The 115,941-nt window shown below is 40.1% G+C and overlaps 5 protein-coding genes across 10 annotated transcripts; 3 read left to right on the plus strand and 2 right to left on the minus strand.

Annotated features, from left to right (window-relative positions):
• Positions 1-1,609: 1,609 nt before the first annotated feature.
• LOC131222804 (uncharacterized) lies at positions 1,610-26,344 on the plus strand. 3 transcript variants are annotated; one of them, XM_058218004.1, is made up of 10 exons: positions 1,610-1,861; positions 2,948-3,123; positions 4,468-4,599; positions 4,698-4,748; positions 5,295-5,391; positions 10,643-10,689; positions 11,267-11,483; positions 22,686-22,818; positions 22,911-22,953; positions 26,140-26,344. In XM_058218004.1, the coding sequence occupies exons 1-10, from the start codon at positions 1,813-1,815 to the stop codon at positions 26,215-26,217; spliced, it is 1,023 nt and encodes a 340-aa protein (XP_058073987.1). In that variant the 5' UTR covers positions 1,610-1,812; the 3' UTR covers positions 26,218-26,344. The 3 variants fall into 3 exon arrangements, with proteins under 3 accessions (XP_058073987.1, XP_058073988.1, XP_058073986.1); XM_058218005.1 differs by having other exon boundaries at positions 1,611-1,861; positions 22,689-22,818; XM_058218003.1 differs by lacking the exon at positions 1,610-1,861 and adding an exon at positions 1,990-2,239 and having other exon boundaries at positions 22,689-22,818.
• An 18,822-nt stretch (positions 26,345-45,166) lies between these two features.
• On the plus strand, positions 45,167-48,150 carry LOC131222805 (transcription factor bHLH87-like). Its single transcript, XM_058218006.1, has 2 exons — positions 45,167-45,357; positions 45,566-48,150. The coding sequence occupies exon 2, from the start codon at positions 45,642-45,644 to the stop codon at positions 47,001-47,003; it is 1,362 nt and encodes a 453-aa protein (XP_058073989.1). The 5' UTR covers positions 45,167-45,357; positions 45,566-45,641; the 3' UTR covers positions 47,004-48,150.
• Positions 48,151-75,242: 27,092 nt separating this feature from the next.
• On the plus strand, positions 75,243-85,222 carry LOC131222807 (protein HEADING DATE 3B). Its single transcript, XM_058218007.1, has 4 exons — positions 75,243-76,606; positions 76,956-77,986; positions 82,989-83,040; positions 83,929-85,222. Exons 1-4 carry the CDS (start codon positions 76,385-76,387, stop codon positions 84,982-84,984), a joined length of 2,361 nt encoding a protein of 786 aa, XP_058073990.1. The 5' UTR covers positions 75,243-76,384; the 3' UTR covers positions 84,985-85,222.
• A 2,752-nt stretch (positions 85,223-87,974) lies between these two features.
• LOC131222808 (protein neprosin-like) lies at positions 87,975-94,427 on the minus strand. Of its 2 annotated transcripts, none has more exons than XM_058218008.1 (8): positions 94,305-94,427; positions 93,836-94,022; positions 92,780-92,866; positions 92,258-92,464; positions 91,481-91,639; positions 89,953-90,006; positions 89,484-89,630; positions 87,975-88,525 (listed from the first exon to the last, which is right to left on the minus strand). In XM_058218008.1, exons 2-8 carry the CDS (start codon positions 93,998-94,000, stop codon positions 88,145-88,147), a joined length of 1,200 nt encoding a protein of 399 aa, XP_058073991.1. In that variant the 5' UTR covers positions 94,001-94,022; positions 94,305-94,427; the 3' UTR covers positions 87,975-88,144. The 2 variants fall into 2 exon arrangements, with proteins under 2 accessions (XP_058073991.1, XP_058073992.1); XM_058218009.1 differs by having other exon boundaries at positions 94,301-94,425.
• A 3,718-nt stretch (positions 94,428-98,145) lies between these two features.
• Positions 98,146-104,109, minus strand: LOC131222809 (protein transport protein Sec61 subunit beta-like). 3 transcript variants are annotated; one of them, XM_058218011.1, is made up of 2 exons: positions 103,809-104,109; positions 98,146-98,502 (listed from the first exon to the last, which is right to left on the minus strand). In XM_058218011.1, the coding sequence occupies exon 2, from the start codon at positions 98,478-98,480 to the stop codon at positions 98,232-98,234; it is 249 nt and encodes an 82-aa protein (XP_058073994.1). In that variant the 5' UTR covers positions 98,481-98,502; positions 103,809-104,109; the 3' UTR covers positions 98,146-98,231. The 3 variants fall into 3 exon arrangements, with proteins under 3 accessions (XP_058073994.1, XP_058073993.1, XP_058073995.1); XM_058218010.1 differs by having other exon boundaries at positions 103,925-104,108; XM_058218012.1 differs by lacking the exon at positions 103,809-104,109 and adding an exon at positions 102,158-102,510.
• Positions 104,110-115,941: the final 11,832 nt, after the last annotated feature.

A 115,941-nucleotide genomic window follows, 5' to 3' on the forward strand; every position in this document is an offset into this window, starting at 1 on the left:
CACGCTTCTCTGAGGTCAACTTGAGTTGAACCTGCTAAAAAATCAATCCTTGTTTATCAACCACACATTGTGTAATGAAATTCAATTTTTCTCATTTGTTTATAAAATACTTTGATTCATGATTCTTCCCCCAACTAATAAAGAGATCTTCACAGAATTGCCACGTATGAAATTAAGTACAATTTTGCCAAAAAATAAGAGAAAAGAGCTTGGTTGGTTTCTCAAAAAGAGATTTATTCAACATCCTCAAATTCAATTATTTAAATAGTTGTCATAGCTTCTTATTTTTTTTAAAAAACCCTCCAATTCCATTGGTCTATACATATAATTTAGCTTGAATTGGGTAATAATAATTAAATTCTACTTTTGGAGAGTATCATAAAAGATTTGAGAATCGACAATATCTAATTTTGAACATTTACAGTAGTTTTAGGCCCGGTTTGGCCAATTGCATTAGGTGGAATTAAGGTGGATGAAATTATAAAAGTTATAATAAATGTATGTGTAAGGTATTGTCTTTGCACCAGGTGTATCCCATGTTTCATAATATTAAGTTTAGAATGAATGCACTAAAAAATAAATCCCATGATTTATTTTCAAATTAGAATTGGTGGAGCAAAATCCATAGTAAGTGAGAGTAGTAATCCCATCTCACACTCTACAACACAAGGCTCATATCCCAAAGCTTACAAAGTTAATTTTAATCCTATCTCACACTCCTTTCAAACGTGCCATTTGGAATTTCAAGGTGAGATTAGTAATTAATCTCATTTTAAAGTTTGCATTCTGGTGCTCCAAACAGTGGCCAAGCAAATTTGTAGTCTTGATGACGTCTCTTGGTGCAGGATGCCGACTGGCCACGGACACTGCCATGGCAACTTGGCTATTAGACAGTGTTCTATGGGCCCACCATGATGCATGTATTTTATTGCCGTTTATCTATTTTCACCACACTCTATGGGCAAGTGCTCTATGGTCTCTTTGAAGTTTTTAAGGGTAGGCGTTCAATCACCACTGTTTCTTGTGATATGGTCTACCTTAAATTTGGATCTGGCTCACACCATAAATTGAGATGGTTAAATGGATGGACGGAGGGGATAAAACACGTATGCCATGGTCTGGCCCACGAGCACCATCCAGTAGCGAGTCCCTGCTGGCGGTGTCGGTAGGCAATCCTCGACCCTTGCTAAATGATCCTAAAAAGGCACAAGGGAAGCAGTTAATCGGGGCCGTTCATCAAGCAGATCACATTTTGTGGGTGGCATAAATCAAGAAACCACACTTACCAAATAATCGGATGCGTCAGATATTTGCACACCTCCACTGTGGAGATACGGTGAGCATATAAGTATCAGATGTATGCTCATTTGACCGTCCATCAGGCAGATCAGACTTTTGTACTGGAATCAGATGCACCTGATGGACGGATCTGATGCATGTTTGTCCTCCACGTGTCAGGCTAGCGCTCTCCCTTTCAGTGACCAAGTTACCCTTAGAGAGGACCTTAGAGAGGACTGACTGATGGATAATTTTCCCTAAAAAAGTTCAGGGATAGAACTGGAAAAAAGGGAAACGGCGGGGATGCCGCTAGTAAAAGCTCCTCTCTGGAGGCAAGACTGCAAAATGAAAAGAGAGAACTGCGACGGACGGGCTAAAAGGGGCATGCAAAAGCGCGGATATGGGAATGGCAATCTTCTAAGCTTGGAAAATGCAATTCCAGAGCTGTAAAAGCATCGAATCTTCTTTTTAGCCCTTTTCCAGCTCTGGATTTCTGAAATTTTGTTGAGGAGAGAGAGAGAGGGGGTCGATCACATGGCTTCTACTCCTCATCAGACTCAGATTCCTCTCCCTTCCCAGTCAGGTATATGCATATGAATTTCTCTTTTCTCTTTCCTTTGTCTCCTCTCCCTTCTCGATCAGGTATATGCATATGCATCTCTCTTTTCTTTTTCTTTTGTCTTATTTGTTGGATTCAACTGCAAAAAAGACGTGATTTCTTCTGATATGTCCTTGTTTAGTTTTGATTATTATCGGTTTCTGAACTTGGGTCTTGTTGACTGGGGGAATCTTTGCTTGTATTGGGTATTAGGAGTTGGGTTATTTTGGATTTTTTGTGTTGGTTTTGGAGTCGGGATTGAAAGTTTTAAGCTTTTGAGATGTGGGTCTTGTTCCTTATTGGCATTTGAGCATGTCATCGGGTTGGGAATTGGATTTTGTGATTGTTGTGTTGTTTTTGGAGGTGACTTTTCTAAGTCTTTGTTGAATTTTGATGATTTTGGATGTGGGTCTTGTTATTGATTGACATTTGAACTTGTTTTGAGGTCTGTAAGTTGGATTTTGGGATCAGTTGATTGGTTTTGGAGGTGGGTTTTCTTTTATCTTATTGAATTTGAAAGATTTTGTATGTGGGTCTAGTTGCTGATTGTCAGTTCAGCTTGTTGTTGGACCTGGAAATTGTTCCTTTTGGATGTGGGCTTTTCTCGATTTTTTTTTTCCCTTCTTCTTCTTCTTCTTCTTTTTTAATTAATTAATTTATATATTTAGGTCTGCATGATATTTTCTATTGCTCATGGATTTAAATGGGTTGGTAGATACCATATCTGAAAACTTTCTCGTGTACATGAAAGGACTAGTGTCTGCATGCATGCATTTTTATGTCGGACATGATTATGGAATTGCATGGTTGAACATGCACTCCTGCCTGCGTGCTTGTACTCATTTTTAATTAGTGGATGATTATGGAATTATGCTGCTGAATTCTGCATTGCATGTGATGTATTGGCTTTTCTAGCTTTTGATTTATTTCAGTTGTTTCATTTCTTCTTCTAGTTCATCTTTCTGTCTGTTCTGTTTTCCTCCTAATCATGCAGTGATCTTTTTTTCAGTGCAAATGTTTCTTGTCAAGAATCTAATTTTGGTTTGCATGCTTTATTTTGTAATTTTCCAGGAGGCAAAGAACCAGATCTTGATACCAAGTTGTCGCTTGTTCCCATCTGTATTGTCACTGATGCATCTCAACTCCCACCTGAGTTTCTGGAGCCCTCTGTTGAAAGGCAGTTGGTCATTGGTTTTGATTGCGAGGGTGTTGATCTTTGTCGACATGGAGCTCTGTGCATCATGCAGGTAACTAGTTTTATCTTTTAACTATTTTTTAACTCATACATTTGATTTTTCCATTCTATATGGGAAAAAAACATGCATTGCTTTTCAGTGTATCTGTAACCTCAGGTTTGAATATTGAAGTTATTTTTTGTTTTTGGTTAAATTACTAAAGAAATAAATCAAGCGATATCTCATATATATATTTTTTCCTTATACGATGCTAAATACATATGCACGTATTAACTTTAACGACATGAGCGCACAAACATGCACTTTTAAAGGGGTAATGTTTGTTGTAAATGTCAATGTCTTTGTTGCTTATGTTTCTGTGGACCCTTTCATCTTTCCTGCTGTTTCATCTGGTGCATAAGTCCTTCCTTTCTCTGCTTTTGGAAATAAAAGAATAAATGAGGGTCATATAACCTTTATTGTATGTGAAGGGTTCCCAAGAGACCTATAGAGGCTTCTATTTCTATGCCCTTGCAATACAGTTTCTATCATTTTGAGCAAGGTATTCCGTAATGGTAATGTTGGCCGTATCGGCGACCACTGTTACCTTTATTATATGGGCTGTGATGGTGCACCCCTTAAATAGCCGTTATAGTCTCTCTCTGTCTCTGTCTCTCTCTCAAATCGAAAAAATCTGAAAAACCTATATCGGCCCTGTAATGGACTGTTACGGCATTTACGAGGGGGCACAACGAGCCATTACGGGGCCTGTAACGGCCGTTACGGGTACTCTTTTTTTTTTTTCTTTTCATTTTCTGTAACGGCCATTACGACCACATAACGTGTAATGGTTGCCACCGTTACCTTTACGTAACGGCCTTTACGGCCTCGTAATGGCCGTTGTGGCACACCATGATTCTGAGCAAATATTTGAAGATTCCCGTGCAGAGAGATTGCAGACGTGTCTCTGTTTCATTTGAAAATCAATAATTTCTTAGTCCATCATAGACAATTCTATGTCAACGAGACCTAGCTAATAGAATTCCTCATGGAATCATTTCTGTATCTGCAAGCCCATGAGTTATTCTATGTTTCTGTTTCTACTCTTATTCAGTATTTCATCATGGAAGTCCCAAGCTATTTCTTTGATGCTTGGTGAAAATGCTCCTCTAATTGTACTGAATTGAAATTAATTTTCGGGACACAGCCTTATAATTCTGTTAATGTTGTCGCACAAGAACTACAGATCACCTATTTCTTGATTTCTGATTCTGTATCCAAGAGGCATGTGTGGGTCTATAATGTGTTTCGTGCATGCCCATCTCCTCTTTGGAATTTCTGTTGCATGTCCTTTCAATCATATTTACTTGTTACTGCTTACTACAACCTAATCTCTTTTGCTTCTGTCTTTGGCAGCTTGCGTTCCCGGATGCCGTTTATTTGGTTGATGCTATTCAAGGTGGGAAGGTGCTTATGCAAGCCTGTAAGCCTGCACTTGAGTCTAGTTACATCACAAAAGTTGTTCATGATTGCAAACGGGATAGTGAGGTCTCTAATTGATTTTAGTTGTTTTGTCATTCCTGCATGTTTGATTAGAATATTGCCATCTGTTTTAAACATTCTTGTTTATTAATCATATTCTGCAGGCATTGTATTTTCAATTTGGGATCAAGTTGAACAATGTTATAGACACCCAGGTAAGCGCCAATTATTTCTTCGATAAGTTTGTATCCTTTCTGCTTAATCTGCATCATAAATGCAGAACTCTTAACAAATGCTGCAGACTGTATTGTCATGCAGCATAGTTAAATAAAAAACATCATGGAGAGCTCATGTGGGACAAATGCTACTTATATGTTTTGTAATTTAAACTATTGTTTTTTTTTTTTTTTAAATTTTAAATTTTAAATTTTTATTTTAAAGTTCCAGTTCTAACTCTCTGTATGTTATCCTGTTATTTCTTTCTGTTCAAGTTATAGAGGACAGTCTTCTTTCTTAAGGTTTCCTTTGGATGTAGCACCAAATTTTAGTTGGTAGGGCTTTTGAACCAACGATGTGTGCTGTGTGGTTGGGGCAGCACGGAGAACAGAACCCCATTAACTGGGCATCCGTTTTCCCTCCTCTTCCACTCACACAACCTCTGTAGTTGATGATGAAATTTGTCTGACCCAGAAGTGGCACTCAGGAGTGTGAGGACTTTTCACCCAATGCTCTTTGATGGTCTAAATGTTTTCTTTGCGCAGATTGCATATTCTCTGATAGAGGAGCAAGAGGGAAGAAAACGATCACCTGATGACTATATATCTTTTGTTGGCCTCCTTGCAGATCCACGCTATTGTGGTACTACTACTAGACTGTGACCATCCTTGGGTTTCGTGTTTCTGGGCATTGGACTTTTTATTTATTTATTTATCAGTAGGCATTCGACTTTTTCCTTTTTTGATCGGAAGTCATTAGACTTTTATTTCATTTAATTTTAATACAAGTCAGTGGGAGAAAATCATGGATCAATGTGACAATGGTTGAATTCTTCTTTAGCATTATCCAATAATCACATATTAATTTTCATGACATTATGCTGCAACTGCTTCTAGTTTTCATTTCTTCTATGTTGTTATGTCATATGTTAATCATCACTGCATGATAGATTTTGAAATCACTCTTTATGTTTGAGTTTTTTACACTGGTTGAGTCATCTTTGTAGAATGAGGACAATTAAGCAGAAGCAGATGATAAACTAACATATTGAACAAAACTGAATAATTTTAATCCATAAATTCATTTTTTGAATAGTGGAAGGTTGACATTCGTGGGGTTGATCTCTGCTTAGATGAACAGTGCATGGATGACTGGAATAGAGATCTGGGAAGTTTAGGACGATGCAAGCAGCCATTCTGCACTTTTAAGAAGCTAGAAGTGGAGCAGGAGCGAGAATGGTAGCACAAGACTGGCGGTGCTGAAGGCTATACATGTGTAAAGGGAGTGTTGGTATGTACGTCTAGTATTGATAAATTCATAATATAGAACCTAGCAACATATAATTATTTAAAATTAACATCAATCCTAATATTATGTAGTTCTTGCAGTTGCAATTACTATTGGATTTGTTAAGGGTTCCTTCTAAGAACATGTATGATGTTCATATGCTCAAGGCTGAAAGAATGACGCTTTATAGCATTGTTAAGCTTTTTCCAATGGTAACTGAAAATTTATTGTTGCAAAAACACAAGAAACCCGAACAAAAAGTTACAAGATGACGAAAAATCATCTCAAAGTGCCAACTCAAAAGAGAACAAAACCAACCCTGCAGAAAAGAAAAGCAGACCAACTAATTGGAAACCCCCCAATTACAAAAGGCTCCTGAGAAGAGACCAACATAACAATTCCCATCATTGAAGACAGTGCTAAGGAAAGCTATCTCCAAAACCATAATTTGGATCTTCCTTTTTCGACTAACCATTGAAGTGGATTTGTCATCAAAGATTTTCAAAAATCTCTCAAGAAAAAAAGACCAACACAATAATTCCCATACTTGAAGGCTTGCAATGGAACGCTCACTCCAAAACTATAGATTGGATCTCCCTTTTTAGACTAACCATTGAAGTGGATTTGTCATTTAAAAAAATTCAAATTAGAGACGACTGACATTCTCCTCCACCTTCCTTCACATGATGTACATTCAGATTCATAATGTTCCTCCTCTAGATTAGCAATTGTGTGAATCTTTTTAGCCATGGTGATCCAAACGAGTGCTTGCACTCTTGGGGAAGAATTTCCAAACCATAGCCATGGAGAAGGGTGGCCGCTTCTCTACAACATAGATTTTCAAAGAGATTTGGAGGAGAACTTGCAATTCTTTGACCAAGATCACACCCTTCTATCTTCCTCAACTGGATTGATTTTTGAATTTTAACGTAACCCCATTAGAGTACAAAAGTTTTTGATCTCTTCTTCCCTAGGATACCACCAAGTGATAACATTCTAAGATATTGTTCCTTTATCAACATCCTTAGCCTCTTTGCACATGGACAAGCCATACAAAGAAGAAAACATCTCAAGAGTTTCGACAACTCACATATCATGCCAAAACTTCACCCTTACCCACTAAGAATCCAGCTCCCTTCTTGGAAGACTTGCTAGCCCTTACAAAATAATTGTGATTTCCTTCGTTGAATGGATGGCCGAATACTCAAATATCTCTCCACACATCCTACCCTCCTTTCCTAGGAATAATACTTTGAAACGACGCACCTTTAGAAACATCTTACTTGCAACAAATGGCATTTTAGTGGAATGTATGGAGAAATTTTCATTAGCTTTTCAAAGAGGTTTGCCGAGGCCAGAATCCAATCATTTTGGAAATGGAAGAGGAGGATTGGGGGCCGTGTCCTTTTAGATCTGAGCTTGCTTAGTTGGAAGCGGAGGACTTCTCGGAGAGGGTGAAAGAATGGTGGTCTTCCATTTCAATTCAAGGCAAGGCTGGTTTTTCCCTCTTTCAGAAGTTAAAGTTGTTAAATGGAAAGATAAATGTTTGGAAAAAAGAGGTATTGGGGAAACGGGAGGAGGAATCATTGAAGACATTGCGAGAAATCCAAAGGCTTGATGCTAAAGGAGGGGAGCTGATGACTTGAGAAAGGGCATGGAGGGAAATTCATAATGCAAAGTTTAATGGGAGGCTTAGGGAGGATGAAATTAAACAGAGAAAACATTCTAGGGAACTTTGGCTAAAGGTGGGGGACAAAAAAATTCAAATTTTTTCATGCAATGGCTAGTGTGCAATCTTGGAGTAACAAAATCAAAAGTGTGGTGGTTAAAGGGGAAAGGGTGGAAGTGAAAGAAAATGTATGTGCATCGATAGTAAAGTTTTACAAGGAGCTCTTGACTAGGGAGGAGTGGGAAAGACCAACACTTGATAATCTCCTATTTCACTTTATTTTGAGGGAGGTGACCGAGTCTCTTGAGAAAACTTTTTCAGTAAAGGAGATAAGAGGCGGCAGTTTTGGATTTGGAGAGTGACAAAATCCCTAGTCCGGATGGTTTTTAATGGCCCTTTATCAAAAGTTTTAGGACTCTGTGAAGATGGATGTGATTGGGTTTGTGAACTAGTTTTTTGATAAACGGAATTAGGGGCTACGTTTGTGGCACTAATTCCAAAGAAGGGGCAAATATTTTAAAGGAATTCAAATCAATTAGCCTCTTGGGGAGCCCTTATAAAACACCGGCAAAGATTTTAGCTTCAAGGTTTCGATCTGTGATAGTGAAGTAATATTCAAGTTGCAGGGGAATTTTGTAGAGGACCGTTAGTGGCTAGTGCATTGATTGCTCATGAAGTTATTGATGCTCATAACATAAAATGTATGAAAGAGGTAGTCTGCAAGTTGGATATTGAGAATGCATATGATCATGTTGATTGTGACTTTCTAGACTATATGTTAGGATGGTTGGGTTGCGGAGAAAAATGGCAATTGTGGGTTCTTATTTGTGTTAAATTGGCAAAATTTTTTATTTTGATAAATAGATCCCTGAATGGTTTCTTTTAGGCATTAAGGGGTTTGCGTTAAGGAGATCCTTTGGTGGTGATGGGGGCTTTAAGCAAGATGATAGATAAAGGAGTAATGTGTGGCTTAGTGAAAGATTTTAAAGTTGACAACTCTCAATTTTAGATTTCACACTTACAATATGCAGATGACACGTTGCTTATGTGTAAGGTAGATGAATTGGAGGTTGATAATCTCCGGATGATTACTGTATGTTTTGAGGTTGTATCGTGTTTGAAGGTTAATTCGGGCAAAAATGAAATCTTGGGAGTAGGCTTGTCAAGTGAAGATGGAGGCTAATTTGCGAGGATTTTTGGATGTAGGGAAGGTTCATTTCCATCTACATATCTTGGATTACCATTATGAATCGGGAAGCTGGCTAAACATCTATGGGATAAAGTAATCGAGCGATTCAAAAGTAAGTTATCAAGCTGGCAGAGTTGGCATTTGTAATTGGGTAGTAGATTAATGTTAATCAATGTGGGGTGTCTAACTTACCAGGAAGAATCTTTGCAAAAGGGGGATTAGCACCTCCAAATGAAATGCGTTTAGAGCAATAAACACCTACCTTTGACGTTGTAGTGAATTTAACTGTTAGAAATCCCTATTGGCAAGTGAGGCAGGAGTGAGGGCCCATGTTGGTGAGTGCTAGTAGATGTTTGCGCAGAGCCCCATGATACATGTGCTTATTATTATTATTATTATTATTATTTTTTGCCATTCACATCCTTATAGAGGTGCTACCAAGGTGTGTTGTGGGAATTTCTTTCTTTTTCCAAAGTCCATTTTATGTCATTGTATCTATTTAACATGCTTATATTAGGGACAATCATAAGATTATTAAGAAATAATTAAACATTAAGAAAACTATCTAAAAAAATTATATCAATAGAGCCCTTTGTACCGTTTTTTATAGCTTTTATTGGATAAGTCATGATTGTCTTGCCCTTGCTTTTGTTTGCTTGGTGGTTTGATTTCCGTAGCATATATGTGCATTGGCATAATACATGACGGTACCGATCATCATCATTGTCATCTAGGCCTTATTCCAACTAAATGGGGTCGGCTACATGAATCCTTTTCCACCATTCCACTCAATAACCTTGTCATGGTACCGATAGGTATTACAAATTAAAACTCCCATCATCGGAATCTATATGTGGCATGCCAATTCCACATATTGTGATACCATCCAGTTATCGAATGAATGAGAATTCGATACCTGAATCGCTGGAATAAATGAAGTACAAACATGACACGGGGACATTTGAATAGAGGGATAAACACCTTATTGATCACTAAGCCTACTAAAAAAGAACTCCACTGAACTCAGGAAAATGTAATGCCTCTACCTCCTAGAACAACCCTATTTATAGACCATAGACACATTGATTTCTCAACTATTAGATTGATTCCAAGTCAATCTAATCTCCAAAAATTAGATACTCTGTATCTACAAGAATTTAGCCAAAATTTAAAGGCCTAAAATAGAATGTGTAGATCCAGAGAGTCAGCCCCCAAAATTCTTTAGAAAATCAACAAAATCAGCAACCATAGTCTTGCAAAATAATAACTTTAGTCTCAGAAATTCGGCCCTCAAAAGTCTGCAGTAAATGGTACAAAAGGCAACACATGGTGTCCAATGATGGGCTTGCATCACATCGGTATGGTTATGTTACACGAATCAAACCTCCAAAACCAATAAAAAGCAAGGCAAAACCGTCATGGATCGACCAACAAAAGCCACCAACATGGTGGTATTGAAGGGCTCTTCTGATATATATATTTCAGAGGGTTTTCTTAATACTTAATTATTTCTTGAGGTTAATCTCAAAATTGTCTTTTTATGTTATTAGCTACAACAGTTTACTATCCTGACATGGAATATGCAAAAAGTTCCATATGGCCTCCATCACTATTTGTCCAATGCGCATTCTTGATGTTTTTCGTGATCAAATATAGGAAACATGGTGTTAGGATCAATATCTAATTATCTATTGACCCTGAATGTTGTCTCTAGATTGCCTGGATATTCACTTTGATATGTGATGTAGGTATATCATATATTGAGAAGCAAGAAGTGCGTGTCCTTCTAAGACAAGTAAGTTTAACCTTGTATGGTTTTGCAAGTGTAATGATATGATAGCTCTTTAGACCACTCAATCTTTGAATCTAGGTAAACCTTGTATGGTTTTGCGAGTCTAATGATATGCTAGCTCTTTAGACCACTCAATCTTGGAATCTAGGTATAATAATTCTGTAGATTTGTTTATTTTGATGCAATTTCTATAGATTCAAATAATAATGGTTCATCACTGGTTTATACTTTACATTAGATTTAATCAGCTGCTAGATGCAACCTCATTTGGATGATGTTTTATTAAAAAAATGTGTAACATCGAAAGTCACTTGGCTAGAAGAACCTTATAAGCTACTATTATTATAGCCTGGGATTTATAGGTCTCTCCTTAAAGATAGGTATCCCTTGGTATAGTTATCACACTCTTATAACTTTCATCTGTTCGTACCAGGAGGTATAGAAGCTTTTGATTTTGTGAACCCATGTTGGCAGTTTTATGTCCATTAGTACCTTTGGTTATATCTCCACAGTATTGTTTCATGAAATATTACCACAGGATAAGCGGCAGCGTTTTGACGATCTTTATGTTCCCTTTCAGGATCCTGGATTTTGGATGTACAGACCTTTATCTGACTTGATGGTCCGTGCTGCTGCAGACGATGTTCGCTTTCTCCTCTACATCTATCATAAAATGATGGAGAAGTTGAACCAACGATCATTATGGCTTCTTGCGGTACGGGGTTCCCTTTATTGCCGCTGTTTCTGCATCAGTGATAACGAGCATGCGGATTGGCCGTCTCTTCCCCCTATCCCAGGTCTTTATTTTATAATTATTATTATTATTATTTTTTCGAATATGATTATTTTAGTGTTGGGAAAAGTTCATTACTCCAACTTTATTGATGTATTTCTTTTCATTACCACTACTTTATTGAAGTATCTCTTTCTTGGCAATACTAGTCAAATATACCTATAAAATAGTCATAGAAACCACATGGCTTCTCTCAGTTCACAAATCACTGATTTCATTTTTCCACAAGATCCTCATGTAAACAATTTCATTGTACCCACATGGTCAATGGGCATTGAACCCTTCCCCTATAATATGACTGGCATCTTGCAAAAGTCTTACTCTTTGTAGTCCGTCTTGCTCCATCTCATGCCTAGTGTTGACATTTAACAATTACCTAGTGGACTTGACGGAAGTTTGTCTAACAAATTTGATGCTCCCTAATGAGATGACCTACGTTGTATACTTAGATTTTATTTATTTTTTTGTTCGGGCAAGTGGGCCCCATGGTTTAGTGATTCAGGCCACTGGTCTGTTGGACCCAAGAGTGGATGGACCATGTGACACAGGACAATTAACCACTTGCTCTAAAAGCTTAAACTGATAGAGCATGGCGAATCAATCCCTTTATCTCATAGCCCTGGCCCCACATCCTGTGGGTTAAGACCCCAACCTTTCTTGTTTGGGCAAGTGGGCCCCATGGTATTGTTCTGTTGGACCCAGCAGTGGATGGACCATGTTGTTCATTCCCCAAGTATAGGGTTGTGATGTAGTAATAACTCAGTGAGACCGAGGTCGAATCCTAAGGGACTGAAACCTATACGTAGTCTGAAGCTAAGTAAAACTAGAACTAGATTAAGATGAAATCTAAATCGTATATAATTGAGGGAATAATGATGAAATATTTATCTAAAACTAAGAGAATTCAGAGGAAGGAAACTAGGGTGCCAAGGATCCACTTGTAACAATTGGGAAGTTACCTTGTATTAATTCAGGGACACAACTAGAATCAGAGTCCTATCTTATCTAGTTGGTAAGAAGAGATTTGTCTGGATCTTTAAACTTCTCATGGATCTAATCATCAACAGATAAGATTGGTGAAGATTTGGAAGCGATTCCATCACCTAACCATGCCCAGGAGACGATGGCAAACAACAACAATTTACTAATCTCACAGTCAATCATAAGAGAATTGTGAAGGTTAGGAAGGATTCCATCACCCAACCATGCCCATGAGACAATAGTGAATAACAGGATTGCCTAATTTCACAATCTCAATATAGGAAAAGAAGATATCTCAAGCTATCGCAGATCTATTGTAATTTGAGTCACAATAAACCATTAAAAACTAAAAATATTCCTTCATAATCAAACTAGAATCCAAGAAAGTTCAATAAAACATGAATCAAAACAAAAAAAGCATCCTAATCACGCTACAAGCTTCTCCTCTTAGCCCTAGCTAAGAGATTTAGCCTATCATAATCATGATTAAACCAAAACAAAAATAAAAATAAAAATAAAAATAAGAATGAAAACACTCTACTCTCTCTCCTGCCTAGCCTCCACGTTCAAACCGATCCGAGCTCCTTGGATGATTGATGCTCCCTCCTCTCTCTTTCTTATATAGGCCACGGAAAGAGTCGGCTGGAGGGCCTCCTGGCGGTGCGAAGACAACTGGATTGCGTAAGTTGGTGCGTGCGTGGGCTTTTCCGTAGCCAAGAAGATAGCCTCCTACTCCCATCTGTCCGTTTGTTTTCTCCAAAAGATCAACGTCTCTTGGGATTTTTTTGAACGCCCTACACAATGGACAGTCCAAATCAGCCGTCCGATTGCCTCCAAGAATGTATAACACGCTACAACAGCCGGATGCGAAACAGAGCCTACTCTGTTTGCGCAGTGCTGACAGTGGGGCCCACTTTGTCGTTTGTTTGCAAAATCCACTCCTTCCATTGAAAGCGTGTCGAAAAACCGGTCAGGAAGGGCGAGTTTGTTTCGAGTTTGGTGTGGCCCATTGTACTAGATCTTCTCGCCTTCCGTCTTGCGTTTGATGGTGGAGATCGCATGATCGCACGCATGGGATTAGAAACTCATCATGCCTGGGGTCGTCCCTACGTCTCGGATCGAGGGAACGGTTCAGATCATCGAAATGTAAGCGGGGTGGGTCCCACTACACAGAAACGGATGGACAGCGTAATTTTGAATCCAAGATACGCTAATGTGTTCGGTGGGCCCCATATTGATGTTTTCTGAGAAATCCGACCCGTTCATTGGATTCCTGGCGAAAAACCAGTCGGGAAGGAATAGTTTTTGTCGAGTTTTGGTGCAGTCCACTGTATAAAATCAAGTCACCGTTAATCTTGCGTTTTTCGATGATCCACGTGTATACACGTGTATGGGGCCAAAATTCCGCCTAGGTGAGGGTCTTCTCTACCCTAGAGACAATGGACGGGTCTGATTATCATAATGGACGATGGATGGGCCCCATAGCGATCAACTGGTGGACGTGCGTCCGCCCGCTGGCGTGGAAGATGATTTTGAGTCGGTTAGCGCACACTGACCGACTTCATAGGATACAGTGCACGTGAAGTGCACCTATGCACTATGCACTGGCATTGCTAATGGGGTCCACTCGCGATGTTCATGATAAATCCGCTCTGTTCATCTGAATTGTCAGCTTATTTAACCTGTTGAGATCAAAATTGAAGCATATCCAGATATCAAGTGAGCCCCAGATCAAGGATTTAGTGGCTGATTTGTCAGTTGGGCCAGTTCCACAAAGATCCAGTGGTTAAAATTTGACGTGGACGGTTAATTTATGGTCCTCAGGCCATATATGAAGTCTCGAGGCAAACAGATGGTGGGAACCCTATGATCTTGCATTCTGGTTGACTTTCAGGCCCGTTTAACATGAAAAGCTTGGTTTTCCCAGATCTCTGGCGTGTAAACTCATCGATCTCGGTCCCCTGGAATCGTCCCTTGCCTTGGTGACATCAGAGCGTTAAATCTATGCTTTTAGCACCCTGTTTCAGTCCAAGCTCCTAAATACACCTTGCAGCAAAAACATGGTTAAATTGGGCCGTTAAACAGTACCATGTTCATAAATCTAGGCAATAACTAGGGTCTGATATGCAATATTTGACCCTCAACACATGTGACGCAGGACAATTAACCACATGTTTTAAAATCTTGAACTGATAGACCATGGCGAATCAATCCCTTTATCTCATAGCCCAAGCCCCACATCCCATGGGTCAGGACCTCGGCCGAACCCCCTTCATGGGCCCTACTTCACACGAGCCACTTGCTTCACACGGGCTGCTCACCCTGAGTGTGCCTCTGCATCCTATAGGCCACACCCCACTCGAGCCCGGCGTGAAAATGCCCTTGCATTAATCATCCCCGGTAAGGAGTTTCGAACACAAGACCTCCCGCTCTGATACCACTTTGACGTAGGACAATTAACCACTCGCTCTAAAAGCTCGAACTGATAGAGCATGGCGAATCAATCTCTTTATCTCATAGCTCAGGCCCCATATCCCATGGGATAGGACCTCAGCCGAACACCCCATCCCCCCGTGGGCCCTTGATGCAGGATGATGAAAACTATCCTAGGGTGTAAGATGAGAGATCAATTACACATTGATTTCAACAATCAACATATAAAATCAAGCATATCCTCATAATAGATTTAGAAATTCAAATTTATAACATGAAGATCCTTGGTTTTCACGTACGCAGCACACGAAAATATAAAATAGTTCAAGAGTGGCCCATTTGGAAGTACGGACTTTCAATCTAGCATGGGTAATGCAACAATCATGTGGATAGATAATGATGCAAGCAAAATTCTGGTTTGAGGAAAGTTCCAAAAAAAAAAAACAAGATTTTGATTAGGGTTTTGGATTCATGGATGGAAATTTTAAAACGGGGTTTTTAGGTATTCAAAGGATCTAGGGTTTAGAAGGTTGTAATGGAAAGGAAAAGAAGAAGACACAAGAAGAAGAAGAATACCTTTCGAAGAAGAGAGATGGAGGATGTAAGAAGAAGAATACATTTCGAAGAAGAGAAAGATGAATGATGTACCTTGGAGAATCTACCACCAAACAAGCTTCTACCATTCCACAATTCAATTGGAAGGGAGGGTTTCTCACAAACCCCACAAGTAGGAAAATTCATTCACACAAGAGAGCTTCTTTTTTTTTAATTCTTCTCAATAACACCACTAAGGTTGGAACTCCACGTCCCCTGTGCTTTTATAATTAAAAATTCAGCATAATTACAACTATGCCATTCACTAAAGTGAAGTGGTCCATTCAAAATAAGAAAACTAAAACATTTATTATCAATCTTAACCATCAAATAAATCCTAAAAATAGCAAAAAAAATAAAATATAAAAATAGCAAGATCAGAGTCCAAATGGCCCAGATCTAGAAGATTTTTTGGCCCGATGGTCTGATCAACAAGATCCAATGGTCGGATCGACATGAAATAAAAATCCTATGATTAAAAAGGTCTCCTAAGCAGCCCACATGTATCAGTTGAGTCTTCCTGATGCATGTCCAATGCATGAGGGGTCTTCAAAATGGCCCGACGAGCCCCATCTGGAACTCATCTCCCATGTACAAAGAAAGTCGTGCTGATGTGGGTGGTTGTCTCCGTCTCTAGTACACCCGAGTAGGTCCTCTGATGTCTCCATTTGCCCCACTTCATATGGGTTTTGCTTCACACGGGCTGCCCACCCCGAGTGTGCCCCTGCATCACACAAGCCACCCCACTCGAGCTCGGTGTGAAAATACCCCTACATTACCATGCCCCTAAAATGTCCCGGATTGAAAGATTCTAGCCACCGACATTCATTTCCAAATGCCTACTTCCCCGATGGGTGTGGATTCTTAAGAAGAGTGATTCTTCTATTCCATTATAGTGGTCTAAAGCTCTTGAAGCATTTTTGAGACATCTTCTGACTTTTCTGCTTATTTAGTGATCTTTGAGGCAATTTTTTGCTTATTCATTGGGGTTTCTCAAGGAATCTTATGACTTTTCTGCAAAATTTTCCCTCCTAATCTGGTAAGTTTCTTCTTGATTTTTTTAAAGGTTAGGATTTTATTAAAAAGGGGACCAAAATGGCTAAAGAATTACGAAGATGCCCCAGAAATACAAGAGAGATCACAATTGACAAAGGCCGTTTAGATTAAGTACCATTCGATTACATCCATCTTAGCCCACCTAAGACCTTTGATGCACCTCTACTTAGATTGCAGTAAGCATCGGTTGCTCCTCTCCCCTCGTAAAGCCCACAAGCCAGCTGTTAATGTCATCCTCTATAGCCTCCTCTCGCTGACTCCCCTCCCATGTCAAGACTGGAAAAGCCCTTCAATAGAATTCTTCTTGAAATTCTAGTGAAATCGCATCCTCATATTCTACACTTGAATCCACCCCGTGCTGCCTCACATATAGTGAGAAGTGACTCGTACACCAAATGACTACTAGGGATATGAAGTTTTAGATAAATATGGTTTGGCCAATATTATCTTGTTCACTAGTTCACTTAGGTCATGATCATGTGTACATGTCATCATTTGTTACTTCTCAAATGACTTTGATTCATAATGATAGGGGTATTTGTTTGTGCCGAGAATGATAAACTGATAATTAGATGTTGTCTATGATAAGGTATTTCCACATATATTTTAGAGGGCTGGGTGCTTTTCAAGGGGTGCACTTATTGTAATGCCCTTATTCTTTTTTCCTTTAAGAAGTGGCGAAGTCAATTGTGGGGCCTTCATGGTATGTGTAAGACTTTGAACCCATCCAAAAGATGCACCCCACCATGATCATTGAACGAACCAAAAATCTGTAAGGTGAGCCACATCATCAAAGAATGCACCACCCGAAAGCATCCAAATTCACTTGTAGCCTATCTGATGATTTTATCAGCCAGATTTTTGGTTCAGGTGATCATCACTCTGGGATTCATATGTCGGATGGGTTGGATGTCATACATGTATCGCGTGGGCCCTAAAATTCTCGACTTTATCACTTTTTAAGAAAAAAAATAAACGCGCATATTAGTAATTCCTCCTCTTAAAAACCATTGCCCATAATTTTTTATTCTTAAAGGCATTATTTGGTAAAATCCTAATTATGTAGAATTTTTTTTTTTTAAAAGTACTTGTGTATTTTGGGTAAAACCCCCATTTTAAAAGTATGTACATACTTGGATAATGATAGTGTATAAACATTGTACTATCTAATTCATATCATTATCATCATCAACTGAGCCTTATCCTAAGTAATTAGCTACATGAATCCTTCTCCGCTATTAACTCAACCAAGGGTCATAACTTTAGTTAGACCATAGGCCATCAAGTCTTTTCTTACTTCCTCCACCCACGTCTTTTTGGGCCTTCCCCTTTCTCTTTTAGAGCCTTCAACTTGTACCGACTCATGTGTAGTTCTTGTTCTCTGTTGCACATGACCAAACCATCTAAGTTTGCTTCCCCTTATATTGTTATCTATTGGTGCTATTCCTAAATTACCTCAAATGAATTTATTCCTAAATCTATCCCTATCTTGCAACTCATCTATCTCAAAATCTTCATTTTACCTAGACTCATCCTATGGGCGTGTTGTTCCTTAACTGCCCAATATTCTATCCCATAAAGCATGGCTGGTCTTATAATCATCCTAGAAAATTTCCCATTCAGTTTGAGTGGCACATGACGATGACATAAAACTCTAGAGGCACATCTCCATTTCTTCCACCTGCTTGAATTCTATGGGCAATATCCTTCTCAGTCACTCAAAAAAAAAAAAAAAAAAACCATCCGTCTCAGTCTCTCCCCTCATGAATTATTGACTCAAGATATCGAAAGTGGTCATTTTGGGCAACTTCTTGGCTAGCAATCTTTACTAGTTCCCATTCCCACTCCCATTGTTACTAACATTGCATACCATATGCTCTGTTTTAGTCCTAGTTTTAAATCCTTTAAATTCTAAATCACCTCTCAATAAATCTAGGTTTGTGTTTATGCCTCCATCATCATGGCAATTAAAGTTATGTCATCTGCAAACAACATACACCATGGGATCTCTTCTTGCAAATGGCTCATTAACCGATCCATAACCAATGTGAAAAGGTACAGGCTTAATGCCAATCCGTGGCGCAAGCCTAGAATAATTGGTAACTCACTTGTCTCTCCACCAACGATTCTCACATTTGTTATTGCTCCCTCATACATATCCTTAATCATGTCAAAATATATCCTGTTGAAACTCCTTTCTCTCCCACCACCCATCAAATTAACTCTATAGGGACCCTATTGTAAGCTTTCTCAAAATTAATAAAGACCATGTGGAGATCCTTCCTCCTCTTCCTATATTCTCCATCGATTACCTAGTTAGGAAAATAGCTTCAATGATAGACCTCCCTGGCATGAAACCAAATTGATATTCTGATACATTCATCTCATGCCTTACTCTTTACCAAAGTTTCATAGTATGGCTCATAACATCAGCCCATGATGGTTAGTACGACTTTGTATGTTTCCTTTATTCTTATAAATAGGTAGCACGGTACTCCATTCGTTTGCCATTTTCTTCAACCTTAAAATCTTGTTGAATAGCTTTGTTAATCAAAATAGCCTAGTATCTTGCATACACTTCCAAACCTCTATTGGTATACCATTCGGTCCAAGGGCATTTGCTGTTTTCATATTTCTTGAAGCTTCTTTCATTGTAGATACCCTAATCCTATGAAAGTATTTATGTACTCCATAAGATTAGGATATCTGAAGTGAAAGAAGCTTTGAGAAAGATGAAAGCAGGAACCTTTGGACCAAATCGTTTAGCCTTGCTCTAGGCAGTGTTCGAAATATTGGTATCGTGTTACGTATCGCATCCTTGGGATATAGATACGTATCGCTTATCGCACAGGATATATCGTTCGTATCGGGCAATTTATCACACTTTTTGGGAAACATGGGGAAACATTGGGAACATGGTTGATTTTTTCAATGAAACTTCGAGGATTGTCAAAAAAGACATTAACACTTTTTAAATCATAACATCTCAAAAAAGAAGTGCATATAATAGGTTTCCTTTGTATAGGGTCCTAAGCTATGCGTTGTCTGATTGAACAAATGCAACTATATTCAAATTCAATGCATAGCATTTAGAGTGTATGTGATTATCATTTCAGCAAACACTCTTAAATACTTCGAAATTAGTCTCAAGTGACAACTGGTTAAAGGTAGATTTAAAAAAATATTTTTTAATATATGTTTATTATTATTATTATAAAATTTTTAATTAAAAATGTTTTTTATTTTTCAAAGTTTGACAAGGACTTAAACAAATAAGTAGGTCAGCCCTGATACACGTTGATTTCATGCTTAGAGTGCAACATTGCAAGCAATTTGGGAGAAATTGGAAATTTTTTGAATTTTTCCCAAATCGGACCACCTCCTCTCAAATTTCGAAATTAGAGTGTATGTGTTGATCATTTAATCAAATACTCATAAAGACTTGGAAATTAGTCTCAATTGACAGCTAATTGAAGGAAAATTTTGAAAAAAAACATGGAGAACATGAAGAACTAATGGATATCGAAATCAAAGCTCCAACTCCATGATTTTTCATAACAAACATGAAGAACCAATGGATTTGTAACCATTTGACAATGATTTAACAGAGTTTCGACAAAAAAAGGGATTGGGAATTGAAAATGCTCACTGGATCGAACATGTGAAATATATCAGCACTACTAGTGTGTTTCGTATCGCACAGGTGGGATACAAGATATAGCATGGGATATATCGACTGATATCGTCGATATTTAAAACATCGTATACGTGTTTGATTTTACGTTTGGACATAAAGATTGCAATTGATTTGCGAGAAATTAGGAAATTTTGATTTTTTTTTTTTTTCTTTCTTTCAATTTTCCGCAACTCGGCCCATCTCCTCCAAATCTCGAAATCAAAGCTCCGAATCTATGATATTTCATACAAAACACGAAAGATCATGTATTTGTAACAATTTGACATTGATTTAATATGATTTACCAAAAAAATGATTGAAAATAAAAAATGCTCATCGGATCGAACATGTGAAATCAGTCTTTCAAATAGCGCCCGTAGCATGGTGGTAGCGTACGCTACATAGCGTAGCGTGGCCGTAATGCTACGTAGCGTCCCAAATAGCGTAAATCCCCTGTAACGCACGCTACAAGGGTCGTAACGTACGCTACAGCTATGTAACCCGTAGCCTAGCATAAGCTACAATGTATTTTTTTACTATTTTAGTTTTTTTTATATATATTATTTTTTCACGTTTTCTTTGTTTCTAATGTGGAGGAATGTGACACTTGTATTGTACTTGATACTTTTAACCTATGGGATTTTTATTTCTTTTCATAATTGTGACTTGTGGTTTCAATTAGACATTATTAATTAAAGTGGTTTGCTTAGGAAGTTGTTGATGTGATAATTATTTGATTTGGGTTATATTTGTGGATTGGCTTTTGATAATAATAACTAATAACTTTTTTGAACATGCTTATAATTGATAAAATGAATCATCTTTTAGGCATTTTTATATTTTTTTCACTATTTATTATATTTGTCCTATTTTTAAATTAAAAAATAGAAATATTGTGTAGCTTACGCTACACGCTATAAAGGGCCGAGCGCTACGCATCACGCTACCGCTATTTAAAACACTGTGTGGAATGTATCCCACTTGTGTGTTTTGTATCACGCAAGTGGGATACAAGATGTATCGTGGGATATATTGACCGATATCGTCGATACTTAAAACATTGCCTTTGATGCTGGACATGAGCTGTCATGTTCTTATTGGATACCTACCAAAATACGGTAGGGCATGTGTTACCGTATTATCTCCCTTTTTGGAGGGATGTTAAAGAGTAAATAGAGAAACAAATTCCACCTTGTAGAGTAGTGCACTAGTTGGATGATGACACTATTTTCTAACTAGTTGTGTGAGACCCCTCACTCTGTATGTCTATCTATCTAGAGAGGGAGGGAGGGAGAGAGCAAGGTGAGGCAGGGAGATACAAGGCTTTGATTAAAGTCTTTGCTTCCAATGGAGGGAGGGAGGGAGGGAAGGAGGGAAGCAAGGCAGGTAGAGAGTGAAGCTTTGGTTAAAGTATTTGCTTTCAATGGTGTTAGAGCTTGATGGATGAACTGGAGGTGTGTGACTGGGGCATGTCTATGAAACTTAAGGGTGAATTTTACAAGATAAGCTATGCAATTGGCTGTAAAATGTGGGGCAGATGGTGGGATTGGCATTTGGGACGGCCTGGGATTTATCAGGTTTCAGTTTGGGCTTGACCACTGGGATCAGAAAACATGGCCTGTTTAAATAAATGGGGTCGATTGACGTTGGCCCATCCTGGCCTTCCCATACATCATATTTATAGATGAGTGCACAAATGCATACTTGCTTTCATGGTAGAGATTGTGGATAGGCACAAAGGCTTGCCTTCCCAATGCTTATTTTTTATGAGTGGATCTGTCAAGCTGTGTTGGGCTTAAGAATCTGCTCACAGGTTCTCTTTCTGATTCACAAGTTCGGGCTCAGATGTGGATTTTGGGCCTAGTTTGTAACAGTTGGCCTTGGACCGACCCTTACCTGTGTGTTTTATGGTTTATTTTTTCCTTTTTGTTGAAGGGTATTTTCATTACCCTTTATTTTTGTTTTTATGTATATCTTAACATCAAAGGAGAGTTGCTGAACATGTCAGACAGTTGTGATAAATATTTATGGATATTTCATCTGACAGTGTAGAGTTTGGCTTGCAACACTCCAAATAAATGCTCTCTTCAATGCCCAAAAAAATGGAAAAATAAAAAGAAAGAAAGAAAGAAAAACCCACCTTACAATAAAAGGAATGAGAACAAAAGAAAGTGTAAAAGAAAAAGAGAATAACTTTTGCTCACAAAAAGCTGGAGCACTGTTGGTTGTCCCTTTACAGAATCTTCTGATTTGAGTGAACCACACAATCCAAATTTTATTTTCCGTGTACCTTTTCCTTTAAAGGATTCTAACTTCATGTGGAATCCTATTTTATTGAGTAATTTAAATTGGATTTTGAATTGCAGATTTTAAAAACAATGCAGTTGTTTATCGACTTAGGTGTGATGCCTAGTATCTACATATGCTGAAGAGGCATTGTATTCTATTGTCTGTGGTGATGTCTAGCAGATAACCTAATTGCAGAAGGAGACATTCCTGAAGAGGAGATCCTATCAGTGCTAGATGTCCCATCTGGCAAAATGGGCCTAGTGATTGGAAGAAGAGGAGCATCTATCATGGCAGTAAAAGAATCTTGCAAGTAAGTCACGTCTCTCTCTCTCTCTCTCTCTCTCTCTCTCTCTCTCTCTCTCTCATTATAACACTTCATTCTTTTGAATATGCATATTACAGTGCGGAAATTCTCATTGGAGGTGCTAAAGGACCACCGGATAAGGTTAGTTTCATGTGCTTTGCAACCACCCACCCCTTTTTTTGCTTCACTTTATATTTCGACTCATGTTTTGCATTTATGAACGGAGTTCATATTGCCCATGTAATGACTCAAGGTCACCAGCATTTGTCGCTAACTGGGGTCCACATGTAAGGATGGTTGGATGATCGCATTCATCTGTGTTCTTGGTTCTAAGTTCCAGGCTTAGGCAGGCCACATTATGAAGCTTGCACCAAGTGAATGATTCTGACCATTGATATGTTTTACTGAATGTCGACCATTGAAAAGAATTCGGAGAAATGCTTTCATCCTTTCAGCATGATTGTTGGACCAGAGGTCATTTAAGACACTGCGAGGATGATAGACGGTTCTGATAATCGGACAATCCTCACATGTGGGCTTCAATGGGGTGACACGTGCTGCTGATCTAGTCGCTTACATTGGCAGAATAAACTCGTCACAAAATATGATTGGGGTTGTCCAAAAATCTGTGAATCACTCAAGAAGCACAGAACTAGCTGATGCATGTTACATGCCATGTAATGGGCTTTTTGATAATGCTATCCAGCCATTGATGACTATCTACCATATATCACAAGCAGTGTTTGAAGTATCGGCATTGCTAAAAGTTTTGCTGGCCAGGGATACGGAAACAATATTGATATCGTTGATAACTGGAAAAGCAGGGAAACACTGGGAAAACAGTGGAATTTTTCAGTGAAACTTTTGGAGATGCTAAAATACACATATTTGCATATTTAGGAATCAAAAATTGCAAAATGAATACATACATGATAAGTTTCCATTTAGTGGGGGGCCTAAAAGCATGTGTTGTCCCATCTATCCATCCATCCAACCAACCAACCAATCATCCAATCTTCTATCCAAACATCCATTGATATTTCAGAATATCGACGGCACGTGAATTTTCACTGAGAAATTGCCTACGACTGGAAAGGAAGCGAAAGATTGTGGTCTTGATTTTGCCTATGTTGCGATAATGATAATATCACCAATATTATCATTAACAAATTGAACATTGCATATAACCATGTGCCCGTAAAAAAAGTTTGAAATGGAAATTATTTTAATAAACAGATTTTTGGCGATATCAATTATTGGTGAAATTATCAAAATATTGCCGATACACTGGTGATTCAGGTGACATGTGGAATTTACACAGTCGAGAATATTTGCGACACATTGCTGATACCAATACTTAGCAATACATCGTCAATACTTGGAATTTCTGATAATACTAGTGTTATCGGCATTGTTGCTAGTGTTATTGATATCACTAAGCTGGATATACCGATAATATCAGAGATACTTCGAACAATATGATCACAAGACATGCTAGGGCAAAAAAATTCCACACATTTAGGTTTACAAATTGTTATGACTATGCATTATTTCGAGTCATGGGAAGAGTTTTAAACTAATGCAATATGGATGTTAATCCATTTGCTTACAGCCAAACATGCCTATTTTTTAGATACAGGAATCGGTAGTGTATGATTTATACACAAGTAGGGAGAAAGTGGACACTTGGCATACAAGTAACTCAAACTAAACCATCCAAAATTTTACACCCATGACTTGATGGACCATAAACCAACATCATGCAGATCTGATTAAACAGCCAATTGATGGACATTTAAAGGATGATTCAATGAAATAAAGAATCCAATGGTCTCATTTTATGAAACATATGTTCACGAATCAGTGGTTAGGATTACTCAGATATGTTTTTTGGAACGCATTCATTGTTGGTTTTCCAATTCCCGCGGTTAGAACTCAGTAGCATATGCTGTGTGTACAAGTTCTTAATGCATGAGTATCAAGCATCGACTCTGCCACAGGGTATATCAAATAATTCCCTTGCTTACAGTCGGTTCTCCACCCTACTCCCACAGTTTCCACTTGTCGAACGTGCTATACTTAACTAGCAATGTCTATTTTACATTTAAGAAGGGATTCTGCAGATATGATCACTTATTTTCTTTTTTTGTGAAAGGTAACTTAAATTTCATTGAAAGAGAAACGAAACAGATACAAAGAAAAGGTCGCTAGTCCGCTGAGGTGGAACAGCTAGGAGGCCAAAAAAGAAAGATTACAAGATTAAAACTTTTCAACAGAAGCAGACCATTCCACTATGAGATAACTCACCCTCGGAACTACACACGCTATCGACTTTGAGATCCCATTGAAACATCTTTCATTCCTTTCTTCCTGCATAGACCACCAAACTGCCAATAGGGAGATTCTCCAGATTTTGGATTGCCGTTTTCCACACCTAGCACCACTCCAAGCTCGAAATGTTTTCCACACCTAGCACCACTCCAAGCTTGAAAGAGGCTACAGGTATCAGCCGGAAAAACCCAGGAGAAGTGAAAGCGCGATAGAATGTAAGTCCAAATCTGATGGACGAAGGGACAGTGAATAAAGAGATGATCCACCATTTCAGCAGCAGCCATACAACACACAAATACTTGTAATACACATACCCCTTTTTCTCAAATTGTCCACCGTGAGCACCTTATTTTTTCCTACCAACCATCCAAAGGCCGCAATCTTGGGAGGAGCGTGAAGTTTCCAAACTTGAGGGAAAGCAACTTCTTGCACTGACAAGGGCTGACTTGAAATGATGTTGTATAAGGATTTAACTGAAAACAGACCGGCTTTATCGGAGAGCCAGAAGAGGCTGTTAGCAGAACTGTGATCCAGGTTGCTGTTTTGAATGCAGTTTAAGAGAGCTATGAATTCTTCGATCTCCCAATCATAAAGGTTTCATCTACACTCCGGATTCCACACCACTTCTCCCCCTATAAATGAGTAACAATCCTCCACCATGATGGCCTTATTTGAGGCAAGATTGTGAATTATAGGAAAAGCATCTCTAAGAGCGACATCACCAACCCAAATATCGTCCCAAAACCAGTACGGTTTCCATTGCCGATAGCGATGCGAGTTTCTTTTAAAACCTCCTCTTTCATAGAAAGAATTCCTTTCCAAAGGGCCGAGGCTTTATACGTAGAGGAGTCCTTTGTCCACCATCCCCCTTTCGAATGACCATACTTTGCTGATATGATCACTTATTTTCTTCAAATCGATACCATCAATCTTTGTGTGATTATGATAATTGCATATATTTAATTTTCAGATTCTGATGTGCACAGTTTCATGTAGGTATTCATCGTAGGACCTGTGAAGCAGGTCCGGAAAGCAGAAGCAATTCTTAGAGGGAGGATGTTGGAAATGTACTAAAGCCTCTCACTTAAATCTTGAAACCATGTTTTCTCAGACATGTTTGGTTTTCCTTGGATAATACATATAAGCTTTGCTGTTGAAAACTCATTTCCATGAAAATATGTGCTTCTGAGGGGTTGTGCTAGTTCAGTTTGTACATCAGAGGAAAAATTAGTGGCCCATGGTCAGATGATCCAGACTGTTTACCCGATGGTCTCCGCTGTGGATGGGGATGCCTGTGGTAGGGCCGTGTACCTGGGATGTGGTGCTGTGCATCAATGCCGTATCCCATCTCAACAAGAAGAGTTAACGTAAGAATCAGCCGTATCTGCTCATCAGGTGGGCCATATTTGTGTTGAATGCGAGGCAAATTTGATGTATTGATCGCCGGATTTCTGTGACTGGTCATGAGGTGGGGTCTGACCACCAAGGAACAAATACCAGGTTAGCACCTGTGGCTCATGTATAGGTGCATGTGCATAGGTATGTGGTCTGACCAAAGATGATAATACCCTTCTATTGAGTGCACTTTTTAAGCCTAGAGATTTATCTGCAAGAGGTATTGGATCTTTGTGCAATAATCTACCAAGGACTCTTCTTACCTTGTCAGGTGCAAATTCTCATGATCAGATGACTAAAGCCATTAAAGCATGCAGACTGATAATGTTTTTACTATTACCCTTAAATCAGATGGCAGATGGGTTGGTGTGCAATAAATCCAGAGTGGACCCATCCTATCCGATGGTCAGCATGACCTGGTGTTGGATGTCGTGGGAAGACCCCAATTTTGATAATCTGATCCGGTGGGCCACACCGCTGAAATCTCAATATCATAGAGGTGCTTTCAGCACGTGGTGATTGTTTTGCAGAGTTAATAATAGATTGTTTTGCCCTTGGACACGCTAGGGTGGTTGAGGTCAACATCAGCTGCAGCAGCTTATCAGCCAGGCTGTGTGATATATACATGAGGATTTTGGCATCCAGATGTGGGCCCCATTGTTGATGGAACATAACCGACATCTAAATAGCATCCAAAGGATGGTGGAAAATAAAATGGGTTAATGTTAAATGGCCACATTAATCGTTTAAGATTATGTGATCAAAATTATTTTTGTCCGAGCATGGTGTCCATCCGTTACGGACAGACCTGCCATTTTTATTGCTTTGATCGTGTTCCAATGCTACTGATTAATAAATGTTGAATTGAGATGTGTGATTGTCAATAACAAGTAAATTGAGGAGGTCTCAAACCTCCTGCGTGCATTTACAAGATGTGTAGCAGTCACTCCATGGGGCCCACAATGATGAACATGCGGTGGAGTGCGGTGCCTATGTATTTGCTGAATGTAGACTGTTGGTCATCTTTACTAATCACACGTGACCCACCCCAATGGGCCAGCCAGCCTTTTTATTTTGTGGGGTCCTCAAGGCATGGGCATGCTCACAGGACTGCCCCTGATGGGAAGGGCCTAGTTTTTCATTGGGTGAGAGCATGTTCACAGGAGTCCCCATGGATGAGGGAATGTTGGGTTCCTGTCCATGGATGAGCCACAGTATTTGATGAAAATCACGGTGGGGGAGAGTGTGGATAGAATGTGTGAACTGGAAAATCTAGGACAAGGGCTGGAAATGACAAAAGAAAAGGATGGGACATGGGATAAGGAGCAGAAGGGGATAGAGCACCATGGGGTTGTTGAGGTGAGGTCAATGAATGTGACAAACTCCTTCCCATGCATACATGAACGGAATCCCACGGAAAAATTCATTGTCTTGACAGATACACGGTGGCGAAAGCGACGTCGATTACAGGTGGTCCGAATGAGGATCTAAGCTGTTTCTCGATATGACATTGTTCACCGAGGAATTCCCTCATCTCCTTTCTACTCATTCACACTGCATTTATTTATGGATTCCCCCTAGGAGTTATTTGGATGCCTATCGCCTATTGAGCTGTAAACGAGTTATTCTTAAAAAGAGAGTTTCAGGTGTAAGTTATTTACATTTCAGTAAAATCATTTCTTTATTCTTAGGATTTTTGTTGCATTGAAGTCATAAGTGACATATAGCTTGTAACTTATTTTAAGTGGAAATTATTGTCCAAATAACTTGTAATTTAGTTAATTAACCGTAAAATCTTTACAAGGGTCAATCACCTACAATTGGGTGTAACTTAAATTTGCGAAATTGCTACAATGCATTTCACCAAGTGTTTGAAATATCAGTATCACTACAAGTTTTGCTAGCGGGGATATAGATACGGAAATAATATCAATATCTCTGATAATACTGTTGATAATCGGAAATACAAGAAAATAAAGGGGAAATATGGAGGAAATGATATAAAAAAAATTCATTAAAATTCCAGGAGATGTTAAAATATATATTTGTATATTCGAGAATTATAAAAATTTTAAAAAAAGGAAAAAAAAAATGCTTACATGATAAGTTCCGTTTAATAGGGTCTAAAAGCAGATGTTGTTATAAGAGATTAGTCCAACCATCTATCCATCCTACAATCTATCCAACATTTTATCCAAATAACCATTTGTTGGGGGCCTTGCACATAACCTTAGGATATAGCCTCTCAAATACACCAGAATTATGGGATAATAAAGCAATAAAATAAATCATAGCATAAACCACACAACACATGAGATTTTTACGTGGAAAACCCTCAAAGAGGTAAAAACCACATGATCTCGTCCAAATCAACAATCCACTATGAAGTAGAATGTTACAAACGATCACAAGCACATACCGCTTGGATTAAACCTTCTTCACTCACGCAGGAGTGGATAAATAATAAGAGAATTAAAAAGAAAACAGAGAGATCTCATCGATCACGAAGACGTAGAAGCGCTGAGTCGTCGACTCCCTTCCACAAGCTTCCTCTCTCTTTTCTCTCACTCTGTCACCTTTAATAGCCCTAAACCTTTTAGTAAACCCTTGCAAAGCTTTAGGAAACCCTCTTGCATTGCCTACAAAGGCCCTAGACACTCATATTTATAGTTTAGAAAACTCTCTTTCGCAAGGGGTGCGAAAGGGCCTTAAAATTTCGCAATCTACACAAAATCGCGGAACGAATCTACATAACCTCGATTGGTCGAGCAGTATCCTCGACCGGTCGAGTGAGGCTCACGACTGGTCGAGCCTGGGAGGAAATTCCATGAAAACTCTCCCTTTCCGACCCAGGAGAGATTTACCTTCTTCAAGCCAGCTAGGTTTTTACAAACCTCAAACTTACCTTTGAGCAAAGTCTTGGTCATCATGTCTGACCCATTATCATCCATGTGGACCTTTTCAAGCTGTAACACCTTCTGTTCCAAAGTATCCCTGATCCGGTGATACCGAATTTCTATGTGCTTTGACTTGGAGTGTTGACATGGATTCTTGCTCAAGTATATAGCGCTTTGACTAACGCAATAGACCACGTGCTACTCCTGCTTCAGGCTAAGTTCCTGTAGAAACCTCTTCATCTAAAGCATCTCTTTACATGCCTCTGTAACTGCAATTTACTCGGCCTCTGTCGTTGACAATGCTATGGCCTTCTATAACTTGCTCTGTCAAGAAACCGCTCCCCCTGCAAACATGAACATGAACCCCGATGTACACTTCCTAAAGTCTATGTCGCCTGCCATATCTGCATCTGTGTAGCTCTCAAACACAGGTTTTCAGTCACCATAGCATAAGCTCAACCTGGATGAGCCTTTTAGATACCGTAGTATCCATTTCACCGCTGCTCAATGCTCTTTGCCAGGATTGACAAGATACCGACTGACAACACCAACTGCATATGCTATGTCTAGGGGTGTACACACCATAACATACATCAAACTTCCTACAGGCGATGCATAGGATATCTTTTACATCTCTTCCACCTCTACCTTCGTCTTAGGACATTGTCTGTCGCTCAATCTGAAGTGACCATCCAGTGGAGTACTGACCAGCTTCGCTGCATTCATATTAAACCGCTATAGGACTTTTTCAATATACCACTCTTGTGACAGCTAAAGCTTCCTTCTTCTTTTATCATGGGTTATCTCCATTCCTAGGTTCTGTTTAGCTGGGCCCAAGTCTTTTATCGCAAACGACTTGCCCAACTCCTGTTTTAGCCGTCGATCTTCTTGATGTTTTTTTCCATGATGAGCATGTCATCAACGTATAACAACAGAACTAAGAAATCACCATCTGAGAACTTGTGCGTGAACATATAGTGGTTCGATTCCGTTATGTCATACCTATGCTTTCACATAAACGAGTCGAACTTCTTGTACCATTGCCATGGAGCTTGTCTCAGCTCATACAAGCGCTTCCTCAGCCTACACACCATATGCTCTTTGCCCTTGACTTCGAACCCCTTTGGTTGGTGCATGTATATCTCTTCTTCTAGGTCACCATGGAGCAAGGCAATTTTAACATCTAACTGCTCTATCTCCATATCCATGTTAGCCGCCAACCCAAGCAACACCCATATAGATGTCATCTTCACCACTGGTGAGAATATTTCCTCAAAGTCTATGCCTTTCATCTGACTAAACCCTTTCACCACAAGTCTGGCCTCGAATCTCGTCTATGAATTCTTCTGCTCAACCTTCTTTATGAACACCCACTTGTTACTCAAAGCTTTCTTGTCCGTAAGCAGTTTCACCATATTATAGGTGTGGTTCTTATAAAAGGATTCCATCTCCTCTTGCATAGCTTTCAACCACTCCCCCTTATGCTCATCGGTTAGGGCCTCAGAATAATCTTTTGCCTCTCCCCCATCAGTCAGCATAATGTACTCATGCGGCGAGTACCTCTTGGATGGCCGTCTATCCCGAGATGACCTACTCACGTATGGCTCAACAGGTGGATCAAGTGGGGGCTACTCCTCTGGTCCATCTTCTGAAGGAACTCCTTTGTCCTCTGCACCTTGCTGTACTCCTCCATTATCAGGCATCATGGGAGGAATAATTGGATCCATGTCCTCTAACTCACCTGAACTAAGCTGGTTCTTCTCTGGCTTACCAATGTCTTCTATACATTGTTCTTTAAAGAAAATGACATCTTTGTTCCTGACGAGCTTCTTCTCGGTGAGATCCCATAATCTGTAACCGAACGTTTCATCACCGTACCCTAAGAACACACACTGCCTGATCTTCATATCAAGCTTGGACCTCTTGTCTTTTGGTACATGAATTGATGCCCTACATTCAAACACCCTGAGATGACTGTACGATGGATTTTGTCCAGTCCACACATTCTCATGTACTTCTCCATTCAACGGGGCTGATGGAGACCTGTTTATCAGATGCACTGCTGTGTGCATTGCTTCTCCTCAGAATGTCTTGGGCAATTTCGCATGGGATAACATGCATCCGATTCTCTCTACAATGGTGCGATTCATTCGCTCAGCTACACCATTATGTTGGGGGGTCTTGCGAATCGTCTATTCATACCGTATACCCAGGGACTTACAATACTTATGAAAGTCACCGATATATTCACCACCATTGTCAGTGCGGATGCACTTTAATGATCTACCCGTCTCTCTCTCGACCATAGAATGAAACAATTTAAACACACCAAAGACCTCGTCTTTGGATTTCAAAGCATAAACCCAAACCCTCCTAAATGCATCATCTATAAAAGTGACAAAATACAATGTCCCACCTAAGGTTTTTGTCCTCATAGGACCACAAACATCAGAATAAACCAAATCTAATGCTTACACTTTATTAACATGAGAAGCAAATTTAATAAATGAAACTCTATGTTGTTTCCCTGATAAACAATCAATATAGGTTTTGAGAGGTATACCTATCACGTTTGGAAGGAGCCGCTTCCTCGCTAATAGCTGAAGCCCTTTTTCACTCATGTGGCCTAGACACTTGTACCATATATCAATAGCTGAATCTTCTATTGCGTTCAACCCACCCTTGCACACACTGACACTTGCCTTATAAAGGGTGCAACACTTCTTTCCTCTAGCCGCGATTAACAAACCATTGATGAGCTTCCAGCGCCCACCAGCAAATCGGCTTTCATAGCCATTATTATCTAGCCTTCTTGTCGACATCAAGTTGAGGCGAAGGTCTGAGATATGCCTCACATCCTCGAGAACTAATTTGCAGCCCACATCGGTCTTCACATAAATATCACCGACCCCTACAATCTTCGATATGCTAGAATTTTTCATCTGCACGGTCCCATAGTCACCTGACTTGTAGCTTGTGAAGAAGTCCCTGCGTGGAGTCGCATGAAAAGAAGCTCCTGAGTCAATCACCCAGTCGGTGTCCTGACTCGTAGCCGTGAGACAAACATCATGATCTGCTGAAAGAATAACTACAACGTCACCATCTGAAGCGACCACAGTGGAATCTGATTCATCTTCCTTCTCTTTTCCTTTTCCTTTCTTGTCGTTCTTATTTTTACGACATTCATGCTTATAGTGGCCATTCTTGCCACAATTTCAACATTCAACATCCTTCCTGTTACTCGACTTGCCTCTTGATTTATCTCGGGCCTTCCCGCCCTTCCTGTTCTTTCCTCTCCCCCGTTCCTGTGTCATAAGGGCCTCTTGTAGAGTAGACCCCTAAGATTTCCTCCTTGTCTACTCATTGAAGAGACAACTAGTTACCTGTTTCATGGATACCTTTCTGTCTGGCACGGAGTTACTTAGAGACATCACCAATGTCTCCCAACTATCAGGCAATGAGCTAAGCAATAGCAAAGCCTGTAATTCATCATCCAGGACCATCTTCATAGCGGAGAGTTGGTTCAAAATATTGCTAATCTCATTCATGTGCTCAGCCACAGAACCACCATCTTTGAAGTTGAGATTCACAAGTCGTCGTATCAGGAAAATCTTACTACCGGCTGTCTTCCTCTCATACAGCCCTTGTAATTTCAGTCATAGGATAGCGGCTGAGGTCTCTGTAGACACATAGTGGAACACAGAATCATCCAGCAATTGTCTAATAAACCCCACCGCCTTCCAGTCCAACTTCTTCCAATCATCATCAGACTTATCCTTAGATTTTGTTGATATGCCTAAAATTGAAAAATATAAGTCCTTACAGTAAAGCAAGTCTTCCATCTTAGTCTTTCATATGGTTCAGTTAGAACCATTGAGGCTGATCATCCTTGATGAGTCACCTTCCATAATTCAGAACCGATCTCATTCCGTTTAATGAACTTATCTCTGATACCACTTTGTTAAGGGCTTTGTATAAGACCTTAAGATCTAGCCTCCCAAATACACCAGAATTATGGGATAATAAAGCAATGAAATAAATCAAAGCATAAACCACACAACACAAGAAATTTTTATGTGGAAAACCCTCAAAGAGGTAAAAACCACGGGACCTCGTCCAGATCAACAATCTACTATGAAGTAGAACATTACAACCGATCACAAGCACACACCACTTAGATCAAACCTTCTTCACTCACACAGGAGTGGATAAACAATAAGAGAATAAAAAGAAAATGGAAAGATCTCATTGATCACGAGGACGTAGAAGCACTGAGTCGTCGACTCCCTTCCACAAGCTTCCTCTCTCTCTCTCTCTCTCCTCTCACTCTCTCACCTTTGATAGCCCTAAACCTTTTGGCAAACCCTTGCAAAGCTTTAGGAAACCCTCTTGATTTGCCTAGAAAGACCTTAGGCACCCCTATTTATAGTTTATGAAACTCCCTTTCGCACCTCTTGCGAAAAGGCCTCAAAATTCTGTAATCCGCACAAAATCGCAGAACGAATCTGTGTAACCTCGACTGGTCGAGTAGTGTCCTTGACCGGTCGAGCACCTCCCTTGACTGGTCGAGCACCACAGAGAAAATACCTCAATTCGTCGCTGGACTTTGAGTCGAGCCCCACTCGACTGGTCGAGTGCCACCTTTGACCGGTCGAGTGAGGCTCATGACCGGTCGAGCCTGGGAGGAAATCCCATCACCATTGATATTTCAAAATACTGACAAAGCACGATAAGTTACTAAGAAGTTGCCAAGAACTAAAAATCCAAACATTCATTGATATTTAAAAATACTAACAAATCACAATATTTCACCAAGAAATCGCCAATAGCTTAAAAATAAACAATAGTTTGTGGTCTCATTATGGCCCATTTTAAGAAAATGACAATACCGTGATATAATCAATGTTATCATAAACAATTTAAACACTGCATATAACTTTGTGCCTATTAAAATTTTTGAAATAAATATCTTTAATAAACATAATTTTTGCAATATTATCGAAGTATCACTAATACACTGGCAATATAAGTGATACATGAAATTTATATAATTGAAAATATTAGTGACATCAACCCATTGGTGATACAAGCAACACTTGAAAATTTGCATAGTAAAAAATGTTGGCATATATTAGCAATATCAATATAATGGTAATAGTTAACCACCTATCATCAATACTTAAAATTTTCAAGACCATAAGAATTATTGGTATCACTATCAATGTTATCAGAATTATCGAGCTAGAGATATAGACGATATTAAAAATATTCTGATCATCGATTTCACCCTAGAAAAGGGTTCCTGTCGATGTGGGGCCATGCAACATGCATGTCATCCATCTCAAGGGTTCTTGCGTGGAACGCAACGAGCAGTATATGGGACCATGCAATGTGCATGTTATCCAACCCATCCCTCTGAATTGCCCCACTATGAAAATCATAGGACTCCTAAAAAATCAGTTAGACATAAGTATTAGGTGGACCATACTTCAGAAAGGAATGGACAACCACCTAAGACATGAATAGATTTTACTGACATATTTCAGACTTTAATAAATAATTAAGCTTGCGGGGGTCATCCTTAGTCTACGAGGGTTGAGAGAAACCAGGATAACTCTACGATTGAATGCGGATCCTCTGTTCGCGTCAAGCAGCAAAATTGTGGTCGTTGTAATCTAATTGGACTGTGTGATTGTATACTGTATTGAATAATGCATTCTTGATTGAGATGGACCAATCACTGTACTGCAAAAGAGTAAAAAAGCAGGAAAGTCATTGTTTTGGCAAATAGAGGATCCGGACTATAATTAACTTCAAACTTTTTGCATCCTAGAGAACGCCAGCCATTCAAATAGTGGGCCCAATTTGGATTGGTCAGAAGCTGAAAATTATACTGAAAACATCATAACCGTCCAATTGATGAACATCTATTCCATGGTTAAAATGAAAAAAATATTGAAAAAAATCATCTTCACTTCTGCATATATTCAACTGCTTAGATCGTTTAGATCTGTTTGATCATATCACCTTTGGTTGGTTGGGCCCACTAGTAGGCTACATATAGAGGCCATGATCATGGTATTTTCACGATCATAGTGTGAAATGTTCTGGGAAGAAATGGACGGATGAGAAAGTTCTAATACAATCATTTCTCAAACCTAACGAGTGTATGAGATTTTAATTTTTCGTGAGACGTGAAGATGCCGAGAGATTACGTGAGAGTCGGCCATCTGTGACTACATGGTTCCCTTTCCAGCTCTACTGTTTTCATTTCCCATGTGCGAGGACGCCATCCATTTAGTCGCAGGCCAATGGGCGGTCGCCACGTGTCAAACCCTGCCACAGCCACGTGCGGTTCCCGTGCGGATAGCTATCTTAGGGAGGTGGCCCGCCACCCCAATTGATTGGACCACGAGAAGCCAGCTGAGCTGAGCCAAGTGGATTATAAGCCGTGGCTCTGTAAAATGACGTCCGCAAGGACGGGGGGACGGACAGCTCCAACGCGGATTAGGTGCGACCGTGACCGTGGGGCCCACCTAGATGTATGTGATGTATATCCACGCTGCCCATCCGTTTTTCCAGGTACGAATATCAGGTGGACCACACCACAGGAAACAATGGTCATCCAATGCCCCCCATTAAAAGCTTCCTAGTGTCCACCGTAATATCTGTTTTCCATCCAATCAGTTGATAAGGTCACACAGACATTGATGAAGGGAAATCACAAATCGCAGCTTGATCCAAAACTTTTGTGATCCTCTGGAAGTTTTTAACGGTGAGAATTCAATCCTACTGTGTGGTCACATGATAATTGTATCTACATTTTGGAGACATTTCGTAAAATGAGCTAAAAAAGACTGATAGATGGCATGAATATACAACGAATATATCTATATGGGCCCCACGGTCAGGGCCACACCACCAGAGCCGGAAGAGGGAAGGGGATTGGGTACTGAGTAAACTCTGTGGGGCCACTATAGATGTATGTGTATCATCCACGCCGTCTTTCAGTCTTTCCAAATGACTTTAGAGCATGAGCTTAAAATTGAAGCATCCAACCATCGAATGAACCATACACAGTGTGAATAATGACTTCCACCGTTGAAACCTTTTTAGAGCCCGTAGTGATGTTTATTTGTCATCCAATCTATTCATAAGGTTACACATACAGGATAGAAGGGAAAACACAAATATCAGCTTGATCTAAAACTTACGTGGCCTCCAGTAAGTTTTCAATGGTAGGTTTTCTATTTCCAGTGTTTCTTATAGTGTGGTCCACTTGAGTTTGGGATATGGTTCAATTCTTACTTAAATCATAAAATTATACGTTAAAACGGATGGACGGTATGGATAAAACACACACACCACTGTGGGTCAAACCGAGTTTACTCAGTACGCTTTAGTGTACTGAGCTACCGAGTACGCAATCCGCTTCCCTGAATCCGGGGTCGAACCTAATCCGTTCAGACAGCTCATATCCGTGGCAGCGGCAGCGCGGGAGACGCGGGGAAAGGGACGCTCGATGTTCCCTTCCGTTGAGATCGTAAGGAGACTCGCACGAGTGTAGAACCAAGAGGCGATTCGCGTGGCACCATCTGTCATTTGCGTGAGAATCCAACCATCCATCAGGTGGGACCCAAATTACAAATATTAATTCCGAATATCATGGGTGTTATAGATCTTCAAGTTGTTAAAAAAAAAAATCCCGAGAGTATATATTCAACGCGTCTATATTCAATGCATAAGTGTGAATCAGTTCATGATTGTACAGTCCTGATTTTTGGAAGAGGAAATTATAATATCTTTTCTAAACTGTTTAATGGAATGGATCTCATAAATATCTTCAATATTGTCATGTAGTCCTAGCATTGCATCTTCAATCACTCGCGGGAATCTCTTTGGTATTTCACTCCCGATTTTGACGCCTCCGAGAAATTTCCAGAGAGATCGTCTGATTTCACTCCGGTGTACTAGAGAATTCCGTATTCTCAATCTAAAAATCTGACAGTTTGCGAATTGGTAGAAAATCCGGACCGTTTGTTTGATTTTTCAGTGTAGACGCTACAAGCCAAAAAAAAAGGATGATCTGATTGGACATTTTTAAGTTCTAACTATCCACTTAGTAGCCTACAAATGAACGATGAGAGACGAAAATAGAGTGGTCTACATTCCAAGTTCAAATCCTTCAATTTGAACGTTGAGAGTGTCCGATTAACGCAATGTATGGCCCATCTATGGTTAGAATCAATTGCGAAATGGTCCCAATATCATGCATGGGCCCCCCAAATGAAATAATTCTAGATTGAAGACACAAGTTTTGGCATCCATCACGGACACGGGTTTTATATTTCGGGTGTAGGTTTTGGTATTCCGTGGAGTTTCGACAAGAGCATGTGTGGACCACTTCTGAAGAAACTGCAGTCCCGTGAGGAATAAGGTTATGTCTCTTTACAGGCCGTTCCCCTGCAACATTTGCAGGATAAGTTTAGTCTACAAATCGGTGAATGGGGCCCACCGTGATTTTTTCATGATATCCAATCCGTAAAATGTGTGCACTCCTTAGTTTTATTCTTGGATCCAAAGAATTAGGCTGATCTAAAATTCCTATTGGCCACGTCATGTAAAATCATGCTTAAAACTTATAAAATCAGGTGTTGTGGCTCACATGAGTTTTTAGAATACCCTAATTTTTTTATTTCTATTCATCTTTTGAGGGAACATATTCTGAATGGATTGGATGGTGTATCAAAAACTTGGTGACCAGAAGAAAATCAGGAAGATTTTAATGATGGGTTTCCCCATTCCAGAGTATTCCCTATGGTGTGACCCATGTACGCTTTCGATCGTCCTGATTCTTTAAGTAACAGGTGAAACTGAAGGGGCACACCTTTTGGACAGATTGGATTTGATCCGTACATCATGGTGAGCCCCAAGTACAGTGTGTAGAATAAGCTTATATAGTCTACTAACATGATGGTAGAGGAACCGGCGGCTCTATTTTTTTTTTTGAAATATGATGTTGCGTGGATGGAAATGCTAAGTGCTGACGCATGAAGTGTTTGAAATGAGTTGTACGTTTGTCATATCAGAACGGCTCATCAGGCCATCGTGAACGTGTACATACAATATTACAAAAATCACGTGGATATGATGTTGATATAGGCCACATATATGCATAAAAAATGGACCGTTGGTTAACTTATCCTCACCGTTCATTTGATTTGTCCGCACAATCATCAATCCTAGCTTATTTCCAGGTGAGTCTACTCACATAGTATCAACCCAATGTTTGGTTCAATTGGCGCGCTTGACCACCTAACACTCCATACCGCTCGCCGCGCGCCATGACCATACAGATAATCATAGCCGTTCGATCGGGTAGCCTGCCTTCCTCGGAACAAATTTCGGGCAGTAACATTCAAAATGGTCATCAATGAGATGGATGGTTAAGAAAGTAACACCAATGCATTTTTCGGTTGTAGCCTATCAATTGGACAGTCATGATTGTAATAATTAAATAAAAGCGACTAGGTTTGATTCCTAACTAGTCACATTGAGTCGACTGAGTCTACTCAACGAGACAATACCTAGTCTCACTTAAGAACGAGTTTCTTAGCATCTTAAGCTGAAAATCTCACTGAGTTTCGAGTCAAGTCACCAGTTTTAGAATTATAGAGAATCATCCGTGTTAGCTATGACAAGTGGTTTAGTCATGCCCAGCAAATGACCCCAAGAGAGGGTCATTTTTCTTAGCTGTATTAATAATTAAAAAAAATTGGTTTTGCCTCACAATACAATAATTAATTGTTTGCACCTATGGTGTAGATTTACACATGTAAACCAAGTGGGCCCATCTATAATCATGGCTAGCCGTCTGATAGTATGATGCCATGAATTGCCCATGGTCTCAATATCCAACCCTTAACTAGATCTAGATTTTAGATCAATTAGGCCCACCTTATAGTACTAAAATGACGGTTGCAAAATGTATAGTTAGATGGTTCTGTTTATACTGTCCACTTCTGTGATTATCCAATCATGATTATTTTTGGACCATTTCTGATCGATGGCGGATTCTTCCTATCTATTACTTTTCTGTTAATAGAAGATGGGCTTACTAACACACAATATTCCTACTATATCGATCACATATTCAATATTGCACTATTATTTCAATGAATTAAGGTTTAATACTAATTTTCTTATCAATTTCATCAATTTTGTTTCAGATTAATCAAGTAAACAGGAGAAAGAGAGAACATGTTGACTTGGTGATCCAGCACTGAGGTGACTCAGCGAGCTAGCATCGAGTCGACTCGGCTGAGTCAGACTTCCAGTAACGGAAGCGGTGGATGGATGGCAGTAAGAGCTTGACATGGGTGTTGGATACAAGCAATGGCACTGGCAATTCATTCACTGACCAGTAATCATGGTATGCATGTGGGGCACTCAGTACCCACATATCCACATTCACAACCAATATTCAATTTTTTAAATAAATGAAAAATATATATATAATATAAAGACAAAATCCCAAGAGCAAGTTGCATTCTCTCTAGCTTCTGACTCTTGCTGCCATTTTCAAAAAGAAAGGTCCAGTCTATTAGTTTATGTTGAGAGGTTTGCTAATTCCACACGCGTGTAGAAGTGCTACGCATTCACTTAGGCACATGTGTCACACTTATGTGAGATCGGAGCTTTCCATCAGGTTTGATACATTGTTTAATTAGATCTTCTGACTTAAAAATCAGACCATTTCACATCTCAGGTGGGCTACAATGTTATTAAAATACAAATGAATGGCTTGAAAAAAATTGAACCTTCCATTTACTTTTACACCTGAAGTGTGAAATTATCTGATGTAGATCTAGGCATTATTTCTAAGCTCATGGAAAGCTTAGATCTCATGCATGTGTTTCATGTTCACATGTGTGAACATGTGTATGTCTCTAGTGTCCACAGGCTTGTGGAATTAGCAAACCTCTTTTATGTTGAAACCCATTAGAAAATTAAAATATCATTCCTTACCATCAAGCTGCAAATCTCAAACAGATTTTCAGATACATTCCCTATGCAGCTAACATAAAATTGCATCACTAAGCAAACAAAGAACATATGTTTGTTTTTATCTATATCGTATATACTGTTTAACATCTCTCTCTCTCTCTCTCTCTCTCTCTCTCTCTCTCTCAAAACTGTTATAAAAGGTAGGTTTCCATAAACTGAGCGCACTGATTCACTTCTCTTTCGGATGGGAAGTGATATGCACTGTGTATGGAAACCTTTCCATGCGCCTAGTTGCATTTGGACTCATTGATATCCATGGCTTATCTAGACAGTCCATTAGGTTCAGTCCACTTTTTATAGGCTGACTTAAAAAATCATAATAAATTGAATAATCTAAATTGCACACTCACTGTCATACAACAAAATGATGGACAAGATCATTCATAGAAGAGAGGTCCACTTACATAAGTTTAGCACTGTCCGATTTTCTGCATTTTTCTGTACTAGTAGAAGAAGAGTAGACTGAACCTAATGAACGGTCCAGATGGGTCACGTGGATGCCAAGGAATCCAGATGCAACTCGATGGATGGGAAAGTTTCCATACTCTATCCCGCTGGATTATTTCTTTGTATATGTAAGCATCGATGTAAAGGTTTTCTTGTAATCAGATACTTCCGGACTTTAGCTATTGGATTTTGGTTTTTGTCAATAACCCAGACCGTTTATTTGATAGTGCTTACCTTGGATTGGAGGATGCCCAAAAGAATCACTGATCGAATATTTCAACCGTTTGATTATACAAAGTCCATTGGTAGTCGTTCATGTTCAAGGCAAAAGAGCCAAATCATCAAGGGTTGAAATAATCCAACCAAGAGCTTTTATATTTTTACTTTCTACCGTTCAAAGTGAGACTCGTTGTATAAGTGGCTTGGATCATTGGGAGTTGACCCCTGGTGGGGATGAATACGAGCAAACCCGGGAAACTTAGATACTCTGGTATAGCGTGATGATTGATACTCAGGCACTAAGATTTATATACACGGCACTAAGATTTATATATACGGCATATAGGTGTTCAAATTTAACCGTCCAAATTGTTCAACTCTAATTAGATAGAATATAAACCAAAAGTATAATTGATTCGATCACATAAATGGCCGATTGGGAGACAGTGGACGTTGAAATTGAAATTTTCCAGCAGTCTTATTCCGGGAACTGACTTTCCAGTAAGGATCCTTCTGATTATCTGAATTGGAGGATAGAAACTATTTACAGTAGGCCCCACAAATTGGACGGTTTGATTTGAGTAAACATACGAGACTTGTACAATTTTTGAGTGCTGATGTATCGACGATGTCCATCCGTGCCAGGGTATCACATCATTTCCAAGTTGTAAAACTGACTGACTGAGCACGGCTTATATTATTATATCCAAACAAATCACTTCCACCACCAACAATAACAAACAATCAATGAGGAAAGATGGTGCAAAACATTGCATATGACTTTCACATGCAACCCAGACATGCACATGTCTGGGACATCCAGCATAAGGTGGGTCCCACCATGAAGGTCCCTGAGTAAAAAACTGGCAGGATTTCTCATCAAGTAGGCCCCACGTGTGCATTGAATCCGACTGTAGGCAGGTCTGATCTGAACCACCCTTTGTTTTTGTACGGTGTGGATGGTTTGATAAATAGAATAGTCTGCTTTTTGTGGCAGCCAGTCTTCATGGTGACACCTACCTTGTGCATGGTTCAGATCTCCAACACTTTGATAATTTGACACGTGGATCTGGGTTGCATTTGAAAGGTCTCATGCAGTTGGTCGTAGGTGATAGTTCGTCGTAAACAATAGGAGCTGTACATACTACACAGTACACACACCTCCACGGCCTCCTCTACACGTGACACACGTCCCAACCTGGCAAGTGTATGGGACATCCGATCCGTGCATGAGCTTGACTCTACCGTCGCACACAAAAATCATATTGGCCCACTTATCAGGTGTGCCACCCTCTATACGAAAAGAAAAAGAAATATTTTCCACGGTACATATTCAATATAGACATTGTGTCCCACCTGATCAGTGTACCAGCTTTATTTCCTGTGTATGGCATCTTCATGGTGTGGTCCACGTTATACACTGCATGTGTGCCATGTGTAAAGGTGTACATGAGAGGGGTGCATGTGGGGCCAGCAAATCTCTAACAACAGCGCATGTTTTGAACGTTCAGGGTGCTTAGGGGCCACCATGATGTGTGAATGACATCCAAATCGTCCAATAGATGAGCTCCCAATATTAGGCATAGATACCAAAATCCAGCTTGATTATAACTTAGGTGGGCCACACTAAAGGGTACAATGGTGAGGGGGACGCCCACCGTAGAAATTTCCAAATGGAATGTGGTACTGTTCACCGTGTATATATATGACATCCAAACCACTTATCAGGTCAGCCCCACCAAAAGTGACACACGAAAATTCTGGCAATTCCAAAAATCAGGTGAGCCACAGGATGCAAATATAACGATTCTAGTAATGATTGTACAATGGTCCCTGTTGCGTGCCCCACCTGAGTTTTGGATCAGGCTAATTCTTGGGATTTATGCGTGAGTCCCATCCAACCTATCCATTAGATCAGACTCCTAATGTTTGGCCTAGTAAATCCAGCCTGATCCATAATTCAGGTGGGCCCAACCAATGTGATTTAAAGTGGGCTGCGGACAATTTCATAGCCAAGATGGACTTAGAGAAGGTGGAAGTGATTCGGACCGTCAGAACCTTAAGATCGTCATATCTCACAAACTAGAATGAGTTATTCGACGTACCATATATGATTTTGGAGATGAGAAACTACTTTAACTAACCACTTGCTAAACTGAGTTGCCCAAGCTGAATTTCTGAGATTCCATCAGACCGATGGTTGAAAATCCCTTTTTTATTTTCATTTTTATTATTTTTAGTAAGTTTTAGTCTAATTGCAACTTTGATCTTTAAGAGTTGTGTCCACGTGAAAAATTCTTAGAAAGAATAGGAGAACAAAGTGATTAGGCCAAATAGGACACTTATTATTTTTGGCCGAAGACCATGAGGTCCAGTGGAAATCATGATTGTCTATAAATGGTAAGTTTATTATTTATATTAATACACGATTTTAGGGAGTTTTAGTTGTAGTTTGATTCCAAAGCTTCTTCGTATGGTTCATAACTTCATATTACTATTAATTTGAGGGATTATAATCTTCTTCTTTTTTTTAATTAATTATTTTGAAATTTTTAGAAATTATTTTTTATTTTCTTCTCCGCCCGTGGAATTGAGGTATTTCTGAGAGGAGTCCATGTATATCCGTGGAGTCGGAGTACTTGTTCCCTGAGGAAGATGGTGCTCGACCTCAACACGTCCTTCCATGCGTCACAATGGGAACACTGAGGGACACTGGGGAAGGGGAAGCCAACCATTAGAAACTTCTAGATGGAATGTGGGGTCCACTGTGTTGTCCAAAGCATTTATTAGGTGTGCCCCACTAGGATGAAGGGACACACCAAACTCGAGTGGACCACAACACGCAAATATAAAGATTTTAGGCATGATTGTACATTGCTCACTGTGGTGTGTCCAACCTGAGTTTTGCATCAAGATGATTCTTCACATTTGCAATGATCATGAGGAGATGAACCAAACAAACAGTTTGGATTTACATACATATTACCTATGGTAAAAGAACGAAAAAACCAATAGCAGTAATTAGTATAATGAAAGCCTGATTAGGAAGAGATATTATGATAAGAGCATGATTAAGGAAGGAGTGTTAAAAAGTCTACTCTCGCGCAGAGAGAGAGACAGAGAGATGGCAGAGCGCGTGGAAAGAGCAGACGCAACCAAAAGAGGTGCAGACCTTTTCCTCCTTCATTATTCAAATGACTTTCAGAAATCTCATGCTCCCCATCTCTCAATATCCTCCCTTTTCCTACCCATCACCCCAAAAACCCTTATCTTTTTCCTTCTTTCTTTCTTCTTTCTTTCTTTTAGTTTTTTAGTTTTTTAGTTTTTTAGTTTTTTTTTTTTTTTTTAAATTCCTATCCAAGTGCCCTTCTTTTCTCCCATTTTACCTGCTTGAAATGCGAGGCTACTTGCGAGAGTATGATGCTCATTGAAATCCTAAACGTTCATCAAGTGGGACCCAATGCCCATGGCCATGGCCCAAAATTCAGGCTGGCCTATAGTGATCAAACGAACAAGAAAAGTGTCGAAAAATATTGATCAACGATCCAAATTCGGCAAATGCCTGATTTTTAAGGCCATTACTCAATGCATAGCTTGGCTCGAATTTTAGGTGGATAACAGCCTGATTATATGGCCATCAGTGCATTCACTGAGGACCCCATGTGACGAACGGCCCAGATCTCATACACTCGTGCTGCATCTACACGTGTAGAGTAGTGGGTCTTTGTGGGGAGAGTAGTATTTCCAATCATACACGAGCCAGTAGATTCACAAGGATAGTTAGAAGTAGTACTAGTAAGGACCGTGTTCTGTCTTCTTTATAAGCATGTATTTCTGCTAGCATAGCTCACAGAAAATTGCTTCTTACTCCTCTTCTCTTCTCTGTCTCTGTATATTCATCCAAATTCTTCTACAGTTTTCTACTCTCTCTCTCTCTCTCTCTCTCTCTCTCTCTCTCTCTCTCTCTCTCTCTCTCTCTCTCTCTCTCCATTTTCTAACTAATTTTCAGTTACTAGAACGAATTAAGATGCATGGTGAGAACCATTTTGCATCCTATTGCAAGATGGGGCTGTTGCTGATGGTATCATCTTCAGCGTGCTATGATTTGGTAAAAATCGACGTTTCTCAGAATTCTAGCGCTGTTTGATTTGGTTTTCTGAACTGGGTCACTGCCAAATTCAAAAAGAAGGTAGAAAATTACCTTCTTGAATGATTATACTTTTGGGTTCTTGTTCTCTCTCATGTTTCTTGAATTGCAAATGAATTCAGCAGACAGGTTTTTTTACTAGTTGCATGTAAATCTTAAAATTTTCATGTAGAATCAGATCTCAAGATCTTTGGGTACCTATTTTTATCAGATTTCAATATCTTTCTCTTCTCTTCAAATGGATTTGCAGGCATCAAAGCGTTATCTCAACAAGAGGCTGGCGACTTTTTATTTCCATTCCAAGAGCTAACGAACACCTTCGTTTGATGATGGACCGTTTGAATTGGGATGACCCACAAAATGTTGCGAGTGGGAATCTCATTCCACCATGTTTATGGAGCAATCAACGGCCTGAAATCGGTGAAAGTTCGATGGAATCTAGTGCAAACCTCAGCACAACAGATCTCTTCAACCCAACTCCACTGCTCCAAGGAATCAAAATGTGTAATGCCAGTTCCAATTCTGTTGGTGTCCATGAAATGATCGAACAGTTAGCTCCAGCCTTAGATTCCATAAACAATGCTTCTGATTTGAATTTATCACAGCGGCAGGGCGCCATAAAACTAGCAGCAGATACAGTGCTGGCCAAATCAGGAGCAGGTACTACTTGGGGAGAGGCCCTCACTTCTCAATTACGTTCCTCTCCTCTCGTCAACAGGCCTTACATTACGACCCCATTAAGCCCCCTGATGCTGAATTTCGGCCCATCTGATGGATTTCAAGTATTTGATGATATCAAAGACGATAAGGTCCGGTTCTGCACTTCGGAGTCCATCGAGTCTCTTGATTGCTTGCTGTCTGCTACAAACAGCAACACGGAAAAGTCAGCTGAGGACGAAGGCATTTCTGCAATCTTCTCCGACTGTACGAATTTATGGAACTTGAGCTCTGGTTGTGCAATTTCATCAGGTGAATCTGAGAACAATGGTTCCTGTGAAAGCACCAAAGAAGCGCAGCAACAGCAGCAGAGAACCAGGACAGACGAGGCAATCTCAGGAGATTGCCTCGGATCATCAAACGCCAGGCATGGTTCCAAAAGAAGCAAGGAAGATCAAGAACCGGACGGGAAAGAAGTGAAGAACCACCATCATCGCTATTTCAACCTTGTTCAATCAGATTCATCAGAAGGTGGTTTTCAGCTCATCTCCGATAATGCGGCGAAATCCAAGAAACCCAGATCAGAAAAGCTCCAGCAGTCTTCGAGTATTGAGTTTGGGCGGTCCATGGTTGATGAGGCGGACACGGAGGCGATGGTCCAGATGAAGGAGATGATATATAGAGCTGCAGCTTTAAGGCCAGTGAATTTTGGGATGGAGGTGGTGGAGAAGCCAAAGAGGAAGAATGTGAAAATTTCAAATGACCCACAGACAGTGGCAGCAAGGCAAAGGAGGGAGAGAATAAGTGACAGGATTAGGGTTTTACAGAGGCTAGTTCCTGGTGGTACCAAGATGGACACTGCTTCGATGCTTGATGAGGCTGCTAACTATCTCAAGTTCCTCAAATCACAAGTCAATGCCTTGCAAACCCTGGGCCACAAGCTTGATTCCATCAATTTCAACCCTTCGTTTTCACCAACTTTCAACCATGCTCTTCCCATGCAAAACAGTTTCCCATGTCCAAAACCCTAATCCATAACCCTAGGTGAACCCACCCACCCCCCAAAAAAAAAAAAAAAAAATCAAATCCATGGCCCGTATGCCATATCATTGTCTTCATCATAACTAGTTTTAGGGACTAGGGTAGGCTAGTATGTGCATTTTTTACCCGTTTCTTAAATGGTGGTGACACTTTCCCACGTATTATGTAACATGCTGTGTTTCAATCCAGACCATCCAAATTGCAAGCCCCATTGTGCACAGACCATATCTCAAATATTTCATCCATCGAATGAGTCTGACCATCCAACTGGTGGACATCAATTATGGACGGTCAAAAGGAGAATGGACAAATTTAGTGGCCGAAATCAACCATCCGTTTGGTTTGATTTTTTGGGCTATGCCCAACGCACAACATGGTCTACAATTTCGATGTCTGATTGAAGTGCACGTATGATACATCTTTACTGGATGGGGCACCACCATTTAAGAAACAGTGGAAAAAAAAAATCACAAGATAGTCTAGCCCTAGTTTTAGTTTTCAATACCATAGGGTACCTAGTTTTCCATGTAAACCATGTCCACATGTCCAAAACGCTAGTCTAACCCCAGGAAAGAAAACCTTAATCCAAGACCCCATATCACACCCTTGACCATCATCAACCATATGATTGAGGTCACTAGAAAAGCTTCCTTCCCCATGAACTTAAAATCCAAACCCACATCATAATCATCATCATTTCTCTTTTTGGTGATTTAGATGAAAAGCTCATCACCATCTCTTAATCATCATCACCAAAACACCCACCAATGGAGGAACCAAAAGCTCCTCCATACAAAAAGCTTTAACAATTATTACACCTATGATTAAGATTAAAAAGGGTCTTGGAAGTAAGTGGTCCACACTTTCTATTGTACTTTTTCTGTCTTGGGTCATGAACTTTAATTTTTAATTTTTTTTAATGTAGCATGTTAGATTACCAATGCAAGAGACATTCCTATGGGTCTTGTGGAACCACAGTCAGATGGTATGTCTCCTTGATTCAACCCAAGCGTGCCCTTGGAACTCCCCCCACCTGGTAGTGGTCAGCACGTGCAATGGAAAAAAGTGCTAGTCTAGTCATCTTTTTTAGTTTTGGTTTCTTAGATCCTGTGCCACTGTCTCTTCATGTTACAAACTTCTATGTATCCTAAGTTTTTTTTTTTTTTTTTTTTAAAAAAAAAAAAAAGAAAGAAAGAAAGAAAAAGAAGAGGGGGAGGTTTTGCATGATGGTGATGATGATGATTATGGTGATGTTATTGTAGATGAAGATGATGATGATGTGGGTTGGCCATGAATTTGAATTTGGTCACATGTATTATTTTGTTCCTACCATGGAAAAAAGGGTGTTTGATTGAATCAAAGTGGCTTTGTGGTTGGGATCCTTTTCTAAAATTAGAAATTCCGTTTTGGGGTGGCCCCGGATCTCTCGCTTGGCTTTATTGCAACACTTCCACACCCGTTCTTTCCTTCTTTTTTTCAACGGATCACCTACATGCAGCAGTACTACAAATGCATCTTTCCGGCTACATGCCATTTGTGTTAGAAATCAGTACCATGAAAATGGTAGGCCCCACCATAAAGATCACCCTTGTTGAAAATTAGACTCATCCGCTTACTAGGTGGACCATACCTATATATATTTTGAGTCAGTCAGTCCAGCTATTTTCCTATGTTAGATGATCTGCATGGTGGGGCCTATAGTTTTCATGGTAACGATGCTCTGCACAGGTAGCATGTTGGCAGGGAAAGATTGCATGGTACCACAACTTGTGGTAAGTTAGCTGTAGGTGATCAGTTCTCTTATCTGCAACATTCCAGGACCTCAAATGGGGTTCGAGAATCAACGGTGGTAAAGGTGTTTGGGAGGTGCCTTTTTTGTTGCTCCATCCATGGAAGATTGACTTGTACTAGTTAGGGTAGTTATTTGGGAGTGGTGGCGTTTGTATGTAGGTGTGGTATGGTTTTTAAGTTGATTAAATGGAGGGTGGACTGTTGTGGGATATCCAGACCTTGCACTGGGTGGGCGTGGGCCCATCAAATCATCAGGTGGGCCATATGCTTATGGAAACTTTCATATATAGCACTTTACTTTTTGCATTTATGTGTTGTGTATAAAATCGAGACTTGCAAAAGTAGGCCCCACTGTGAAGATCACCGACTAGAAAAATCAGACCAATCCACTCATTAGGTGAGTTACACCATGTGCTCTTCATTGATTTCTTAGGGAATAGTTCGTCTGATGAGTGGACCATCCTAGTGATGGATGGTATTGATGTTCAATCTCAGTGCATGGCCATGCACTATAAACGGTTCAAATTCGGTCAAACATGTATGATTAGGAATGCTATCATCGTAACTGACGCAAATCAATTGATCCACTTGTGGCCTCACGTGACAAACTAACTTGATTAGGAGCAGACTTGCGAATGTTTACCTAATTATTCAACCACCAATTGTTATCGCAATTAGGTGATTTAAGAAGTAAAGAGTTAATTTTTTTTGGCCTTAATTTAAGTACTTTTCTTTCATCAAGTGATAGCATATTAAGTTTAATTAAATTAATAATGAATGAACAATATTAAAAATAAGATTATTTGTCAATTTTATTGATTTGTTTGTAAGAACAGTATAATCCATAGAAAAATAAATAAATTAAGCAGGAAAGATAAATATCTACAGTTGTCTGTACTGGAAAAACAGCCGTGAAAAAATATCGAACCGTTGTAGTGTGAAGTCAACAAGATGTGATTGGTGATCTACCAGTTAGGATTTAATGATCGAAATTCAACGACTATGAATGTAGATATTCAATAGATATTTAACTGATTCCTAAGGTGCTGAATAATAGCGAATTTAAATCAAGATGCTGAACTTGCCAGAGCATAGTTGAAAAGAATGAAATATCTAAACTAAAAAGTTAAACTACAGATTAATTGTGTGTGGCGAAGGCATCTAGCTTTTCATCACGTACTACTTTTATAGGGCTTTTGAGAGGTGGTGGTTATCTGTAAGTTTTCTTGTAAATTTCTGATTGCGCATTTGTCATATATTGGCAAGATTTAGACTCAATGTTGCATGGTACCACTGTGATTCAATTTGCTTTTAATTTCTAATGAACTTTCTGTTAATTAATTTAATCCTTGCTGCTTCAACAAAAAAAAAATGATCATTATAAGAAATGTTTCCTTTTTATGGATTTTTTTCTCTGATTTAGGACATTTATGCCATGTGTGAATTAAATTGCGAGGACTCCGTTATCAACATGTTTTTAAAATTTTCTTATGCACACCACGGTTACACGTGTAATATATGTTGATCAAAAAATATATACTACTTCCATCGAAGATGTGCATGCGGCTCTGCACAACATGCTTTTTGGCAGACAACATGTTGCTCATCGGCCTTTGCGGATCATTTCTAGCCCGACTACAATTTTGTATAGTCATTTTATGAGCATTAACACATGACAGCTTCTCACTGCGAGGTCAGGTGTAAACAGATAGGATTTTCCTCTCCATATTTGTTAGTACGGATCCATCATTTCCTCTGCCCCAATACAGAAGGGTCCACAAGGGTGGATGGTCCCTATCCATGATCTACCCTACCACACGAACGGTGGAAGTTGTCTCAATGATATTATTACATATCCGGCTCTAACACAACATTTCTGCTCTCAACCCTTCCGAGCTTTAAGTTTTTGAGATTAGTCACATTGTTATGTTATTTTAATTTCCTGAAAATCTTTTTAAATGCTCACAAAAGAGAACACACGGTGTAACAATGTGGCAATCACGACCGCTCATTTGGTGGACACCACAGTCGATGGTTCACTCTCGAGAAACTTCACTGATATAACTGTCTCATCAGTCCAATTAGTGGATGGCTTGAAAAAATGTAGTGGTGAAGAACCGCAGAAGCCCGAGTCCAGCCTGGGCCTTTTCAGGGCAAAACAAACAGGCGTGGGCCTTTTCGGCGCAAAACAAACAGGCCGAACCCTGGTCAGTGGTCACCTAGTTTTCGCAAGATCTGGGTCGTTCATTATGTGTGTTCCTTTATGCATGATATACCACAAAAGTGCCCTTGAAATCCTAAACAGGTCAGTTGGGCCGGGCTGACGGGATCTTAGACACATAGCCCATCCCCATTCAGATTAATAAATGGGTTTAAATATAGGCCTGTTCCTAGCCCACGGGCCTAATATCCAGCCCAAGCCGAACGAAGTGGACCAGGCCAGAAGCCTGATGGACCAGCCCGGCTCATTGACAGCCCTAATTGCAAGTATCCAATTGGGTTGAGACTTCTCTGTTGGAAGGACACGATCGGATGGTGCAAAACAAGGACAGGCGGACCGACACGCTATCACGCCCACCTAATTCTACCAGGTTTTGCTTAGGCCACCTGGGCCTAAGTTTACCCAATGGCCTGAGGATTGACCCAATCCAATCCAACCTAATAATCACAAGCGGTCCAAAGCCAGGGTCTGGATCTTTTCTAGTGGGTTCGGGTCCACTTCTCTATCTTTTGGACCAGGTCTAGACAAACCTTCAGCCAACCTATGTTCAACCCATCAGCACCCCTACATAGGGACTAAATGGTACACAACCGGTCAGATACTTGTTAGCAATGGGACCCAACTTATTCAGTGGCCAAAAGTTGAAGCCTAAGCCCAAGCCCAACCCACAGCCCGTGAACTGAAATCCGAGCCCGATTCATTCACTAAACGGGCACTGAATTTAAGACCATGGCCCAACCCAGAAACAACGTTAATTGTATGATCACTTGTTGTAGAGAGCGAGTGCAACAAAAAGATCTGTGGGGCCCATCTTGATATATCTGCGACATCCACTCCGTGCATCTTTTGTGTCAGCTCGTGTAATGATGTGGGCCCAAAAATAAGACCGATCCATCACTCAAGTGGACCACACCATAGGGAAAAGTGGGGTGGAAATGCCTATTACCCCAACGGAAGTTTTGGATTAGGTCAATATCTGATTTTCCGGATTAAAGCTGGACCCATTTATTTAACGAGTCTGATTTTCTGACCTGAACCTGAGAACCCATCTAAGAAGCAGGTGGGGACCAGCTAGCCCACGGGCCTACCCAACCAATTGCAGATGAGCTCTATCTACTCGATTGGGTGAGTTTGCATCCATGGGAATCTTAAAACGGTCCAACTAAATCATTCATTTCCCATCCCATCCATCGGAATAACGGTTTTATACTTGGTTACATGGGATTTTCAGTGTAATCAATGGCCAACATCATCTGATCTTTGATTGTCACATGTGAGGACCACAATCACATGTTGGGCCACCAACCTATTGGTTGGGGACTCCCAACATCTGATGTCAGTTCTTTAAGACAACCGTCCAAATACAACAAACAAATTTCCAATCAATCTGATCATGGGCATATTCCCTATGTAAAGTTGTTATGCGCAAGCGTATTGATTGGCTACACCTTCCAGAGCATCAATGTTTTCATCTTTTGGGGTATAGGATCCTTTTATTTCTTTCAGTGACCCAAATCACTGATTCAGTTCTCCATGCCTCACTTGTACAACCGCCGGCCACATTCACTGACCCAAACCATGGATTCAGTTCTGAAGACCTCACTTGTACAAACTGCAACCCCTTTATTTATAAAAATTGGCAACAAAGAAATGTAGTTGAACAATCGAGAAAAGGCTAATATCCTGTGTGTCCTGGTGATTACGCTTGGCTTGACATCATCAAATCCAACGGCTAAGAAATCGATATATAGCAACACCATCACAGAAAAGATCAGGACAAGATCCTTGTATCCAATATTGATCGATAGGAGAAAAATATATAGTAGAGGACCAAAATGTCTGTCTTTAGAAGACGCATGTTAAACGGCTAACGAAACCAAAAGCACGCAGATATCACAAGCACGTGACGAAGTGTGAGTGATCATAACTTATGTAATGGTTTAAAAGAGTGCACATAATCAAATATCTAGTTAATGATGATATACTCGGCATCACATTGCAAATTATAATTTGCTAGGCTTGGCTAACAACTGGTTGGAAATATTAAAAGCATGCAAATTCATCTTAAGATACAAGTATAATTAGTTACGTCCACTAGATAATTGATCGGTTACAGAAAAATCATGGAAATTTATCTTAAGTTAGAAGTATGATTGCCCATGTCTATTAATTGGCCAATTAATCCGGACTTGTATTGGAAATCATAGAGATCGATTATATATACGAGTGTCTAGCAACCACCATACATCGCTATAAATTTAACGGAGAATGGAGAGCTCAGGGCACACGTTACTCTAATATAACACCATTATTTCAGCGTACCGTTGTCAATTTTGTCTGCCATGAACACTATTTATTCAATCTATCGCTTCCATTATTAACCAGCATAATGTTGCAAACCAGTCTAAATTATATTAAAATTAGTTAGTTTGTTATATTATATATGTGGTGATGTAGAGCGGGTCGTGGACACTTTCATGTCCAAGATGGACTAGAGAAGGCCTGATCAGAGGCGGAGGTGATCTGGACCATCAGAACCTTACAACAGGTATATCTCGCAAACCGGGATGAGTTACTCAAAGTACAATATGTGATTTTAGGGTAGGAGAAGCTACTTTATCCAGCCAACCCAGCACAACCCGCTTGCCCATGCTGAATTTGCAAGATTCCATTTTATTTCCATTTTTATTATTTATATTAAGTTTTAGTTTGATTATAACTCTTCATCTTTTGAACTTTAGGAGTTGTATCCAATATGAAAAGTGCTTAGAAAAATTAGGAGAATAAAGTGGTTAATCCAAATGGGACACTTAGTAAGTTACTATTTATAGCAAGTTATGAATTTTAAGGAGTTTGAGTTGGAGTTTGATTCTGAAATTTCTTCCAAGGTTTGATATCACCATTTAAAGGATTGTTAATTCGTTTTTATTATCTACTAATGAAATTTCAAATTTTCTAGAATTTATTTTGATTTTCTTGTTTTTCCTCGTGTATTTGAGGTATCTCTATGAGGAGTCCAAAGGAGCTCCATGGATTAGGAGTAGTTATACCCTTTTAAGGAAGACGGTGATCGACCTCCTCACGCTCCTCCCTGTGTCATGCGACCATGCCATGGGATCTCTGGAAGATCTTCAAGTTTCAAATGAAAATCTGATAGGGTTTTCTGCCTATATGCATAGAGATAGAGATTTCATCAACCATCTCACCATGAGGCTCCACATGAGCAATGAATAGACCGTTGTTAACCACGGTTGTTTCGAAACGGAGTTTGATTCAAACATTGAACCGGTTGTAAAATTACAACTATCTTACCTATAGAGTGAGGTCTCAAGCAATAAACAGACAGTCATTATACGATTATACTGTCTACAAATTTCAAGCAATGAATAGATCGCATGCTTAAAGTGTGACCAATCAGATGAACTTGGGAAGCAAATCAACGGACAAGAGCAAGTTTATCAGAATTCTACCCACAGCGCATGCCCATCCCTCCGTTTCTTCACCATCGCATGCTTAAAGTGTGACCGATCAGATGGATGTTTCAGTTTGTGTAGAAATAGGCTCGCATAAAAACACTGCATGAGATTACTCTCACAGGGCATTGTTGGTATTTAAACAAAAAATGCAAACTGCCGGTTTTTCTGCAGTATAGATTATAAACGGTAAACATGCCTTTTGCTGACTCGGCGACTTAGACTGACTCGGTCGGTCCTGAGTCGATCTATGACTTAGATGAGTCAAGGTTAGACTCTGCCTATCTGAAATGGTGATGTCAAACTGAACCAGGTTTGAGTCAACTCAAACGAGTCACATAGGACTCATTTGAGTATTAAAACCTTAATTAACGGTAGGTGGCAACAACACCAAAGTCTTCTGATTTCAGTTGGGATATTTCAATCTGGCATATATCTGGGCCATGCCCCACCCACTTCAGGGCCCATCAAATGTATGGCTTGGATCACCAAACGATTGATCCCACGTGTACAACATCTACCCAATAGATGAATTATATTACACTTCTTGTTCTTTTGATCCATGAATATAGTGAAGAAGAAAAAAAAATCACCGTAGATATTTGATGGGGTTTTTCCTCCTTAATTCAGAGGAGAGATGAAGCAGCGGGTAAAAAATCGGAGTAATTCACCGCGCTGCTCGACCGGTCGAGTGGGGCTCGATTCAAAGTCCAGCGACCATCCAATGTTTTTCCTCCGAGGTGCTCGACCAGTCAAGGGAGGTGCTCGGCCGGTTGAGTGGGCTGCTCGACCGGTCAAGGACTCAGCTCGACTAGTCGAACTTACGAAGATTTGAGTCCGAATCTTGTGCGAACTGCGGAAATCCGAGGCCTTTCGCAACTGGGTGTGGAAGGGAGTTTCTTAAACTATAAATATGGGTGCCTAGGGCCTTTTTAGGCAATGCAAGAGGGTTTCCTAAAGCTTTGCAAGGGTTTGCTAAAAGGTTTAGGGCTATCAAAGGTGTGTATGTGAGAGAGAGAGAAAAAGAGAGGAAGCTTATAAAAGGGAGGTTATGCTCGTGGAGGTGATCTACTATGCAATCAACATCTCAGCACTTCTACGTTCTCATGATCGGTGATATCTCTCCGTTTGTCTTTTATTCTCTTATTGTTTATCTACTCCTGCGTGAGTAAAGAAGGTTGTAACATTTTACTTCATAATGGATTGTTGATCTGGACAAGGTCCCGTGGTTTTTACCTCTTTGAGGGTTTTTCACGTAAAAATCTCTTGTGTGGTGTGGTTTATGCTTTGATTTATTTCATTGCTTTATTATCATATAATTTTGGTTTGTTTTAAGAGAATAGATCCTAAGGTTTTGTGCAAGGCCCCCTAACAAATTGGTATCAGAGCTAAGTTTATTAAACGGGTAAGATCGGTTTTAAATTATAGAAGATGGCTCATCAAGGATGATCAGTCTCAATGGTTCTAACTGGACCATATGGAAGGCTAAGATGGAGGACTTGCTTTAATGTAAGGACTTATATTCTCCAATTTTAGGCATATCAGTAAAATCGAATGATATGTCTGATAATGATTAGAAGAAGATGGACCAAAAAGCAGTGGGGTTTATTAGACAATGGTTGGACAATTCCGTATTCTACTTTGTGTCTCAGAGACCTTAGCCGCTAGCATATGGCTGAAATTACAAGGGCTGTATGAGAGGAAGACAGTCGGTAATAAAATTTTTCTGATAAGGCGACTTGTGAATTTCAAGTTCAAAGATGGTGATTATGTGGACGAGCACATGAATGAGGTCAGCAATATAGTGAATCAACTCTCCGCTATGAAGATGGTCCTGGATAATGAATTGCAGGCTTTGCTATTACTTAGTTTGTTGCCTGACAGTTGGGAGACATTGGTGGTGTTTCTAAGTAACTCCACGCTAGACGAAAAGATATCCATGGAACAGGTAACTAGTTGTCTCTTCAATGAAAAGACAAGGAGGAAGTCTCAAGGGTCTACTCAGCAAGAGGCCCTTGTGACACAGGAACGGGGGAGAGGAAAGAATAGGAAGGGCGGGAAGGCCCGAGATAAATCAAGAGGTAAGTCGAGTACCAGGAAAGATGTTAAATGCTAAAATTGTGGCAAGAAGGGCTACTATAAGCATGAATGTCATAAGAATAAGAACGACAAGAAAGGAAAAGGAAAGGAGAAAGAAGATGAATTGGACTCTACTGCGGTCGTTTATTCAGATGGTGACGTTATAATTATTCTTTCAGCAGATCACGATATATGTCTCATGACTACGAGTTAGGACACCGACTGGGTGATTGACTTGGGAGCTTATTTTCATGCGATTCCACGCAGGGACTTCTTCACAAGCTATAACTCAAATGACTATGAGACCGTGAAGATGAAAAATTCTGGCGTATCGAAGATCATAGGGGTGGGTGATATTTATGTAAAGACCAATGTGAGGTGCACATTGGTTCTCAGGGATGTAAGGCATATCCCAGACCTTCGCCTCAACTTGATATTGACGGGAAGGTTGGATGATGATGGCAATGAAAGTCGGTTTGCTGGTGGGTGCTGGAAACTCATCAAGGGTTCGTTGATCGCAGCCAGAGGAAAGAAGTGTTGCACCCTTTAGGAGGTAAGTGTCAGTGTGTGCAAGAGTGGGTTGAACGCAGTGGAAGATTCAGCTATTGACATGTGACACAAGCGTCTAGGTCACATGAGTAAAAAATAGCAGGTACTAGCAAAGAAGCGGCTCCTTTCAGACGTGACAGGTATACCTCTCAAAACCTGTATTGATTGTTTATCAGGGAAACAACATAGAGTTTCATTCATTAAATCTGTTTCTCATGTTAATAAAGTGCATGCATTAAATTTGGTTTATTCTGATGTTTGTGGTCCTATGAGGATAAAAACCTTGGGTGAGGCATTGTATTTTGTCACTTTTATAGATGATGTATCTAGAAGGGTTTGGGTTTATACTTTGAAATCCAAGAACGAGGTCTTTGGTATGTTTAAATTGCTTCATGCTATGGTCGAGAGAGAGACAGGTAGATCATTAAAGTGCATCCGCACTGACAATGGTGGTGAATATATTGGTGACTTTCATGAGTATTGTAAGTTCCTGGGTATACAGCATGAACAGACGATTCCCAAGACCCCTCAGCATAATGGTGTAGTTGAGTGAATGAATCGCATCATTATTGAGAGAATCAGATGCATGTCATCCTATGCGAAATTGTCAAAGACATTCTAGGGAGAAGTAGTGCACACAGCGGTGTATCTGATAAACAGGTCTCCATCAGCCCTGTTGAATGAAGAAGTGCCTGAGAAGGTGTGGACTAGATGAGATCCATCGTACAGCCATCTCAGGGTGTTTGGAGGCAGGGCATCTGTTCACGTACCGAAGGACGAGATGTCCAAGCTCGATATGAAGATCAAGCAGTGTGTGTTCTTAGGGTACGGTGATGAAATGTTTGGTTATAAATTGTGGGATCCGACCGAGAAGAAGCTCTTTAGGAGAAGAGATGTGGTATTCTTTAAAAATCAGTGTATCGAAGACATTAGTAAGCCAGAGAAGAACCAGCCTAGTTCAAATGAGCCAGAGGACATAGATCCAATTATTCCTTTCGTTATACCTGATGACGGGGGAGTACAGTAAGGTGTAGAGGACGAGAGAGTTCCTTAAGAAGATGGACCAGGAGAGCAGCCCCCACTTGATCCACCTGTTGAGCCACAGGTGAAGAGGTCATCTAGGGACAGACAACCATCCAAGAGGTACTCGCCGCATGAGTACATTATACTGACTAATGGGGGAGAGCCAGAAGATTATTCTGAAGCCTTAGCCGACGAGCATAAGGGGGAGTGGTTGAAAGCTATGCAAGAGGAGATGAAATCCTTACATAAGAACCACACTTATGATATGATGAAACTGCCTAAGGGCAAGAAAACTTTAAGCAACAAATGGGTGTTTAGAAAGAAGGTTTAGCAAAAGAATTCACAGACGATGTTCAAGGTCAGACTTGTGGTGAAATGGTTTGGTCAGAGGAAAGGCATAGACTTCGAGGAGATATTCTCACCAGTGGTGAAGATGACATCAATACGAGTGTTGCTTGGGTTGACGGCTAGCATGGATCTAGAGATAGAGTAGTTAGATATTAAAATTGCTTCTTCCATGGTGACCTGGAAGAAGAGATCTACATGCACAAACGAGAGAGGTTTGAAGTTAAGGGCAAAGAGCATATAGTGTATAGGCTGAGGAAGAGCTTGTATGGGCTGAAACAAGCTCCACGGCAATGGTACAAGAAGTTCGACTCGTTTATGTTGAAGCATGGGTATGAAAGAATGGAGTCGAACCAGTGTGTTCAACCACAAGTTCTCAGATAGTGATTTCTTAGTTCTTCTGTTATACGTTGATGACATGCTCATTATGGAAAAAGACATCAAGAAGATCGACAGGCTAAAATAGGAGTTGGGCAAGTCGTTTGCAATGAAAGACTTGGGCCCGGCTAAACAGATCCTAGGAATGGAGATAACCCATGACAGAAGTAGTAGGAAGATTTGGCTGTCACAAGAGCGGTATTTGAGAAAGTCCTAGAGTAGTTCAATATGAATACAGCGAAACCGGTCAGTACTCCACTAGATGGTCACTTCAGATTGAGCGACAGGCAGTGTCCCAAGACGAAGGCAGAGGTGGAAGAGATGCAGAAGATACCCTACGCGTCAGCTGTAGGAAGTTTGATGTATACTATGGTGTGTACACGCCCAGACATAGCATATGCAGTCGGTGTTGTCAGCTGGTATCTTGCTAATTCTAGCGAAGAGTATTGGGCAGCGGTGAAATAGATATTGTGGTATTTAAGAGGCTCATCCAGGTTGAGCCTATGCTATGGTGACGAAAAACCTGTGTTAGAGGACTACATAGATGCAGATATGGCAGGCGACATAAACTCCAGGAAGTCTACATCGGGGTTCATGTTCACGTTTGCAGAGAGAGCAGTTTCTTGGCAGAGAAAGCTACAGAAGGTCGTAGCATTGTCGACGACAGAGGCCGAGTACATTGCAGTCACAGAGGTATGTAAAGAGATGCTTCGGATGAAGAGGTTCCTACAGGAACTTAGCCTGAAGCAGGCGCAGCACGTGGTCTATTGCGATAGCCAAAGTGTTATACACTTGAGCAAGAATTCAAGTCAGCACTCCAAGTTGAAGCACATAAAGATTCGGTATCACTGGATTAGGGATACTTTGGAACAGAAGGTGTTACAGCTTGAGAAGGTCCACACGGACAATAATGGGTCAGACATAATAACTAAGGCTTTACTCAAAGGCAAGTTTGAGGTTTGTAGAAACCAGGCTGGCTTGAAGAAGGTGAATCCCTCCTAAGTCAGAAAGGGAGAAATTTGATGGGATTTTTCCTCCTAAGTTCAGAGGAGAGATGGAGCAGCAAGTGAAAAATTGAAGTAATTTACTGCGCTGCTCGACCGGTCATGGGTGGCGCTCAACCGGTTGAGTGGGGCTTGACTCAAAGTCCAGCGACCATACAATGCTTTTCCGCCGAGGTGCTCAACCGGTCGAGTGGGCTGCTCGACCGGTCGAGGACTCAGCTCGACTAGTCAAACTTACGCAAATTTGAATCCAGATCTTATGCGGACTGCGGAAATCCGAGGCCTTTCGCAACAGGGTGCGGAAGAGAGTTTTCTAAACTATAAATAGGGGTGCCTAGGGCCTTTCTAGGCAATGCAAGAGGGTTTCCTAAAGCTTTGCAAGGGTTTGCTAAAGGGTTTAGGGCTATCAAAGGTGTGTGTGTGTGTGAGAGAGAGAGAGGAAGCTTGTAGAAGGGAGGTTATGCTCGTGGAGGTGATCTATTGTGCAATCAACATCTCAGCGCTTCTACGTCCTCGTAATCGGTGAGATGTCTCCGTTTTTTTTATTCTCTTATTGTTTATCCACTCCTGCGTGAGTGAAGAAGGTTGTAACATTCTACTTCGTAGTGAATTGTTGATCTAGACAAGGTCCTATGATTTTTACCTCTTTGAGGGTTTTCCATGTAAAAATCTCTTGTGTGGTGTGGTTTATGCTTTTATTTATTTCATTGCTTTATTATCCTATAATTCTGGTTTGTTTTGGGAGGTTAGATCCTCAAGTTTTGTGCAAGGCCTCCCAACAAAATTTTCTATTATTATTAAAATTATCTGGACCAACCCAAACCTAAGCCAGCCAGACCAATTTTAATTGAGGGTAAGAACCTTAGGTGCAAGACAGCCCAACTCAATACATGTGGTTGAGTATTTTCTTCAGGGCACACGCACGATTAGCTATCATGGACATGCTAGATTCAGGTCAAACATCAATGGTGCGTATTGTATCTATTCCTGGCCCAAAAATAGATTGTCCATGCATCAAGTGGCCTAACATGCATGTTCAATATGGATTGTAGAGATATTTCTTTGATAACACATCTTTCTCATACACCTTTGGGCCATTTGATAAGGGAACAAGCCTGATTTTGAGCAAGGTTTGGTGACGGCGAGACCGACCTAAATAAGTATAGCAATGGATCGGGCCACCTGCATGGCCCGGTGTCGGACTTCTCTTGGACCTATGATTAGTTGGGCCTGAGGGCTCAGCTTAGGTGTAATGCGCGTGGCTGAATTAATTTCTGGGTTGAGCTTGGGTTGAAGTCATTTTGGTCTTGTGGGACCTGAATATAAATATGTCATTTTGATACAAGTGTATAGAGTGTTTTTTTAGAGTGTTTTTCAGCCGATACAAAACTCTGGTGGGCCATGGCAAAAGGAAATAGTTTCCTCTCTTGATTTGCATTTCTCTTTGCTATGGCTCACTAGAGTTTTGGATCAGGCTGAAAATTGGGTCCAAAAAGTTTCAATGGGTGCCGCATCGCGTGGACCATTCAGATTCTGTGCCCATGACATGTGTACAAAAGTGTGCACAGGTGCTCATGTAAGGTGTGTAGGTGAGCATTCCTCTATGTATTTGTGCATGTGTGGCCCACTTGATCAATGAATTAGATCAGTAAAATTTAAGTGAAAAACAGGATCTTATTAATTTTTGGGTTAAGCTTGGATCTGGGCCTGGACCTAGGCCTAGCCAAAAAATTTAATCATCTAGTATTGACATGTTGTGCTTCGCCTATAATGGGCTTGGGGGCTTGGGCCTAGCACAGCACAAACACAATCCATTTCCACTCTACCTTACATACTTTTTCCATGTTGACACATGTAACTTACAAGGGGTATTCGAATCTCATGGAAAAGCACAACTTCCGTGTCGAAGTGGTTGAGAATAACTAAAAACTTAGATTCCATCAAGCATCTAAGGTATAAAAAATTACTCCTTAAATTTAGAACTTTTGCCCAACAATTAAACATTATTTTACCCTCTTTAGTTACTTAGTTACTTCTTATTTTTAAAATAATAATAATTTCATATATTTTATTGATTTTTTTATATTAGAGAATTCAATAAATATCCGTATACAAATATAAATAGAAATTTTCATATTTTATAAGTAAATTTAATAGTTATGATATTTTCAAAGAGTTTTCAATTGGGATATTAGAGTAAACCAAAATACAATCAAGATAAGTGAATGAATTTAATTACAAGTATATTGGCAAGTTAAAAAATAGAATAAAGTTGTTTTCAAAACTGATTATATAAATAAATAAATTATATTACTTTTTAGTTTCTATATTTTAAAACTTCTTAACCACTTATGGTTAAAAGGAAAATCATATTATGAGCTGGTTGCATCCTTATTTATGTTAGTGCATTTGGTGGGCTCCATATAGCTGATGTGATATTCAAAAAATTAACTATACCCAGAAATCAGGTGAGTGACACGGTTAAAATTTTGCAACAGTATGCCTAAAATATCTAAAAGGTGTGGCCCACTTGAGTTTTGGATACAGTTAAAATTTGGTGTGATCCCTAATACAAGTGGTACACAAGCTATATGTCTATACTTGATATGGATGAATCCTATAAACGATCGTGAAGATTTCAATAAGTAGGTATTGATCCTCAGTTGGTGATTTCAATCTTTTTAATCTCAAGATATTCCGTCATTAATACTATAAAAAATAATAATAAATAAATAAATAAAAATGAACAACAAGATTTAAGTAGCAATTATATGAGTGTCCAGTCTCTTCCAACATTTTCACTATATATCAATATGGGTAATATGATACAGGTATGATTAAGGTAATTAAATACATTCCATGTTCAGATAGAAAGTTTGAATAGCTAGCCTTAAAACTTTGAGTCAAGATCAATACAAATTTCAGTTCAGATAAAAAATAAAAATTATTTTTGTATCAAATCTAACTCAACATTAATTTATTAGCTATTGTTATCCTCTTTATTGCTTGAATGTTACACAATTGGATGGTCTGGATTGCTATAAGTAGACAATTTAACTACTTGATTTCGATTGTTTTGACATACACAAAGCACATGCATTGTAAGAAATTATTTGGTTCTTAATTATGATTTTTTTTTTCACTAAGACAGTCACAGATTTCAACAATAAAATGGTATTCTAACCTAATAATACCAATTCTAAATATCCATTACCCTTATGTGTAATGAACCTCACAATTTGATTGGCTTGAATGGTTGTATATGGCGACGGAGTTGATTCTCCACCAGTTAGTGAGTGATTCAAAATTGGGCTGTAAGCAAATTCCTGTCAGGTTAATTACGGTTGGGAACAAATACACTTATTTGAGTCGAGTAGATAGGTATACAGAGAGAATTTGCGTTTCAAGTCCATCCAATTGGACCATCAATACAATCCTTGCTTGTGACATTCAACCAGTGCAATCATTGGGAATAACTTGTGCAAAAATCGGCCATATCCACTCACCGAACAAAGCACACTTGTATTTTGTTATTTATTAATGGTTTATTATTATTACCTATGGTGTGGCATGAATAACGAGCGGCTGGGGCAGATGTTTACACAAGAAGATCATATGGACTATGGTTTTGCATCACGAGCACTTTAGCGACATCCCAAACATTTTAAGATCATATGAACTATTCAATCATTTATACCGCTAAGAGCATGGTGCAAAAAAACACGCAAATCAGATGATCTTGTAAACAAAGAGAAAACGATGAAGGATTTGAGGAAAATGATTCTCCTTTGCTTTTCTGTGTATTTGAGACAACCCTGAAGGGTTGAATATATAGAGCTTTACAACGAATATACAAGGTAAAATGATAAATATAAAATCTTCTACTTATACATCGTTTATCTATAGAAATGGCCATACAAGGCATGTGGCTTGTCTAACATCTCTAAGGTTCTAATTAATAGCACAAAAATAAATAGTCAAGATTGACCTAAAATATAAAATAGATCCAATCATCATTTTGAAATATCTACTAAATTGATCTCGCTTTGTATTATCTATGATTGTAACACTTGATGATGGTGAATGAGTAAGTCTGCTAAGTTACATTATAGTTGAGTAGAAGGGGGCCGGAGGGAGATTTGGGACACATGAGATACATGTTTTTATGTCCTTCAATAACACAAAGTTATAGCCAGCCATAGGGAGCAGCTTAGGAGCCACTGCCTCACCTAAGATAGTGTGGCCCTTACCATGGCCCACCTTGATGTATGTATGTATTCCATATCTTCATTGTCCATATGTTTTTCAAGATTATTTTAGGAGATGAGTCTGAAAATAAAGATCTGATTCTCAAGCAGACGTTACCATTAATGAGCCACGAAAGTTTTGGATCAAGTTGATATTTGATTTTAATTTTTTTTTTTTTTTCTTTCTTTTTAATACGACCTTATCAATAGGTTGGATGAAAAATAAACATTACAATGGGTCCTAGGAAGTTTTTTATTGTAGGTCATTCAATCCCCGCTATTTCATATGGTGTGGTACACTTGAGATATGTATCTTCTTCATTTTTTTGTCTCATGTCCTTAAATGATATAGAAAAAAAAAAAGGAATGGAGAGCATGAACATAAAATACATACATCAAGGTGGGGTAATATAACTGATTACCAACAAAATTCTGCCCATGACCACTCACATTATATGGTTGGCATTTTTTCATCATACATTAAGATTAAAAAACATGAGCATACGTTGCCGGGACCACAAGCCCAAAAGAGCAGTTTTGATTGCGTGATCTTAACCATATGAATTAAAAATGGATGCAGCTTCGGTCAGTGGATCCCTGATTTTGGGGCCCAGCATGATATATTCCTATTATATACATACACACCCTTCATTCGATTCTTGTGGGCCATTGGATCTCAAGTGAACCACACCACAAGAAACAGTAGTGATTGAAGGTCTATTGGAATACTTATTTGCCATCCAACCTGTTGGTAAGGTCACAAAGACCTGGATGAAGGGAAAACATGAATATCAGCTTGGTTCAAAACTTTTATGGCCCACAAGAAGTATTTAATAGTCAACTATCACTGTTTCCTGTGGTGTGATCCACCTACGATTTGGTTCTTGCATTTTTGTTCCGGGGCCTTAAAATGAGCTAGTGAAACAGATTAATGGCATGGATATAAGACAAATACATCACTGTGGGACCTACAATCATAAATCCACTGAAGCCACCTCCAGTGAAAATGCCTAGAAATGAGCAATGACCAATGTTTTGGATTGGATTATTCATAGCTTAAGATTGTCCATTTTGCATGAACGTTGAGATGAGCCTGCTTGGACAACTTTTAGTCCATGGTCGAGCCCGGCATTGATAAGAGAACGGATATGGATGGATCCAAGGTGAGCTCGGGCCCGGTTAGTTTGGGGCTCAGATTTTGAACTGTTCACGTGTTTATAGGCCAAGCCCTATTCAGATTCTTCTTTGCTCAATTCAAGCTTAGCCTATTTTGAGTGATCCAATAATCTATTACCACTGGGCCCAGGTGTATTTGATGGATTGGACGCAGATTACTTGTAGCTAGGGCCTGCAGTGATTCTCGCAGCCGTAAGCTGGGCCAAGCTGTATTTCATGATGCAGATTACTTGCAGCGAGGGGCTTGCAGGGATAAGTTCTATATGTTATATTTTTATAATAAAAATAAATTTTAAAAATGAAAGTTATTTTTAATAAGTAAATAAATATATTAATTATTTAAATTTTTCATAAATAATGTATATAGCATGTTGGTAAGAAAATATATTTTTGCTCTTCCAATCAAGGTTCAAATCTCTTCAAAGACGGTGCTTCGTGAACTCAGGTCGAGCGCTTTGTTAGGCACGTGCTCAAACTTTTTGAACCATAACTGTGACATGGTTGTACATGTAGTAATAATTTTAAATTGTTTGATGACCTTTTTCCCTTTAAAAGAGTACATAAATAGTTGTGCACCCTAAGGTATTAATAACCTTAGTGTTGTTCGAAAGTAACTGTGACATTGTTGTACATGTGGCAACAGTTTTAAACTGTTTGATAATCTTTTTTTCTGTCTAAAAGGGTATAACAGGAAGAACTTCATAACCATTTAATTGCTACAAATCCTGGATACTATAATCCAAAAAATCATTCTCTCCATTTTTAAGATAAACCATCCATTGTGCAATATTCTCGAATTTGACCTCTTATTGTGATTTTTCAGAACATTTTAAAGGCACGTCGGTGTCAAAACTAAAGATCTGTTCAACACTTAAATTTGTAAATTTTCGTGTTGAAATTTGAATTGAGAGTTCATTGTATCCTAAAGACAATTTGTAGATTTCATTCATTTGCACTTACTGGAACTATCAAAAAAATACTAGCAAATGTGTCTTGAGAAATTGACTATTCAAGTCGAGCCTTTTATCTGATAGATCTGATTGTTTCGTTATCTTTTTTCTCTAACCTCTTTATGTTCTATATTGTTATTTTTCCAACACCATAGACCTATTGTGATGTATGTGTCATATCCACTCTATTTATCTATTTCACTAGTTCATTTTAAGACATGAGCTTAAAAATGAGACAATCCAAAGTTCTAAGTGAAACAAATCATAAGAAGTTTCCAATCAAGCTGATATTTGTCTTTTCCCTTCATCCACATCCGAGCCACCGTATGAAAGGGATGGATGGCATATAAACATCATGGTGGGCATTTAAAGGGTTTCAACAGTGGCCGTCTATATTCCTACTATTTCCTTTAACCTAGTTCAATTTAGATCTACCTCATGTTTCAATTCCTCTCCCAAAATGAACTGGTGAAACCAAGATGAGCCAATGTAAAACATAAACATGTGTGGGCCCCACAGGATGTAAAGATGAAAGAGAGAAAGAAATATTTGATTGAATTGTTGTTTATTTCGTATTGAGCTTTACAAATAAATAGATGTACAATGATCTATATATGGAAAAATATATTTGATTGAGTTCTAAAAATAATCTAATAGCAGATTTTGTGCAAGTCTTGATTTTGTGCATGTATGGTAAGAAATCTGTCAATACTCCCCCTCAAGTTAGCGCATGGAGGTCCGTAATGCCCAACTTGCACGAAAAATGATGAAAAAGTTCATATCCCAAAGCTTTGGTGAAGATATCGACAACTTGCTCACTGGAAGAAGTGTGAACAGCTTTGAGGAGACCCAAGCGAATTTTGTCGCGAATAATATGACAATCAATCTCAATGTGTTTGGTACGCTCATGAAACACAGGATTGTGTGCAATATATAGTGCAGATTGATTATCACAATGTAGAGTGAATGGCTCGGGATGAGAGACACCAAGATAAGTGAGAAGTTGTTTCAACCAAGTGAGTTCACAGGTTGTGACGGCCATGGCTCGATATTCAGCTTCAGTGGAAGAGCGAGCAACTGTATTCTGCTTCTTGGTGCGCCATGAGATTGGACTGGTGCCTAACTGAATAAAGTAGCCGGTGGTGGAGCGGCGGGTGATGGGACAGCTGGCCCAATCAGAATCTGTATAAGCTGTAACATGTGTATTGTTGGATGAAGGAAAGAAGATGCCTTGGCTGGGGCAGCCTTTGATGTAGCGGAGAACTCTGGTAGCTGCAGTCATGTGGGGGACCCGAGGAGCATGCATGAATTAACTAAGTGTGTTGACTGCATAAACAATGTCTGGTCTGGTGATGGTTAGATAGATGAGACGGCCAACAAGGCGACGGTAAAGGCCAGGATCAGGGAGAAGGTCATCATCTTGAGTATTAAGCTTCAAATATTGCTCCATAGGAAAAAGAGTAGTCCGTGCACCAAGTTGTCCACTGTCAGAGAGAATGTCGAGAGCATATTTGCGCTGATTAAGAAAGATGCCTTTGGGAGAGCGAGCAACTTCGAGTCCAAGAAAGTACTTCAAGGAACCAAGGTCCTTTGTCTTGAAGTGAGTGGAGAGAATTTTCTTAAAAAACTCGATTTGAGAGATGTCGTTACCAACAACCAGGATGGCATCAACATCTAGGACATCCCTCCAGTTTTACTATTCTCAGTATTTTTAATTCTCCTTTTACTCTTTCTGAATGTAATGTTTGTGCTCGTTCTAAGCATACAAGATTACCTTTTTCCAATTATGCCAATAAAAGTGATTCTCGTTTTAATCGTATCTTTTGTGATATTTGGAGTGGTTATCACACCGCATCTTTATGTGGTGCTCATTATTTTCTCACAATTGTTGATGATTTTTCTCGTACTACATGGGTATATCTTATGTGTTTTAAATCTGAGGTCATAGGGTCTTATTAGCAGTAGATTGAGCAGCAAAAATGACAGGAGGGTCGGGGCGGTACACGTAGAGCCCGTTGCATAGATCACCAGCTCCAATCGACTTCATCGATTGAGGGTCCTGAAATAAACAAGTGTTAGAGGAAAAAAAGATAATATAAGAATTATGAAAGGCAATTTGGCAAACTGAGAGTAGATTGAAGGACAGAAGTGAAACATAGAAAACGTGTTTTAATTTGAGAAAATGTGAGAGAATGCAAGAACCCAGCCCTTCGGTTGGGATATCTTATCCTGTTGGAAGCCGAATGTGGTGAGGGGAGGCAAGAGGCTTCAAATCGGCAAAAACATCGCGTTGGTGGCAGATGTGGTGGCTCGCACCACTGTCCACCACCCAATAGAGGCGTCGATTGAAGGAGAAATCAGATGAAGAGAAGAGGTTACTAGCGAAATTTGTAGGGGATGGATCATTTGGAGGTTGCGACGGTGCGATGAGGCTGAGCAACTTTTGATACAGCTCCGGTGACAATCCAGGGACCGGACTTGAAGTGGATGGAGTGAGAGAGACCAGATTTGCAATCGACAGAGGTTGCCCTAAGATGGACGGCCACGATTTGTTGGTGCAAGGCGCTCGGCCTGGAGGGTACCCGATGATGGTCCAGCAACGTTCACGAGTGTGGCCATCTTTACCACATGCTGTGCACTTCAGAGGGGATCGTGGGCGAGCAGTGGTGCGAGTAGCAATTGTCATCGTTTCAGAGGATGATGGTTGAAGGTTGAGGAGTCTTTGTTGTTCTTCTTGAAACAAGATTGAGAAGACTTTGCTTGTGGGGGGAAGTGGATCCATGGCCAGGATTTGGGTGCGAAGAGGAGCAAAGGAATCATTGAGCCCAAGAAGAAATTGGAAAACACGTTCATCATCAACCTATTTTTGTAGGTCTTTGATGTTAGTTGTGGTTTGGAGATGGCCAAGTTCATCCCAAATCTATTTGATTTGGTTGTAATAATTATGGACAGAATTTGTAGTTTGTTGCAGGGAGGAGATGGCTCGTTTTAGGTGATAGATACGGGCATTGTTTCCATGACAGAAACGGAAAGAGAGGTCGAGCCAGACATCACGGGGATCTGTATGATATTCGAGGGAATTGGTGAGAGAAGGACTGATGGAGTTGAGGATCCAGGTAAGGACCATATCCTTCGTTTGGTTCCACTGAGTGTATTCTGGTTTGCTCGGTTCAGGGGGTGTGAGGGTGCCATCGACAAAACCAAGTTTGTTCTTGGCATTAAGGGCTCTTGTCATGGCTTTTTGCCGTTTGGGGTAGTTGTCGCCTGTGAAAAGACTATTGACAGGAATTAAACTAGGAGAATCTGAGGGGTGAAGAAGATAAGAGGAGGGGATGGATGGGGTGTTGTTGTCGACCATGGCAGAATGGGTTGATCTTTTTAGGCTCTGATAGCATGTAAAGATGAAAGAGAGAAAGAAATATTTGATTGAATTGTTGTTTATTTCGTATTGAGCTTTACAAATAAATATATGTACAATGAGCTATGTATGGAAAAATATATTTGATTGAGTTCTAAAAATAATCTAATTACAGATTTTGTGCAAGTCTTGATTTTGTGCATGTATGGTAAGAAATCTGTCAATACACAACTTACTTTGGGCACAGAAATCACTACAGCCCGATAATTGTTGTTGGTAAAAAGAAAATTGGTCAAACACATTTGGTCCACTTGATGAACAGAGGGGTCTGATTCTCAAGCCGTTGTGCTAAGGATTAGGCTAGTTGACTTTTTTCTAGGTAAATTTTTCTGCATTTGTTTACATTGCGGTGGAGCTTACTTGAATAAAATTATGTAACACATCTCTCCCAAATTGAAATAAAAAGTCAATGGAGAAAACACAGCAGTGTCTTTTGATCCAGACGCTTTTGGTTTTACTTAGGGTAAGGTGCATCATTCAAATGATTGAATTACGTAACCATGCGAAAAGTTCGAATAAAGTGAACCTATAAGATTCAATAATATCTACGCCATTTAAGGACTTATGCACAAAACTAAAAATGGACAACCCACGTCTAGCAGTCTAACTAAAGCGAAAGTAGAAAAGATCTAATCAATTCTTTGATCTCATAGTCAAAATGACCACCAAGGCATGATCATTGGTTTAGATCATCTAAGGCCATCTAAAGTCCATCATTATACCTTTACAGTATTCCCCTTTTGAATCTATCTTATAAGGTGTCTTTGCGAAGAGACAGCCCCCCTTAAAAAAAGGAATCAAGGGTGTTGGAAGGAGTTGATAATCAACTCTTGAATTTGAATTTTTTGAAAAAAAAAATTTTGTGTGGGACCCAATCACTAACATTCGGCCCATATCCAACTCCATGAACCATTTCATATACCACATTAATTGGATGATCCTATGGGTTTCACCATGATCCACTCACAAAAAGTACATAATAGCACCGAAGCCGTCCAAATTGTATAATCAAAAGTCATTTATTTAGATAGGCAGTACCCAATCCATAAAACTCTTGCAACTTGGATCATCTAGAGCGCGGCCCATCAAATGAACGGTTCTCATCAGCGAGGTTGCCTAATGTACATTGTTGGAATCCACAAATTACAATTTCGTATGGTGTAGTGGACTACTAAAAAACCATCCATATATCTAAATCTGATTTTACGGTTTCTGTATCAGTTTCCCGGCAATCTTGGTCTTGTTGCCGACTCCAACATTTCCCGGGTTTTCTGAACTACCATTTCCACTCACATGTGGAATTCCATGTCCGGAAACAGTCCACGTGACCCGGCTCTGACCTCTCTATTTCCTGATTTGGAACCGTCACGTGCACCTATAGTCACGGACACACGCGCTAGAAAGCTTGTAGGAAATCTGAACCGTGCATCAGGTAGGATTTACACTGTAGATCATTGGGACAGAAAATTAGATTAGTGGGTTATCAAGTAAAGCCGTACATTTGAGAAGATGTGGATGGTCTAGAAAAACTCACGAGTACTTTTTTATGACTGACGGATTTTTCCGTAAATTTCTGACATAATGGACGGTTGGAAGGGTACGGTTTCTGTTGCAAGTTATTTCATGATGGGTCCCACTTGATAGATGGATTGGATTTCCTGGAAAGGTGACAGGTTAAAATATGTGTCCGCGTGTAAAGGTGCGTGTGGGCCTACACAAAACCCTTTCTGTCTCCCACTTTCAATTTGCCCCGCGTGTAGAGGTACGGTGGCTCCAAGAAGTTTTGAACGGTAGGCATTTAATCCCACTGTTTTCCGTGGTGTGTTCCTGTTGAGATTTTGATATGCTTCAATTTTGAGGTTATAAACGAAAATTAGCGAGAAAAACGGATGGACGGTGTGGATATCACACATAAATCAAAGTGAGCCCCGCAGAGTCCTTACACCATGTGGCCACGTGGTCTCCGGTTCACCACGAAATCCGCGCCTTCCTTACCCCGAGATTTGCTCGAATACATCCCGACGTACTATCATACCATACATGTGGCCCTGGGCTTTGAATCTGGATGATCTTCGAGTGATCCAAACCATTTATGTGACAAATCTACTTTAAAATATTTAAAAACATCATCTTTAATTGGGTTATTTCATCCTTAGGATAATGTGGCTATTTTATAATTAATAATATGAAATAATTATTTTGCCGTGGTTTTCTTTACTATGCAAGTTTATAAGTGTTTTTTAAAGATTTTTTGTCACACTTTCTAACATAAAATTTATAATTGCCAAAAATAAGTTTTAGTTAAAATAATAGTGATTTTGGGTGTTTTTTAATCAATTGGTAGAAATTTGTGAATAGGAAGATAGTGCAGTGGTTTCCTTTATAAATATTATTATTTTTTTGTATGAATAGTAGAAGTTTGTAAGATAGATGATTTTTGTAATAAAAGAATCTTGTAATTGATGATTTTTAAAATGAAATAATGTTGTACTGGATGAATGTAATTAATGTCGAAATAAAATAATATTGTAATTGATGAATATTTATATAGAATAATATTGTAATTGATGAATATTGTATGGTGGATTGTTAATATTCACGGTGAATTGCTGATAATCAGTATTGATCATCGATATTAACCATGAATCATTGATAATCGGTGAGGACCGTCGATATTCAGTGAAGGTCGTCGATATTAATTGTGGATTGTTGATATTAGCTGAGGATTGTTGATATTAACCGTGGATCACCGATATTCATTGTGGATCGCTAATGTGTATTGTGAATCGTTGATTTGATGAATAACTCCCTCGTTACATGTTCGATTTGAATTATCTTATACTCGTTAGAATGACAAATTAATAAAGTCCTCGTTACATGTTTGATTTGAGTAGACTTATACTTGTTGGAAAGATAATTTGATAAACTTTGAAGTGACTTAAAATCATTTCATTTATATAACATTTAATTATCCAAAGTGGGCCCAAAGTACATCAATGACTATAGATCATCAATGCGCATTGTAGATCGTTGATCTGACAAAAACGATCATAACTCTCTCATTGTGATTGTTATAATAATTCATCCATTTCAACATTCTTCCATTACATTCTTCATCAATTTCAACGTTCATTACAACATCATTTCATTTCAAAAATCATCCATTATAATATTTTTCATTCCAAAAATTGTTTATTTCACAAACTATCACCATTTATATTTTAAAAAAAAAAACTAAAAAATAATAATAAAGGGAATCACCACACCTTCATCCCTTTTCATAAACTTTCATCATAAATACCTAGGAAAAACATACAAAAACAAATATTATCCTAACCTAACCAATCTTTGGCATCATAACCTCTATGTTGAAGTGTAATTATAAATCTTTTTAAAAAATTTACTCAAAAAACACCTAAGAATGAAGGGAATAACATTAGAAGCTCATTGAAGTAGGTAGCAACCGTCATAATAGTTAAACTGGTCCCCTTTAATTTAAAAAAAAATGAAAAAATGAAAAAAAAAAAAAAAAAGGCAAATGCTAAATGGCATTCCAGTACAAGAAACTTGCTTATGGAATCCATCCCATGTTTTATGTGGGGCTCACTGGATCATCTTATAATAGATTCAAGTCATCTACATTAAATAAATTTTAATTTTTATGACATTTGTCCAAGTTTGAGTAAAAACCCATCACGGATGGACAACACTGGGGAAAATGGATTGAAATTAACTTAAAACACTAATGTAATTGTGAGCCACTAACAACTCCAATTTTTTTTTTAAATGACCCTATTACGGGTTCAATGATCAGATAAGTCAATGAGCGGCTCCAACCATTGATTTAGTGGGCTCACACCCATTCTCAGGAGATACTGACTTGTGGCATAAACTAACAGTATACGAGGAAATGCCCACAGTGGAGCTTTTTTGGGCTTTCAAAAGCCAAAAAGTACAGTAAAAACTAAAAATAAATAAATATATGCATTAAAAACCTTTGCATGTAATTTACTTGGGTGTTGCTAGAATACATCCTGACATATTGTTGCACAATACATCATAACATTAGCATTTCAAGATATTCTCATATTTCTTGATCAAAACCATTTATTGGATAGGACTCACCTAGATGGGCATAGGTGAATAAATAAAAGCTCTCAAGCCGTTAACTGTTTAAATCTTTAATATTGAATATGAACGGTCTCCTAAAAGTCTAAATAATAAAATAAATGACTTGAATATTGCAATATAGGATTTCTTTTTCTTCTTGTATATTTTTTATCTACGTCAATCGTATAAAAGATCTGGATCATTGAAATATGACCCCATATCTAACGGCTAATGCCCCGACGTATCCTGTATGATACGTCGGGATGTATTGTGGCCAGCCTCATTAGATTTGTAATCTGTTTGATGACAAAGCGCACCTACGAATACGGTAGAGACGGTAGCACCGAGGAATATTGTACAGCCATATCTGGAAAGTATATGTGGCATGGTTACTTATCATCTGGGACCGTCCATCTATCTTTTCCCTCTATGGATACAAAATACACATGGGTTGGAGGAGCCTAGACATCTGATCAGTTGCCTACAAAGCGACGACAAGAACCTAATTGATCAACGGTCAAATATTCATCTTGGGAAGTGAAGCGAAGTAATGGATTAGAAAATTGCAATCCATGATAGGATCTACGAGATGGACGGCTCCAATTGATAAATCACCCTGCCGCGTGTACGGTGAAGGAGAAAGCTCTACCGTATTCCGATTCTTCGGTTTTTGCGTGTACCCCACGAAAGAAGACTATTACTTCCACGTGTACGGTGAAGGAGAAACTGACCACTGTAATGCCACCTTTAACCCGCCGTCTTTTCATAGCACTTCCAAACTTTACTTCCCAAAGTAAACCATTCCGTACGGACACACTATTTGCAGACGAAAATACCCTTGCATTCAAGGTGGCTAAATACCTATAGCTACGGTTATAATCCGTAGCTATAGGTTGTGAATGCAAGGGCATTTTCGTCTGCAAATAGTATGTCCGTACAGAATGGTTTACTTTGGGAAAGTAAAGTTTGGGAGCTATGAAAAGACGTCGGGTAAAAGGTAGCATCACAGTGGTCAATTTCTCCTTCGTGAGGACCACTTCAGTAGTCCGCGGGAGGACTCACAGATTCTTTACACTCATCCGCATCATCAAACCATATGTCATGCTCTTGGTGATTGGGGCCGTTCATCTGGGTCCTAATTGTTTTGTGGACCACTGTACAATAATTCAGTGGTCTGATTATCTTGATACTGTAGCTAAAGAATATTTAGACATCTGAACCAATGGTTTACCAGGCATAAGTGGGACAGAAAAAAGATTTTAAGAATTCAAAATTTCAAAGGTATGAAATCCACGATGAGCGGTTTGGATCATCTGTAACGTGGCCATTTGTACGAAGAAGGTCACGAGGAGTGGTGGTCGTGTGGATTATTGATTATTCCTTCTTAAAACTATTTCCATCCACGTGGCCCCACATCCGGACGCTTTTTCTCGCTTTTCCTAGATGAGGATCCTCCGTGTAATTTACAAAGCGACCCTCTCTATCTCGCGAATCTATCTTTCCAAGCCATATCACTGGCTCCCCTCTCTCTCTCTACGAGATATTTGCGATCTTCCCTTCTTTTCTACAGCTTTCTGCTTCTTCTTCTTTTCTTTTTTCTTTTTTTTCTTTTTTTTTTTTTTTAGCGAAAAGATAGCTATTTTTGACATCTGGGTATTTTTGGATTGTGGAAAAATCGATTTTTTCCATCTTGGTTTATTGCTAAGAGATCAGAGCTGTTGGATTTCGTTGTCATTTGGGCAAGAAAAAGGTGCGTTTTTTATTTTCCCATCTGGGTTTTTGTTTTGGGAGATTGAAATTTGGAGGCGTTGGATTGTGGAGGGATCTTGGCGAAAGGAGCGGTTTTTCCATTTGGGTTTTGTTTGAGGAGGTTGGAAGCATCGGATTTTGGAGTGATTTGAGTGAAAGGAGTGGTTTTCACATGGGGGTTTTGTTTTAGGAGATTGGGGGCGTTGGATTTTGGAGTGATTTTGGCAAAAGATCGGTTTTCCTGTGTGGGTTTTGTTTTAGGAGATTGGAGGTATAGGTTTTTTGAGTGATTTTCGCGAAATAGTTGTATGCAGAGGCGTTGGATTGTGGTGGAATTGGGTGACAGGAATGGTTTTCCCATGTAGGTTCCGTTTTGGGAGATTGGAGGCCTCGGATTTTGGAGTGATTTGATGACAGGGGCGGTTTTCCCATGTGGGTTTTGTTTTAGGAGTTGGAGGCGTCAGTTTTTCTGGTGATTTTCCCGAAGGAGCGGTTTCTTTCGTGTTGTTTTTCATTTGGGGGACTCGAAAGTGTTGGATTTTGGAGTGATTTCGGTGAAAGAAGCATTTTTTGCATGTGTTAGGAGATTGAAGGTATTCAATATTTTAGTGATCTGGGCAAAGTAGCTATTTTTCTGTCTGGATTTTGTTCTGACTGTGATAAAAGGAGCAGTATTTCTATCTGGGCACTATTTTAGAGAGATTGGAGGCATTGAATTTTGAAGTTATTCAGCAAATGGGGTGGTTTTGCTGTCCGGGTTTTGGTTTAGGAGATCAGAGGAATGGGATGTTGTTGCAATTTTGACAGAAGGATCAGTTTTTCTAAGTGCGTTTTGTTTTAGGAGATCAGAAGGCAAAGATGAAAGGGGGAAAAGATGAAGATAAGGTGATGGGGCCCTTGTTTCCGAGGCTTCATGTGAATGATACGGAGAAAGGGGGGCCAAGGGCGCCTCCAAGGAACAAGATGGCTCTCTATGAGCAGCTCAGCATCCCTTCTCAAAGGTTCAATTCTTCAGCATCGACGTTGCCTCTTCCGCCCCACAATACTAGCACCATGGTACCTTCAGCATCATCAAGTCAGGTCAGTTTGAGAGATCTTCTTGATGAGTTTTTTTTTTTTTTTCTTTATGATTTTGATGAATTGTTATGAGAAATTCTGGTTTATTGCACTCAAATTGAAGTTTGAATGTAGAGTAACGTATGGGGAAGCCATTCTTGCTTTGATTTGTGTGTGTGAGTGTAAATCGCTATTAATTCATTTCGCTGATTGTGTGCATGTGTGAATTTGTATAAACTCATGTTGCTGTTTGTGTGTGTGTGTGTGTGTGCGCGCGTGTGCACGTGCCCGTGCATGCGTTAAATATTTTTTCTGTCTATGCTTCCTTGCGTTCTGCTCTTCTTGATGAAGATGAGTGCCTTAATGGATGTAGGGGGGTGGCCATGAAAGGAGTGTGTTCTCTTCGTTTTACATGCCTTCTCCGACACCGGCCCGTTCCACGGAGAAGGTTCAGTCTCTTCCTTCTGATGGGGTGAATATGAATACCACAATGGAGTTTGAAAGGGAATCTTCAAAAAACACAGGTTATAAACATCACTCACCAAACGCTAAATGCAGCTCTTTCCATCCACATGACTTTTCCAGCTCAAAGAATACTTGTCGGAAGAAATTTGGTGATGAGGATGATTTTCGGGTTCCTACCTATGTTCATACAGAGACCGTGCCATCTTCTGACAAGGATCTGAATGGAGGAGATAAAGAACGACCAACTCCCATCCCGATGTATCCAGGCCAGTCACCACTTACAGCTACAAATAGTTCACAGAAGAACATGAAAAAAGTTACTCCCAATTTGTCAGTCCAGCTTCAAAACATATGTGATAAGCCCTTGAAACGTACCAACACCACAGATCTAAAGTCACGACAACGTGAGAGAAATCAGAGCGAAGAAAGGCCGAAAGACAGTGTAACAATTACAGACTCTACAGAGAAGTCCTCATCCCACCCATCATTCGGAGAAAAGATTCTGGTTCAAGAATGCCCAAGTTCTTCAGTGAATGTCTTTGATACCACACATAATGGAAATACAAATTTATATCACAAAGCTAGTGCCAAGGTGCTGCTGGAGAACAATATCCATCATAACGGTGTTTTAGTTGAGCCAAGGTGCACGACTAACAACGGGATTACAGAAAAGGGAAATGTTCCTAGGGTGAGAAGTGTTTTGGGTTCCAGAACATCGATCAGCAATATTCATAGAAGTCTTAATGAGGCTGAAAACCACAGCGACAGAAGTGAAGGCAACACACGTTGGCCATTGCAAGTGGACGATGCGGACAGAACTGATGATGTCTCTGAGACCTCCATGGTAGATTCCATGTCAGGCTTGGACATATCTCCTGATGATGTTGTTGGAATGATAGGCCAGAGGCAATTCTGGAAAGCAAGAAAAGCAATTGTCAAGTTAGTACCTGTGCCATACTAGTACTTGCATTCTCTTCAATTTGGAATTTTTGAAATTGAGGATACCTTGGGAGCTTTTTCTTGTTATCTTCGTGGCTGGTTAATGTAAACAACGTTGGAACATGGAAGCTGTTCATGCAACTTTTTTCATTTGAAGTGGAATACGTGTTAAGCAGATATGTTATAACTCTTCTTTGGCACAACTAGACGTCGACATAGTGTTTTTATTTCAATCTCCATATGCTTTAAAAATCCAATCTTGATCTTAATGTGTTTAGGTATTTCATGTGTTAAAATCAAACAGAACTATTTCATGTCTTAAAATCAAACAGGTTACAGAACTGGTTTCAAGCTTATCTTTTCTGTCACATGCATTGTTTGTTTTCTTCTATTGACACTCATGTTTCACATCAAGGTGTTTCTTCATTCCGAATTTTAATCCCTTGAAGTCTGTTATTGTTTGAGCTTTTCTATTTCAGGAATCTCATTCATTTGCTCAGGAATTGTACAACATCATCAAGATTAACCCTACCACCATTGTCATTGTTTTGGATATATCAAGGTTGAAAAATTCAGCGCTTGACTCTAACTTGATGAGTATTTGACCCGTGCCATTCAGTTACAAATAACTTAACTCTAATTTGTTGTATTTTACTTCTGTTTTTTCTTTCCTGTTTTTTGTTGTTTCTGTTTCTTTTTTTCTTTTTTATTTCTTCTTTTTTGTTGTTGTTGTAATTTGTGTTTTGTTTCTGTTTTTGGCTCTTCCTAATAAATTGCTCCATCTTTCAAAAAAAAAAAAGTTACATGTAAAGATTGAATACACCCACCTACTGAATATGAAGTACAAACAAGTATCTTGCGAATAGAATAAAAGTCAAAATATGAAATGAAGATCTGGGTTCATGGTGATCTTGGCTGCCTCACAACTCTTGATGTTAACTACCAACAAATCCCTTGCCAATGTAATTACAACCTATCTCTTTTGCTGTTGGAATTGTTTTCTCTACCCTGTCTTGACTGTAAATGTCACACTCCACTATATTTAGCCGGTCATCTATGTTATCTGAAAGTTCACCCCAAGGATCGACTCTTCCACAATATTATTCTACATTTTCAACTGGATCCCAGTTTTCAAAACTTCCAACAGAGAACTGGGTTTTTGGAAAATGCTTTTTACAATCATTTCTGCCATCATTTTTCATTGTTGCTTCTTCTTCTTCTTCATATATTCTTCCTTTTCTTCTTCTACTTATTTTTTGGTCTTCTTCTTCTTCTTCTTCTCCTCCTCCTCCTCCTCCTTCTCCTTCTTCTTCTCCTTCTTCTCCTTTTCTTCATCCTTCTCCTAGTGCAATGCTTGAAGATAGCCTAGCCATCTGCTTTGCCAACCCAGCATGCTGCTCTAAATCCTCTGGCCCTGAACATTTATGGTTCTTGATATTCTTATATGACTTTATGGTTACCGTAGCAAGCATCAGTACAGCAGATCGTTTAGATCTAACTCTTCATTTTCTGTACTTCTGTAATCATATGAACTTATACAGGAACTATCATTGCCGACACCTTCGACCTCACACCATTTTCTTAATGTCTTCTCAAACCTTTTTGTCACCTTCTTTAGATTGTTTACTTCTTTGTGCAAGTTAAAATATCCATTTTTTCAGCATATGCTCTCCAAAAATGTTTCCTAAGTGATGCTTTCAGCTGTTGATTCCACCAAACATTTCTTTCCCACCATACGATCACACAACCCGATACTATCTTGCTCAAGTTACCCTAAATGCAGGAGCCACCAACAGATCATTCTGAAGAGAGCGGAAGGTTGTGGTATGCTTTGTGACTGTGTAATCTTGAAGTGGGCCATGGTGGCTCTTGTTTATTTCTCATCTTCAATATGTCGACGACGGATTGATTTTTGTTGATTCTCTCTTCAGCAGGTTGAGAAACTCTTTCACTTGGATTGAAGTTGTCACTAGCCAACACATGCATTTGAGAAATGCTTAGGTTGTGGATTCAGTACAGAGGAGATCCATTTAGGAGGTGGTGGTGGCACTGTATTTTTCGAGTGGCAGATTGGAAGTTCCAAGTCTCGCTTAGAGGTACTGACTAATGAGAGGTTGATGGTTTGCTTTTGGGAAGAATTACACTGATAAGGTTATTACTTATGATTTTGACTCCCCCCCAGTTTTTTCCATGTGTGGATTAAGCGGGTTGCATGGATAGCAGATGGCTTGAAGGATCCAAAGGAGTCTCTTTCGAATGACTGGAAACAGCTGTCCAAAGGAGAAGCGCCATCTGCTTGAGTGGAAGTATGTGTGTTTGTGACTATGTCTAAGGATCGCTTGGGGGGCATGAGAGGCTTGTGGAATTTCAGCCTGGTGTTCAGGAGGATAGAGAATTGCCATTTCTTTAGTTGGTGATCCTCTCAGCAAAGTGTGAGAAGGGTGATCAGCCACCACACAGGTGGCTGCAAACCAGCAGGCTCAACACATATGGGACCTAACCGAAGTATGGTATTGTGGAAAGTCATTTGCTAATTCTGCACATAAGGTCTGGTTCTCCATTAATCCATTTGTGGGAAAGGAGACTGAAGCAAGTGGGGGCCTATGCATGGAGCTCAACTTGTGTTTTTCTTGAACCAGGCATCATGACGTAACTCTACTTCTTTCGTTGGGAACTCCAAACAGTTGGCCTGATGTCCATATGCTACCTTTACCTCATAGAATTTTGTGAACTCAAGCTATCACTTTTTAATTCCTTTGACATCCATCCATACATTTATGGAGTAAAGTTTTCCATGTTTAGCCTCATGTTTCAATACCATTTATCTTGTCCATTGCGTTCTTAGAACTGTTGCAAGTTCTTTCTTATGAAATGCTTGCATATGGGATGCAGTCATCTGATGATCATTTCATGGTTGGTTGAGCGCAGAGGAAGAAACCAATCATTTTTCTTCTTCTTCTTCTTTAAAAAAATAAAATAATAATAAAATAAAATAAAATAATTCCAGTGGTCACACGTGTGATATCCAAATTCAAGTATTCCCAAGCTTATGATGATTGATCACCGTTGATTTTTTTCAAAGGCGATCGGTTAACTTTTCAAATTTTCCACGTCTTTCACTTTGTATCACATCTATTCCAGTACATTCACAATGTCAGTTCAATTTCTTTAGATCAACTTGACGATCAGTCCGCGGTCATACTTTCACAGTTGGGGGTGAAAGACATGATAAAAACTAAAAAGATGTTTGGGGCTGTGGAACACGCAAGGGCGTCTCTTTTTTGAGTCTTGATATTTTAGAAATGTCATTCCATTGGTGAGCAAGGTCATTTCTGATCCTTGGAGGCTGTCTTTTATTTTGATGTGATTCTCATGTTATATGGGTGGAGAAGTGAACAAGATTCCCAATACCTTGCCCAAGGTATCATGAAAGCTACAAAAGTCTATCATAATTGGGGAAAAAAAAAACACTAAATATCTACCATTGTTACATTTTTTAAAAATGGTCGGATCTTTGAGAGAACCCCTGATGGGGACATCTCGCGCACATGCACGCCCCCTATGCACGTACGCAAGGAGGAGGAGGGCCCCACCATCGATCTGGATCGATGACGACATACAGGGAGGCCTCCTAGTTAGAAGACTGAGTTTTGGTTCGTTAGAGTGGGCCCGATAGTCAAGTAAAGCCCATCATGGGTTCTCATGATCGTAACTCACCAGTCTAATTAATCTCATATTTTAGGTTTTATTTATTATTGTTATTTAGAATATCATGGACGGTTTAGATTACTTCGATTAGATATTATTTTTTATTACTTCATCACCAAGTAATAGGTTATGCACATGGTGCGAGTTTTGGGGTATAGGGTTTTCTTATAAATAGGCACCCATTTTAGTTTTTTTTTTTTTTTCTCATTGAAGATTAATAAAAATTCCTGCGTTTTTCTACTCCTCTAAGTTCTTGAGTTATGGAAATCCAATTGGGTGCGAAGCCTTCCCTTCATCGAAGGGCTAACTACCGTGGTGCGAAGCCACATCTATCCTGATCCGCCCTTATCTCCTATCACCCATTCTTCTCACCTTATATAACTATCCTTGCTTTGAATCCATCAGCTTTTGCAGCAGTTCTTCTCCCTACAGCCGATTTCCAGAATCTGGCCCTACAGAAAGGCTGAAACTTTGACGGAGCACTACGCACAGATCGCGTATCCGATCGACACGAAACTCGGGGATTTTGAAGCTCTCCTTTCGCCGACCAGAGCCAAGGAGGTGTTTTCCGCATTCGGGGCCCCCTCGCACGTGGGGCCAGGCCCCTGCGCACGTGCATCAGGCCTGGCCCGCTGTCCGCACGCGTGGATTGTCGCTAGGTTTAGAATTTCCACCTATTTTATCTCTCTCACACCTATTTTCCATAACCCTAACCCTAAATTACATTATTTTCAATTTGTTTGCCCCTTCTCTAATCCTAGGGTTCTCTGAATTGAAACTGGTGAATCTCTTGGATTAAGGACTAATTATTGTGCATGTGTGGATGAGTTTTACCTCCCTTTGAGTATCGTTTGTCTTATAATTTCTATTGATCCAGCCCTAACATGTGTAGGCTTGGACCTGCATAGATTCCCCTTGCTTGAATGTTTGAACTTTTGTGTGGGATGTGAAAATTTTATGTGAATGTTTCTGAATTAGTTTGATCTAAGGCCTGAGATCTTGCATATCATAGTTAATTTTCATGTCCTGCATCAATGCCACTTGTAAATATAGCATTCTACTCTCTTCTGTTTTAGATGAATAACATGCTACTACAATGGTGCTTGAATAGTGTATTAGCATCCAACAACGTTGTTTTTTGCTAGAGATAGTTAAGAAAAGTCTCCTACAGTAGCTCAATTTGTTGGTTTATTATGCTTTGTTGCCTTTTTTTTTTTTTTTTTTAATGCTTTATGGTTTTCAATAATTTATTCTGGTTATGCATTTCACATGAGTTTCTTATCACTGTTTGCAGCCAACAGAGGGTTTTTTCAGTGCAAGTATTCGAGTTGCATAGATTGATCAAGGTAAGCTCGTCTTGACCCAATATATGGGTGCTTTCTCTGTACTGAAGTGCACTGATCCGAGAGATGTTCATATCCAGCCAGTTGGATGATAAGTTACTGTCCACCCAGCGGATAACTTCCAATGTGTCATGTGCTTGCGCAATCCAACCTGTCCAATAGGTTGGCCCCACCATGAGGGATCACCTTGGATAAAAATCAGCTCTGTCCACTCATCAGGCAGACCATGATTGTATTTTGTTATTTATCAGCCGCTATACATTATTTTCATGTGTGGCTCACCTGATGAGTATGGGCTGATTTTTGCAGAAGGTGATCCTCATGCTGGGGCCAACCTATTGTATGAATTGGATGTCACATCCACAGGATAGTTTGAAAGTTATGCATTGGGTGGATGGTAACTTATAGTCCCAAGTGGTTGGATGCAAGCATTTCTCTGTTGATCCTTCTGTTTTAAGATAACTCAGGGCAAAGAGATACCAAGCTGGCGTTATGCTAATATCAGATGCAAATATTGCACAATCCCTGTGGGCGATTGGGGCATGTGTATGACATCCAGAGAACTCATCTCGTGCCCATAGACCAAAAACCCATGCTGGCTGGATGATTATAAACATCCGATCAGAGGTGTTTTGTTGGAAATGACGCACAGTTTTTTTTTTAAAAAGGACCACTGGCTCACAGAAGTCCTTCACATGAGCAGTTAGGATTGTCTGACAGGCATAGTTTGTGGGCCATACCTCATCCATGGCAGGGCTCAATGGATGAGAAGTTCAGATCTCATGCACCTGTCCCATCTCCACATGGAGCGCCGATGACATTTTCATGTGATTTTTGCATGATATTAGGCTTTGTCCATTGAGCTAAATCCTAATCCTCATCTTTAAACAGGTTCAGAAATTGATTGCCAGCTCACCTCATCTGTTGCTTGAAGAAAATGCTTATCTAGGCAGGCCTCCTCCAAAGGTACCTGCCAAGAAGCTCCCTTCAGAGTACATTCTAAAACCTCAACCGCATACTACTAAACTGAAAGATGACTCCCAAAAGCCAAACCAGAACACCGAGTACCCAACTGAAAATACAGTCGGGAAGCCCCCTCCTTTTGACAATAGTGTCAGCAAAGGATTCGTCAGTCAAATTCCAACATACGGACCTTATGCTGGAAATCCACCAATGGCACCTGTGGCAGCTGACGGCAGATCAAATCCCTGGTGTTTTCACCCGCATGGGAATCAATGGCTGGTTCCTGTAATGTCCCCATCAGAAGGTCTGGTCTACAAGCCGTATATGGGTCCATGTCCCCCAACTGCTGGTTTCATGGCGCCTGTTTATGGAAGCTATGGTCCTCTGACTCTACCGCCAGTCCCAGCTTATGGGGTCCCAGCTTCTCACCAACAACCAGGGGTTGGCGCTGGTGCTCCTGCAATTGCTCAGAGCTACTTCCCTTCTCCTTATGGCCCACCGGTCATGAACCCAATTATCCCCACCTCAGCTGTCGAACAGGCAAACCTATCAGGTGGGTCCTGCCCACACGCCCAAGTCGAGCAAGTATCAACTGCAGAGGTTAACTTCAACATGCACTCTCGGAGCTCGTGTAACATGCTGAACCCAGGTAACATGTCAAACCAGAGGAGCGAAGCTTTCTCGTGTAGTGTCCGCAAGTTTCAGACATCAAAAGATAGTGAATTGCAAGGGAGTACAGCAAGTAGTCCATGCGAGAGGGCACACAGAGGTGTGAGTCATGTTGCGGAAGGACATGACGCATTGCATCTTTTCCCTATGGCTCCAGCCATTGAAGATTCGAACCAAACCCCACAGGCTCACAGTAGTGACCAGCAGACCCGTGTGATCAAGGTTGTGCCACACAATCCAAGGTCCGCAACTGAGTCAGCAGCACGGATTTTCCAGTCTATACAGGAAGAACGGAAACAGTATGACTCATTGTAACTCATTTGTTTGGGTGTACTTTTAGCTTATAAAATCACACGATGAATCAATGGACCGTAATTCGGTAAATGATTCTGTGTTCAGCCAGACTTGGTAATCATACTCATAAATCTTTCATCAGTTGCTTGGTGTTTTGTAACTGGGTTTTGCCTCTGCTCCAATATTAGCTCATTCAAGTCGGATTTCGTAGCTACAAAACCGTCCTTCTGTTGGTAACAATGCAAATGCCCATTCTCTACTTTGATATGTTCAATTGATGTTTCGTGATTTGGTACATTTTGCTTCTTTTTTTTCTTTTTCTTTTCTTTTTTTTCCATTAAAAATTAGTTATTGTTTTGAATTATTTTAGTGAAATAACATAAGTAACAGTATTGAATCAGTGCAATTATTTTTTATCTATGCAATTATTTTTTATCTATGTATTTGATCTTTGCCCTATTTTTATTTTGGGCTGCCTTTGGTTGCACCAAATTTGAAAATTAGACTGACTAATAATGAAACAAACGCAGCCTTAATTAATCGGTGTGATATTTTTGGTGCAACCAACACTTAATTAAAAATCTAGTAGTAGCATGTAGCTTACATGTCATGGTACGTAGCTTACGCCTCACGTGTCAAAGGGGTGAACGCTGCACTTTATGCTGTTCGCCATTTAAAACACCTGTTCTATTAATTTTTTTCATCTTCCATTTTTTTTTCTTTGAAGGATTCATCTTCAAGTTTGTTGCTGCTGCATTTTAATAAGAGAAAAAAAATGTGGAGGGAATAATATGTATTAATATGCTTTTTCTTGCAATGCTTTATATTATTCGTAGCTGGTTCTATGTCGACTTTTTGATACCATGATTGTTTTGGGGCGGTTTGATGACATGTCTCTGTATATTTTCATCCCATTATGGGGTGGATTCCATGGACAACACCTCGGGAGTGTCATTTTGCACAGACCCACCACTGGAATTGGGATGAGATAATATTCCGCTGGGGTCAGTTCAGGGAAGATGACCCTCCTGTTAAGTTGTCGCCTGCAGTCCCCACCAGAATACTGAGATGAGACGATTCACATCCTTTTTCTCTTCTAGAAAGCAAGCATTGCCTTTAACTTTTTATTTCCCCTGCAGAGCATCTGTATTTCAGTAGTGATTTGTTCTCTGTTTATAGATTCTTTTTCTTTGACTCTCATTTTTACAATCCTTGTTTCATCCATCTATCACATGACTTTGCTTGAGAAAGATTCCTTGGTAGGGATTTCTATGTTCAATAGAAATTGCACTCTTTTATCCTGAGTTCCACACTTATTAAGAAACAACTCTTTGTTGCAAAGAGGATTATATGACCATCAAACCCAGTATATGCAAGGTATGTGCATCCAAACCATTGATCTATTGAGACCCACTATGGCTGGACGGTCTGAAAATCTCCCTGGTTGTAGAATATCCTAGTTACTGATATTGGGCTGTCTTTTCAGTTGAATGTGCAGATTAGCTGCATTTCTCAAAATCATATATTTATTTGCGGGCCAGAATTGAAACATAGCATTGTCTCATCAAGGATTTTTCTGGGGCATGGTCTAACCATAGTGGGACCCAACAACAGGCCAACAGTCTAGTCCACTCAAATGTGGCCTCTCTTGCCCAAACTGAAAATTCAAGTTTAGAGTGTTTTTCTTTTTTCTTTTTATGGCAGTTCGCCATAAAGATGCAGGTTTTTTAGTAGAGATTTTATTCCTCATGCCCTCTAGTTTTTTTACCACCATACTATCATGTATTTAGTAGATAACTCATGGATTACTTAATGTTATTCATTGAAATTTTGCTGACATGTTTGGCTTCTTTGGTAATTTTTCCTTTTTTTTTCTTTTTTCTTGTTGAGGAAAGACTCAATGAATTGACAGTATCGTCCGTGACACTTCATGAACCTTGTAATCTCGTCAGATTGCCATTTCTGTAAATATTGTTTGATTTATGCAGCAATTCCTAGTTGATGTACTATGGCATTGGGTATTACATTGTGCTTTTGTGGGTTGGGAGGTGATGCACGGATCTTGGCGGTGTTGAAATTGATTTTATTGTTTATGTGGGCTGGCTTCCTCAGGCCATATTTAGTTATTTCAGATTGGTCTCTGAGCATCATGCTCCGGTTTCACGGTCGTCCTTTTTTTCCTTTTTTCTTTTTTTGGGTCCTGTTCATGACAGGCATCGCTAGTATTATTGGACGGGCACGTGTAAAGCAGATATGCGGATGGGTGTATCACAAATACTACATTTCTATCCCTATCATGTTGACATTTCTAACTAATCCTCTCCTTTCTTCAATAAATGCTTTTGTTGCTCTTTTGTAAATGATAGAAATGGAGTGGCACAAACAGTTGTATGGTTGCTCTTAATGGCCAGGCTAGCTGAACAGGCATCTAGGCCAGAGCCTTCTATAGCTTGGGCTCGATCACGATTTTACTCAGCCTACCCAAAAAACAGAAAAGGACCGATGTTTACGCTGGATAAGGCTCCAATCCGCCCATTTGTGGTTGACATAATCCAAGCTCAGATATGAATTTCAGGTCTAAACAGATGAAAAAGACTGGTTTCTGGCTGACTCAGCCCAGCAGCATGCTACTACCACTCTTCGCCTATGTGAAAATACCCTGATCTGATCTAACCATGCCCATCCATTTTCCACGGCCCAATTTCGAATTTGCAAAACCAGCTTCGACTCACATGCCCAATCTACCAAATTTGGCTATCTGCACTAAATTTGAAAATGGTGTGTTTGGATGCTCATTTAAAGTAAATTACAATAAATAACTACTATAAAGAGAAATGCCGACCGAATAAGGGGATAACCCATGAGCACCAAACAATTTCCCCTGCAGCAGATATAACTGAAATGATCATTTAGGTAGCCATTATGATCAAAGCGTTCTCACTTTCGTGGTCTCTTGTATTGAATTAAATTATTGCAATTCAGTTCAATTGAGCATCCAAACACAAGCTAAATTCTGATGCATGCATAACTAATTCAGACCATTTTATTTCCTTTCACAATTAATAAAAATTAAAAATGTTTATTGCCCCAACTATTACAAAAATATTCCAACCCTTCCCCACTGGGCCACCCCTATCAACTTGCATACAATACCTTATTTTCATCATTAAATTATCAACCTTCATGGGCAGTCAGCACCTTCACCAGGCCCACCAAAAAAGAAGAAATAGCCCATATCCTTCCCTATCTTAGAACCATCATATCTAACATTGTAGCACTGGGGCTTGTCGCTGAAGGGTACCACCCAATCAGGGGCCCTAAAAATGTTCGTCTGATCGACGGTGAGGATGTTCCGGAAGTAACTCGATTTTCCAGGTCCTTCATAAGGAAAATGTCCACTGCCCATTTGGGTAGTGGTGTGGATGCCACCCATTGCAGTGTTGAGAACTTCTCCTCCCCATTCAATCAAAGTGGCTTCCTTTAAGTTCTTGAACAAAGGTGTGGGCCAGTATCCCACCGGTTCATTGCCATACACGAGCCACCAGTTCCCATTTTTGGGGTCCTATCACACATCCAAAAGCAAGAAGGAAACAAGTTAGAAGCACAATTTGGATGGGCCGGTTTGGTTGCAGAATTTAATTGAATTGAATTGTAGAAATTGGCAGCATGGAAAATGTGACTAAGTATCTCTCAAATTACATTTACATTAATGTAATTGCAATTTAGTCATTTTTCTCTTTCTTGAACTAATTTTTCAAATTCAGTGGTCCACTTGAATTAGCCACTGTTAACAATTTTTGTTTTCTTTTATCAATTTAAGGCCATTGATTCGATAAATGGATCAATTGAGCTAGTGTCCTTTCTGGCTATGGTCCATCCAGGAGTCTCCCAACAAACCAATGTTCTATCGCTAAACCATGGACCCCACCTAATCAAACTGGAAACCTGAATATGCCGTCCATTTCGGCATGCTGAAGGATCATATATATATATATATATAGTTGTCTAGTTGCATCGAGATACTTGTATTGATTGGTCCACACATCTCGTGGGCTACCATGCAAATATCACACCAATCAGGTAATCCTAGCCGTTTGATCAATTGCCAAAAACATGGACTGTCAAGATCATTTACAGAAAATTGATCCCAAGAGTGCCCTTTAAACTAGTACTATGAATGGGAACAACCTGTCCCATTGGACCAATTGACCACACCAACCAGCCAAGCTGAGCCATTCATCAATGGCCTGGGTCCACATGAACACAGGGCCTAGATTGACAAGCCCAGGCCCAGATGGTAAGTTTTGGGTTCCAATCTCTCGTCCTACAAGACCTGACCGCCCAATCTATTGCCACCCCCTAAGTCTGACTCATGTTTTTCTGACTGACGACTCGAGTCATGACTCAGTGACTCAGGCCGAGTTGGACATTTGTTGGGAGACAAAATCGAGTCTGAGTCAACTCAGTGGAGTGGGGTATCCTTGAGTCCGCAAAGCCATGGGTTCGTTGTAGTAAGTTACCTTGTAGACCATAAGGTCAATGATGTATTGGGTGCCGTTGTAGGTAGAAAGAGGAGTTATATCCGCACCCAGAACTACGTTCTTGCTTACTTGCACAAAACCCGGACACAGTACGTTGAAACACCCCGTTCTATTAAAACCATCTCCCTGTTCACCACAAAAAACCACTCTCATCAGCGCCACATGTGGGCATGTACGGAACATCTGAGCCGTTCATAAGGTTTGACCCACTCTGCACGTGACTTTGCATGAAAGATGTTCCTGTCCATTCATCAGGAGGGTCTCATGGGTTCGATGAATGTGGACCGTTGCCAAGTTATATCGAAATATTTACTTTCTCTTGCTTGCATGGTTAAAGGGCAAGCCTTATTTTGATGGATCAGATGTCACATACACGTGCCAGGCTGGTACCCTTGCCACGTGTGAAGGATCATGTAGAAAGTGCGCGTGTAAGGCTACTAAAACATACAGTCCAGTACGTAAATAATCTGGTTTTGTCATCTCCAAACAGCAACGGATGTACCTGAGAATTTCAGTACCACATGATAGCACATGTCAGAAAAAAAGGAGGAAATGTTTAAGATCCAACGGTAATAAGAAGCGGGGCCCACTTGATTCCACCAACTAGTATGGTGGTGGGTATCCACGTAACCCAGTCATTAGGGCTCACCAATATCGATGTTTTCTTCTGGGCCAGCACACGTGCCAACGTGGTGCTTGGGTGCAAGATCCAAGCGGTCCATTATTAGGTGGGCCATGCTATCTAGACCTTCTAGCCCCAAAATCAGGCAGGCCAATCATCAGGTGGGTTGAAGTGTGTATAACATAAATTGATGGCTGACATGAGTTTTTTCTCTATCCGTTCATTTGTTTCGTACGCTTCGACCCACGTGATGAAAGATCCAGGCTGATTTTTGGGCCGGAAGATCTATATAGTGTGGCCCACCTGATGGAGAGCTCGGATGTCGCACACATGTTGCATTCTGAGCCGGGCATACCTCATTCGTTCCCAAGGGAAGGAGGAATTGCAGGGTCTTGATGCGGACGCGGATTGCTTGGTGACCCTGACGACCCGACCATGACGTATGTGGGGTTCAACATTAGACGTTCCATCCCCACTGGTTCCTGTGGTGTGGTCCACTTGAACTTTGGATCTGACTCATTTTTGGTTTTATGCCCTAAAATGATTTGGAAAAATGGATGGACGGAGCGGATAAAACACATAAATCACGGTGGCCCCCACAGAGTCTCTGGTGATCAGTCACGAGGCAATCCGAGTCCGATTGATGCATCCATACGAGAAATGCGTCCCGCCGAGGCTGACGGATCCACATCTCTCCCGTATCCGAAGATCCAAACGTACAAATCAGTCGCCTACCGATAAGAGGTAAAGATAAATGATACTGAATACATTGGAGGGCTAGGATCTTCTACTGAGGAAGATTTTCAGGGCGTCCGGTCATATCAACGGCTTGGATTGCTGAAATATGGGCCCCACTTGTACAGAACCGGTGCACCGAAAAACAGTCACGCCCAATGCATCGGACCCGGTAATAGCAAACGTAGGTTAGTCGCACGACAGCCAGATTTGCTAAGCTATACTACCATGAAGCCCAAATCTTCCCCACCATATCTCACATACGTAGACCATTCAGATCATTGCAATGGGTGGGACCCACCATGAAGATCACCTAGCCTCACCTGTACGTTGGATTATTGGACCATCTGATCCATAGAGATCATCAAGGTGCCCACCAGATGAGTGGACAAGCCCAATTTCTTCACCATCTGGATCTTCATGGTGGGCCCCACCCTTCACTCTGATTCGAGTCTCCTGTACACGTGCGACAAGTCTACCGAAGACAATGCTGCATGCTAGCTTAGAAAACCGTGGACTGTGGGCGATAAACGGCTGAAATTAAATTACAGTGTTTATGCTGTTTGGACCCAGAAAATTGAAAAAAGGGATGGGACCCAGATGAAAGGAAGGCTCATACGATCCATCCAACTTGAATGCTGCTAGCATCCGGACCGTCGCTGCTGAGAATCGTGATCTTCGAAGCGCTGAATTCATTGGGCTCGACATGGATGTTCCAGGCATTGATTTGTGCCTTTGCTCCGAGAAACACGTCATCTTTCGTATATATTAATGCATTCTAATGCAAAAATAAATATAGATTAGTCACATTGTTTAGTTTCTGTTACATTAAATCAAACGGTTAGGATTGTCCGATCAGTGGACTTTTATACCATCTACCGTCCGTTATATGGACCACTAGATCACCGTTAACCGTGTCTTGGATGTGATATCCTCGTGCGTTGTGTGCATGTGTGATAAAAGTATAATAGATTGCTACTTATATTTCAAGATGTATTGTTATAGGAATTGTCGGGACTCGAGTCATTAGATTTATGATCCGAACCGTTTATATGATGGGCCTCGCAGTGGATGGGATACCCAAAAGGAATAAGCTCAGATTGTGATATTTCATCCCTTTGATCATTTAATTATTTTCTTTTGTATGTGGGCCATGCTTAAGATCTTCCAATCTTAAATATTTTTAAAGAAGCTACCATCAGCTGTTTATCTCATCAGATCAACGGTTTAGATCATTGAAACATGACTTGCATCCAACGGCTATGGTCTCGATGGTTCCTATCTCAGTAATTTCAGGTAGAAAGAATATTCAAAAGGTAAATCTATTTTTGGATGAAATGAAGATTAATCAAAAGAAATAATAAACAAATAATTAACGGTCACGATGATGGCAAACCTCATGGCCATAGCTGTTGTCTGAGGATGCAGTAGGATATCTTCTCCCTGGGCTTTGGAAGGAGACGGCTCTGATTTTGTCCCTCTTTCGGGTCCTGCGAATCGGAACCGTTCCTTTCGGACAAGTTCCACTCTTTTGCCATGCCGATTGGGGTGGGGCCCTCGAAACCCTCTGTCCATTGCCTCTTGGATAGGTGGTGGGCCTCATCTGTTCATCACAATTTCCCAGTGTGGGATCTAAACTTAAAAATCCAAGAAAATAGACAAGCCAACGGTGGATGGTAACATATAGAGTTTGATGTAAACCAATCACCGTTGAAAACTGTCCATTCAATAGATTCCATGGAAGATGGGCCAATGTGCCACGATTGCACTGATCAGATGATCCCAACTGTTCAATCGTTAGCATGTAAACCCACTTTTTTCATTTTGAAAATCCATTCATGGGCCACCAATCGGACGGTTAGGATTACCTGATGGGCTCTTTTGGGCGAACATAGACAAAGTAAGGAAATAGAACTACCTGGATTCTATGATTTTTGAGTAAAGGATGCTTAAAAGCAGGTTGCCTATGGATATCAATACAGTCGATTATATCCCCATCTTTACTCTGTCATCACATAAAATAAAATAAAATAAAATAAAAATCAACATCCTTAGGTTCAAAGGAGTTCATATTTCAACCATGGATTGCTGACCGTCCGAGTCGACTCAGACTCGGTCGTATCAGGTCCGGTTTGGAGTAACTAGTCAGCAATGGACATATGCCGGGTTGGATGGATCCCCTGACTCAGCTCTGGACCAGTCACGATACCCGGTCGTGCACAAACACGATTCCCCTGCTGACACAAGATAGGTTGGACCTGAACCAGGTCTTTAACTCATGGGCTGGGCTTAGACATGTTTGGCCCAGCCCTAACGGGTTGCCGCATTTGCAGGCCTGAGCGTTTGCTGGCTAGGTCTGTTAATTCCATACACACTCAAGTCCTACACATCAACAGATAGGGCAGATGTGCAAATATGAAACACGTGTGTGAGATCTGAGCTTTCCATAAGGTTTCTGGAAATAATGCTTAGATCTTCAGGTGGGCCACAAAATACAAGGTAAACTGACCGTTAAATTTCTTTTATGTCCAGTCATTTGTTTTGATACGTTGCGCCCATTAAAGATATGAAATAGCCCTGTTTTTATGCTGGAAGATATAGACAATGTAGTTGGCATGATGGAAAGCTCAGATTTCACACGTGTCACATTGTGAAACATACGCACACGTATGGATGTGTACTGCTCTCACAGCGTGTGGAATTAGCAAACCTCAATTTAACTACGTAGTAGGTGGAAATATTAATTTTAGTAATTAGCAAACATCAAATTAACTACGCAGTGGGTGGAAATATTAATTTTAACAAACCTCAATAAATGCAGTGTTACGATGTGGTTCAATTAGATTGCAACAAGCATGATTTTTCTGATTGTTGCAAGGAGAGTATCCTAATTCTCCCATGCTGCTATGACAAGAGAAGCAGCAACACCAGATAGGACGACCACAACAACAACAACAACAACAAAAGAAATAACCTTTATAGTCTTGACAGGAGGCTTATTAAGACGTCTAAGATGATTCTTTGATTCTAAATCTCTCCAAGAGCTGCTGCTTTCTTCAACAACTCCTTCAACGAAGACCATAAATATTGCTGCTACCACCACGATCAATACCATCTTTCCAAGCCATGTTATTGCCATAGCGACCACAACAAAACGACCGCTGAAAATCATCAAATAAGAGATTTTAGTACCATCAATCAAGTGAACACAGACGAACCACAACCTAAACAGCCACAACAAAAGAAAACCGCGGTTTCAGTGCGCGCGCACTGAGCACTCAGAGTCAGTGCACACACTCTCTCTCTCTCCTACAAATAAAAGACGCCGGCGGGAATCTAACAATCACTTCGAATAATGCAAATCATCAAAACTTCCATTCTGAAAGGTGTGTTAAGATTCCCACTCAGCATTATCGGATGGTGATAGATGTATGCTTACCGACCTTCTGTGAGCACCGTGCGCACACAATCTTTTTCACATGAAAGGAATTATGAGAAATGAAAGAAAGTTCAGACCAGATATCTAAGAGAGTTGAAATGAAACCAAGGAGTCTGTTTCAAATTAGGAGGTGTGGTCTTATAAATAGTGCTGTTATATGTATTTTTAAAATAAATAAATAAAAATGTGGGTTATTTTATAAATTTTATTGATAGGATGGATGAGGGAAATTGCCAAATTGGACAAGTTAGTTGAATCCTTTATAAACTTTTATAAGAAAGTTTCAATATTTAATGGGAGGCTTTGAGTAGGCTTTTTTCTCCTTCTTTTTTTTTTTTTTTCATTATATATTAAATAAAAAAGAAAATAAATGTGGCATGGATCATTTAACTGCCAGGTAGATCTGATACCTTGTTAGACCGTTGATGTCATGGATCCTCGAATGGATGGGTCATAGCCTAAAAACTAAGGTGATTGAATGATGATGATTGTTCGATCAATGGCCCACAAATGGATGGTTAAAAGATGTTTAGCAAAGCACAAAAAGTCACCAGGACTATCTCTTAAAATGATCTTTTAAAATAGATGAATGGTATGGATAAAATACATGCATCACAGTGGGCCCCACGGAGCACCCGCCAGGACCAACGGTCGGTCTCTAGCTAGGTCCTGGTGGGGGTAAGACCTAATCCGTGTCCGTCCATCATCTGTCCATCAGTTTCACCGGCTCTTGTTAAACGAGGTAGATCCAGTCTGATATTTGTATTTTCCATCCTGACGGAAATAACCTCATGAACGGTTTGGATGGCATATAAACGTCAGGGTGGGCCCCAAGAAAGTTTTAACGGTGGACATTCAATCCCCACTGTTTTCTGTGGCATGGCCCACTTGAGTCTTGCATCTGCCTAACTTTTCAGAACATGTCCTAATAAGACCTGGCAAAACTGATGGATGGAATGGATGTAACACGGACATTGCAGTGGCCCATAGAGCTACAGCCTACAGGGACTCCCAACGGTCACAGGAAGTGGCCCACATGGAACTAACTTCATCTCCATTTGTTAGGTGGGGTACTGATGATCTCAACCGTCCAATGATGTGATGAAGGATTCAGATCTCGTACACGTATGCAACATTCACAGGTATTGGTTCAATAATTGTTTTATTTTTATTTATATTATTGTCCCGCAACGGTAGATAAGAGTAGCAGTAAAGCATGTGGTGATGGTTGCTGGGCAAGCTGTACTAAAAGAACAAGTCTATCTGGACCCATGATTTGGTTACCTACCCAAACACCCCAATTTGTTGCCAGGCCGATCACCCACCTTAGATGTATGGCACATGCACAGACTGCGATCATTCAATGGGTGGGCCCCACAGTCTATGAATCAGAGAGAAGAGGAAGGATTGTTTTTGCAACAATCTTCGTTCCATGCTCCCGCCCCTTTTGGACTTAGGATTTTCCTTTCACTGCCACTTTTGTAGCATGGCCCATCCCTGGTGATCTCCTAAGTGCAAGATCCTGATACTCAAAATGGATCGCTATACTGTGGAGATGAGGTTAGTTTGATGAAGGCCACTTCTCCATGTCTGTATGTTCCATCATGGCGAATGGGCCAGATCCAAACCACTCATTAGGAGAGCCAAACTGCATCTGTTCTGGCACAAATATCATGTGGGCCCAATTACAGGTAATCGACAAGTAGTTGAGAAGAGAGAGAGAGAGAGAGAGAGAGAGAGAGAGAGAGAGAGAGAGAGAGAGTAGGGAAAAGAAAAAAAGATAAAAGGATTGTTAACATACACATTGTTTAGATACTTCTCTTTGCTGTCATCTGTTTTTAACACATCCTTCCAGCCGATTTGATTGTGCTGGGTCCGGTTCGGACCATAGTAATTAGGCAGGCTGTCTTAAATCAATATAGCGCCGTTATTATAATAACGAATATAATCACAAACTTTTGATGCCCATGATACTTACCACACACTCGAGCTGTGCGGGTGTCATCAAACCGTCCATTAGATGCATGCCCCATGTTAGGCCTAGATCCCAAAATCCACCCTCATCCATAACCGGGGTGCGCCGTGCAAAAGGAATGGTAGGGGTAATTGGAGAGGGGAACACCCACCATAGGAATTTCCAAATGAATGTGGATCTGCCGCATTGTGTATATCTCATGCAAACCATTCATCTGGTGTGCCCCATCAAGATGAATGGACACAACTCAAATCATTTCCACAACTTGGGTGAGCCAAAAGAAAAGGTGAACACGCAGGTTTTAGCATGATCGTCAATTGTTCCCTGCGGTTTGTCCCATCGACTCTGATATCGGGATGACTCTTGGTACGTATGGTGAAAACGAGTAATCAAAACAACGAGACACACATCATGGGTGGGCCGTAAATATCTCAAACGAACAGTTTAATTACATACATGCAGAGCATATCTGGTCACTTCTCTGATAATAATTTCACATTAACCATGTATAACTAAACCATAGCCTTATATATACACATAATAGCCGTGGATTTTATGTCAGTCTGCGAAGGTGATCTGCATGAAGATTGAAGACTTTCACCACACACAAATTAGAAAGTGTGAAATGTAGGCCATACATGAGTGCAGCCAGGTGATTGTATCCTAGCCCAGAACTCAAGTCAGTCTACTCATCAGTGAGATATGAGCATATGTAGAATTACGGAATTCAGGTATTTCTTTTAATCGTCCATTCTACTCAGACTCACGTGGCCCATGCCTGATTTCTGGAACAAGCATATTACCATGGGTTCACATGATAAATGTCCAGCCAAGCATGTGCTCGTGGAATGCATGAGAGAGCAGGCTCAGCCCATACGCACCTCCAACTACAGTCAGGTTTGTCAATTGTCATGTGATCCAACCCATGCAGCAGAGGCCTGTGCCTGACCTGGCCCAAGAATCTGCCTGTTCACCTCATTCATGCAAAGCCTAGACAGTTGACAGTCTGACAACTTCTAAAATTTGGAAATAGGATAATGATCCACCATCTGGAACATTCATCGGAATGTCCCACTTATGATGGGCCACTGTATCTAACCACCTTCTGTCATTCCGATTCCCATGCATCACCAACCATCCATCTCTCTGTGTATTGGGATCAAAACCAAAGGTTTCCATGAGACGATCATGTAGAAAATCAAGCAAAACGTGTTCCACAACTGAGCTTAAAATGAACAAATCCCTATATTTGGCGGCCAAACTGGTAATCACCCAATGGACGGAATCATTCAATCACCATAATTTTCTGACTTCATCCACAGGTAAGAGAAGGGTTTGCAACTTGAGGAACTTCCATGTATCCCTCTCCAGAACAGCTTTCCTCTTGGGGGAGGGATGAGATCTGATGGTTTCAACAATCAGGGATTCCCAGTTTAGATTTGTCCCGTTGTGCCTAGCCACAAGGGGGATCCTGATCTTTGTAATTTGTTGATGAAACATGCAGATTCACACACCTGGATACTGCAGGTCACATGCTCCAGTGTGATAGGCCTTAAATGAATTCGGGCCGTTCATTATGCAGACTCCACATGGGTACATGAGCTATTGTACCCAAAATCAGGCCAGTCCATGAATCAGGTGGGTGAATCCTGTAGCGATGAATGTGGACAGTTGGCTAACTTTTTAACCATCTAATTTTGGTATGCAGGCAGCCCACCAGGAAACTTTAAGGTGCCATCGCCATTCTTTCAACAGAACTGCTACTGACTTATTCACACCAAGGTAATAAGAATTAACAAAACTCACTAGATTATAATCTGTGTTTCTTTGTTCTTTCTGTGAAAGGTCAAGCTAACAAATGATTTCAGACTAAGCACGACACAAAATCAGAGTTCCTCAAATACTCAAAATGAGAAAATCACCACACCTACAATGAATTTTGATGTTGAGACCCACCTAAGATCTTGGAACAAAGTTGAGCTTACCAAAGACATGGAGAATGGCGACAAATGCTATGAACCCGATGCTCATGATGAGGACGGTGTTGGGTGTCATCTTGCGGCCTGTAGTGTCATCCGTGTAGAACTGGAGCATGGTGTTGACACCCGCTCCTGCTGTTGACCCACCCCCGCCAGCCCTCCTCCTACGCAAGCTTGCAGCTGCTGCTGCGCTGCCCCTTGGAGGTGCTCCACTGTTTGCGGCCATTTCTATTTAGGGCTGCAAGAGACTAGAGCAGAAGGAAACATGGGTTTTGTCAAAATTTTCATGGCTGATTATAGAAGTTTCAGGCAAAAGAAGCTAAAAAGCCAATTCATTTCTGAATTGAATGACAGGAGTCTACTGGAGAGGATTTTGGGTATTTCAGTTTTCATCATTTCCACTTGCCTACGGTCGCATTTGGCTCATCGACATGGTGATTTTGGAATTCCTATTCTTGAGTAGAATTTCCAATATGGGGATGTTTTGTGTTGTATCAGGCAAAAAAAAAGAAAAGAAAAAGAGCTCTTTTCAACTAGAGTGTGATTTCAATTTTTGGTCATTCTTCTGGGGTTAGAAATCCCAAAATCATAAATTATTCTTCTAATGGGCTGAGTCAAACACAGTTCAATTGACTTGTGCATTCAAATGATCTCCATATTGAAACCACCTTACACTCAGTTGGAGTCGAAAGAAACATAACTGCATTTTGAGGGCTCCGTCCTCGTTATAATAGTAGGACACATTTTCATCATTTAAAATTGAGTGACAAGCTGCACTTGTGGCTATACTAATTTGTGATTTTGGAATTTCTACTCTTAGTAGATTTCCAAAAATCACAAAATGGGGATGTTTTGTGTTGCATTAGGAAAAAACAAAAGAGTTCTTTCAAATCCACATGAATATCATTTCACTGTTTTTGGATTTTCTACTAACAGTGTAAGAGTAGAAATCCAAAATCACATATTAATGTTCTCAGAGGCTGAGCCAAACACAAGCTAAACTGATTAATGGTTCCTTTTTTCTTTTCTTTTTTGAAAGGTGAGAACACACGCACTCTTACACCAGCATGCACACATGGGGGTTCTGAAACCCATGACCTCAGAGTTGAAACACACTGTCTGCCACTGAGCTATGAGTGGAGACCCCCTGATTAACGGTTCCCAAGTCTCATAAAGTCCGAAGTTTGTTCAGAGGCCTAAGCATTGGATATGTGGGACCATGCTTTGGCAATGCCCATTCACTAGATGGCCACCCATGATGAATGATGCCCCATCAATCTCCAAAATGGTAAGATCCCAACCCCTGGATCGATGGCCTATAAATAGACAGGTAAGGAAAAGTACAGAAACAATCCACATTCAACAGTAATGAGGCAAAAGATTGAAGTGTTAAAATCTTCCAATCTGCAGGACTATTGAGACATCCCCCACACACAGGACAGCCCATCAGATCAACAGTGTGGATAAACAAATCAAGGGCCCCACATGCATGGACTTTGGTGCCTTGAGAAGAGTTACACTTCCAATGATCAGACCCAATAATTCAACATCACACAATTCGAACGAAGCTTTTGGTAGACAAGATTCAAGCAAAACTCTGAAACGTTTTTCATGAGAACCAAATCAAATAAAAATGTAAGATCTGAACCATAAATCTACAATAATTAATGATAACTTGCTTGCTAAGTTAAAACTATCAACCATGCATTAAAATTTGTTGAGTTCTTAAAAGTAAGATCCGAACCGTAGATCTTACCGTTATTGATGGCGATCCACCTAATTCAATAAAAATATACAGAGACCGAAACAGATTTATCTGCAACATTGCCTTTTGCCTAATTAGCAAACCCCAAAAGGGGGATGCAAATATATCAAAGAAAATAAGAAAGAGATTGTGGGAGAGAACCTAACAATTCTCTAGCTGAACAATAGAGACAGTGGAAAACCCCTACTCCAAATCTTCTACCAAAGAAACCTGAAAACTGAATCTTTATTCCATCATCATAATAATGGTAAATAACTCCTCCATAACATAGCTTTCCATAGGCTTAAAACCAAAAGAAAAGGCCCTAATAATAGAAAATGACCAAACTGCCCCTAAATCCCGTCACTGTGTAAATGGGGCATATCTTTTTTTTTTCAAGAGTAATGGATTTTTATTGAAGACCCACTAGCAACTGCTAGCGAGAAAAGAATAAACGGAAGGCAAAGGCCTAAAACAAAAGGAAAAATAGCAATCAATCAAGGCTCTTGAGGATAGAGGCCCATTAAAAAAGGGAGGCCTTCACACGCCAGATCGCAACTTCAACGGGCCAAGAAACATTCTCAAAACAACACCTATTCCTCTCGAACTATATCTCCCACCAAATAGCCAGAAGAACCATGTGCCAAAGAGTCCCTCTCTTGATGACCAGTCCTCCATGCCACATCCAAAGAAGATAGTTCATGTTGCTAGGCATAACCCAAAACAAATTAAAGGAGGATAAGAAATGGTACCACACTTTGGACGTGAATGAACAAAAAATAAACAAATGATCAATTGTCTCCGCATCTTGCTCGCACAGATAACATCTGTTAGGAATAACCATAGCTTGCTTTTGCAGGTTGCCTATCGTCAGCACTTTCTTTCTACCTACCAGCCAAGAGAGCACCGCAACCTTGGGAGGAATATCATACTGCCAAAAATGAAAGGCATGATTGTCCCTATCACTTGAAGAGTCAGAAGATCTGATCATCTTGAAGAAGGAGCTAACCGTGAATTTCCCTGAGCTGTGATAATTCCAAACCATTTCATTCGAACCACCTGGGAGAAACACGAAGCGGATCCTTTCTAAAAGTAATAAGAGCTCTTCAATTTCCACTTCGGTCATATCTCTTCTGCAGGGGGGAGACCAACATATGTTACTACCCGAACCCGAAAAGCACTCTTGACACCTTAATATTTGTTGAAGGAGCAAGCTGAGCTAGGTCAAGGTAGATTTGAGAGGGGGATATCATCGCACCATCTATCCTCCCAAAATCTAACTCTTGTACCATTGCCTAAAGAGAAGGATATACCTTTTTGGAACTCCGCCAATAACTCCATAATAGATTTCCAAGTATTTGAAGCCCTATAGAGCGACGACTCCTTAGCTACCCAACCTCCCGGGGCCAACCCATACTTTGAAGCGATGATATTTCTCCAAAGTGAACCTTCCTCCATGGCGAATCTCCATAACCATTTCGCTAGCAAAGTGCTGTTCGTATTGAAAAGGTCTCACAACCCAGCCCCACCTTCTGAAATTGGTTTGCAAACATCTTCCCACCTGAGAAGGTGAAATTTGAAGCCTTCAAAACTGCATCTCCAAAAGAAATCTCTCATGAGCTTCTCCAATTTGTTTCTAACTGAGCTTGGGCATTTGAAAAGGGACATGAAGTATAGTGGCACGCTGGAAGAAGCTGATTTAATGAGAGTGAGTCTCCCTCCCCACGAAAGCTAGCAACTCTTCCAGGGTGCCAACTTTCTTTCTATTCTCTCCACCACTTTATCCCAAAGATGTAAGGGGCATTTACCAATGCAGAATGGAAGCCCCAAATAGGAGGGGAAGGATCCCACCTTGCATCCAATAATCAACGCGAATGAAGAGATTAGACTATCACCCAAACAACCCCATAATAAATAGGCCATATCTCACCCAAACAACCCCGGAATTGCATAATCTTGGGCTCATCCGAAAGCTTACTCAATGGGCTATCAAATGGGATCAATTTTGTGTCATTCAGACATCATTTGGTGCCCCAAAAGTGATCCACCAAGAAAGTAATGATAATACTATTTACACTTGGCATGGTGCAATCCACGTTGTCCAGTGAAAAGCCGCTACATGTCAGCACACTTGTACGTATGGTGGGAGGAAAACATACCCCCAACAAGAGGGATTGCCGACACTTCTCCTAGCAACACGTAGGCAACCAAAAGGAGCCCCACTCAGAACCGTACGCATGTCTGCACCAGAAAAAGCGGACATCATTCGCAAGGCATGTCACCGATGCACAAGCGACATGTGTGACCCCTAACGTGCTAAGGAAGCTTCCGTAAACTTGAGATGCCAAATTCTTCGTAATCCAACCAATGCACGACATGACCGTCCTGGATCAAATCGAAAAGAAAATTTTCCCGAAGGACATTCGATATTTTCTCAGAGGCGACAAAGAATTACGAGCAAACAATGGAAAGCCATTCGGAATTAGAAGCGGATCATACACAATGGCGTTATACAACAAGGATTCCAAATCCTAATAGGATACGGCCACTACATGATCGAAGATTCACGCGGAAACCATGATGCGGCCACTGCCTCTCAAAAGCTTTAAAAGCGACACTCAAAGAAGAGCTACAGGCCCTTGCCACAAAACAATCAATCTCTCTACAGCATAAATCCACAACAAACAATTAATCTCTTATCCTTAGTTTAGCTTCTTAGCTTTAGTCACTCCACTTCTATCTAGACATGCTGCAATAAGTCTAGAGCCATTACTTTAGCGTAAATCCGCTACTGTCTAGCACATCGCTGCAATACGCATTAGGAGTATGTTAAATATCTACGACCGCAATCGTCGAATCCCCCAATTATCGAGTTCTTACTTGATACATTATCAGTCACATCCTGTTGACTTCATGCCACAACCGTCTGGTAGTTTCCACGGTCATTTTGCTAGCTCAAGCCACCGTAGGTGTTTTATCTTTTGCTCTTCTTAGTTTATTTTTCATTCATTAATTGTATTGCTTTTACATTCCAATTGATAAAATCTATGATCCAACCTTATTTTTAATTCTATCAAACCCTAATTTTTTTACTAAGAAACCTGCTATGATATCATCATTGAAAGAAAAGTCATTGGTTCTAAGGCAAAAAGATCACATTCTGAAGGACTAACCCTCCTCTTCTAAAATCGTGTAATTGATGTATCAGTTAGTGGTTGAACAGTCAGGTCAACCTTCACAGGTTTGATCCTAATCTGGCTAGTTTAGTGCCTAGGGTCACAAGCATTCAATCGATTCAAGTTGAATACAACAACTCTGGCACGCCTGATACTATTCCTAATCGCACGCGTTTGATCAAATTCTGGTCATTTCATAACACGTGTGACCACCTGTCCGGAATGAACAGCAACACATACAAAAGAGAATTTGTTAACTACATCATAAGACAATCAGACCCTAAAGACTAACTAAATAAATAAAACATATGAAAGTCATGGACCATATGATTGATCCCATATGCCCCACAATTTAAGTTGACCGTTGATCCTATCCAATTGATCATCAGACCGTTGATTTGGTCCATATCATCAATCAACACAATCTGAATAATGGGATTGATCAGATCTTAGATCAACCGGCTCGTGTAGCCATTTGGTTGCATTATTAATTTTATGAATTTCTCTTAGATCGTAGACGAAGATGAAATTTCAGTGCGCTAATTCTCTAGGGTTTCCAGTAATTAGGGTTTTCTACAGCAAAAATTACAGATAAAGGGAAAAGGGCAAGAAGAAGAAGAAAATAAATCTACACCTCTACGAATCGTGCTTTTATCAGATCGGATGTGAAGCGTGAAATATCAATCGATTTCAGAAACTCAAGCATGTAATTTCAGATGAGAGAGAAGAGGGATGAGGAAATGCACATACCGTGAATCGAAATTCTCTCAGATCTCTTCGCGGGCCTTCGAAGTTGCGTGGTTTTCTGTAATATAAGTAGAATCACGCGTGTCGCATGCACGCACCACGCGCGAATCTTCTTCCCACGCCGCGTACTTTTTACGGCCACGATTGGAGAGATGAAGAGATCCGGACCACTTGCATAGCTTGCTTGGACCTTCAAAATTGTGAGCCCCGTTACTAAGGTAGCTTAGCTTAAAACCACAACTGGGACAATCTTAACCATCCAATCTTGGCCGTTAATTTGGATTTTGAACTGCGTCTATTCGGACGGACGAGCTGTGTGTAGCCCGCTATGATGTGTGATTGTCATCCGACCCGCCCATAAGATGAAGGACGCGGCTTCATGATCTACCGAGGTTGACGGAATCCTGACTACGGGGCCCACTGTGTTGTATTTGTATTGTATCCAAGCCATCCAACCGATTCTGCCGCTCATTTTACACAAGCCCAGAAATGCAGCGGATCTAAACCTCCGTGGACCACAGGCGCGGATTGGGTACTACCACAACCGTGGACTATTTTATCCAAGCCGTTGATCTATCTTGAAAGATATTTTTAGTGAATGAGCGCAAAAGTCAGATGGATTAAAGGCTCAAGTGTACCACATTACACATGAAGCAAGTGTGGATTGAACACTTACTATTAAAAATATTCTATTTACCATCCAAATTATTCTAAGATAACGTGAACCTATACGAAGGAAAAACATAAAAATAGGCTTGATTCAAAACTTCTCTGCTCCCAGAAAGTTTTCAATGCGTTGACATTTAAATCCCGTTAATTTTGGTGGTGTCATCAACTTTAAGCCTTAAATCTTCTTTCTCCTTGAGCTTCTAGCCTAAAATAATCTTTCAAGGTAGATGGAAATCATAAACAAAACATATATATCACAGTGGCCCCACAAAGCCCACCGGATCTAGCTCCGTCCAGTGGGGTAGCACCCCATAAAAAAGTGGTGATTCAACACCGACCGTTAAAAGCTTCTTGTAGCCACCAATATATGTTTATTTTACATCTAACTTGTTGATAAGATCATAAAGACAAACCACATAAATATCAATTTGATCCAAAACTTTTTGGTGAGACATGAGAAGCTTTTAATGGTCATTCACTGTTGTATCATGAGATGTGGTTCACCTTAGATTTGGATACAATGTATTTTTGGGCTCACGTAGAGGTGTACACGAATCGAGCTAGCTCGGTTAGCTTGGTCGACTCGACTCAAATCAAAAAAGCTCGATTTGAAGCTGAGTTCGAGTCTAGTTGAACTGATTTTTTGAACTCAAAAATGAGTTCGAGCTAAGTTCGAGCTGGCCCCAACTCAACTTGACTCTGATCAAACCCAGCTCGAATCAAACTTAGATCGAACCAGTTCAGTGATTCGGTCACTTTGATATTGATGTTGCTCGCCAAGTGTTTAACGAAATGCCTCAAAGAAGTGTGGCCGGTGGCAAGGAAGGTATGTATATGAAACTAACACCGTTTTTTTCTTGATTTTTATGTTACTTAGAAGGTGTTTGATAAAATACCAGTAAAACCATTGTTGTTGTCTCAAATACAGTGAGATTTTGAAAGTGTAATCTAGGTGTTTGTGAAAATGCTGCAATGACGAACTTGGCTCGAACTGGGCTCAAATTGGCCCAAGCTGCTGATCGAACCGAGTCGAGCTAGCCACTCAAGCTCGAGGACCAGGCCAAGTTGAGGTCAGCTAGTGGTCGAGTTGAGTCAAGCCGGTTCGACTCGATGTACAGCCCTGGGCTTATGCACTAAAATGAATTGGAAAAACAAAAAACACCGCAGACATGAGAAAAGTAGATAAGATGAGCCCCACAGTCAGGGATCCACCGATCCCGCATCCTTGTTGCCAGACATCCCAAGCCCGATTTGTAGATAATGAGGGGTGGACCAAAGTAACACTAGGGTATGATGTCCATCCTAGAAATTTGCATATGGAATGCAGCGTCCACCATTTTATTTATATGCCATCCAATCCAGTAATCAGGTGCGCCTCACAAGGATGAAGGAATGCAACAAAACCCGGTCCATTTAAAAAATTACAGGGGCCACGGGATGTGAATATGTAGGCTTTAGTTATGATTGTACATTGCTCCCCCAAGTTTTGGATGGGGATAGTTCCTGGGACGTACGGTGGAAATGAGATTGTGCACTGGATGAACAGTTTGGATTCCCCGTACACATCACGCGGGGGCCTCACATAGCTCAAAGGTATGATAATTGTGACATGACCAAAGGCATGTGATCAGTCCTTTTTTTACCGTCCATTTTAGTGGTCAACATTTGGACCACTAGAATAGCCCGAGCGTTGTGATTTTTGTAATACCTTCAACCCACACTGGGCCTATTTGGGCGGGCAAAGTGGATGGGATTGGATTGTATTGAAAGGGATTGGAAGGAGCAATCATGGGATTGGCGGGCATGCCAAACAAACACGTTGAACTTCTGCCTGCAAATAGCAATCTACACGCGTTATCATCATTACCTTGAAATTCACCCAATCTCTCCTAATCTCGTCAATTTTTCCTGGGACGTGTTTGGTTAGACGGATTAGAAGGGATTGGCCGAGTGTAATCCCGGACTGGCCAAGCGTGCCAAACAGATTCGGTAGTGTTAGAATATTGTGTGATCTTGTTACCATACTTTGTGTGATCTTGTTATATTAGATCGTAAATCTCCAGCTATGTAATATTCTCTCTAGCTATGTAATATCTTATATTTAGCACCTAAGATTTTTCTTACAACTATGCATATTTACTATCAATAGGTTGTAATCATACTATAAAGAGGGTATTCTTCCTCCAATACAATATACATTGAAATACAGAATTTCTACGACAATCTCTCTCTCTCTTTATTTCTTCATGGTATCAGAGTCATACTCTTGTGGCCTATAAATTATATATATATATATATAGCGGTTGTTTGGAGTTCTTTTTCGTCATCTTCAATATGTCTCTATCTGCCTCAAGTCTTGATTCAATTGTCCGTCCTATTGATCTTATATTGAATGGATCCAATTATAATCTATAGGCTCAGAATATAGAAGTCTTTTGAAAAGGACATCGGCTATGGCGTTATGTGACTGAAGCAGTCCCTCAACCTACGCCGAGAGACGGTGAAAAAGACGATGCCTTTGCATCTCGTCTGGAAGTGTGGGACGATATTCACTACAAAATTTTGTCTTGGTTCATCAATACTTCCGTTCCATCCATCAATAGCCTTCTTCCACGACTTGAGAATGCTAAAGTTGCTTGGGACTTTCTGGGAAAAATATACAACTGCACCTATGATGCTTCATTGGAGTTTCAACTGGAAGCTAAACTCTATCAAATGCGTTAAGACCGAAGTCAGTCTATTGCTGATTTTTATTCTCAAACTAATCATCTTTGGGAACAATTATCTGCCGCAGACCCTAAGTTGGAATGTTCTAAAGACATTCAAACGTTTGCCACTTGGCTTGATCGACAGAAGTTTATGCACTTTATGATGGCTCTTCAAGATGATTTTGAATTTACTCGAGCTTTTCTTCTTCACCGTCAGTCACTTCCAACATTGGATGTTGCAGTTATTGAACTCATCTCTGAAGAAACTCGACGTTCCACTATGCAGATGTAGTCTTCTGACATGGTTATGGCCACCGCTTCTCATGGCGCTTCTCAATCTTTTGCTAAACGTTCTTCCTCTCAATCCACCTCCAAGCCTGGTTTTTGCAAGTGGTATAAACGAACTGGTCATACCATTGATGAATGCCGCAAGTTCCAGTATTCTAAGCAGAAAAGAGCTTCCCAACAGACAGTTGCGATTGTTCATCTAATCCTCCTGTACTTGAGACTCCACCTCAGTCCACTTCTCTTACTGCAGTTGACGTGAAGGACTTAATTCACCAGGTTTTGTGCCAATCCTCAACTGTCATATCCGTCACCCCAGGTAAATCTCAGTGGTTTATAGACTCTGTCTGTTGTAATCACATGACATCTGATTCCACCATCTTCTCCCATAAAACAACTATCTCTCCTAGTCCTGTCATACATACTGCCAATGGTTCTCATATGTCTGTTAGTCATATAGGGTCTATTTCTACCTCTAATTTATCTATTGGTGATACTTACCCTGTTCCTAAGTTATCTTTAAACCTTCTTTCCGTTGGACACCTATGTGAGTTAGGTCTTGAACTGAAATTTTCTAACAAGGGTGTTGATGTACAGGATTCACAGACGGGTCAATTACTTGGGACAGGCCATAAAGTTGGACGTCTTTTCGAGCTCTCATATCTGCAGCTTCCTTCTTCGACAACCACTTCCATGGCTACTATCACCGTCACTTCCAGTTTCTGGCATGCCCGATTGGGTCATGCCTCGCTTCCCCATGTCCAGTTCTTGGCCTCTCAGGGTCATTTAGGATCAATTAATTTTCAGTCATTTGATTGCGTTTCATGTCATCTTGAAAAATAGACACATTTGTCCTTTAATAAAAGTGAATCTTTTTCTTCTGTACCTTTTGACTTGGTCCATTCTGATATTTGGGGTCCCGCCCCGATTCCAACTGAGAGGGGATCTCGGTATTTTGTTATCTTTGTAGATGATTACAGTCGTTATACTTGGATTTATCTTTTACGACATCGGTCTGAACTCACAAATTTTATCATAATTTTCACAAAATGGTACATACTCAATTTTCTTGTAGCATTAAAACTTTTCGTTTAAATGCTATGGAATACAAAGATAAATCTTTTCTCACCCTTTTACAACAAAATGGAACTATCTCTCATCATTTTTGTCCATACACTTCTCAACAGAATGGTCGAGCAGAACGTAAACATCATCATATTCTAGATACGGTAAGAGCACTTCTCATATCTGCTTCTTTTCCAAAGCGTTTTTGGGGTGAAGCTGCTCTTACTGCTATCTACACTATCAATTGTATTCTCTCACCTACCATTCACAATAAAACTCCTTTTGAGCTTCTCCATGGTACAGTCCCTAACTATTCCTTACTTCGAATTTTTTTGTGTGTCTGTTTTGTCACTCTTCCTACACATGAACGCACTAAACTATAACCACGATCCAGACTCTATTGCCTTTTTTGTTATGGTCTCACTTAGAAAGGTTATCGTTGCTATGATCTTATAGCCAAATGTCTTCGTATTTCTCGTCATGTGGAGTTTTGGGAGCATAAAATGTTTACGAGTCTTTTTCCCTTTTCACAGTCCTCTTCCAGTTATGCTTCTATTTTTACTGATCTATCTATTGCTTTAGTACCTCACCCCTTTGCAGAGATATTAAGCTCCTCAGACGTTCATTCTACGGCTACTCCTGATGCAACTGACACGTCTGATGATCCTCCTGCTACATCAACTTCCTCCGAGTCTTTCCAGGTACCTGCACTTCGTCACTCTACTAGAGTAAGAGCCCCCCTTTCTCATCTTCAAGACTATCATTATTTTTATGCCCTTGCCACTCTTCACGAACCACATATTTATCATGAGGTTAGTATTGATCCTCTTTGGCAAAAAGCTATGTCTGATGAACTAGATGCTCTTACCAAAACTCATACTTGGGACTTGGTGGATTTGCCTTCCGGAAAGTCTGTAGTTGGTTGTAAGTGGGTTTACAAATCAAGACTCGGGTAGATGGATCAGTGGAACGATACAAAGCTCGCCTTGTTGCGAAGGGTTTATCTCAGGAGTATGGTATTGACTATGAGGAGACTTTTGCTTCTGTTGCGAGACTTACCTCTGTTAGATCTTTGCTTGCAGTAGCTGTTATACGTCATTGGGAACTTTTTCAAATGGATGTCAAGAATGTCTTCTTGAATGACGATCTTGTTAAGGAAGTCTATATGCATCCTCCACCTGGCTATGATCATCCTCCTCACAAAGTCTGTCGTCTTCGTCGTGCTCTTTATGGTCTCAAACAGCCCCCTCGAGCCTGGTTTGCCAAATTTAGTTTTGTTGTTGCTCAACAGGGCTTTGTCCCTAGTGCATATGACTCTGCACTGTTTATGCGGACTACTGATGCTGTCACTATTCTTATTATTCTTTATGTTAATGACATGATCATTACAGGGAATGATCTCTCTGGTATTCAAGATCTTCAACACTTTCTGAGTTAGAATTTTGAGATGAAGGACTTAGGGTAGCTTAACTACTTCCTTGGTCTTGAGGTGACTTCTAGTTCAGATGGTTATTATCTATCTCAAGCTAAGTATGTTTCTGACTTGCTTTCCAAAGCAGGCTTGACTAACAGCAAAACGTGCACTTCTCCTCTCGAATATAATGTTAAGCTTCTTATTATTGACAGTAAATCTCTTCCAGATGCTACATTTCCTAAATGTATAGGTAATTGGTCGGTATTCTCATCTACCTCACAGTTACTCGCTCAAACATTTCCTACGCTGTTCACTTGGTTAGCCAGTTTATGAGTGCACTACATTCTACTCACTATGCTGTTGTTCTTCGTATCTTGCGCTATGTCAAGGGGACTTTGTTTCATGGTCTTCACTTTTCATCACACTCATCTCTGGAGCTCCGCTCTTATTCTGATGTTGACTAGGCCGGTAATTCTACCGATCGTTGCTCTACTACGGGTTATTGTTTCTTACTTGGTACTTCTTTTGTTTCTTGGCGCAGCAAGAAACAGACTGTTGTTGCCCGATCCAATACTGAGGCTGAGTACCGTGCACTTGCTGATATTACAGCTGAACTTTTGTGGCTATGAGGGCTTTTGAAAGACATGGGTGTTTCTCAGTTGACTAGTTCCCTTCTTTATTGTGATAATCGGAGCGTCATTCAGATTGCTCACAATGATATTTTTCATGAGTGAACTAAGCATATTGAGATTGACTGTCATTTCATTGGACACCACCTCCAATAGGGTACACTACATATTCGATCCATCTCCTCCGAGGATCAACTTGCCGATATTTTCACGAAGTCTCATCATCCTGGTTGACTTCGTGATCTTGTTTCTAAACTCAAGTTGACATCATCATCTCGAGTTTGAGGGGGGATGTTAGAATATTGTTTGATCTTGTTACCATACTTTGTGTGATCTTATTATATTAGATTGTAAATCTCCAACTATGTGATATTATCTCTATATAGTAATATCCTATATTTAGCACCCAGAATCTTTTTTACAACTATACATATTTATTATCAATAGGTAGTAATTATACTATAAAGAGGGTGTTCTTCCTCCAATACAATATATGTTGAAATATAGAATTTTTATGACAATCTCTCTCTTTATTATTATTTCTTCGGGTAATAAAATCCCTGGATCCAATAATCGCATGAAATTGCTAGCAATCTAATGACCCAGCCATCATTACTTTTAAATCGGTGTAATCCACCGTAATACCATCCAATCCCATCCACTCTGCCCGGCCTAACAGGCCCTAACTTTGACCGTTGAATAAGCAGCGAGCGAGGTTGAGAGGACAACGTGACAGCCTACGGGCACTCTGCGGTGAACTCAGTCCCTGGTGCAACGCGACGGATCTTGGAGAAACATGGGAGATGATTGGCCGGAGCCCTTCTCTACGCATTACAAAGGATGTATTGATCGGTACCATCCATCCAGTGGGACCTATCACGGATAGATCATGCCTCCAAAAAGTCACACCTATTGCTCAGTCCTTTACATCGATTTTCTTCTCTCTCCTTTACCGATTATCTGCCATTCACGGATTTTGTTTTTCCGCCGTTTCTCTGAAAGCAATTGGTTAGATGGACAGGATCATCTGATCTATGTAAGTTATGGACCAGTTATCATCTACAGTAAACATCTAATGCCACGTGTACAGTACAGATATCGATCTACGGATTCCGGTCCTACCTGCTACAGTGCTCAACAGTTTTTATTTTTAATTTTATTTTCTGGAGAGATAATAATACCGTAGAGCCGGCAGTACCGAATACGGTGGAGTCATATCTCTACAGTAAACGCGGCGGGGTGCGTATCATCTGGACCGTCCATTTTGCTGGGTGCAAAAAATGTTTCTAAATGCACATTTATCTATGGCGGGACCTGTTATGTTAGTTTTGCGCGCCTAGAAAAACGGTGGAGACTCTTCAACCGTACAGGTGGCATAGTTGTTAGGCGATCAGACCGTCCAAGCAGCTGTCCCAACCGTGGATGGATCGTAGCCGAAGTGGGACCCACTATTTGAATGGACTGGACATCTGTACATCAGTGACAAGTGTAAGGAGGATGAGTCAATGTCATTTTAAAAAATTGCTCAAAACTTAGAAGCCTGCCCCCTCGATCTGATGATGATTCTGGCCATCTCATCAGTGGCCTCAGATTAATTAAAAAAAAAAACGGTCAGACATTTGTTGCAGTAAAGTGAAGAAATATGATTAGGTCGCCTGATGGATAGATATTGTTTTTTGAAACTTATTCTATCATTGGTAGGGCCCACTGGATGGACGATCAAGATTGATACATCACCCTCCCACATTTGCTGTGGAGAGATGGAGGTGATCCGAACCGTCGAATGGGACCTGCCTTAGATGGGTCACTGTTCAGAAACTTCAAACGATTCAACATCCGAGCCATCTGACAGTGGACGGTATAAAATCAAAAGATCTCATTACGTTTTTTAATCCGAGCTATCAAATTCAACTTACAGCCCATTAATTGGATGGTTTTGATGCACCTTCCTACGGAGTATATGGTGAGAGGGAGGAGGCGGATACCCCACTGATTCGACTTGTGATCTGCGTTGCTGTTAATCCATTTCATTTATTGGCATGGTTATGCAAATCCATAGCTTAAGAGTACCATATTAGGAAATAGTGTGGATTGAATGTTAATCATTTAAAACTTTTTAGGGTTATAAAAGTTTGATTTATACTGATACTTGTGTTTAGGTATAGGTGGAAGAACACCTCTTGCTACACGTCAAACAACCACCTTCTCTAATTTCTTGAGCTGCCATACAATAGCACATCAATATCTATTTATGGGACTTAACACTCCAACAAGATCCAATCCATGTGATTTTATAAATAGGTCAGATAGATAAGAAATATCATGCTAAGTGTTATGAAAATTTCATTGATAGATTAAATTTATTTCAAAGTTCAAAATTTTTCATCCATATATATTTTGAAAGTATTTTATTTTTAGTATTTTTCTCTTGTTCAATTTAGAAAAATATTAAAGAAAAACTCAAATATATAAAAGATGAAATTTGCATGAGACTCAATGGGACTATGTAGTCAAATGAGAGAAATATTTGTTTGAGTGGTTACAACGGTTCAATTCAAATCCAGTGGACCGAACTCATTTGAAACAATGTTTTAAGTACTTAATGATGGTTATTATATAAACCAACGCTTAGTGATGGTTTATATATGAACGTATTTCCTTTCTAAATTCATTCGTTAAGATTTCTTTTTAGTTCTTTAAAATAAGTCTTTGATATGAATTAATGATTTTTCTCTAATTCCTTAAGATAAGTCTCTGGTTTAAATATTGATTCAAGCTTGTGTATGACTAGTGCACCATTGGAACTAGGTAATACTCGTTATATTATAAATGATAATTGTCCAAAAATCCTACTGCCCTTGGGATGTGGTCCAATGATGACATATTTGATTTCAAGACAAGTAACCCGGTCACAACTCAACTTAACAAATAAATCATACTTTCTCACTTTATTATTATTAAATATTATCTACTGTTATCAACATAAGTATCATTATCCACACTATTTATGTGGTGTAATCCATTTAGAGCTTTGGATTCGCCACCTCTTTTAGGCTTATGCTATAAAATGAGTGAAGAAAACAAAAAATCCGAAAGCTCCCGTGCAAACCAATGCTCTATCGTCGGTCCAACACCGGCTGTGTGTGGATATTTGGTATTTCTCTTGAGAAATTGGCACGTGAAACAAGATCTGGTTCGCTTTGGAGTGGCCCGTTGTTGGATAAACCATGGAAGGTACGATTACAAGGGGATTGGGTACGACTCCTGCCCATCTCGAGCTAGGAACAGACGGGTATACGAAGGGCCATTGTCATGTATCAGTTTTATCCACATCGTCCATCCACCTTTTCATATCATTGTAGTGAGTGAGCCAAGAAATGAGGCAGATCTAAGCTTCAAGTGGACCACACCACAGGAAGCAGCATGATGACGCTTGAAACCTTCCTGTGTGTTTTCCTTTCATCATATCTGATCTTCCTTAGGCTCATGCCCTAAAATGGTCTCTCTAAATGGATGGACGGATGGATAATGTGAATACAACACAAAGATCATGATGGGCCCCACAGAGCTCGGTGGCGTCACTTCAGTAGTATCAGCGAGATTAGCTAATCCGCGTCCGTGGATGAAGGTAAAACACAAACATCAACTTATCCAAAATTGTCAGCGTTAAATGCCACTATTTCCTGGTGTGGTCCACCAAAGATTTAGATCTCTTTTATTCGCGGGCTCATCCGTAAATGCATCAAAACACAGATTGAACGATGGACGGCGTGCACGTACGTAACGTTGGGTATACAGTCACCGCATGCATTACAACGTGAATAGTGTGCTGATGCACCGGTTCTATATGTAAGGTCCATGGGTTAAGAATTTGAGATCCGAACCGTTGATCTAAAGGCCCCAGTAGACATGTCATCCCTAAACAAATCACGTGGATCAGACCAAACGACAGCGATAGACACAACAGTAATCTGATGCTGAGGCCCATCACAAGCAAGTGTTCTTTTACCTGCGGCTGCTTGTGTGATCTACTACAAGGGTCGTGATTGAATGAGGGCCGCTCACGTGAAGAGGCAGAAAATGTTGCAAGGGAAATCGAATTGCCTATATAGTTCTGAGCAAACTCTGTTGGGCCCACCGCAAATGTATGTGGATTATTTAAGCCGTTCATCCGTTTTCCCATGTCATTTTAGGAGTTGCGCCCAAAAGTGAAGCACAACTGAAGTAGATAATGATAGAATTAGTGATTTCCACCGTTGAAACCTTCCTACAAGGATGAAAGGAAAACACATACATCACCTTGACCGTATTGTTGCCCTTGCTCGGGTGGTAGACTCGGGAGTTTCAACACCCGGTCAAGGGTTCGAGTATCGATCGGTGGTGAAAGCCCGCTATGGAGTGAGTGTGAGGTGTGTTTGCGTATGTAAAAATATATATCACCATGATCGAAAGCTTTCGTAGCCCCAAAAAAATTTTCAACTATAGATGGTCAATTTACACCTGCTCCCGTGGAGTGGTTCATTTGAGCTTTTGACTAAAATTATCAGTTAATATGGATGTACCGAGTGGATAAAATGGCAGCGGATTGGCTAGTGTACCTCACACCGGCTATGTAGCTGCTTTATTGAAGTTAGTAAGTTTTAGGGTTTAGTCATGGGGTATGTGTTATATCTAAGCCATTTATCAATTTGACCAGCTCAATCTTAGAGCTTTAGGCAAAAAATAAGATAGATTTAACTATTAAGTGGACCACACTGAAAAATAAACCGTTCCAATCATTTTTTTCTAAATTGATGGGTATCGTTGAAAATTATAAATGATTTAATCGTCTAGATATCAGATTAATCAACATTTATTGAACGGTTAAAATAAAAATATCCAATGACCATATTTCAACAAAAATGTTTCAATAAATCAGAGGTCAGGATTATTCGAACCATCTTGATTTGGTAGCATGGGCATCAGTGAGATTCACAATCTGGTCAGTTTAATTTGGGTTAATGCAAGAGACGTATCCAATTTCTAGGTGACCGCGTATCAAGCGTCATACGCTGCCCGAGTATATATAACTCTCCTTCTGTATAGTGGGAAGTTATTTGCTGCTCTAGCAACGTACAACGCTTCACACGCAGGCAATCAGAAATGTACACGTGGTACACAGTAAATCAAACCATACCGACTAGATTGTGGAACCCGCAGTCTCTCAGTCGCGCTCCCAAAATCAGATTGGTTGGAGAATTCCAGTCTCTG

Source organism: Magnolia sinica, chromosome 13, assembly GCF_029962835.1.
Source record: "Magnolia sinica isolate HGM2019 chromosome 13, MsV1, whole genome shotgun sequence".
NCBI lineage: Eukaryota > Viridiplantae > Streptophyta > Magnoliopsida > Magnoliales > Magnoliaceae > Magnolia > Magnolia sinica.

Bases quoted from the DNA above. Each gene is read 5' to 3' on its own strand.
- LOC131222804 (XM_058218003.1), top strand. From the start codon at position 2,005: ATGTCCTTGTTTAGTTTTGATTATTATCGGTTTCTGAACTTGGGTCTT. The intron at 10,690-11,266 runs GTAAGTTTAACC...GTTCCCTTTCAG, and splicing joins TGCGTGTCCTTCTAAGACAA to GATCCTGGATTTTGGATGTA. The intron at 22,954-26,139 runs GTTAGTTTCATG...AGTTTCATGTAG, and splicing joins CTAAAGGACCACCGGATAAG to GTATTCATCGTAGGACCTGT.
- LOC131222805 (XM_058218006.1), top strand. From the start codon at position 45,642: ATGATGGACCGTTTGAATTGGGATGACCCACAAAATGTTGCGAGTGGG.
- LOC131222807 (XM_058218007.1), top strand. From the start codon at position 76,385: ATGAAAGGGGGAAAAGATGAAGATAAGGTGATGGGGCCCTTGTTTCCG. The intron at 77,987-82,988 runs GTTAGTACCTGT...CACTGTTTGCAG, and splicing joins GCAAGAAAAGCAATTGTCAA to CCAACAGAGGGTTTTTTCAG. The intron at 83,041-83,928 runs GTAAGCTCGTCT...ATCTTTAAACAG, and splicing joins AGTTGCATAGATTGATCAAG to GTTCAGAAATTGATTGCCAG.
- LOC131222808 (XM_058218008.1), bottom strand. From the start codon at position 94,000: ATGGCAATAACATGGCTTGGAAAGATGGTATTGATCGTGGTGGTAGCA. The intron at 92,867-93,835 runs GTTATTTCTTTT...ATGTGATGACAG, and splicing joins CTCCTGTCAAGACTATAAAG to AGTAAAGATGGGGATATAAT. The intron at 92,465-92,779 runs GTAGTTCTATTT...TGTGATGAACAG, and splicing joins TCAAAAATCATAGAATCCAG to ATGAGGCCCACCACCTATCC.
- LOC131222809 (XM_058218011.1), bottom strand. From the start codon at position 98,480: ATGGCCGCAAACAGTGGAGCACCTCCAAGGGGCAGCGCAGCAGCAGCT.